We start from the raw sequence: 122,285 nt of genomic DNA, 5'->3' as shown, positions 1-122,285 counted from the left end.
CGTCAAAGAAGAAAATGCATCACAGAGAGCAGAGGGGGGTCTATAACAGCCAATCACAGTTATAGAGAGGCCCTTTGAAACCTCAATATTCAAAGCAAGAAATTCCAACCGTTTACAAATAGTTTCAGACTTTGCCACACTTACAGGGAATTTAGATTTGCCATATATAGCCACACCCCCACCTTTCATAATAACCTGATCAGTGTGAAAAACATTGTAACCACTTATACAAATATCCTTATCAAAAACAGACTTGCTGAGCCAGGTTTCAGAAAACAAAATTACATCAGCATCAGTTGATTTAGCCCCAATCCTAACCCCATCCATTTTTGACAACACACATTTAAATGAAAAATACCAAAACCAGATCTTGATTTAAAATCAGAGGGGGTTTGGAAACATTGCATATCAGGGCCAGGGTTAGGTTGCATGTTACCTGATATCAACAAAAGAAGAATAACTAGGCACCTCTGTTTAATAACCTTGCACTGCTTCTCTTTTTTTAAGAGACCTACTGCAAGCGAATTCTACAAGTGAGTTGCCAGACAATACAAAACAGTCATTTAAAACCATTAGACTTTGGTAGTGACACAAATTTGTATTGTTCACATCATGCCACAAATACATAGGCACTTGGACAAGTGGACCGAGTGAAAAAGAGCGAGTTCCTGCAGACAAAATATTGTGTTTTCATTACTTCTTGTCACTTTTTTGTCATGTCTGAACCCATTTGATTGACAATGAGGATATAAATTCATTAAGCTACAATATCTATTTCCTTTAATTTACGGTTTGGTGTTATAAAGGCCTGGATTTAGACTATACGATAAAATAATTGTAAAACTAATAATATTTTCAGATATTATGTCAAACATATGGTGTTTTATATCTTATTAGTTTATTTGTTCAGGCAGAATGTTATTTCTGTTATAGCACCACGTTCCCTCCTAGCCTTACTCATCAATTAGATAGGCCCTAGTGTATGCACGCGTGGAATTAATGACGCAGTGTAGTGTCATTGATGTAGAGAGGGGGTGACCTCGTGCTTTAAAATTGTTCCCGTGAAATATTATAAATCACAGATCGGCTAGAACATAAACCAAGAGCAACCAGAGAACGGTAATGATGAAGACCTCTCAGTGCCAAACCAGAGTCTCTCAGAGCGGCAGCGCGAGCTACGTGAGCGTTCTCAGCACCAGCGCAATGAACACGCTCAGCAGCACGAGCCTCACGCTTCTTGTTCTCCTCCTCTCAGCGATCCCAGTCTGCAAAAGTAAGTAAATATACATATTTTGACCATGCTTTGGGTATAGAATATGGACAGACGTATGCATTGCTATAGGTCCAAGTCAATATGTAAAAACGTAAAACTTTAGGCCATGGAACATGTTTGCGGATCTGATGTAGCCTAGTTGAATAGTTTAGGAAACATATAGTTGTTCAAAACCATTCAACATAAATTGGTAATCAACAAGCTAATTTAAATCATTCAGTTGAAATCTATTTGCGTTTACATTTTTTGCAAAAAAACAATATGTTGAAAAGATTGAAAGGAACTCGTTTACCTTACAAATAAAACGTTATAGGTTTAAAGTGCAATGAGTTTACTTCTCCTTAAATAAAACTGTAGACCAAAGGTACAGTATATTTGAATTGTTTACAATATGAATTTACCCATAAATGTTTAAACTCAAGATTCTTACACCACAATCATATTGTGCGTAATTACGCATTCTTGTGAACTTGCGCAACGGAGAGAAGGTTTGAGAAATATTTGACATACTTCAGCACTTTCAATTTGTAAGTTTATTTTGTTATGAAGAGGCCCTGGTGTCTTGTTGGTTTATAACCTATTATCCAAGACTGTATTTTTGTTATGGGATTTTCTCTGACTGGAATTTTATTTATTCATTCTAATCTGTGCAGCATAGATAACTGGTGTAGCCTAAGCATATAGAAGCTGCACCCACCAGTAGGCCTAATGCGACTTCAGCCTGTTGTTCTACTACGTAATTATACGCAGTACTTACTGCATACTCAAATGCCTCCACATAACCATATACATAACATAATCAGTTGGAGAGGAACTCCTAATGTTTTGGTAATATTCTGTAAAATGTGGATTTGAGTGTTCTAAAGCAAAACATTTCACTCAAACAGAAGGGGAACTAACAGAGTCACTGACCAACAACCAAAATGAAACGTGGGATTTTAGGAGGGATTCTGAAAGACACTCATGGGGTTGTCCACTGAAAGTTGACAAGCAACAACAACTGAAACCTTAAAGACATCCACCATCAGCGCCCACTAAATTAGCAAACAAAAGAAAAACCCACACCAAACTTAATAAAGACAGGAAGCAAACAAAATCAAACAAAGGATTGTTTGTATAGAACACAAAAAAGGGTGTGCCAACTAAAGGTGTTAACCCTCCGCATCCATCAAAACAACTGGAGCACTGGGCCAGCCACTCTTAAATAGTACCTGGGCTAGCACAGGTGAAACACCTTCCCACTAACAAGATGGTAACCAGTACAGGTGTAACACATACTGACTAATGAGGTGACACCAATCGGTGAGCCCTACGTGCTAATGTCCAACCTCAAAACATAAATGGAAAAACCTAAACCTGTAACAGTACTTACTGCATTGGTAATTTCACTCTCTCTCTATTCTCTCTCATGCATGGCTCTCTTCTCCCTCTCTAACTCCTTTCTTTGTTCTATGACTGACAGCTTGATGAGGCATGTCAGCCTAATCTTATTCAGGCAAACCGTGGCCTTGACAAACAGGCAAAATCTTAATGACTCCTAACAGTGGCTTGGATTTGGCTCCAAACAGCAATAATATCACAAATAATTGAAACATAAATAGATTTACAATGGCAACTGTGTCAATCCCTCTTCAGTGACGTGAGAAATTATATTTGTTAAGGGCTATTTTCTGTGACATTGAGCAATTTGATGCGGCTTTGACTGATCAATCAATCAAATGTATTTATTTATAAAGCCCCTTTTACATCTACCGATGTTACAAAGTGCTATACAGAAACCCAGTCTAAAACCCCAAACAGCAAGCAATGCAGATGTAGAAGCACAGCCTCAATTTGTTGGTCACTATGAATTTTTGAATATGAACAGATATGATTACAGCATAACATACTCTTAAAAAGTTATCTAAAACCTAAAAGGGTTCTTTGGCTGTCCCCGTAGGGGAACCCTTTGAAGTAACCTTTTTACAGAGGGTTCTACCTGAAACCAAAAAGGGTTCTATCTGGAACCAAAAAGGGTTCTATGGGGATGACCAAATAATATTTTTTTTCTAAGAGTGTAGGAAAGCTTCAATGCATTCTCCAAGTCCCCATCCTTATGTTATGTTGTTAAAATACATTAATTGATATCCGTGATGCACTGGAAGTGGATTGTTATGGCTGTGTAATCACAATCTGCACACTCCTACCACCTTACTGCTACAGCATCAATATGATGATAGAGATGTAATGATTATTGTGTCTGTCTGTTTCAATGGAAGGTGTTCCAATACAAGAGCAGAGAGCAAATATATACCAGGACCAGCTTCTCAACCAGGTAGGCCACAGAACCACAGCACATCTCTTTCTCTCTCTCTCACACTCTCTGTGTCAATACATTTTCCCAAACTAAGACTGTGAGTTGTTGCTTTCCTTTGAAACAAAGAGATGTGTATTTTTCACTCCCCCTCTCATAACAGCACTCACCTGTCTTGTCTCCCATAGCTTGAAGATGTGTGCTCATCCTACTTTTCTGCAGACCTGCCATTTCGGGTGAGTAAGACTAGAATTATGAAATTATCAAAGGAAGTTAAATAAAGGTACAAAAAAAGCACTGAAGGGAAAGATGCATGTTCAATGTTTTCTCACTTTCGTATATTTTCAAGTTCAGGATCAATTCCAATTATGATCAAATTGAACTACGGTAGTCACTTACAGGCTTGAAATGAAAAAGTCTGTACAACTGTATCAGATTCTTTCTCTCACCTCCTCCCCCTTGCTCTCTGGTTGCTACTCTAGACACCTGATGTTTTGGGAGAACTCTGTGTGTTAATCCTTGTACAGAAGTCTAAGGTATTCCACCCTTCATGTTCCAGCATAGTAGCTCAAACAATAATCATATCACATGTACACACATAGTGGTTTATTCTGTTCTGTGAGCACAGCACAGTTGTACATACACTGAGTGTACAACACATTAAGAACACCTCCTACTATTGAGATTCCCTCAAAACAGCCTCAATTTGTCGGAGCATGGACTCTACAAGTTGTCGAAAGCGTTCCACAGGGATGCAGGCCCATGTTGCTCCAATGCTTCCCACTGTTGTGTCAAGTTGGCTGTATGTTCACCCTCTGAATGGCACATACACAATCCATGTCTCAATTCTCTCAAGGCTAAATCATAATTTTTTAACCTGTCTCCTCCCCTTCATCTACTCTGATTGAAGTGGATATAACAAGGGACATCACTAAGGGATCGTAGCTTTCACCTGGTCAGTCTGTCATGGAAAGAGTTTTGTACACTCAGTGTATATGCAGTGTTTAAAGGAGTAGTTCATGAATCCATGGTTCAGTTTTCTTCAAACAGCCATTACAAACTTCAGCTACCCTTTGTCCACCTCTAGTGAAAAATCTATGGAAGTGATGGCGGTACGTGAGTTCTCTTTTTAAATGGCCAAATCACCTTTAAGTAACATCAAACCAAATATAGTTGATTTCAGGTGATTTGGACATATATTTTTTTAAACATGCACATGTGCCACTATCATTTCCATAGATTTTTAAATAGCAGTGTTTTTGTAATGGCTGTTGAAAGAAACTGGACCATGGATTACAGTTTCTCCTGGCTCAGAGACTACTTTCAGGGTGAGGAACCATCTAACATCAAGTTGTAAAATAGTGAATTACTCCTTTAATCATTTTCAATCGTAAATGTAGTTTTGTTTTCTTGTCATTGCAGGACATGAAAGTGCGGGACAATCCTAGTAAAAGGGTAAGTGTGACATTGTCGGTTTTATCATGTCTGCTTCATCAAGTCTTTCATCTGTCTATTGAAATATGTTCCCTTTAGTGAAGGGATGCAATCAATGCAATCAACAATTTTATTTGTGTGTGTGTGTGTGTTTGCTTGTGTATAGTTTTTATTTCATTATGCTAAGCAACAAGGTGCTGGCCTAACAGAGGGGGCGGTAAGTTGGGTTAAAGTTCACTTTGCACTGCTTGCCAAGGCACACTGAATTTTTTTATTCTTTGTTACTTGTACTGTGCTTTTAGTATTGTATGACTTATTTACTCTAGAACATGAATTTTTATCCTGAAAATGTGTTACGTTTTAGCTTAGTTTTTATTTCCAGAGTAACCAAAATATTATGAGGCATGAATTGCACACTCTTCTGCATATTACATTACCCAGCTCTTACCTTCTCAAAATGCATGCACACAGACAAACACAGACCCTATTGCTGCCCAGTCCCTCAGATTGTTAACATAGTCAGTTCTCAATAGCTGTCCTCAAAGGAGATAGTCCCCTACATTTCTGGTTCTTGGTATAGAGAATACCATAGTTTTCTGTGGTATAAAGAAAGTTGGAAAAACACTGCTCCCCCTGTCACAGGGCTTCCCTTCTCCTTGTCTCTTGCTCTACATGCAAGATGCACACTTTATTGGAAACAATTTTAGGTGCGGCATGTGTCCACATCCATATATCTTGTCTTGTTTGCACAAGTTACTTTGAATTCCTCATGCCTCCCTCCCTTCCGCTGCATCATCAGTTTGACTGACGTGGGGAACGCCATCAGTGTAAATTAGATAAACAGAAATGACAAGGAACGGATACATTTTCTGCCCCATCTGAATAATTCATGGCAGACTGTATTTTTAAGTGCCAACCATTTTCTTCTCAAGTCTCCAAGTTATTGTAATGGAACCAAAATGCCATCCTCCATTTCTAGTGAAGGCTTCATTTAGGATATAGCTTTGTTTACAGTCACTGGGCAGAGATTGGCTTTGCAAAGGTTTGTTATAGATTATCCTCAGAGGATGTTAGCACAGTAAAATCAAGCTGAGTTGACAAAATGTAAAATATGTCAACCAGATAACAATGAAAATATGACGTATTTCCTAGACATTGTGCATGGCCTGCATGGGGAGAGCGTGTTGTCACTATGTGCTTTGTTGATCTAAACATGAATGCAGAGTCTGCAAATGAACACAGGGTTGTACTGAGGCGTGTGTGTGGGGTGTGGATGGGGTGTCTAGTGGTAATGTGTGTGTATATGGAGTCCTCTCTACAGCTCCCACCCTTTTGTCTCTGTCTCAGAGCAGTTGTTCATGGTTCTCATGTTTCTTCATGTCTGTCCGTATGTTTGGTGGATGTGTCAGTCCCCTGTGATGCATCCTCTCCTGCAGCTAGTTCCTCAACTCAATACCAGACGAGAGAGAGGAGAGGAGTTTGTGGTCCGCGTATGTACCATCTGCATGTTCCTTTTTACATATCTGCGTCATAACTTGAATAACTCTACCTACATGTACATATTACCTCGACTAACCGGTGCCCCTGCACATTGACTGTACCGGTACCCCCCGTATATAGCCTCGCTATTGTTATTTTACTGCTGCTCTTTAATTATTTATTTTTATTTTTATTTTATGCATTGTTGGTTAAGGGCCTGTAAGTAAACATTTCACTATAAGGTCTACAGCTGTTGTATTCGGCGCATGTGACAAATAAAACAAATAGATTCTTTGGAGAGGAAATACCACACTAATCCAGGGGTCTCCAACCTTTTCTAGAATGAGAGCTACTTTAAAAAAATGAAACATGTCACAAGCTACTAATGGTTCTGTACTGTTGCTGCTCATTTCATTGCAAAGTTTGAAAATAACAATAGATACAAATTATATACTGTACCTACTCATGATATATTTCTGCCAGGTAAGCCTACTTTGCAGTTAACATTTAATTGAGAAGGTTTTGGGAAAACTATCACACTGTGAAGGGCATTCCGAGTCTTTTCTTTGAGCCGGATCATTTGGTTCAGTTCACCTAAAAGAGACCTTTGGCTCCCAAGTGGCTCTTTGTTAGGTAATGCTTAGAAATTGACCTAAAACCATTTTAAAGCCTAAAACATTACCTAACATTATGTCAGATCGTGAAATGTGAGTTCAAATAAAACATTTCCTGACCAAATTATTAGATTGCCTACAAAATAAATGAAGACAGTTACACACTGAAAAGATTTGCTTGGACTAGGATGAGGCTCTCTCCTCACTATATTGTTCCTGCACTAAGGAATTACCATCTTCAGATAATGTTTTTATAATTTATCTGCAGATAATCGACGCCTGGAGGTCAAAAAGCAGTGGTAAAAGTATGCAAATATGGGAGCCAATGTTCACCAAAAAGAGGCGTTCAAAAAGAGCCAATGGTTTGCGAATGACCCATCACTACTGGCTACACACGGAGTGATAGACAAAGGTCCGCACCGCACAGATATAAAGGGGCAATATTGCTGGAACTAATTGCCAGATAGTGTTAGGTTTGGCTTTTTAAGCCAATAGTGGCTAACCAGGTGTGGGATAATGTTAATGTTGAGTTGGTTAGACAGTAGCTGTGAGCTTGGCTGTCTGGTATATGTGAGATTTATTTATGACAGCTTGCTCTGGAACACGTGAACATTGCATGTACTTTCATAATTGTTTGGCTAGCTACTCATAGGTGGTCCGCGAGCTACTGGTAGCTCACGATTGACCTGTTGGAGACCCCTACGGTAATATTTTATTAGCTGGTGGCAGGTAGCCTAGCGTTTAGAGCATTGGGCCGGTCGCTAGTTTGAATCCCCGAGCCGACAACGTCAAAAATCTGTCAATGTGCCCTTGAGCAAGGAACTTACTCCTAATTGCTCCAGGGTTGCCGTTGATAATAGCAGACCATGGCCCCATTCTCCAAGAGTGTCTCAGGGAGATTTCGGATATGCAAAAAAAACTATTCTAATTCACACATGAAATAGAATATAGGCACCCACCAAATTATTATTATTTATTTAGCAAAAAAAGAAACGTCCTCTCAGTGTCAACTGCATTCATTTTCAGCAAACTTAACATGTGTAAATATTTGTACATATCAAGATTCAACAACTGAGACATAAACTGAACAAGTTCCACAGACATGTGACTAACAGAAATGGAATCATGTGTCCCTGAACAAAGGGGGGGGTCAAAATCAAAAGTAACAGTCAGTATCTGGTGTGGCCACCAGCTGCATTAAGTACTGCAGTGCATCTCCTCCTCATGGACTGCACCAGATTTGCCAGGTCTTGCTGTGAGATGTTACCCCATTCTTCCACCAAGGCAACTGCAAGTTCCCAGACATTTCTGGGGGGAATGACCCTAGCCCTCACCCTCCGATCCAACAGGTCCCAGACGTGCTCAATGGGATTGAGATCCGGGCTCTTCACTGGCCATGGCAGAACACTGACATTCCTGTCTTGCAGCAAATCACGCACAGAACGAGCAGTGTTGTTGGTGGCATTGTCATGCTGGAGGGTCATGTCAGTATGAGCCTGCAGGAAGGGTACCACATGAGGGAGGAGGATGTCTTGCACAGCATTGAGATTGTCTGCAATGACAACAAGCTCATGCTGTGACACACCGCCCCAGACCACGACAAACCCTCCACCTCCAAATCGATCCCGCTCCAGAGTACAGGTCTCGGGGGACGCGCATTCCTTCGACGATAAACATGAATCTGACCATCTCCCCTGGTGAGACAAAACCGTGACTCATCAGTGAAGAGCACTTTTTGCCAGTCCTGTCTGGTCCAGTGACGGTGGGTTTGTGCCCATAGGCAAAGTTGTTGCCGGTGATGTCTGGTGAGGACCTGCCTTACAACAGGCCTACAAGCCCTCAGTCCAGCCTCTCTCAGCCTATTGAGGACAGTCTGAGCACTGATGGAGGGATTGTGTGTTCCTGGTGTAACTCGGGCAGTTGTTGTTGCCATCCTGTACCTGTCCCGCAGGTGTGATGTTCGGATGTACCGATCCTGTGCAGGTGTTGTTACATGTGGTCTGCCACTGCGAGGATGATCAGCTGTCCGTCCTGTCTCCCTGTAGTGCTGTCTTAGGTGTCTCACAGTACGGACATTGCAATTTATTGCCCTGGCCACATCTGCACGCTTCCTTGTAGCATGCCTAAGGCACGTTCACGCAGGTGAGCAGGGACCCTGGGCATCTTTCTTTTGGTGTTTTTCCATAGTCAGTAGAAAGGCCTCTTTAGGTTCGGTCGCCCAAACCTAAGTTTTCATAACTGTGACCTTAATTGCCTACCGTCTGTAAGCTGTTAGTGTCTTAACGACTGTTCCACAGGTACATGTTCATTAATTGTTTATGGTTCATTGAACAAGCATGGGAAACAGTTTTTAAACACTTTCCAATGAAGATCTGTGAAGTTATTTGGATTTTTACTAATTATCTTTGAAAGACAGGGTCCTGAAAAAGGCTGTTTCTGTTATTGCTGAGTTTACAACAAAGCCACCACAATTTACAATACTTTGTTATAGTAATGATCAAATGAAAGATCTTGTAAGATCTTGCAATGACGGCCGATCCCGGCTAAACCCTCCCCTAACCTGGACGACGCTGGGCCAATTGTGCGCCGCCCTATGGGACTCCCGAAAACGGCTGGCTGTAATACAGCCCGGGATCGAACCAGGGTCTGTAGCACTGAGATGCAGTGCCGCTGCACCCCTCAGGAGTCAATATAGGGCATCTGGAGGATATGCTCTTTTCACTTTGACAATGTGTACAGGATTTGTCATTTTTTCAGTGTGTTACCCTATAATGAGACTGTTGTGTATGTGATGTCTGTGTGTACAGTATATGCATGTTATTCATTGTGCGTATCGAGGCTACCTTTTTTTTTACACACATACTGTCACTCTGTACTCGCTCTGTCTACATTAGCTGTTCTTTTCCATGATGCAGGTAATTACGGTCTAAAATTAGTGCATCTGACAGGTGAACTTCCACATTGCTGTGCTTAAACTCAACATAATTAATCCGTCATCCTACATGGGATTGGCGTTGACATAGTAGCTACAGCAGAACTGTGAGAGGAAAAGTGCTCAGCTTAGTGTGTGTCTGTTTACAGTGGAAAGTCAATGGGAGTGATCTCTACTCTAATGGTTTTGCCTATGAAAGAATGAAATAAGTGGAAATAAGCTTCAACATCTAGCACACTGCTTTCTGTTCCAACTGAAATTGTAAGACTTTATTTTCGTCTGGAAGCAGTTGTCGGCTGAATAAATACTGCCATACTCAAATGAGACCATACCTGAATGTAGAGCACCTGTTCATTGATATATTCTGTCCTGCTGTGCCTTCTGTTTAGGATGATCTCCAAGGACCTGAGGGAATTCAGAGCAGAGGATACTTCTTATATCGGGTATGAATACACACATTCAGAGCACAGGAATAAACTCTGTTAAAATGTTTGTTTGATTTCATTCATCAGTAACATTTCCTTATCTTACTTACAGCCAAGAAATGGAAGAAGATCCCTAGAATTTGATTAAATATAAGGTATGGGGTATTGAACTGAACAGCCACAACCTTCATAGAGTGGTCCAGACCTCTGCCACAACCCCTTAATGATCATTGTACAGTGATGTTGAATGTACACAATGAAATTAAAGAATCCAAATAAAATTGTCTTTGTTGGTCCAAAAGTCTTATTTGTGTTACGAGGTGTCTTGAATTAAAAGCATTGTTATGGTTATTTTTGTGGTGGCATGATTTTGCAGAAAGACAGATACTGCAAAATAAACTTGCACAAAGAGGTCCTGGCTCAACTGTAAAATTGTCAGTGAACACAAAAGCGGAGTGTGTATGTGTGTTAGCTGAAATATTCATTACCATAGCCTACTTAGTGTGCTCAAAAAACTACACACACAAATGTTGTCTTTCTCTGAAACATCTCCTATAATAACACAAGATTGAGATCTCACCCAACACTATTGTGCTGCACCACATTCTGTTATGATTCAAATCCACCTTTCTAAACAGACTAGACCAGAAAGGCTGCTTATTGTCTCAATGCACTGTACAAAAACTGGTTAAATCAACGTTGTTTCCACGTCATTTAAACCCCCCAAAATACATTTTATGACATTGAATCAACATTTCATTTTTTTTAAATCCAAGTTTGAACCTAAATCATATGACAAGCTGACATTCTTTTGTTGATTTCACATTAGTTGACAACTCAAGCAAATGTAAATCAACTAGACTTTGAACTGACGTCTGTGCCCGGTGGGAATATACCAATGACTTTAAGACTGGCTGCATAACAAGTGTTCCCGTTTGGAGTTTTGTACTAAGAATTTAGAAAATTCCCCACATACTTGTGAAACTAGCACAAGAACAATTGAAAAAAAACTGTTGACTAGGCACTATCATTTTGGTTCAGTAGTTTTCGGTTTTGAGAGGATTAATTAAGTGATAGTTAAGTTTGGGCGACCGAACCAAATTCACATAGTTTAAGAAGTGTTAGATCTGTTCTATGTGCGCTATTTTTATGCTTCCCGTTCTTACATTTATTTTTGCATCTTTTACTTTCGGTTTTGAAAATACAATATTTTTAGGTAAATATATATTTTATGGTGGTTTAGATGGTACAATGATTCTCTCTACACTATACTTGCTTGTTTTGTCACAAATTGAAATTAGGCGAACTATTCGAATTTTAGCAACTATGAAATGGCGGAGCGATATCTGCATAGTGCATCTTTAATTGTATTGTTAACAAATTTCAAGAAAAAATTTCAAAAGTAAAGTCAATATTGCATTTTAAAAAGCAGATTGAATATCTATTCAAATTGAGAGTGTGATTTGGTGCAGTGAACAAGTGACTGAGAATTTGGTTGTAGAGTTTTGAAACATGAGCCATTTTGATTATCTGTTTGGTTTTTGTGCCACATACATTACTTCTGAAAATTGCACTGAAGTGATTGAAAAAAACTGTAATGGATCCTGCATCATGATACAGATGTGTGTACGTCTTCTGTTTTATCTGGTGCAATATTATGTCCAGCTGGCAGGTATTGTGTAGGCCGTCATCGTAAATAGGAATTTGTTCTTAACGGACTTGCCTAGTTAAATAAAGGTTAAATAAGTTGTATTTTACCAGCCCTTCTCATCCTTTGACAGAGCATTCTGGCTGGTGACAGATCACATGCTTTGCACTTGGCTGAGTTCTCACACTCAGAGAGTTGTCTTGGGGGTGGCTTGTCGTTTCACACTCCCAACTCCTTCAGCCTCCCACCCATAGTCTTGTATGGTTCTGTATGGCTCAGTTGGTAGAGCATTGGAATTTGCAATGCCAGGATTATGGGTTTGATTCCCCTGGCCACCCATATGTAAAATGTATGCACGCATGACTAAGTTGCTCTGGATAAAAGCTTCTGCTAAATGGCATGTATTAGTTATATTAGTTATATATTATCAAATTGTTTCAGCTACCAACTATTACATTCAGGTGAAGAACTAAACTCATTCTGATGACTTACTAATTGTGTTTACCTTACAGCATTGAAGCATAATTCATATTTTTGTCTGGTCTAGAATATACAAAACCAAGACTAAGGAGATGATTGTGGACTACAGGAAAAGGAGCACCGAGCACGTCCCCATTCTCATCGACGGGGCTGTAGTGGAGCAGGTTGAGAGCTTCAAATTCCTTGGTGTCCACATCAACAACAAACTAGAATGGTCCAAACACACCAAGACAGTCGTGAAGAGGGCACAACAAAGCCTATTCCCCCTCATGAAACTAAAAAGATTTGGCATGGGTCCTACGATACAGATGTGTGTCAGTCTTCTGTTTTATCTGGTGCAATATTATGTCTAGTTGGCAGGTATTGTATTTTACCAGCCCTTCTCTCACCCTTTGACAGAGCATTCTGGCTGGTGACAGAACATAGGCTTTCCACTTGGCTGAGATCTCACACTCAGAGAGTTGTCTTGGGGATGCTTGTCGTTTCACACCCCCACCCACCTCAACCCCCCACCCAGCTCTGGCTTGCCAGGGCACCGCAGCCTGCTCATGGACTAATGTGTCACTGTCAGTCCGCTGTCTTCAGATACTTCTTTCAAATAAATACTCCCACAGTGAGATACAAAAAAGGAAAAAGAGTGACACTGATATGAATAGTTTTTAGGTAACAGAAAACAAAGTATACATTTTTATTCTATATCAAATCAAAGTTTACAGTGAAATGCTTACTTACAGGCTCTAACCAATAGTGCGGAGAAAAAATAATATGTGTGTGTGTAGGTAAGTAAAGAAATAAAACAGTAAAAAGACATTTGAAAAAAAGAGTAGCAAGGCTTTATACAGACACTGGTTAGTCAGGCTTGAGGTAGTATGTACATGTGGGTATGGTTAAAGTGACTATACATATATATGATGAACAGAGAGTAGCAGTAGCATAAAAAGAGGGTTTGGTGGGTGATGGGACACAATGCAGATAGCCCGGTTAGCCAATGTGCGGGAGCACTGGTTGGTCGGGCCAATTGAGGTAGTATGTACATGAATGTATAGTTAAAGTGACTATACATATAAGATAAACAGAGAGTAGCAGCAGCGTAAAAGATGGGTTGGGGGGGGGGGGGGGGGGTGGCACACAATGCAAATAGTCTGGGTAACCATCTGGTTACCGGTTTAGGAGTCTTATGGCTTGGGGGTAAAAACTGTTGAGGTGCCTTTTTGTCCTAGACTTGGCACTCCGGTACCCCTTGCCATGCGGTAGTAGAGAGAACAGTCTATGACTGGGGTGGCAGGTACCGAGTCAATGTGCGGGGGTAAAGGTTAGTCGAGGTAATTTGTACATGTAGGTAGGAGTAAAGTGACTATGCGTAGATAGTAAACTGCGAGTAGCAGCAGTGTAAAAACAAAGGGGGGGGGGGGGGGGGGGTCAAATAAATCAAGTCCTGGTGGCCATTTGATTAATTGTTCAGCAATTTTATGGCTTGGGGGTAGAAGCTGTTAAGGAGCCTTTTGACCAAGACAAGCTCCGTTACCGCTTTGCTGTGCGGTAGCAGAGGGAACGGTCTATGACTTGAGTGACTGGAGTCTTTGACAATATTTTGGGCCTTCCTCTGACACCACCTAGTGTAAAGGTCATGGATGGCAGGAAGCTTGGCCCCAGTGATGTACTGGGCTGTAAGCACTACCCTCTGTAACGCCTTACGGTCAAATGCCGAGCAGTTTCCATACCAGGCGGTGATGCAACCGCTCAGGATGCTCTCGATGGAGCAGCTGTAGAACTTATTGAGGATCTGGGGCACCCATGCCAAGTCTCCTGACTTGGACCATGATAGTTTGTTGGTGATCGATGTGAATGGGGGCATGTTCGGACCTCCCTTTCCCTGTAGTCCATGATCATCTCCTTAGTCTTGCTCATGTTGAGGGAGAGGTTGTTGTCCTGGCACCACACTGCCAGGTCTCTGACCTCCTACCTATAGGCTGTGTCATCGTTGTCGGTGATCAGGCGTACTACTGAGGTGTCGTCAGCAAACGTAATGATGGTGTTGGAATCATGCTTGGCCACTTCTTGGCTACCGACGTGAGTGCTACGGGGCGGTAGTCATTTAGGCAGGTTACCTTCGCTTTCTTAGGCACAGGGACTATGGTGGTCTGCTTGAAACATGTAGGTATTACAGACTGTCAGGGAGAGGTTGAAAATGTCAGTGAAGACACTTTCCAGTTGGTCTGCTCATGCTCTGAGTACACGTCCTGGTAATCTGTCTGGCCCCTCGGCTTTGTGAATGTTGACCTGTTTAAAGGTCTTGCTCACATCGGCTATGGAGCGTGTGATCACACAATCGTCCAGAATAGCTGGTGCTCTCATGCATGCTTCAGTGTTGCTTGCCTCGAAGCGAGCACAAAAGACATTTAGCCCATCTGGTAGGCTTGCATCACTGGGCAGCTTGCGGCTGCTTTTCCTTTTGTAGTCCGTAATAGTTTGCAAGCCCTGCCACATCCGATGAGTGTCAGAGCTAGTGTAGTAGGATTCAGTCTTAATTCTGTATGGACGCTTTGCCTGTTTGACGGTTCGTCGGAGGGCATAGCAGGATTTCTTATAAGCGTCTGGTTTAGTGTCACTTCTTGAAAGCGGCAGATCTAGGCTTTTAACTCGGTGTGGATGTTGCCTGGAATCCATGGCTTCTGGTTGGGATATGTACGTACGGTCACTGGGGGATGACGTTGTCGATGCACATATTGATGAAGCCTGAGACTGAGGTGATATACTCCTCAATGCCATTGGATGAATCCCGAAACATTCCAGTCTGTGCTAGCAAAACAGTCCTGTAGCATTGTCTGACCATTTCCGTATTGAGCGAGTCACTGGTACTTCCTCCTTTAGTGATCATCAATTAAAGATTTTGTAATAATAAAATGTTTGTTTTTTTAATTGAGAAGATAATCATATAAAAACTAATGTGTATATTGTATTGTGAAAGGCAATTACTTTATATGAACATATGTTGCAATGTGAAACATGTATTTCTAGATGAAACACTGATTAGTGATTGTATGATTTTTTGTGTTGTACTTTTAGTCAATTGAAAATGAGCTTACAGTTTTGAAAACAACTGCCTTTTTGATTATCTGTTTGGAAATTTGTACTAAGAGTTGTAAAAATGTACCACATACTTGTGAAAATTGCACCAATGTGATTTAATAAAAACTAACGAATATAGTTTGATAACAGCTGATTGCTGAACACTGTAAATGCATATGTTCACCTCATAAATGTATAAATTTGACAAACATTTTAAAAAACAAATCACATATGGATGTGGCTATAAATATTAAATCATTCTCCATCAGTCAGGTGGCTTCAATAGGACAAAGTGAAATTAGTCACAATGTGCTAACATTTGGAATTATATTGTTCTGTTCAATGCACTGCAGAAATACCTAGGTTGTATATACAGTAACAATATATTCCGCTCATCTGAATTTCATTGATACACTCTAAACTGATGAATTTCAAGCAGAGAGACAGGCGATACTGTATCAGATTATAAGTCACGGAAAAAAGGTGATCTTGTATAATGTTGCATGGGGCAGAAATGGCATACAACACTGTGCTACGTAGCCAACTGCTTTACAATACCTTTATTTCTGATGATTTGTCTAACGTACAGTTGAAGTCGGAATTTTACATACATTCAGGTTGAAAACTCATTTTTCAACCACTCCACAAATTTCTTGTTAACAAACTAGTTTTGGCCAGTCGGTTAGGAAATCTACATTGTGCATGACACACGCCATTTTTCCAACAATTTTTTACAGACAATTCCAGTGGGTCAGAAATGTACATACACTAAGTTGACTGTGCCTTTAAACAGCTTGGAAAATTCAAGAAAATAATGCCATGGCTTTAGAAGCTTCTGATTAACATTGACATCATTTAATTGACATCATTTGAGTCAATTGAAAGTGGACCTTTGGATGTATTTCAAGGCCTACCTTCAATCTCACTGTCTCTTTGCGTGACATCATGGGAAAATTCAAATAAATCAGCCAAGACCTCAGAAAAAAAAATGTAGACCTCCACAAGTCTGGTTCATCCTTGGGAGCAATTTACAAATGCCTGAAGGTACCACATTCATCTGAGCAAACAATAGTACGCAAGTATAAACATCATGGGACCACGCAGCCGTCATATTGGTCAGGATGGAGACGTCTCTTAGAGATGAACGTATTTTGGTGCGAAAAGTGCAAATCAATCCCAGAACAACAGCAAAGGACCTTGTGAAGATGCTAGAGGAAAGAGGTACAAAAGTATCTATATCCACAGTAAAACGAGTCATATATCGACATAACCTGAAATGCCACTCAGCAAGGAAGAAGCCACTGCTCAAAAAACACCATAAAAAAGCCAGACTACGGTTTGTAACTGCACATGGGGACAAAGCTCATACTTTTTTGGGAAATGTCCTCTGGTCTGATGAAACAAAAATAGAACTGTTTGGTCATAATGACCATCGTTTGGAGGAAAAAGGGGGAGGCTTGCAAGCCGAAGAACACCATCCCAACCATGAAGCACAGGGGTGGCAGCATCATGTTGTGGGGGTACTTTGCTGCAGGAGGGACTGGTGCACTTCACAAAATAGATGGCATCGTGAGGGAGGAAAATTATGTGGATATATTGAAGCAACATCTCAAGACATTAGTCAGGAAGTTAAAGCTTGGGCACAAATGGGTCTTTCAAATGGACAATGACCCCAAGCATACTTCCAAAGTTGGCTTAAGGACAACAAAGTCAAGGTATTGGAGTGGCCATCACAAAGCACTGACCTCAATCCTATAGAAAATTTGAACTGAAAAAGCGTGTACGAGCAAGGTGGCCTACAAAGCTGACTCAGTTACTCCAGCACTGTCAGGAGGAATGGGCCAAAATTCACCCAATTTATTGTGGGAATCTTGTGGAAGGCTACCCTAAATGTTTGACCCAAGTTAAACAATTTAAAGACAATGCTACCAAATACTAATTGAGTGTATGTAAACTTCTGACCCACTGGGAATGTGATGAAATAAATAAAAGCTGAAATAAATAATTATCTACTATTATTCTGACATTTCACATTCTTAAAAGGTAGTGACCCTAACTGACCTAAGACAGGATTAAATGTCAGGAATTGTGAAAAACTGAGTTTAAATGTATTTGGCTAAGGTGTATGTAAACTTCCGACTTCAACTGTATGTACTATATAAAGATACAACATGCTCACAACCTGCCATTGGATACAAATTATAAAGAAATTGTGCATGTCAAGTTATAGTAAATACTGTATAGAAAATTAGTTTTACCATCTATTTCTATTCATCACTTTAAAAATAACAGTTTTGAAATGTCTACCTTGTATTTTTAGCTATTAGATTGAGCCTATCATTCCTTATCTGATGAATTGGTGACAAATATTTCTCAGCAAAACTGATTTTGCATGAAAATACTTGGGTGAAAGATGTTTGAAACCCCAATAAATGCTCAAAGGTTCTGAACATAAGAGAAGAGGCATTACAAGTGTTATACGTTTATAGAGTTTTGTACTTAGAGCTTTGGAAATATACCACTTACATCTGAAAAATTTACCAAAATGATTGAAAAAAACAAATGTTTATGTTAAAAAAATATTTGATAATGGCGCTTTCTGGTGGTTGTCAAAACAACATCTCAGAAAACATAGTCCTCTCTTCAGCACCAAGCCCATTCCAAGGAAATGGTACAGTTCCCTCATTTAGAAGTTGTGTACATTTGTTTAAGATTATTATCATAGTGTTGAAAACCATACAAAATAAAGTGTTTGTTTGTTCTCAGTTATTGGGTCAGATTCTGAGTGCTTGTTTGTTTCTCTCTCAATTCCTTCAGGGAAACAGCACATTTGAGCAGGGGCCACAGAATATCCTAAAGCAGACAGAACTTTGTGTCATGATGGTAGTTAGTAATAATAGCGTAGGACTACTGGACCTATGTTCATTTTTATTATTTATTTATTTAACCAGGCAAGTCAGTTAAGAGCACATTGTTATTTGCAATGACTATGTAGGCCTATGCAGTAAATCTCCCACATCCAGCATGCTGCAAAATCTTTAGTAAAACAGTAGCCTAAATACAGTTTATTTGTCAGCTTGCAAACCTGCAAACTGACTTTGCACTGAACTATGCCCCAGAGAGCTATCATTAATGGAATGTGAGGTCAATAGTGCTAACACAAAAGACTATAGTTCAAGTACTGTGCCAGATTTCATGTTCTTGCTGTACTTTATACTATTATCAAAGGGATACATTTCAGAGTAGGCTATGATATGGTGATAACAATTGCTAAAACAAAAAGTCCATAATTTCCAAACAACCAGGTCAGGTCATGTCTGAAGACCCCAAATAAATATGAAGTTCTGTAGTAGGCTAATATTGTCTTACTGGCTTTGTTATTTCTGTGGATTGTGTGGGTTTACAGCTGAGCTGAACAATAGTCCTGGTCCATTTCGATTATACAGTATGTCTCTCCTTGTTCCACCCTTAATTGTTCAGAATCTAACAAACGGATAGTCCAAAAATATTGAAAGCTCGTGCCCAACTTTTAAAGAGACGTTCTGTTTGACGTAAATCCTGTTGAGAAAACGCACAATCCAGTGATACGACACATCAGCTGCCAAGCATCTATTTTCCCGCGCACAGTAAAGGTTGGTTGACTCGTGAGTTTGACCTAATTGGCACTCTGCCAACTCAGTGAGCGCTCATGGAGGCCAAAGATTTGGAACGTTTGTATAACAGGAATTCAGAGAGCGCGTGCGTAGCCACAAACCATTCTTAAAAGGATTCACATGAAACAAACATAGCAGCCAACATGTTGTTTACACCATCTAATAGCAAAATAAGGATTGTGTTTGCTGTCATTCTGTTTTATGATAAGAATATATACAACTAAAAGCACATTTAACAAAAATATAAATGCAAAATGCAACAATTTCAAAGATTTTACTCAGATGATCCAGCAGGTGAAGAAGCTGGATGTGGAGTTCCTGGGCCTGGCGTGGGTACATGTGGTCTGGGGTTGTGAGGCTGGTTGGATATACAGCCAAATTATCGAAAATTACGTTGGAGGCGGTTTATAGTAGATAAATTGACATTCAATTCTCTGGCAACAGCTATATTGGACATTCCTGCAGTCATCATGCCAATTGTATGCTCCATCAAAACGTGAGACTGTGGCATTGTGTTGTGTGACAAAACAGCACGTTTTAGAGTTGCCTTTTATTGTCCCCAGCACAAGGTGCACCGGTGTAATGATCATGCTGCTTAATCAGCTTCTTGATATACCACACCTGTCAGGTGGATGGATTATATTGGAAAATGAGAAATGCTCACTAACAGGCATGTAAACAAACAAACAAACATTTTAGAGAAATACACTTTTTGTGTGTGTGGAAAATTTCTGTAATCTTTTATTTCAGCTCATGAAACATGGGTCCAACACTTTACATGTTGTGTTTATATTTTTGTTCAGTATACATAGGCCTACATGAAGAAAATGTTTGTAGGGTAGGCTATTATGAGAAAAGGTGTTCAGTAGCAACAAATGATAGGCTATGCGCTGCGTTCATATGCTTGTCGTAGCTTCCTATTTCCTACCTGTGATGTCGGAAATACGACTTCGTTTCATTCATGTACTTTTTGGTCGGAACAATTCTTCAACCTATAATAAGACGTTAGCTATATTGATAAGGTTGATAGGCTAGCTAACGTTGCTTATAATTAACTTATCTAGCTTTCTTAACGATGACAATATCTGTAGTTGTTTAAAACGGATTTGTTATAATCTTTTATTCCCCACTTGTAAACTTATTCAGACTTGAATGGTCTTTCAAGTGAACTTACGAATAGGAACTAGGAACTTCCAATATCTCGGATAATACATAAACACAGCAATAGACCCGTTCTAGATACACAACAACTATAATAAAATTAAAGGAAATATGAGGAAGATTCAAAAAATAATAGTACTTTACATTATTGCATGGAAGAAACAAAATGTGTTTGGCTGTGTGATGGTAACCCTTTTAGTTTACAGATAATGAACCACTAATATAAACTATGAAACATAATAAATCATTGAATATATATGATTTATATAAAACATCTGTTTTTGTATTTAATATTCCTATAAAATACCAAATGAGCCATTTATCCATGTTGACTTTAAAGTTTATAATTCCGTATATATGCCTATACGCAGAACACTTTTTTAAGTGCCTCGAAAATGTATAGGCTACTTCTTTCCAAAAATATAATAATTCAACAACAAACTATTATGGTTATGGTTGTTGTGCTAGGATAGATGCTTTGTGTTATTATCTAAGCGAAACATAATTCACTCAAACGTCTTACAATATTTGCAAGATATGGATGAGTTTATTGTGCCAAATTGAATGCTCAGTAAAAAATGCGCATGCGCGTCAGGAGACCGCGGTAGGCCCTGCTGTTTATCCAACTCCAGTTCAACCCAGCGCAAAAAAACAAGGAGCAGGAAAATCCCGATGAACAGAGAAGGTAAGAATTACATTTTTTACCGACAAAATCTACAATAATATGGAAACGCGCCTGTTATAGTGCGGACGCAGTCACATTGAAGAGGAGTCAACGGAGATGTTTTCTTGTTGTTGCTATGTTTGCTTGATTCAGAAGGCCTGGTGACCCACATTCATAATCTAGGCTACAAATACCGGAGAGTGAGCAGCAGAACGCCGCAGATGTTTTTGAGGTTTAAATATTCCCCGGGTTTCGTATGTTTACAATCTTCTGTAATATTGTTGCTATATCTATCGCATAATGTGTTAACTTTGTTTCTATATTTAACCTGGTTGCTCGCAGTGACCCTTGTTTTGGAGTGATGAAACGCGCAGTTGGTTTTGGGTGCGCGTTTGGAATGACAGCACAGTTGCGTCTGTTTCACAGTAATTTCTAGCTATGTTCATTTTGGGGTTGAACGCTGCGGTTGTGCAGCGAAGGTGCCATTAGCTGTGGATGCGATTGTTACGTTTTTACTGTGCAATCGGATGCTTTCTCATGGATTTGGGCTCTCCCGTGTGAAACAAGTCCAAGTTATCCAGAACATTTTCACCTAGGTTCCGCGGACGCAACCTGTAAACGCAGCGAGCGGGTTGATCCAGTGAGAAATTCAAATCAATATTATGCAGAGGAAATCCGTTGGCTATAACGGGGATGAACATTTAGCATGAGCTTGAACGGGTTTGTCAGTGATCAGATATACTGCCAATGGACATAATGGACACTGTAATCAAGAATGAGCTACAGTTACAATTCGAACCACGGATTTTGGCTCATAGAATGAGGGAGAGCATTGTGCGCCAGTAAACTAAATAGCTGCAGTTTGCAACATTTTGAGAAAAATACACAATGTAGGCTATGGGTAAAAAAATGCAGACCACTGTACGCAGATACAGTGGCTCTTGTAAGCACAATTTTGAGCATATATACTGAACATAAATATAACATGCAACAATTTCAAATATTTTACTGAGTTACACATCATATAATGAAATCAGTCAATTCAAATAAATTAACCAGGCCCTAATCTATGGATTTCACATGACTGGGCAGGGGTGCAGCCCACCCACTGGGGAGCCAGGCCCAGCAAATCAGAATGAGTTTCCCCCACAAAATGGCTTTATTACAGACAGAAATACTCCTCAGCGTATGGTAGAGAAATTAACTCTCAATTCTCTGGCAACAGCTCTGGTTGACATTCCTGCAGTTAAGCATGCCAATTGCACACTGACCTCAACTTGAGATATCTGTGGCATTGTGTTGTGACAAAACTGCACATTTTAGAGTTGCCTTTTATGGTCCCCAGCACAAGGTGCACTTTGTGTAATGATCATGCTGGTTAATCAGCTTCTTGATATGCCACACCTGTCAGGTGGATGGATTATCTTGGCAAAGTAGCAATGCTCAAATTGGTGGAGATTTTGAGAGAATTTTGGAACATTTCTGGTATTAAAAAAAAAAAAAATTCAGCTCATGAAACCAACACTATGTGTTGAGTTTATATTTTTGTTCAGTGTATATGGCTTTTGACTCGGCTACAATGTATTCCACTGGTAAAAGTCTAAATGGCTTTAGTTCTAGTAACCAAATCAGTTGAGTAACCTATCTGACCATCTTCATTCTGTTATTGTACTGCCTTGATGTAGGCTAAAAATGTTGTTTATTTATGCACGGAATGCCTGACAAATGCAATTTGGGTTCACTGGCTCCTGTGATGCTCAGTAGTGTTGGACAGCCTTGAAAAAATACCGATATGTTTCTTAATCAGCTGTAAAACAAGCAATTCCATGGTAGGTAACAGTAATACAAGATTTTTCACTTTAAAATGTATGTTAAACAAAAACCAATGATTGCAAAGTTAAACAAACCATACAACTCTATACACAATTTTAGTAACAGAGTGATGCACTGTTTGTGCAGTCATTGTTACTAAACTTTGCATCTGCACTCTGTTATCGTGGAATTGCCCAGTATCACCTAACAATGGCCAATGTTTGCCTAGTCCAGGATGCATACGTCATCTGTTATTGATAAGTTGCCCTCTGACTTATGCCGATCCAATATCTGCACTGACGGATGCAGCGTGTAACCAATGCTGAAACATCCATTTAACCATGCAAATGGAATAACAAGTTGTTCAGTGGCTCTATGGTTGAACAAGTTGAGGGCAGGCCATGGTTAGTAATTCCTATTCTGTAATGGAATAAAGATTCTACACACTCAGGATCAATGCACAAATTTCATTTAAGTATGCTAAGCTTTCAGTCGCAAGACCTTCATCAGAGCATACACATTCTTATCATTCTTAATAGTTATCCACTCTGAGCTGTATCTGTTTTGTTGACAGTACTAGAGATACCTTGTTTGCCCTGCATCTAGTGATATCTTTAGTGCTGCGTCTGTGTGACTTGTCTGAGTGACCTTAGTGTTGTTGTTTGTGTTTAGGAGTTTGTGGCGAAGTTGTCTTTGAGTACTGCACAGAGCATGGCCTTTATGGCCCTTGGCAGCTGTCTTCCCTCAAACCATCATTGGGTGCCACGTCACAGCTCTCACACAATATTGGGCAGGAAGCCATAACCTGCTGCACAGTAGCCTGTTGTCTGAATTCTAGAAACTGCACAGTGACTTTTGGTTTGACTGTGGCCAAGTTAGGTGTGTCGGTTTATTTCTTAGCCTAAACCTTGTATTCATAGAAACTGCACAGTAAGGAAATATGTTTGAGGCGATGTGCATTTGACACCTAGACTCCGGCATACAATATTAGCTGCCCTCAGATGGAGTGACGTATGGTGTTGTTCATTTGATGCTAAGATAAAATCAAATCAAAGTTTATTTGTCACGTGTGCCGAATATAGCAGGTGTAGACCTTACAGTGAAATGCTTGCTTACAGGCTCTAACCAACAGTGCAATAAAAACATTTAAAAAAGGTGTTAGGTGAACAATAGGTAAGTAAAAAATAAAAACAGTAAAAAGACAGTGAAAAATAACAGTAGCGAGGCTATATACAGTAGTGAGGCTACATACAGGCACTGGTTAGTCGGGCTGATTGAGGTAGTATGTACATGTAGATATGGTTAAAGTGACTGCATATATGATAAACAGATAGTAGCAGTAGCGTGAAAGAGGGGGTGGTGGGTGGCAGGACACAATGCAGAGAGCCCGGTTAGCTAATGTGCGGGGGCACTTGTTGGTCGGGGCTAATTGAGGTAGTATGTACATGAATGTATTGTTAAAGTGACTAGGCATATATGATAAACAGAGTAGCAGCAGCGTAAAATAGGGGTTTGGGGGGGGGGCACACAATGCAAATAGTCCGGGTAGCCATTTGATTACCTGTTCAGGAGTCTTATGGTTTGGGGGTAAAAGCTGTTGAGAAGCCTTTTGGTCCTAGACTTGGCACTCCGGTACCGCTTGACATGCGGTAGTAGAGAGAACAGTCTATGGGGTCTTTGATAATTGTTAGGGCCTTCCTCTGACACCGCCTGGTGTAGATGTCCTGGATGGCAGGCAGCTTAGCCCCAGTGATGTACTGGGCCGTACGCACTACCCTCTGTAGTGCCTTGCGGTCGGAGGCCGAGCAGTTGCCGTACTAGGCAGTGATGCAACCAGTCAGGATGCTCTCTGTTGCAAGTCCCATTGATTTAAAGGTGGGGTGAATTAGCTGGCTAGTTGATTGCCAGTCGTTTGCTTTTACAGAAGCACAACACAACAGCCTAGGGATCTCTAAGCTGAACCTGACAGCAATGCAGCAGGGAATGGCAGCTCAGATCGTATGCCCACCGACTACAGTTACATTACAGCCTGATAGTATTATGTCCTTAGGGCTTTTGATCTTGGAGCGTGTTATTAGTTCTTCACTGCAAAATACCTTTGACAGTCTTGAAATCAATTGCAGTGTTAAAGAATCGATCCAAACCTTTGTGAAATGTGTACAAAATAAGCTGTGGAGTTCAGGAATCGATCCATGATGTGGGGGTGTGATGAATTCTCTGTTGGAAATAATTAATGAGGAAACACACAAACAGAATGTCCTTTTTTAAGGTGGCAGAGTGAGGAGAGATCGAAACAGGCATGTGGTAGTATGGCTGTAAGACCACATTCCTTGTGTAGCTACTCTGAACTTGCCCTCATTTTCATTATGATCTTCCGGTAGAATGGAGGCTAATATGCAAATCCAGCTCGTTCCAAAAGGCCTACTTGACACTTCTGTTCCCTTTTTAGGTATAGAGGGGGTCTTTTCCGGTAATGTACAGTAATGTATCTAGGTCTAACCCAGTGTAGGACACCACCTCTCTTCTTGGGATGTATGTCAACCGTTTGATGCGAACTGACCACTCTGTGTCATGATGTTCAGGAAGAAATGGACGCAGATGGCTTTTTCTTCTAGCATAAGCTTGTCTCTGGCATTTGTACGCTATTGTGGTGCTGCCTGAAATTACAGTCTTTGTTATAGCAGAGCACCAAAGCTTTCATCACCGACAACAATATGTCACGTCTTTGACCATCGTCTGAAATAGCAAACCTTTAGCCACATTTTTTATTTAATGAGCATCTTATTGGAAAGGATACATTGCCTTTTTGTTTTAACGCACAACACATCCATTTAATCCTTTGGTGTCGAAGTTCATTGCTCTTATATAGCATTGACTTCACCTTCAAATTGTCGGGTTTAATGTATTTTTCTCTTATGTATTCCTTGTATATTGCCAGAAGTTTCAGGGTAGGTAAACTTTAGTCTAGCACTACCTAGGTCAGACATAAATGTCAGTGGTGACTGACATTCCACCAGACGGTGGATACTCTGTGTAGAATGTGATCTCCACTCAAGTGGTGCCCTCCTCTACAGTGGTAATGGCGGTCAGACTGGCTCTTGTGCAAAGAGGATGGAAACAGGGATTGTTTTGCTTTCATCAGAATGTAGCCTAATTTCCTTGCTTTATTATAGCACTGGAATTGATTGTGTTTCTGACTGGTGTGTGACTACTGTGGGAGCTTCAGGATGACCCAGATGTTTTAGTTGTGATTCATCTCTAATCAAAACCTCTGGGAGTAGCAGAGCAGGCAGGACGGCTCTCTGGGCTGACAGTTCTAGAACAGAACCATCAGCACTGCACTTCTCTCACATGGCACCACCTTGTCCTCTGAAAATATACACAGTCCACCACAGCCAACCCCAATGAAACCCAAATCTACACCATAACACCATCCTCGGTCCAACAGCTTATTGGATTAATATAAGCCAAAACTGCGGACTTAAGAGCAAGAAAGAATGTGATGGGTGTTTTGAAGCTGTTTTCCCAAATAGTGGATTGTATTAGGCTAGTATCCAATTCCCTCTGGGTCTCTGCCTGCTAAAGACTGCATTCTGGCACGATACATTGTTTGTTTCTTTGGCTGGTCACAAGGACATTTGAGAAGCTTCAGGAGGGTCACGTCACAAGAATGTCAGGTAACAACTGTTTCATATTCCTACCATGTAGACTATCCCAAACCACGGGGCAATCTTGATATAATTTGAGCATGATTATCATTGGCCTTTGTTTTTCTATTTTCCATGTGGACATTTTAAACAAGGCGGATGTGCAGAGACCACAGCCTGCAGAGGGTTTGTTGCCTTACAAGACATCTCTTAAAGTGAAGGAAGTAAGGAGATGAGGAAAAAGACTGCGTCGATTTTGAGGAATGTACAGTCTGTATGCAAGGATTCCATTTAGACTGGCACCATTGGTGTGACGGTCTGAATAATTTCTGCATAAACGCTGTGACCAATTTAGGTTATGTGTATATGTAATTTAGATTGGATGATCTAGCTATGTGGCAGCCTATTGGGGGATGGGTTTCTCAATGCTGGTCTTTGGGTTTGCCGAAGTAAAGTCGTTGGTAAAATGTGTCCAGGTAATAAGTAAAAATGGTGTTACGTAAGTGTTTTGGGATCATGGCCTGATTTTTAAAGCAACACAAATATATACAAAAATAAAATAATGATCGCCTGACTATCATGGAATAAATAAGTAAAAGATCTATTGAATACGGTTTCTGATGTTGATGTGATTGTCTACTGTTGTACTTGTACTTGTTTTTGTTTGTGTTGTTGGTGTATTGCTATGATGTAGGCTAGTCTTAGAAAGCTTGGACATACTGAGGGCTCCTTGATGACTTTGCCAGAGCAGTCTGTCTGTATCTTGCATTTCCAGAGAGCACACTCTTCCTCATTCAGCAGTCTGTAACTGTGGGAATTTCCCCTATAGCCAATGATCTCACTGTCTGGGCTACAGCAGACAGACAACCACTGAACTGATGTCTCCTTCCACCCTCCCTCCATTCAGCCCCATGACTGAGTTTGATGATATGAACATTAGGCCTAATGGAGTTGATTTCAGCAGGAATACATTGTTGCTGGGCTGTAGGGTAAATTCCAACCTTTTGGGATGTATGTGGCAAACGGATTTGGGAAGAAAACTCTGCAACAAGTATTCGGATTAAAGGCTCCAAACTGAAGAAAATTGTGCCTTTTTGATAAATTGACATCCCTGATAATCATCACCATTGGCTATGATGCTAGCCTATATGCTGCTGTGCACTCCAGTGTTTTTATGATGATTAAATTAGAAGTTTAATTGTCATATGCAGGCAGTGTTTGACAGAGCGTACCTCCCTCTGTAGCGCTTTGTGGTCCCTGGCTGTGGAGTTGCCGTACCAGGCTGTGATGCAGCCCGACAGGATGCTCTCGATGGTGCCCCTGTAGAACACGGAGTGCCCTCGGAGACAGTCTACATTTCTTCAGCATCCTGCGGTTGAAGACTGTCGTGACTAGTTCACCATGGTGTTGGTGTGGTTTGACCATTTCAGCTCCTCGGAGATGTGTACGCTGAAGTGTGTACGGCTTTAGCCTAAGCCCAGCTACAGTATGGGTCAATGACCATCAGAAGAATCAAGCCTGCTGCTGTTTGTCAGTAACTTCACTTACCAAGAAATCCACTGTATTCTCTGTATTCTTGGAAATGTCAGCCTACTAATTAGAAACCATTAACCACAGTGTGCACTGTAGCAGGCACACCCTCTCTTATTGTCTGAACGTGATTTAACAGGGGGAGGTGCAGCCTCTGATCTGATAGCGGGAGAGAAAGAAGGTGTATATACAAAGTGTGTGTAACTGTGTATTTGGTTGCAGTTCCCAGGAGTGAATGTGTTGATGCTCGTTGGTGGTTTCTGACTGCATTAGATCAATGAGGGATTCTCTGCCACAATGGCTGTGTTTACACAGGCAGCCCAATTCTGATCTTTTTTTCCACTAATTGGTCTTTTGACCAATCACATCAGATCATTTCACATCATATCAGAGCTGATCTGATTGGTCAAAAGACCAATTAGTGAAATAAAAATATCAGAATTGGGCTGCCTGTGTCAACGCAGCCATAGAGCAGAACCTCTAATCCAGTTTATTCTCTGAAGGTTTTAAATGTTGGCAATGCGAGCCGATGGACCTGTTTCAATGGCTATGGCGGACTCATTTTTCCCATCCCTACTGTAAGCAACCTGCTGCTACTTTTCAAACGTCGACAATCGGGCTATCCTACCCACTCACTAATAAATGGACCACAAATCCTCATTGGTTTCAGGTGTCAGGAATGGTACATACAGGCTTAGGCTCAGTTTAGAGAGGACCCATTCTGTATGCCAAGGTCCATATGATCCAGATCAGATTTTTTGTTTAATCTAGGTATACATTTTTTTCTTTTCTGTTTTCCTTACCTTAATTTTCTGTATTCCTTCTTTGTTCTGCTCTGTTTACCCAGCTATATTCATTTTAACCCTGTTTTATTTTTAAAATGCTTCTAGACCAGAATGGGGGAAGCAATTTCCTTGATGGAAAGAGTTTCTGCTGTATAATGGCAGGGGGGTGGGCATGCTTGGTGATTGAGTCTCTCTCTCTCTCTCTCATATATTAAAAACAGGGGGTTTCTACTGTATAACATAGAAAGCACACGTATGAGGACAGTCTCTTCTCAATAGCATTACAGAACACTCAAACGGTAGTGGATGGTTTAGACTGCTTGCGAGCAGCATCCAGTGATGGAGGTAGGTCCTCTCTGTGGTAGTTAGACCATCATAGGGCAGCCTTAGCCAGATATAAAGGGATTCTCTCTCTGCTCTATTATAGAATAGGGGAGGCTCACTCTGTGATGGAGTCTTAACTGTAGAGGAATTCAGCTATGCTATTTTTACCCTGCATGGCGCGGGTGGTTGCTATGGCGTTGCCGATGGGCACCGTCGCTATGAGTGCGTGATGACAAGCGGCACCGAGGATCCACTTCACACACAGCACATCAGCACAATTTGTGTGTGTAGAAATGGTGAGAAAGTGTTGGTGAGTGAGATTTTGAGTGCGAGAAGCGATGTATTTGAGGCTACTGAGAAATGATGAAGGGGCTTCTGTGTGGGAGGTGTATTTGTCTGTTCGGGTGTATATGAGGGAGAAAGATCATTTGCGGCATCAGTGATTTGAGTGGCTGCTTTAAACATTTCTCTTTCCCTTCCACCACTTCATTTTCCATTTCCCTCCCTCTCTTCTCTTCGTAGTTCCTTTGTCTCACTACTGCCCCGGGGAAGCCAGGATGCATTTGGTTACTGTGTGATTAGCTTCCAAATGTTGTAAAATGCCAGTTAGGGACTTGATTGGCTCTTCAGGGCTCATGGTGACGTACTCTGCTCACTGGTTGGCTGCTCAGGGTTTTACGGTGACTGAAAGTGCTCTGTTATTGGCTGCAAGTGGAGCTGTGATGAAGTTTAAAGGGGAAGGAGGAAGAAAGTAGGTCATTGTGTCAGCAGGTCAGTGAAGCACTGAGTGCAGTTATACAAGCACAGCTTTTTGCTGCAGCTACCGCTTGTGTTCCTGCTGCTACACTTAACCCTACTTCCTATCATTCTTTTGCTCTCACATCATGCTTTGTCTGCATGTCTTTTCCCACTGTCAAAACACTGACTCTTTTCAGTGTTGACAAAGTTTGTGATTGGCAGCTTTTAAAACAGTGTATGAATGAAACCGTGCTCTATGCTTTGGTATGATTACCCCTCCAAAAGCTGTAGGTGAGATGAGACACCACTCACTTGCTGTGACCCATATTCACCTTATGTAGCCCTGCCCACTTGACCTGAGCTATTTTGAACGTGTTTGTCTTTCAACTTCCTGCACATTGACACAAGTAAAACCATTGTAAAATATGAATTACATTTGTCAAAACTATTAAATAATGTGCACAGAATTTGAAATATGTTATCTGTTGATGAAAATGTATGAATACATTTTAATGTTAGCCACATTTTTTTCAATCAATGCTTGAATGGACAATGTCGTTAACGCAGAATATCAATGACAAAAGACAAATTGTGCCCGAAATGTTTTATGTAAATAACATTAGGATATTTGATCTGTTGTGCCTCAAAGCTAACTAGCTAACCTGCCATGTTAACTCTATGGGAATGCTAATTATGCTAATGTCGGCTTCCGAGTGCTTATACTACGAAAACACATTTTCAATGTTTTCCCCCACCATGAAATGAAAATATCTTACAATTCTGTGCACTTTATTTATAGCCTGATGACTCACACTAATTTCATCCGCTGCTCTGTTTGCCACATGCTTGAGTGTGAGACGGACATCATTGAAGTTGTTTGTGGTGACGAGAGGTGTCAACAGCTATTTTTGAGCATCTCTAACCAATGAGTATCAAAGCCAATGACCAATTCCCTCGCTGCTTGTCCACGTGTTCTGGCTCTGGCCCAACCCATCGGTTTCTGGACCAATCAGATGGCGCCCTTGTTGCCAGGTTACATAAGGTGGATAGAAACTCTGCTGCTACTGTTACATACATGGTCATGTTGAGAATTTATTAAACCTGTAACCTTATGTTTTCGACAGAGACCCTCACATTTTCTGTGTGATGTGTTTGTGGTGTGAGACCCTGTGTGTCGTGCTGCTTGTGCAGGTCAAATGTATCTGTTTTTTAATTTTTAATTTCACCTTTATTTAACCAGGTAGGCTAGTTGAGAACAAGTTCTCATTTGCAACTGCGACCTGGCCAAGATAAAGCATAGTAATTCGACACATACAACAACACAGAGTTACACATGGAATAAACAAAACATACAGTCATAATACAGTAGAAAAAATAAAACAAAAGTCTATATACATTGAGTGCAAATGAGGTAAGATAAGGGAGTTAAGGCAATAAATAGGCATGGTGGCGAAGTAATTACAATATAGCAATTAAACACTGGAGTGATAGATGTGCAGAAGATGAATGTGCAAGTAAAGATACTGGGGTGCAAAGGAGCAAGATAAATACAGTATGGGGATGAGGTAGATAGATGGGCTATATGCAGTGATCTGTGAGCTGCTCTGACAGCTGGTGCTTAAAGCTAGTGAGGGAGATATGAGTCTCCAGCTTCAGTGATTTTTGCAGTTCTTTCCAGTCATTGGTAGCAGAGAACTGGAAGGAAAGGCGACCCAAAGGAGGAATTGGCTTTGGGGGTGACCAGTAGATGTCGACCGATTACAATTGTTTTTTTCAACGGCGATACTGATTATTGGAGGACCAAAAAAGCCAATACCGATTAATCAGCCTATTTTTTTAAAACGTATTTTTGTTTTATTATTATTATTTTTATTATTATTTAAACATTTGTAATAATGACAATTACAACAATACTGAATGAACACTTATTTTAACTTAATATAATACATCAATAAAATTAATTTGGCCTCAAATAAATCCTGAAACATGTTCAATTTGGTTTAAATAATGCAAAATCATAGTGTTGGAGAAGAAAGTAAGATGTGCCAATATGCAATATGTGCCATGTATGTGCCATATAAAAATGTGTGACATGTAAAAAAAGCTAACATTTAAGTTCCTTGCTCAGAACATAAGAATGTATGAAAGTTGGTGGTTCCTTTTAACATGAGACTATGTTAAAATGAGAATATTCCAAGGTAAGAGGTTTTAGGTTCTAGTTAATATAGTATTTATAGGACTATTTCTCTCTATATTTCATATACCTTTGACTATTGAATGTCTTTATAGGCACTATAGTAATGCCAGTGTAACAGTATAGCTTCCGTCCCTCTCCTCGCCCCTACCTGGGCTCGAACCAGGAACACATCGACAACAGCCACACTCGAAGCAGCGTTACCCAATGCTCCACAAAAGCCGCGGCCCTTGCAGCGCAAGGGGAATAACTACTCCAAATCTAAAAGCGAGTGACGTTTGAAACGGTATTAGCGCACACCCAGCTAACTAGCTAGCTATTTCACATTGATTACACCAGCCATTAGGCTGATAGGCTTGAAGTCATAAACAGTGCTGTGCTTGCGAAGAGCTGCTGGCAAACGCACGAAAGTGCTGTTTGAATGAATGATTACGGGCCTGCTGCTGCTCAGTCAGACTGCTCTATCAAATCAGACTTAATTATAACATAACACACAGAAATACGAGCCTTTGGTCATTCATATGATAGAATCTGGAAACTATCATTTCGAAAACAAAACGTTTATTATTTCAGTGAAATACGGAACCGTTCTGTATTTTTTTCTAACGGGTGGCATCCCTAAGTCTAAATATTCTTGTTACATTGCACAACCTTCAATGTTATGTCATAATTACATAAAATTCTGGCAAATTAGTTCGCAATGAGCCAGGCAGCCCAAACTGTTGCATATACCCTGACTCTGCGTGCAATGAACGCAAGAGAAATGACACAATTTCACCTGGTTAATATTGCCTACTAAACTGGATTAGTAGTTATAACTAGTGATTAGGATTGATTGGTTTTTATAAGATAAGTTTAATGCTAGCTAGCAATTTACCTTGGCTTCTACTGCATTTGTGTAACAGGCAGGCTCCTCGTGGAGTGCAATGGTTAGAGCGTTGGACTAGTTAACTGTACGGTTGCAAGTTTGAATCCCCTGAGCTGACAAGGTGAAAATCTGTCGTTCTGCCCCTGAAAAGGGCAGTTAACCCACCCTTCCTAGGTCGTCATTGAAAATAAGAATGTGTTCTTAACTGACTTGCCTGGTTAAATAAAGGTCAAATAAAATGTAAAAAAACCTAGCAGTGGGTTTGGCGACGAGTATGAAGCGAGGGCCAGCCAACGAGAGCATACAGGTCGCAGTGGTGGGTAGTGTATGGGGCTTTGGTGATAAAACGGATGGCACTGTGATAGACTGCATCCAATTTGTTAAGTAGAGTGTTTGAGGATATTTTATAGATGACATCGCCGAAGTCAAGGATCGGTAGGATGGTCAGTTTTACGAGGGTATGTTTGGCAGCATGAGTGAAGGATGCTTTGTTGCGATATATGAAGCCGATTCTAGATTTAATTTTGGATTGGAGATGCTTAATGTGAGTCTGGAAGGAGAGTTTACAGTCTAGCCAGACACCTAGGTATTTGTAGTTGTCCACGTATTCTAAGTCAGAGCCGTCCAGAGTGGTGATGCTGGACGGGCGGGCAGTGATCGATTGAATAGCATGCATTTTTAGTTTTACTTGCATTTAAGTCACGTCCAGAGAGCAGAGAAATGGGCATAGCTGAAAGTCAATGGGCTGTGACAATGCCCCTCCCCCTTCCTTTCAGGCACTTGGGGTCACACTTTATTTGGGTAGTCCATCTGTAGATGCTCTATAGATTTCCCAGCACTCCCCTCATTCACCTAGACACTCCGCCACAGCCACCACACCCCTATGTCTGTCTCTGTGTCTGTCACTCTCTTCCTCTCCCAAAAATATGTTCATAGTTTAACATGTTGGAAAACATTCACTTTAATGTTCTGTTCTATCCAGGCATTAGTCCAGTTTGTGTGAAAGCATTGCAGTCTGTTGGGTCAGAATGGGATTAATCATGATGCTGGTCATTTTAGGAAAGCTCACTATTAGAGACATATTGGTCAGTCGAGCTCCACTGTTGACGTCCTCGCATTGCCACAATTAGGCATTATTAGGATCCCTAACTAGTTTAGAGACTAGGGCATGTGTCTAAACCAGGATTTTATCATGTCAGTTTGTGTTTTTGGTTGCGTATTTCAGGCTGTGGCTGTCATGACCTTTCTGGCTCTTTATTTTTTATTTCACCTTTATTTAACTAGGTAAGCTAGTTGAGAACAAGTTCTCATTTACAACTGCGACCTGGCCAAGATAAAGCAAAGCAGTGCGACACAAACAACAACAGAGTTACACATTGAATAAACAAGCATACAGTCAATAACACAATATAAAAAAATAGTCTATATACAGTGTGTGCAAATGACGTGAGGAGGTAAGGCAATAAATAGGCCATAGTAGCGAAGTAATTACAGTTTAGCAAATTAACACTGGAGTGATAGATGCACATCATCTGCTCAAGTAGATATACTGGTGTGCAAAAGAGCAGAAAATTAAATAAAAACAATATGGGGATGAGGTAGGTAGATTGGGTGGGCTATTTACAGATGGGCTATGTACAGCTGCAGCGATCGGTTGAATCAGCTTTTCCATCATGTCATCTAAGGATATAAGGTTCTGTGTACGTCTATACGTAAGGTTATTTGTGTGTCTGTTGCAGGGTTTAAGGATGTATGTGTTTTCAGGGTTTATGTTGTGTGTTTTTTTTCTTATTTTAGATCCCCGAAGGAAAACATCTCTTTTCTAGTCCAGTACCATAGCGGCTCCAGACGAACCATGTGATTGGTAAGTGCTCACCTCTGCTCTGTACTAAACATATAGCTATGCTTAGCCCACTGATATGCTAAGTGGAATTTCTGCCATATAACATTTATCGAATAAATTCATTCCAGATAGACAAGAACCTACGGTACAGAGGCTATGGTTGAATTGGGATTGAGTAAATAGACCACTTTACAGGTTAATTCATGTAATGTCTTCTGTTTTGTAACCAGTTAGAGCATCCGATGTAGCTGTCATGTGGTACATCCACAGCCCAGCACGGCGGAATGCTCAGCTCAGCAAGGAGCCGTTGACAACCGCTGGCCTTTGACAAAGGATCCTCCCAGTGACTCTTGTAACTACCCCCCTCCCCTAGGGGGGACACAGACCTCTGCCATCCCCACAGTGCCTCCACATTGGGTGGACCTTCATCCTACACCACACTCCTCATCCTCCCACAGAGTCTGCTAGACAGGAGGTAAGGTTGGGCCGGGTGCTGCTGCCCTTCAGGAATAGAGGCTGTGGGTTATTCTGTGTGAGATAGATAGATATACGTATATCTCTCACACACACACAGTTGAAGTCGGAAGTTTACATACACCTCAGCCAAATACATTTAAACTCAGTTTTTCAAATTTCCTGACATTTAATCCTAGTAAAAATTCCCATGTCTTAGGTCAGTTAGGATCACCACTTTATTTTAAGAATGTGAAATATCAGAATTATAGTAGAGAGCGATTTATTTCAGCTTTTATTTCTTTCATCACATTCCCAGTGGATCAGAGGTTTACATACACTCAATTAGTATTTGGTAGCATTGCCTTTAAATTGTTTAACTTGGGTCAAACGTTTCAGGTAGCCTTCCACAAGCTTCCCACAATAAGTTGGGTGAATTTTGGCCCATTCCTCCTGACAGAGCTGGTGTAACTGAGTCAGGTTTGTAGGCCTCATTGCTCGTACACGCTTTTTCAGTTCTGCCCGCAAATTTTCTATAGGATTGAGGTCAGGGATTTGTGATGGCCACTCCAATACCTTGACTTTGTTGTCCTTAAGCCATTTTGCCACAACTTTGGAAGTATGTTTGGGGTCAACGTCCTTTTGGAAGACCCATTTGCGACCAAGCTTTAACTTCCTGACTGATGTCTTGAGATGTTGCTTCAATATATCCACACAATTTTCCTCCCTCATGATGCAATCTATTTTTGCGAAGTGCACCACTCCTTCCTGCAGCAAAGAACCCCCACAACATGCTGCTGCCACCCCCGTGCTTCATGGTTGGGATGGTGTTCTTCGGCTTGCAAGTCTCCCCCTTTTCCTCCAAACATAACGATGGTCATTATGGCCAAACAGTTCTATTTTTGTTTCATCAGACCAGAGGGCATTTCTCCAAAAAGTATGATCTTTGTCCCCATGTGCAGTTTTAAACCATAGTCTGTCTTTTTTTATGGTGGTTTTGGAGCAGTAGCTTCTTCCTTGCTGAGTGGCCTTTCAGGTTATGTCGATGTAGAACTTGTTTTACTGTGGATATAGATCATTTTGTACCTGTTTCGTCCAGCATCTTCACAAGGTCCTCTGCTGTTGTTCTGGGATTGATTTTCACTTTTCGCACCAAAGTACGTTCATCTCTAGGAGACAGAATGCATCTCCTTCCAGAGCGCTATGACGGCTGCGTGGTCATACTTGGTACTATTGTTTGTACAGATGAAAGTGGTACCTTCAGGTGTTTGGAAATTGCTCCCAAGGATGGACCAGACTTGTGGAGGTGTACAATGTTTTTTCTGAGGTCTTGGTTGATTTCTTTAGATTTTCCCATGATGTCACGCAAAGAAGAACTGAGTTTGAAGGTAGGCCTTGAAATACATCCACAGGTACACAGATGACGTCAATTAGAATATCAGAAGCTTCTAAAGCCGTGATGTCATTTTCTGGAATTTTCCAAGCTGTTTAAAGGCACAGTCAACTTAGTGTATGTAATCTTCTGACCAACTGGAATTGTGATGCAGTGAATTATAAGTGAAATAATATGTCTGTAAACAATTGTTGGAAAAATTACTTGTCATGCACGCAGTAGATGTCTTAACCAACTTGCCAAAATTATAGTTTCTTAACAAGAAATTTGTGGAGTCTGTATGTATGCATGTATGCATGTATGTATGCATGCATGCATGCATGCGCGCACACACACACACAGTGGGGAGAAGTATTTGATACACTGCCGATTTTGCAGGTTTTCCTACTTACAAAGCATGTAGAGGTCTGTAATTTTTTATCATAGGTACACTTCAACTGTGAGAGACGCAATCTAAAACAAAAATCCAGAAAATCACATTGTATGATTTTTAAGTAATTAATTTGCATTTTATTGCATGACATAAGTATTTGATCACCTACCAACCAGTAAGAATTCAAGCCCTCCTGTTCTCCACTCATTACCTGTATTAACTGCACCTATTTGAACTCGTTACCCGTTACCTGTATAAAAGACACCTGTCCACACACTCAATCAAACAGACTCCAACCTCTCCACAATGGCCAAGACCAGAGAGCTGTGTAAGGACATCAGGGATAAAATTGTAGACCTGGACAAGGCTGGGATGGGCTACAGGATAATAGGCAAACAGCTTGGTGAGAAGGCAACAACTGCTGGCGCAATTATTAGAAAATTTAAGAAGTTCAAGATGACGGTCTATCACCCTCGGTCTGGGGCTCCATGCAAGATCTCACCTCGTGGGGCATCAATGATCATGAGGAATGTGAGGGATCAAATCAAATGTATTTATATACCCCTTCGTACATCAGCTGATATCTCAAAGTGCTGTACAGAAACCCAGCCTAAAACCCCAAACAGCAAGCAATGCAGGTGTAGAAGCACGGTGGCTAGGAAAAACTCCCTAGAAAGCCCAAACCTAGGAAGAAACCTAGAGAGGAACCAGGCTATGTGGGGTGGCCAGTCCTCTTCTGGCTGTGCCGGGTGGAGATTATAACAGAACATGGCCAAGATGTTCAAATGTTCATAAATGACCAGCATGGTCAAATAATAATAATAAGGCAGAACAGTTGAAACTGGAGCAGCAGCACGGCCAGGTGGATTGGGACAGCAAGGATCAGCCCAGAACTACACGGCAGGACCTGTTCAATGACCTGAAGAGAGCTGGGGCCACAATCTCAAAGAAAAGCATTAGTAACACACTACGCCATCATGGATTAAAATCCTGCAGCGCACGCAAGGTCCCCCTGCTCAAGCCAGCGTATGTCCAGGCCCGTCTGAAGTTTGCCAATGACCATCTGGATGATCCAGAGGAGGAATGGGAGAAGGTCATGTGGTCTGATGAGACAAAAATAGAGCTTTTTGGTCTAAACTCCACTCGCTGTGTTTGGAGGAAGAAGAAGGATGACTACAACCCCAAAAACACCATCCCAACCATGAAGCATGGAGGTGGAAACATCATTCTTTGGGGATGCTTTTCTGCAAAGGGGACAGGACGACTGCACCGTATTGAGGGGAGGATGTATGGGGCCATGTATCACGAGATCTTGGCCAACAACCTCCTTCCCTCAGTAAGAGCATTGAAGATGGGTCGTGGCTGGGTCTTCCAGCATGACAACGACCCGAAACACACAGCCAGGGCAACTAAGGAGTGGCTCCGTAAGAAGCATCTCAAGGTCCTGGAGTGGCCTAGCCAGTCTCCAGACCTGAACCCAATAGAAAATCTTTGGAGGGAGCTGAAAGTCCGTATTGCCCAGCAACAGCCCCGAAACCTGAAGGATCTGGAGAATGTCTGTATGGAGGAGTGGGCCACAATCCCTGCTGCAGTGTGTGCAAGCCTACAGGAAACGTAAATATTAAGTTCTGCTTTTCTGATGTATCAAATACTTATGTCATGCAATAAAATGCAAATGAATTACTTAAAAATCATACAATATGATTTTCTGGCTTGGCAAGTAGGAAAACCTGCAAACTCGGCAGTGTATCAAATACTTGTTCTCCCCACTGTATAAAACACACACACACACACACACACACACACACACACACACACACACACACACACACACACACACACACACACACACACACACACACACACACACACACACACACACACAGTCAAAGGTTTGGACATACCTACTCATTCCATGGTTATTCTTTATTTTTACTATTTTCTACATTGTAGAATAATAATGAAGACATCAAAACTATGAAGTAACAAATATGGAATCATTTAGAAACCAAAAGTGTTAAACAAACCAAAATATGTTTTATATTTGAGATTCTTCAAAGTAGCCACCCTCAGCCTTGACAGCTTCGCACCCGCTTGAAATTCTCTCAACCAGATTCATGAGGTAGTCACCTAGAATGCATTTCAATTAACAGGTGTGCCTTGTTAAAAGTTTATGTGTTGAATTTCTATCCTTAATGCGTTTGAGCCAATCAGTTGTGATGTGACATGGTAGGGGTGGTATACAGAGTGAGCTGTATTTGGTAAAAGACCATATAATGGCAAGAACAGCTCAAATAAGCAAAGAGAAATGACAGTCCATCATTACTTTAAGACACGAAGACACGTCAATATGAAACATTTCAACAACTTTGAAAGTTTCTTCAAGTGCATTCGCAATAACCATCAAGTGCTATGATGAATCTGGCTCTCATGTGGACCGCCACAGGAAAGGAAGACCCAGGTCTGATGAGTCCAACATTTTGTTTCATGTTTCAATGCTTTTCCAACAGTCTTGAAGGAGTCACAACACAACTGATTGGCTCAAACGCATTAAGAAGGAAAGAAATTCCACAAATTAACTTTTAATTGGTTTCTTCATGATCCCATATGTTATTTCATAGTTTTGATGTCTTTATTATTCTATAATGTAGAAAATAGTAAAAATAAAGGAAAACCCTTGAATGAGTAGGTGTGTCCAAACTTTTGACTGGTACTGTACATTATTTTTAGTTTCAGGCCATGTACTGTAATTTCACTGTTAATCTCGCTTTTTCTGACAGGTTCATTCACAAATGTCTACCTCACGATTAAAAGGCCCCTCTCCATAACTGCGACCCTGAACAGGCTACAAAATGACTTCCAGTATAGGCGGGTGAGTTAGTCTACCAATCTCCTCCTAAACTTGAGAGAAATGGATATCCTACCCTACCTACTCATCTAACTGGTAGATGTCTGTCAAATCATCTGTGACTAACAATCTATAAAATAAAACTTTTTTTAAATGTTCTCAATCTGTGCTTTACTTTCCCTGGATTTAGTCGTTATGGTGATTTCAAGCAACATTTGGTGGATCTTTAGGTGTGTGTGTGTGACTGACCTGTGTGTGTGGGTGGCTCTGGACCTGAAAATAATAAGTTGTTCTTAATGGACTTGCCTGGTTAACTCTTTACACTCATACCCGTATACGGGTTAAAATTAGAGGTCGACCGATTAATCGGAATGGGCGATTTTAATTAGGGCCGATTTCAAGTTTTCATAACAATCGGCATTTTTGGACACCGATCATGGCCGATTATATTGCACTCCACGAGGAGACTGCGTGGCAGGCTGACTGCCTGTTATGTGAGTGCAGCAAGGAGGTAAGGTGCTAGCTAGCATTAAACACAACTTATAAAAAACAATCAATCTTAACATAATCACTAGTTAACTACACATGGTTGATGATATTACTAGTTTATCTAGCTTGTCCTGTGTTGCATATAATCGATGCGGTGCCTGTTAATTTATCATTGAATCATAACCTACTTCGCCAAGCGCATTTGTGAAAAAAGCACTGTTGTTGCACCAATGTGTACCTAACCATAAATATCAACGCCTTTCTTAAAATCAATACACAAGTATATATTTTTAAACCTGCATATTTAGTTAATATTGCCTGCTAACATGAATTTATTTTAACTAGGGAAATTGTGTCACTTCTCTTGCGTTCTGTGCAACAGAGTCCGGCTATATGCAGCAGTTTGGGCCGTCTGGCTCGTTGCGAACTGTGTGAAGACCAACTTCGCCAAACGGGGGATGATTTAACAAAAGCGCATTTGCGAAAAAAGCACAATCGTTGCACGAATGTTCCTAACCATAAACATCAATGCCTTTCTTAAAATCAATACACAGAGGTATATTTTTTAAAACCTGCATATTTAGTAAATCCAGGTTAGCAGGCAATATTAAACTAGGGAAATTGTGTCATTTCTATTGCCTTAATTGCACGCAGAGTCAGGGTATATGCAACAGTTTGGGCTGCCTGGCTCGTTGCGAACTAATTTGCCAGAATTTTACGTAATTATGACATAACATTGAAGGTTGTGCAATGTACCAGGAATATTTGGACTTATGGAAGCCACCCGTTAGATAAAATATGGAACAGTTGCGTATTTCACTGAAATAATAAACTTTTTGTTTTCGAAATGATAGTTTCCGGATTTGACCATATTAAAGACATAAGGCTCATATTTCTGTGTGCTATTATGTTTATAATTAAGTCTGATTTGATATTTGATAGAGCAGTCTGACTGAGCGGTGGTAGGCAGCAGCAGGCTCGTAAGCATTCATTCAAACAGCACTTTCGTGCGTTTGCCAGTAACTTTTCCCTGTGCTTCAAGCATTGAGTTTTTTATGATTTCAAGTCTATCAACTCCGAGATTAGGCTGGTGTAACAGATGTGAAATGGCTAGCTAGTTAGCGGGGTGCTCGCTAATAGTGTTTCAATCGGTGACATAACTCGCTCTGAGACCTTGAAGTAGTTGTTCCCCTTGCTCTGCAAGAGCGATGGGTAACGATGCTTCGAGGGTGGCTGTTGTCGATGTGTTCCTGGTTGTCGATGTGTTCCCAGGTAGGGGCGAGGAGAGGGACGGAAGCTATACTGTTACACTGGCATTACTAAAGTGCCTATAAGAACATCCAATAGTCAAAGGTATATGAAATACAAATGGTATAGAGAGAAATAGTTCTATAATAACTACAACCTAAAACTTCTTACCTGGGAATATTGAAGACTCTTGTTAAAAGAAACCACCAGCTTTCATATGTTCTCATGTTCTGAGCAAGGAACTTAAACGTTAGCTTTTTTACATGGCACATATTGCACTTTTACTTTCTTCTCCAACATTATTTGCATTATTTTAACCAAATTGAACATGTTTCATGATTTATTTGAGGCTGAATTGATTTTATTGACGTAATATATTAAGTTAAAATAAAAGTGTTCATTCAGTATTGTTGTAATTGTCATTATTACAAACAAAAATAAAAAATCGGTTGATTTTAATCGGTATCGTCTTTTTTCTCTCGGTCCTCCAATAATCGGTATCGGCGTTGAAAAATCATAATCGGTCGACCTCTAGTTAAAATAGCAGATTTGGATGCTGATAAATGCTTAAATTGAAATGCAGTGGGTGTACAAAAACATGATGTCAGCTCAAGGTCTCCGCTTTACAGCTCAGTATTGGTTTTGACTGACAGCCGTTCTGAACGTGAACACTGCGTGTGACAAGAAGTTGCCCCACCTCCCGCAGTTTTTTTTTGTCTGAGTAAGGGAAATGCTCTAAATAGAGGTCTCCTAAATATATTGAGTCGTTAAGGATTATAATAAATACCACTTTGATGTCATACAAGCGAGCCAAACACCCGTTATACAAGCGAGCCAAACACACCTAAATCTGCACTTCACATTTCCATATCATAAAACAAATGTCATAGTGTCAACGTTTATGATCACTCTGCTTGATGTACAGTTACAAGTTGACATGGTGTCATACCCTGGGTTGTCCTGAACAGAATGAGCCTATGTTTGTCATATTGTGAAGATGTTTGGCGGGGAACACACATTTGAATGCACTCGTCACTCTTTTCTACAGTGCCTTCAGAAAATATTCAGACCCCTTGACTTTTTCCACATTTTGTTACGTTACAGCCTTATTCAAAAATGTATTGAATACATTTTTTCCTCCTCTACCTACACACAATACCCCATAATGACAAAGTGAAAAGGTTTTTCTTTGTGCAAATGTATTAAAAATAAAAAAACAATCTTATTCACAAGTATTCAGACCGTTTTCGATGAGACTCAACATTTTGCTCAAGTTCATCCTGTTTCCATTGATCATCCTTGATGTTTCTACAACTTGATTGGAATCCACCTGGGGTACATTTTTAATTGTTTGGACATGATTTGGAAAAGCACACACCTGTCTATACAAGGTCCCACAGTTGACAGTGCATGTCAGCGCAAAAACCAAGCCATGAGTTGGAAGGAATTGTCCGTAGAGCTCCGAGACAGGATTGTGTCAAGGCACAGATCTGGGGAAGGGTACCAAAACATTTCTGCAGCATTGAAGGTCCCCAAGAACACAGTAGCCTCCATTCTTAAATGGAAGAAGTTTGGAACCACCAAGACTCTTCCTAAAACTAGCCACAGGGCCAAACTGAGCAATCGGGGGAGAAGTGACTTGGTCAGGGAGGTGACCAAGAACCTGATGGTCACTCTGACAGAGCTACAGAGATCCTCTGTGGAGATGGTTGTCCTTCAGGAAGGTTCTCCCATCTCTGCAACACTCCACCAATCAGGCCTTTATGGTAGTGGCCAGACGGAAGCCGCTCCTCAGTAAAAGGCACCTAAATGACTCTCAGACCATGAGAAACAAGATTATCTGGTCTGATGAAACCAAGATTGGTTTCCTTGATTGGTTTCCTCAAGTCCGGGCTCTGGAAATAGCTGTCCAGCGATGCTCCCCACCCAACATGACAGAGCTTAAGAGGATCTGCAGAGAAGAATGGGAGCATCTCCCCAAATACAGGTGTGCCAAACTTGTAGCATCATACCCAAGAAGACTCGATGCTGTAATCACTGCCAAAGGTGCTTCAACAAATGACTGAGTAAAGGGTCTGAATACTTAAGTAAATGTATATTTCAGTTTTTTTTATGTTTAATGAACTTGCAAATAATTTCTACACCTGTTTTTTGCTTTGTCATTATGGGTTATTGTGTGGAGTTTGAGGAGGAAATTTAAAAAGAATAAGAATAAGGCTGTAACGTAACAAAGTGGAAAAAGTCAAGGAGTCTGAATATTTTCCGAATGCACTGTATGTGCACTTGCCATGTGAAAGCCTAACACTGTAAGATCATATTTTACAACTTTTCCATGTTGGCCGTAGAACATGCTTTCAAATAATGCCCACCAGACCGGATTGTGAATTATAATGGAACATTTTTGGAATGCATAAACAACAACAGTAATTGTGTGATAGTGGGGATGCTGGGCTGTGTTCCAAAAGAAAAAGTCTGGTTGCTCTAGTTCCTCGACAGCACAGCTGAGAGCTAAAAATAGCACCTTTATAGTTGAAGACTCTTCTTTGAGTCATAAAAGTGCATTGGAATTATGTAGGAACCGTGCACACTTTGGAGAGGTACAGTGCCTTCAGAAAGTATTCACACCCCTCAACTTTTCCCACATGTTAAAGTGGGATTAAAATGCATTTAATTGTGATTTTTGCTAACGGTCTACACAAAACTCTGTCAAAGTGGAAGAATAATTCAAACAAAAAATTTGACAAATAAAACACTATCTTGAGACAATACATGTTAGAAATACCTTTTGGCAGTGACTACAGCTGTGAATTTTTTAGGATAAGTCTCTAAGAGCTTTGCACACCTGGATTGTACAATATACAATTCTTCAAGCTCTGTCAAGTTGGTTATTGCTATTTCCAAGTCTTGCCATAGATTTTCAGTCAAAACTAACTAGCCCACTCAGGAACATTCAATGTCATCTTGGTGAGCAACTCCAGTGTAGATTTGGCCATGTGTTTTAGGTTATTGTCCTGCTGAAAGGTGAATTTGTCTCCCAGTGTCTGTTGGAAAGAAGACTGGACCAGGTTTTCCTCTAGGATTTTGACTGTGCATAGCTGTATTGTTACTTTCTATCCTAAAAAAAACTCCCTTTCCAATGACGAGCATACCAATAACATGATGCAGCCACCACCAATGCTTGAAAATATGAATAGTGGTACTCAGTTATGTGTTGTTGGATTTGCCCCAAACATAACGCTTTGTATTCAGGACAAAAAGTTACTGTCATTTAGGTTAGTATTGTGGAGTGTAACTACAATGTTGTTGATCCATCCTCTTTTTTTTTCATATCACAATCATTAAACTCCGTTTTAAAATCGCCATTGGCCTCATGGTGAAATCCCTGAGCAGTTTCCTTCCTCTCTGGCAACTGAGGTAGGAAGGACGTCTGCATCTTTGTAGTGACTGTGTGTATTTATACATCATCCAAAGCCTAATTAATAACTTTACCATGCTCAAAGGGATTTTCAGTGTCTGCTTTTTATCTACCAATCGGTGCCCTTCTTTGTTAGGCATTGAAAAGCCTCCCTGGTCTTTGGTTGAATCTGTGCTTGAAATTCACTACTCGATTTGAGGGACCTTACAATTATTTTTATGCGTGGGGTACAGAGATGGGCTAGTCATTCAAAAATCATGTTAACCACTATTATTGAACACAGAATGAGTCCATGCATCGGAATTTAAGCACATTTTTACATTTTTAAGGTTCTATGAAGACAATTCCACTTGACATTATGGGCTTATTGTGTGTATATCAGAGATACAAAATCAAAATGTAATACATTTGAAATTCAGGCTGTAACACAACAACATTTTGAAAAAAAGTATAGAGTTATGAATCATTTCTGGAGATGCTGTATGTGGCCACTTGGAGACACCAGTTAGACCTCTCCCTCAAAACCTTGTCATATTTTCGTCCTATTTTGCACCTACCCCAAATTTGCCATGAATATTATGTTACTGAATGTATCCAGAGTATTGTCAGATTTCGTTATCAACAAATGCAATGAAAGTACAGCAAATGTAAAATGCATATACAGTGCCTTGCGAAAGTATTCGGCCCCCTTGAACTTTGCGACATTTTGCCACATTTCAGGCTTCAAACATAAAGATATAAAACTGTATTTTTTTGTGAAGAATCAACAACAAGTGGGACACAATCATGAAGTGGAACGACATTTATTGGATATTTCAAACTTTTTTAACATATCAAAAACTGAAAAATTGGGCGTGCAAAATTATTCAGCCCCTTTACTTTCAGTGCAGCAAACTCTCTCCAGAAGTTCAGTGAGGATCTCTGAATGATCCAATGTTGACCTAAATGACTAATGATGATAAATACAATCCACCTGTGGGTAATCAAGTCTCCGTATAAATGCACCTGCACTGTGATAGTCTCAGAGGTACGTTAAAAGCGCAGAGAGCATCATGAAGAACAAGGAACACACCAGGCAGGTCCGAGATACTGTTGTGAAGAAGTTTAAAGCCGGATTTGGATACAAAAAGATTTCCCAAGCTTTAAACATCCCAAGGAGCACTGTGCAAGCGATAATATTGAAATGGAAGGAGTATCAGACCACTGCAAATCTACCAAGACCTGGCCGTCCCTCTAAACTTTCAGCTCATACAAGGAGAAGACTGATCAGAGATGCAGCCAAGAGGCCCATGATCACTCTGGATGAACTGCAGAGATCTACAGCTGAGGTGGGAGACTCTGTCCATAGGACAACAATCAGTCGTATATTGCACAAATCTGGCCTTTATGGAAGAGTGGCAAGAAGAAAGCCATTTCTTAAAGATATCCATAAAAAGTGTCGTTTAAAGTTTGCCACAAGCCACCTGGGAGACACACCAAACATGTGGAAGAAGGTGCTCTGGTCAGATGAAACCAAAATTGAACTTTTTGGCAACAATGCAAAACGTTATGTTTGGCGTAAAAGCAACACAGCTGAACACACCATCCCCACTGTCAAACATGGTGGTGGCAGCATCATGGTTTGGGCCTGCTTTTCTTCAGCAGGGACAGGGAAGATGGTTAAAATTGATGGGAAGATGGATGGAGCCAAATACAGGACCATTCTGGAAGAAAACCTGATGGAGTCTGCAAAAGACCTGAGACTGGGACGGAGATTTGTCTTCCAACAAGACAATGATACAAAACATAAAGCAAAATATACAATGGAATGGTTCAAAAATAAACATATCCAGGTGTTAGAATGGCCAAGTCAAAGTCCAGACCTGAATCCAATCGAGAATCTGTGGAAAGAACTGAAAACTGCTGTTTCCAAATGCTCTCCATCCAACCTCACTGAGCTCGAGCTGTTTTGCAAGGAGGAATGGGAAAAAATTTCAGTCTCTCGATGTGCAAAACTGATAGAGACATACCCCAAGCGACTTACAGCTGTAATCGCAGCAAAAGGTGGCGCTACAAAGTATTAACTTAAGGGGGCTGAATAATTTTGCACGCCCAATTTTTCAGTTTTTGAGTTGTTAAAGTTTGAAATATCCAATAAATGTCATTCCACTTCATGATTGTGTCCCACTTGTTGTTGATTCTTCACAATAAAATACAGTTTTATATCTTTATGTTTGAAGCCTGAAATGTGGCAAAAGGTCACAAAGTTCAAGGGGGCCAAATACTTTCGCAAGGCACTGTATCTTTGGCTTGGTGTGGGATGTACAAGAGAGCTGGGATGATAAACCCAAAATTACCCACACTGACATTGCCCTCCATTGCAGTTTGCTTAGGTCGGTAATTAAAAAAAATTCTACACAACGTTCCTGCACATATTTTTTTTGTTCTAAGACGATTATTTGGCCAACATTGATCGCTCCCTCTCCCCACTGCGCACAGAGGAGGGAGGGATGCTTTCTGATAAGCACAAGCATATGACCATTGCTCCAAATGCAATTGCGGGACAGACTGTTTTCAAAGTTACTACTGTTTTTTCTCACCTCTTAATATTGAGTTCATGGCACCACTTTACAACCGGAGTATGGTTTTGATGTGCCACAGAGCGGAGTGCACCATTTGCGCTGAATTGTCTTACATCAAGTAGCCTAGGCCTAGTACTGAAAAGTTTTGTTGGACATTACATTTACTGATAGCTAGATTGCTAACTCTACATGGCTAAGTGTTTTGAGTTCTCACTTCCACACGTGGTGAACAATATAACCTAGAACATGGGTGTCAAACTCGTTCCATGGAGGGCCTAGTGTCTGCAGGGTTTGGGTTTTTCCCTTTCAATTAAGCTCTAGACAACCAGGTGGTGGGAGTTCCTTACTAATTAGTGACCATAATTCATCAATCAAGTACAAAGGAGGAGTGTGAACCTGCAAACATCTCAGCCCTCCATGGAATAAATTTGACACCTGTGGCCAAGGCCAATAGGCGTGGGCAAATTCATCTCTGAAGACCTCAAAACAAATCTGATCATTCTGGATCCTATTTTGACAGGTTTGCACATCAAAATATCAACCATGCATTCCCTGGAAATAATTAACATTTTCTATCATAGGCTATACCATCTCAGTTGTCTTGGCACAACAACAAAAAAACTGCCACTAATGGAAAGTAGGCATAATTGTCCATTTAAAAAAAAGATCTATAAATAAATACGTTAGAGATATATATCTCAATCATTGTATATATCACTATCAAGCAAAATGGTTACATTTTATATTACTTTTGGTTCATATCGCCCAGCACATTGTTGTAAAATGCTTGTTTACTCGTCATTACTGTATTTGTTGTTTGCTATTAATCTATTGTGTTTCTACATTGTTGACTTTAATGGGCTTGTCTAAAAATAGCATTGGTGAGTGTAATTGGAGCTTATTTGTTTGAAGTAGCCCTGGGGTAAAAAAACACAGGCACCACATTATTCTCATGCTCACACAGCATGCACAGAAATGCATGAAGGCAAATTAGGCACACATGCACACATACAGAAAAGCATGCCAGTATATGTCATCCCCCCCCCCCCCCCCCCCCCCCCCATTGGTCCATTAATTATTGTTCAATGAGAAGTGTGCAGTGAAAATAGACCTTGGAGGGAGAAACCTTGAGGGAATCTTATTTGAGTCAGAAATGTATGTTCATATGACAGGGAAGATATAGGAAGCCTTGCAGAGAGCATATCCAACTGATAATCTCTTAGGAAAAAAGACAAAGTAACTGATGTTGGCACAAGATGGAGGGAAAGTTGGAGCATTACTAACAAAATGACAGTTTATGAAAATATAGGCTTAATCCAGTATAAACTAATGTATGGAATTTATTATACATGAGAGAATTCACAAATTCTACAGCACAACTGCAGAGTCATGTCTTTAAGTGTAAAACTAATAATGACTCCATAATCCATGCTTTCTGGGAATGCTATAAAGTGTGGAAGTTGTGGGCAGCGCTAGAAAGTTGGCTGTCAGAAGTATTACAATGTAAATGTACTTTTAATCTGTCTGCCTGCCTATTTTAAGACGTGCCTATGGGTGTGTATTCAGTGCTTGACTTGCACTGAAGCTGTCCGGAACACCATACTGGCACTTTCAATTTTTGGGGAATTGCATACCGGTAACAAAAATAAAGTAGCCTTTTGCTGGCCCAGATTCACACACTCTGGCAAAAAAGGTTCATCAAAGTGGAATGAAGGCGGGATCTTCATTGAATAGCAATGGAGAGTGGGCATTCATTTCCTGATTTCCTGAGTGACAGTAGGCTGTTCGAGATTGCACTGATTAAAAATGTGCCAGATGAGGGTCAAATGAGGGTTTGTGTAGTCAGGAAAAGTCATGGAAATTAGTTTCATAATTGTTGTTAATATAATTCATGAAAGCACATATCAGCCATTATCGGAATGGCCCTTGGTGCTGCGTGTGTGCCAGTGTGAGTGGGCCGTTGCCCGAGGGGAGAGAGTGCGTCATTTCAGTAGCAGGTATAAAATAATTGGAGACTAACTATACTGAACAAAAATATCAACACAACATGCAGCAATTTTAACAATTTTACTGAGTTAGAGTTCATATAAGGAAATTACTTGAACTCTGTGAAGCATTTGTTTGGGCTGCAATTTCTGAGGCTGGTAACTCTAATGAAGTTATCCTCTGCAGCAGAGGTAACTCTGGGTCTTCCTTTCCTGTGGCGGTCCTCATGAGAGCCAGTTTGATCATAGAGCTTGATGGTTTTTAAAACTGCACTTGAAGAAACTTGACTGCCCTGCATGTCTTAAAGTAATGATGGACTGTCGTTTCTCTTTGCTTATTTGAGCTGTTCTTGCCATAATATGGACGTAGCCCTATTTGGTAAAGACCATCTTCTGTACACCTCCCCTACCTTGTCACAACACAACTGATTGGCTCAAACGCATTAAGAAGGAAATACATTTTTGCACATTAACTTTTAACAAAGTACACCTGTTAATTGAAATGCATTCCAGATGACTACCTCATGAAGCTGGTTAAGAGAATGCCAAGAGTGTGCAAAGCGGTCTTCAAGGCTAAGGGTGGCTACTTTGAAGAATCTCAAATACACTTTTTTTTGTGGTTACTACATGATTCCATGTGTTATTTCATAGTTTTGTTGTCTTTACTATTATTCTACAAATGTAAAAAAAACTTGAATGAGTAGGTGTCCAAACCTTTGCTTTTGATCTGTCCGTTGCGTCTGTCCGTCGTCTACTTAGACATCTTGCTTTGAAGTAGCCTACCTTATCCATTTGATCCCTGATTTATTGAATGAAGAAATAATTTTATAAAGACAAAAGTATTTGGTTGTGATGTTGAAAAAGTCAAGCCTGCACACCCTGGAGCTCTCCTGATGGAGGGTTGACCACATGTTGATAGAACTGAACTGTTAGTCACATGTTATGTGGGGGCTAAGTGCCTTGATCAACGGCAGGAGTTGGTATATCTACATGGGATTAGACAAAAGTTTTCCAGTGTCAATAATGTTTACTTTTTCATGTAGGCTATAATAAGTCATGAAAATATGGTTCAATGTATAGAGGTCTATATAGCCTAATGCAATTTGTGAATTTCGGTGAACATAGTATAATGTACCGACTTGGAAAAAGACAGCTCCTGCAATTCTTCCATCCCAAGTCAAGCACTGGGTGTAGTGAGATGCACAATGGGCTGGACAATTCTCTTCTCATCTTGAAAAAACTTGGAAGTCAATCAATCTGCCATAATTGACACAATGGAAAAATCGAATCATTTATTATTGGGATAGCATGGGTGGTTTGAATCTGGAGTGTATGAAAAAATTGACAAATACACACACACACACACACGAAAGTATGTGGGCACCCCTTCAAATTAGTGGATTCAGCTATTTCAGTCACACCCATTGCTGACGGTGTATAAAATGAAGCACACAGCCATGCAATCTCCATAGACAAACATAGGAAATAAAATGTCCTTACTGAAGCGCCCCAGTGACTTTCAATGTGGCACCTTCAAAGGATGCCACCTTTCCAACAAGTCAGTTCGTCAAATGTCTGCCCTGCTAGAGCTAGGAGCAACAACGGCTCAGCCGCAAAGTGGTAAGCTCACAGAACGAGACAAACAAGTGCTGAAACATATAGCGTGTAAAAATCATCTGTCCTCTGTTGCTTCACTCACTACCGGGTTCCGAACTGCTTCTGGAAGCAATGTCCACACAAGAACTGTTAGTCGGGAGCTTCATGAAATGGATTTCCATGGCCGAGCAGCCGCACACAAGCCTATGATCACCATGCGCAATGCCAAGCGTCACCTGGTGTGGTGTAAAGCTTGCCGCCATTGGACTCTGGAGCAGTGGAATCGCGTTACTATGGAAAGATGAATCACACTTCACCATCTGGCAGTCCAACAGAAGAATCTGGGTTTGGCAGATGCCAGGAGAACGCTACCTGCCCCAAAGCATAGGGCCAACTGTAAAGTTTGGAGGAGGAATAGTTCCAATGAAGGGAAATCCTAACCCTACAGCATACAATGACATTCTAGACAATTATGACCTTTCAACTTTGTGGCAACAGTTTGGGGAAGACCCTTTCCTGTTTCAGCATGACAATGCCCCCATGCACAAACAGAGGTCCATACAGAAATGGTTTGTCGAGATTGGTTTGTAAGAACTTGACTGGCCTGCAAAGAGCCTTGACCTCAACCCCATCGAACACCTTTGGGATGAATTTCGAACGCCAACTGCGAGCCAGGCCTAATCATCCAACGTCAGTGCCCGACCTCACTAATGCTACTGTCGCTGAATGGAAGCAAATCCCTGCCGCAATGTTCCAACATCTACTGGAAAGCCTTCCCATAAGAGTGGAGGCTGTTATAGCAGCAAAGGGGGGACCAACTTTATATTAATGCCCGTGATTTTGGAATGAGATGGTCGACAAGCAGGTGTCCATATGCTTTTGGTCATGTAGTGTATATAACAACTATGTAGAACTGGTTGGAAGGACTGAGGAGCACAGTGAACGCTCACCTGGACCTGAGGAAAGTGCACCTGAATATCCACGCATGCAAACAGACAGACGAGCACTTTAATTCTGTTCTTGAAGGTGTGTATTGACATTTACTGGGTGTACACACTTATATACACACAGCTACATGCATACTGGCACATACACAACACCATAGGCTACAATAGGTCACATCCATGCTGACACTACTTCAGGATTATTATCCTAACTGCAGGCAGAACATTAGCTATGCCACTTGTCAAGGTTCTAATAATGACCATCTGACCTACATGTTAGTGACGTCAGTCCTAGTCTGCTGAGTAAGCAAAAGGTTCTGCCTTCCAAGGCAAATGAGTTGCATTCCTGGTCATTCTGCCTCAATACCAGCTGAGTCATTGAGCATGGGCTCTGTCTAAATTTAGACTATGCTTCGCACTGCCCTCTACGGACCGGGCTGGGGTAGCAGTCTGACCAATGCTATCTGCACCAGCGTTTTGGCCCGAAATAAAAATGGTTGGTTGTTTGTTTTGCAGGGATGACGCCAGCAGTATCTTTGATGGGTTAATGGAAGAAGATGAAAAGGACAAAGCAAAACGGTGAGGTCTTTATGAGCTCAAGCGCTACATTAAAGACAACTCTGTACGTAGGCTTAGTTTGATCAAATCAAATCACATTTTATTTGTCACATGCGCCGAATACAACAGGTGCAGACCTTACAGTGAAATGCTTACTTACAAGCCCTTAACCATCAATGCAGTTTTAAGAAAATACCTAAAGAATGAAGTAATAGATAAGAAAAACAAATAATGAAAGAGCAGCGGGAAATAACAATAGCGGGGCTTTATACAGGGGGTACCGGTACAATGTCAATCTGCGGTGGCACTGCTGTTGAGGTAATATGTACATGTAGGTAGAGTTATTAAAGTGACGATGCATAGATAATAACAGAGTAGCAGCAGCTTTATGGGTAGCCATTAGATTAGTTGTTCAGAAGTCTTACGGCTTGGGGGTAGATGCTATCTTGGACCTAGATGTGTGGTAGCAGAGAGAACAGTCTATGACACGGGTGGTTGGAGTCTTTGACAATTTTTAGGGCCTTCTTCTGACACCGCCTGGTATAGAGGTCCAGGATAGCAGGAAGCTTGGCCTCTGTGACGTACTGGGCCGTACACACAACCTCCTGTAGTGCCTTGCGGCCGGAGGCCGAGCAGTTGCCATACCAGGCAGTGATGAAACCCATCAGGATGCTCTCGATGGTGCAGCTATAAAACCTTTTGAGGATCTGAGGATCATGCCAACTTTTTTCAGTCTCCTGAGGGGGAATAGGCTTTGTCGTGCCCTCTTCATGACTATTTTAGTGTGTTTGGACCATGATAGTTTGTTGGTGATGTGGACACCAAGGAACACACTCAACCTGCTCCACTGCAGCCCCGTCAATGAGAATGGGGGTGTGCTCGATCCTTCTTTTCCTGTTAGTCCACAATTATCTCCTTTGTCTTGATCACGTTGAGGGAGAGGTTGTGGTCCTTGCACCACACGGTCAGGTCTCTGACCACCTCCTTATAGGCTGTCTGATTGTTGTCGGTGATCAGGCCTACCACTGTTGTTTCATCAGCAAACTTAATGATGGTGTTGGAGTCTTGCCTGACCATGCAGTCATGAGTGAACAGGGAGTACAGGAGGGGGCTTAGCACACCCCCTGAGGGTCCCAAGTGTTGATGATCAGCGTGGCGGCTGTGTTGTTACCTACCCTTACCACGTGGGGGTGGCCCGTCAAGAAGTCCAGGATCCAGTTGCAGATTAGTGATGAGCTTTGAGGGGACTATGGTGTTGGAACGCTGAGCTGTAGTCAATGAATAGCATTCTCACATAGGTGTTCCTTTTGTCCAGGTGTGAAAGGGCAGTGTGGAGTGCAATAGAGATGGCATCATCTGTGGATCTGTTGGTGCGGTATGCAAATTGGAGTGGGTCTAGGGTTTCTGGGATAATGGTGTTGTGAGCCATGACCAGCCTTTCAAAGCATTTCATGGCTACAGACATGAGCACTACGGGTCGGTAGTCATTTAGGCAGGTTACCTTAGTGTTCTTGGGCAAAGGGACTATGGTGGTCTGCTTGAAACGTGTTGGTATTATAGACTCAGACAGGGAGAGGTTGAAAATATCAGTAAAGACACTTGCCAGTTGGCCTGCGCATCCTCGGAGTACACGTCCTGGTAATACGCCTGGCCCTGCGGCCTTGTGAATGTTGACCTTTTTTAAGGTCTTACTCACATCGGCTGCAGGGAGCATGATCACACAGTCGTCCGGAACAGCTGATGCTCTCATGCATGTTTCAGTGTTACTTGCCTCGACGCGAGCAAATAAGTTATTTAGCTCGTCTGGTAGGCTTGTGTCACTGGGCAGCTCTCGACTGTGCTTCCCTTTGTAGTCTGTAATAGTTTGCAAGCCCTGCCACATAAGACGAGCGTCTGAGCCAGTGTAGTACGATTCAATCTTAGTCCTGTATTGATGCTTTGCCTGTTTGATGGTTCGTCGAAGGGCATAGCGGGATTTCTTATAAGCTTCCTGGTTAGTGTCCCGCTCCTTGAAAGTGGCAGCTCTACCCTTTAGCTCAGTGCGAATGTTGCATGTAATCATTGTGTTGTTTTTGTTAGAATCTTAGTATGTGTATTCTTGTTTCTCATGTCCAACCCTCCAGAGTGTCCCGTAACAAGTCTGAGAAGAAGCGCAGAGACCAGTTCAATGTCCTCATCAAGGAGCTGGGTACCATGCTGCCAGGCAACACCCGAAAGATGGACAAGTCCACCATCTTACAGAAGAGCATCGACTTCCTACGCAAGCATAAAGGTAAAGACCTCTCCTCCTAGCCCTCGGAAATCAACATGTCTGGAAGAATAGGAACATTTCTGTGTTTTTACCAAGTTGTCTGAGTATTTAACATCAGTAACTCCCCCATCTGTGTTTCTGTCAGAAATAGCTGCGCAGTCAGAGTCGAGTGAGATCCGACAGGACTGGAAACCTCCTTTTCTTAGTAATGAAGAGTTCACACAGCTGATGCTGGAGGTCAGTGGCACTTGACACACTAAAGTACAGTAGTTTGCACATCCTTTCACTAAGAAGTATCCTGAAAGAAAGGATGTCAGTCCAAGGATATCAGTAGCAACATTCTGTACTGTTTTTGTAGTTAACTGAAGAAGGTTGACAACGAAACGTCTGTGAATTTTTTTCCCTGCCTGCTGTGTAAGCAAGAAAACCCCCCCACCCTTTTTGGTTTAACGCACCAAGGACTATTCAAGTTCAAGGTTGAGCGCAATGGTACCTGTTTTCTACATAGTTCACTTTCTCACATTCTATTTTGCAAGTAGATGGTGTTTTAACACACTGTTTTGTATCTGCTAGGCATTAGACGGCTTCTTCCTAGCAATTATGACAGATGGGAACATAATCTATGTCTCAGAGAGTGTTACATCTCTACTGGAACATCTTCCTGTAAGTATTCACTCCATGCATATACATGAGTTAATGCCTACCGTATGTGAGGTTGACATCCATGACCAAGGATGACATACATGTGTGTGTTGGTTTCAGTCTGACCTGGTGGATCAGAACCTGTTGAACTTCCTGCCCCTGGGGGAACATTCAGACGTGTATAAAGCCCTGTCGTCTCACATACTGGAGGGAGAGACGCTAACGCCAGAGTATCTCAAGAGTAAGTACTGGAGTTGTTTCAGTATTGTCTAGTAGTTTCTATCATGTTCATGGTCTAAATGGCCTATGTCAAGTTTTGGCCACAGCATGCCATGAGTAGATGATTTGTTTCAGAACTAGATGAGTTTATTTAAACCAAGTCTATCAAATTGTACTCTGCTTTATTGTATGATTTAATTTGTTTTCAGCGAAAAACCAGTTAGAATTCTGTTGCCACATGCTCCGAGGGACGATCGACCCCAAAGAGCCTCCTGTGTATGAGTATGTTAAGTTCATCGGAAACTTCAAGTCCCTGAATAATGGTAAGTTTTCATTATATTGATTTAGGAAAAATTTGACTTTGAATGTAGTACACAAGTAGCTGGCCTGTATTTGGTTTGTGACCATAAATGCACTTAGACCGACCAAAAGGCAACAATTACTAATTTTCCCTTTCTCCTATAGTGCCTAACTCAACTCGAAATGGCTTGGAAGGGGTGATCCAGCGGTCACTCCGGCCCGCTTTTGAGGACCGAGTCTGTTTCATAGCAACTGTGAGATTAGCCAAACCACAGTTTATCAAGGTAAAACAATTGGAATTCTAGAGACTTATATATCACAGACTGCATATTTCGTTAGCTAGGTAACCAAATATGTCTAATGTTGTACTGTAAAGTGTTCTTAGTAGGAGCACTGTAAATTATTTTCTTTGTATGAGATGTAAACATCTAGTTTTTCTTAATTCACCCCACAGGAGATGTGCACTGTTGAAGAACCCAATGAAGAATTCACCTCTAGACACAGCTTAGAATGGAAGTTCCTCTTCTTGGACCACAGGTAATGTGTGCTGTCTATATCCATGTCTGTGTGTGTGCTTACTTGCCTATGTCATGCAAGAGAGAGTTAGCCTCTAGCTGTGTGAGACTCAGCACATCAGTCAGAACACAGACCCAGTGAGAGTGTGTTTGGGTTAACTCTGTTAGCTGGCTGCTATGTTCTATATCTGGGCCAGTCAGTCGGCTTGCTCTCTAGAGGAAACAGCTCTGAGTCTCAACCGTTTAGGAGCAACAGCACTAGATGGAGTACTTAGTGTTTCACTGCTACTGAAAACCTTGATTATATGGACCTTTGTAGACACTATGTCCAGAGGTTAATACAATGCTTTGTATGGGGTTTTAATGTGTCATTACTGCTTAAAAGGCTGAGAAACTGTATATCATTGTATTTAAATGGGTTATGCTGTCAAATTAATAACATTGCTTGTTTATCTCCCCAGGGCTCCGCCCATAATAGGTTACCTGCCGTTTGAGGTTCTGGGTACATCTGGATATGACTACTACCACGTAGATGACCTGGAGACACTGGCCAAATGCCACGAACACTGTGAGTCATATTTTTTTTGTCGTATTTGTGTATTTTGTAAGTGCACATTTTATGAGTGTGTTTGTGTTTTACTGTCCCATGTACAGATCTGTGACATCATCTCTCTCCTCTCTCTCTCTCTTGCTGCATTCTGCAGTAATGCAGTATGGGAAGGGGAAATCGTGCTACTACAGGTTTCTCACCAAAGGTCAACAGTGGATCTGGCTCCAAACCCATTACTACATCACCTACCACCAGTGGAACTCCAGGCCCGAGTTCATCGTCTGCACGCACACTGTCGTCAGGTGAAGATCGACTAAGCACTAAAAAGGATATTCATATGCATATCTCGCAACAAGTATCAATGTGTCAGTCATACTACATATAACCAGCAGTATTGCATTGACATCCTAAACACTATCACATACACCACCATCGGGCATGGTGTTCAACACTGTCTCTCTCTTGTGGAGCAGCTATGCTGAGGTGAGGGCTGAACAGCGCAGAGAGCTGGGGATTGTTGAGGAGTCACCGCCAGAGATCTCTGCAGTAGATAAGGTGAGACACTTATAAGACCAATGTGAGAACTTGCTGACCACTGACCATAAGAAATCACTGAGCAGGAATAAAGAGATGGCTGAGTTTGGTTAATGAGGTCTTGTTCAGTTTAAGGGATACGATGTCTCACTGTCTGTGACTCTCACTGGAGTAAGACATGGTTAAGTGCTCAGACAACAAGGAGGATGTGAAAACATCTTTGGTGAGCAAACAGTGGGGTTATGGGTTTTGAATGCGTCCTTCAATCCCAGTAGTACGATCCTTCTTTTCACCAATCCAACTGTGTTAGATCAGTGATTACCTCATGCAAGGGAGGAAGGAAGGATGTATTTCCCAAGTGTTCTAACAAGGCTTGGGAGTTCTAGTAGTGAGTCTCTACTGACTGTTCTCTCTGCTCTCTCATCTCACAGCAGTCTCAGGACTCTGGTTCTGAGTCTCAACACCAGCTCAACACCTCCAGTCTGAAGGAGGCCCTAGATGGCTTTGACCGCAGCCGGACGCCCTCGGCCTCCTCACACAGCTCCCGCAAGTCCTCGTCCCACACTGCCATCTCCAACCCAGCCTGTAAGCGCTGACCACATGACGTTACTACATCCATCTTGTCTAATATGATGTCATCTGTCCTGAGAGCTTCTTTGATCCTAAGAGTAAGGTGTTTGTTTTTTCCTTCTCAGCACCTAAGCTTAAGACAGACAGGGGTACACCGGGATGCCAGTCCGTCTCTGCTATTGAGATGACATCACAGCGAAGATCATCCATCAGCAGTCAGGTCAGAGTGGGTTTCTTTCAGCTTGCGGTCAAGCCTCTCTCTATATTTGATAGTGATTTGGTTCCTAATGTAGTTCCTGTGCTTGTATCCAACAGCAATCGATGAGCTCCCAGCACACCCAGAACACAGGGCAGAACATGACCCCGTCCATGGTTCCACAACAACAACCGCAGCAACAACAACAACTGCAACAGCAGCAACCACCACCTCAACAGCAGCAGCTTCAGATCCAGCCCAGTGTCCAGGTGAGAAATCTTCCTCATGATTGTAATTTGGCAGTTTCTTTTGCTAGAGTCAGTGACACAGAAACTCAACAACAGCAAAAATTGTCCTCTCACTATCAACTGCGTTTATTTTCAGCAAACTTAACATGTGTAAATGTTTGTATGAACATAACAATATTCAACAACTGAGACATACACTGTCACTAACAGAAATTTAATAATGTGTCCCTGAACAAAGGGGGGGTCAAAAGTAACAGTCAGTATCTGGTGTGGCCACCAGCTGCATTAAGTACTGCAGTGCATCTCCTCCTCATGGACAGCACCAGATTTGCCAGGTCTTGCTGTGAGATGTTACCCCACTCTTCCACCAAGACAACTGCAAGTTCCCAGACATTTCTGGGGGGAATGGCCCTAGCCCTCGCCCTCCGATCCAACAGGTCCCAGACGTGCTCAATGGGATTGAGATCCGGGCTCTTTGCTGGCCATGGCAGAACACTGACATTCCTGTCTTGCAGGAAATCATGCACAGAATGAGCCGTGTGGTTGGTGGCATTGTCATGCTGGAGGGTCATATCAGTATGAGCCTGCAGGAAGGGTACCACATGAGGGAGGAGGATGTCTTCCCTGTAACGCACAGCGTTGAGAATGTCTGCTCTGCAATGACAACAAGCTCAGTCCGAGGATGCTGTGACACACCGCCCCAGACCACGACGGACCCTCCACCTCCAAATCGATCCCGCTCCAGAGTACAGGCCTCGGTGTAACGCGCATTCCTTCGAAGATAAACACGAATCCGACCATCACCCTGGTGAGACAAAACCGCGACTCGTCAGTGAAGAGCACTTTTTGCCAGTCCTATCTGGGCCAGTGACGGTGGGTTTGTGCCCACAGGCGACATTGTTGCCGGTGATTTCTGATGAGGACCTGCCTTACAACAGGCCTACAAGCCCTCAGTCCAGCCTCTCTCAGCCTATTGCGAACAGTCTGAGCACTGATGGAGGGATTGTGCGTTCCTGGTGTAACTCGGGCAGTTGTTGTTGCCATCCTGTACCTGTCCCGCAGGTGTGATGTTCGAATGTATCGCTCCTGTGCAGGAGTTGTTACACGTGGTTCTGCCACTGCGAGGATGATCAGCTGTCCGTCCTGTCTCCCTGTAGCGCTGTCTTAGGCGTCTCACAGTACGGACATTGCAATTTATTGCTCTGGCTACATCTGCAGTCCTCATGCCTCCTTGCAGCATGCCTAAGGCATGATGAGCAGGGACCCTGGGCATCTTTCTTTTGGTGTTTTTCAGAGTCAGTAGAAAGGCCTCTTTAGTGTCCTAGGTTTTCATAACTGTGACCTTAATTGCCTACCGTCTGTAAGCTGTTAGTGTCTTAACAACCGTTCCACAGGTGCATGTTCGTTAATTGTTTATGGTTCATTGAACAAGCATGGGAAACAGTGTTTAAACCCTTTACAATGAAGATCTATGAAGTTATTTGGATTTTTACGAATTATCTTTGAAAGACAGTTAACTTTGTTAGCCCATGGTACAGTTTTCCACCCAGCTGGACGCAATGCAGCACCTGAAGGATCAGCTGGAGCAGAGGACCAGGATGATCGAGGCCAACATCCAGAGGCAGCAGCAGGAGCTCAGGCAGATCCAGGAAGAGCTCAACAAGGTGCAGGGCCATGGCCTACAGGTGAGCACTGCCCCCTAATGTCTGTCTGGGGAATAGCGCTATTGGGCCTCATATACTAACCACCTGCCCTCTTATGTAGAACTGTGTGAGTACTTGAACCAAAATGTCTGCACATTTGCGTGGATGCATGCATCTGTCATTATGCCTGTGTTTGTCTATGAAAGGAGATTCGTCTTACTCTGTGGTATTTGCTCTGGTGCAGATGTTTCTCCAGCCGGGTACAAGTGGGCTGAGCCTGGGCTCTGTGCAGCTGGCACACGGGACCACCATGCAGCCAGGGGGTGCTCTCACCATGCATGGCCAAGTGGTGTCTGCAGGCAGTCTGCAGGGCAGCACTCCACAGCAGCATACGGTCCAACAACAACCCCAGCAGCAGTCCCAGCCCCAACAACAGAACCTGTTACGAGACACCAGCTCTGTCCTCTCACAGTCTTCAGTGCGGTCGACCCACTCTCTGCCGCCCCAGCAGAGTGCCCTGCCGGCTTCCCTCTACAACACCATGATGATCTCTCAGCCCAACCAGGCCAATGTGGTCCAGATCGCTACCAACTTGGCCCAGAACAGCAGCAACAACACAGCTGCCATGGCAAACTTTGCCCAGGACCGCTCGGGACAGATCAGGTACACGATGCCACCAACAGGGTATGTTCTCCTCTCACTCGGTATGCGCCACACTCAGTGGCTGATGTTACTGAGAAATATGCTGATTATCCACAGGATTTGCATACATTTTCATGTGTCTGTTTTAAAAAATCTGTTGCTCATTCATTACCACCCTCACTCCCTCATCTCTCTCAGGTTCCCTGCTGGCTCTCAGTTGCTGACTAAGCTGGTGACTGGGCCGATGGCGTGTGGAGCGGTCATGGTCCCTACAACCATGTTCATGGGCCAGGTGGTGACAGCATTCGCTCCTCAGCAGGGCCAGACTCAGACCATCAGCATTGCCCAGCAGCAGCCTCAGCAGCAGGAGCAGCAGGCTCAGTCTCAGGCCGAAGCCACACAGCAAGGGCTGGCCCAGCAACAAACACAGTTCCTCCAGGTGAGGTGACCACCAGAGAGTAACGTTTCTAAAGGTAGATCCGGTACTTGTCCCTATTCTGACCAGCCACTCACCTCTCTGTTCTTCCTATCTAGGGCCCTCGGCTGCTCCATGGAAACCAGTCCACCCAGTTGATCCTGCAAACGGCATTCCCACTGCAGCAGCAAGGAGCCTTCGCCAGCACACAACACCAGCAGCAGCAGCAGCTACAACAGCAACATCAGCAGCAGCAGCAACAACTCCAGCAGCAGCAACAACAACAGCAACAACAGCTCCAACAACAGCAGCAACAGGAGCAGCAGCTGGCCTCTCACAGGGCAGATAGCATGTCAGGCCGCTCCAGCACACAGCCCCAGTAACCTGGCAACGTCCGATCAGACATGTGGACTGAACCAAGTCTGTGTGATGGGGTGAAGAGATCGGTTGAGAAAGCAGTATTGAAACTATGCCTCTAAGACTACCCTGCTTCAACTTGGTCTGTAGAGTTTGTGATGGATCAATAGATGGATCTCTGGCTGCCTGCACTGAACTCATGAGCCACTGGTGCGTCAGATAGAAAACAATGCTGTGCTCACAGTGAGCACGGAGTCGCTCCGCTTCATGGCCATGCTTAGAACTCTTTCCCACAGAGACCTCCACTCTGTCGAGGTCCCCTCACCACTGTGACAGGGGCCAGTGCTTGTCCCCTACCCAGCCCTCTTGTTGTGTGTTCAGTGTGTGCTCCCGTCACCCTCACAGATTTTATTTATGCAGGACGATCCAGTCTGGAGCTTCAATCAAGGCTTCAAAGAAGTCCTACAGAGAGTAGACAGACGCCTCGTTTGTTTTCTGGTTTTCTCATATTGTTTTTCATGTCAAAGTAATTATGGGTCAGAAAATATTTTTAAGAATGTCATGTGGATTGAACTTTTATTGTACAGAACAAAAAATAATATGTAAATATATGGAAAAAAAGAAAAATAACTAATATTTTATATGATGCATGAAATTAAAAGCATAGTCTGTTATTTGTAGCTTTGAATATACCTTTTTTTCTAGTACTCTATGAAAAAAAGAACCTAAACACGCTTAATGGCTGATCTTTTCACAGATTTTCTTCTTCCCAGGGGCCGTGTGTCTTTTTGGGACCGTGGGTGTCTGTGTAGCTGATGCTGCTGGTCATGTCACAGTTTGTTTCATCCTCTTCCTCACTTTCGTAGTTTTAATAAAACTCCTCTATTGAGATTAAAAACAGAAATGTTTTAAAGTTACAATATTTTTTTAGAATATATATTGTGGTCCAACGCGACATGTTGAGGACTAAATAGATACATGATTTTACTCAGAACAATATTTTAAATTGTAAATAAAGCAAAGACCCAAAGTTTACCAAAAATACTTTCAACGTATCCTATGGAAAGCTTATGAGCTCATTATTTTCTCTGCCATCATGCCTCATAACAGTTGCCATTGCTATTCATAAACATGTTTTTACTTTTAAAAAGTCCTTAGTGTTTATCTTTAGTTGATTTAAATATGAGTGAGGCATTATGACTGTTTTAGTGTGGTCTCGTAACGCTCATAGCGATGCATGCAAAGTACCTCTAGGTACAGACTATACTAGTGCTTTACAATACTGTACTTTTTTAGCCCTAAAGGCTTGTGTAGAAAAACGAGTATTCTCATATAAATATATATTCAATTACGTTTTAAATGGTCACAAAAATTACCTTAAACTCAGAAATGCAATTCACGCAGTGATATTTCTGCACATTATCCTATTTCTGCCGTTAGAAATCTAGTGTCTGTTCTATGAATGAAATGCATCCCCTTATGTTCCTACTCTCTCCTGTCACTTGCAACTACAGCATGTTTATCTCCTATTAAGCGTTTTATGGGTTGGCAATGTCAGAACAAACAAACGAGGGATCTCTCTCCTCTTTAGAACATTAAATGATGGTGGATCTCATCAAATAAGTGTTTGGACAGAATGCCGCTAGCAATTGTTGTGATCTGAGTTCATCTTCATGTGTTAATAAAGTGAGCTTGTCTGTTTTATCTAAAGCCAGTCAGACAGTGCTGGAGGCATTATAGTGTGTGGTGGGATGGGATGGGGGGGGGTTACTGTTTTAACCAAGAAATGCAAATCTGAGCTGCTGGGGTCATTAAAGTAAACATATAGCACTTATTTATACCTCTCTAACACTAAGTACCCCTTACAGACAGTATTCTCCACTTCTCAGTTGTTTGAATGGGAGAAGAGAAACTACAAAAATGTTTCCTAATGTGTACTATGGCTAAGCCCAGTCCAGACAAGTATAGAGCGAATGCTAAGGCTATTTGATCCATGGCCTAGAACACAAATGACCTCTGAAATAAGTGAAACTGGTGTTAGTTAGACCTGCCAAGAGAATGAATTGAAACAATTCATCATACGGATAACAGATGTGGTATGTTTGAAGTTTTTCTGCTCCTGCTCCTCTGCCGCTTCTGTCAGACAGTACTTATCCCCATGTAACTGTGTTATAAGGTGATTGTTTGATTGTCGTGCTGATGGGGTGTCGCTTGCCATGGCAAATTTAAAACGATGTTTGTTGAGTGGGGTCCTATGAACTGGTTGTAATGTACGTTGCCATATTAACTTCTATAGGGGATTTCCAGGTTTCTATTGTAAATGTTGTGGAGTGGGGCTCTTGGGGGTCGAGCCTCTGGTTTTCCAAGCTGCTCATTTCCTGTCAGGGGCCTCTGTAGAATGGCACTTTAGTAGTAGTCGTATTGAATGTTAACTAATCCTGTCCCTTACCGTGACAAGTTATGTTCATCTCAAGAAAAAAACTATTGCCAAACTATTTAGTTATGCTTGCTTGGGCATTTCCCTCATTCCTCGATTTTCAGTGTGACAATCCTGAATCATGTGGTCAGAAAGAAGTTATTGTTTAATTGGTAGCATTTATCTTTGTGGTCTGTTCGATTTCAATGGACTTTTCTTAATAGATGGCAATTTTTTTTAATTGAGGACTGTGTGAAACCTACATTATTTCACTTTTTATTGGTGGAAGAAAATCACATATCAAACCTCTCTGGTATCATAGCACAACACTATGTAGAATGTCTGGGCCCTCTAGGGGTCATTTCCTGCTCCGGTCTCTAACATGGCTGGCTGCTCCAATCTACAGTGCATTGGGAAAGTATTCAGACCCCTAGACTTTTTTTCTAATTCTGATACGTTACAGCCGTATTCTAAAATTGATTAAATAGTTTTTTTCTTCCTCAATCTACACACAATACCCCATAATGACAAAGCAAAAACGTTTTTATTTTATTTTAGCAAATGTATAAAATAAAAAATAGTACATTTACATAAGTATTCAAACCCTTTACTCAGTACTTTGTGTGTACCTTTGGCAGTGATTACAGCCTCGAGTCTTCTTGGGTATGATGCTACAAGCTTGGCACACCTGTATTTGGGGAGTTTCTCCCATTCTTCTCTGCAGATCCTCTTAAGCTCTGTCAGGTTGGATGGAAAGTGTTGCTGCAAAGCTATTTTCAGGTCTCTCCAGAGAGTTCTATTGGGTCCGGGCTCTGGCTGGGCCACTCAGAGACTTATCCCGAAGCCACTCCTGCATTGTCTTGGCTGTCTGCATAAGGTCGTTGTCCTGTTGGAAGGTGAACCTTCACCCCAGTCTGAGGTCCTGAGCGCCCTGGAGCAGGTTTTCATCAAGGTTCTCTGTACTTTTCTCCGTTCATCTTTCCCTCGATCCTGACTAGTCTCCCAGTCCCTGCCGCTGAAAAAACTCCCCACATCATGATGCTGCCACCACCATGCTTCACTGAAGGGATGGTGCCAGGTTTCCTCCAGATGTGACGCTTGGCATTCAGGCCAAAGACTTCAATCTTGGTTTCATCAGAACAGAGAAGCTTGTTTCTCATGGTCTGGGAGTCTATAGGTGCCTTTTGGCAAAATCCAAGCAGGCTGTCATGTGTCTTTTACTGAGGAGTGACTTCTGTCTGGCCACTCTACCATAAAAGCCTGATTGGTGGAGTGCTGCAGAGATGGTTGTTCTTCTGGAAGGTTCACCCATCTCCACAAAGGAATTCTGGAGCTCTGTCAGTGATATCGGGTTTTTGGTCACCTCCCTGACCAAAGCCCTTCTCCCACGATTGCTCAGTTTGGCCGGGCGGCCAGCTCTAAGAAGAGTCTTGGTGGTTCCAAACTTCTTCCATTTAAGAATTATGGAGGCCACTGTGTTCTTGGGGACCTTCAATGATGCAGAAATGTTTTGGTACCCTTCCCCAGATCTGTACCTCGACACAATCCTGTCTCGGAGCTCTATGGACAATTCCTTTGACCTCATGGCTTGGTTTTTGCTCTGACATGCACTGTCAACTGTGGGACCTTATAAAGACAGGTATTTGCCTTTCTAAATCATGTCCAGTCAATTGAATTTACTACAGGTGAGCTTCAATCAAGTTGTAGAAACAGCAAGGGTGATCAATGGAAACAGGATGCACCTGATCTCAATTTCGAGTCTCATAGCAAAGGGTCTGAATAATTGTATTTTTAATACATTTGTATGTGCTTTGTTATTTTGGGGTGTTGTGTGTAGATTGATCAGGAAAAAAATATGTAATACATTTTAGAAAAAGCCTGTAATGTAATAAAATGTGGATTAAGTCAAGGGGTCTGAATACTTTCCAAATGCACAGTATGTTCATGTACCTCATGGCAAAACAGTCCCAGGCCCTTGTGTTTACAGTGCAGTAAGTCAGTCTGCTCGTCTCTGCTTTTTGAAATTCACGCTTAGTGCAAATGGTGGTCCCTGCTGCTAGGTTATTGGTGGTGCATTGCCATGTACAGCAGAACTTAGCTGGTACTTCTTATAACCACAAAGTTATTGTCTTGCCAGTAATGCATATCGACACAGATTTATTCAACACGTTGTACCGAAACTGTCCGTGACTCTTACGTAAAGTTGTTTGGTCACTGTGATTTTATAATATTTTTTGGGACACAAAGTAAACCTGTGCCACCAATGGCGTGATAAACCTTACAGCTACCAGTACCGGGTCAGGCAGTGCAATACTTGAATGAATGTAATTCAATATCAAACGCTAACATAGCTGTCTGAAGATGGTCATGCATAAATAAATGAATAGACGAGGAGGGCTTAGTTAAAAATATTTTAACAGAAAACAAACCTCAGATTTTAAGATTATTTTTCTATGGCCAAGCTAGACCTCAAACGATGAATTGAGCGAGTAGATAGATATATAACGTCATACACTGTAATATACTGCGTTCTCTGTGTAGAAAAGAAAGGAAAACAAAATCCTACCCAATGCGTTACCTCAAAGGAGAAAGGAATTAAACAAACTGTGACATGCGTGAGGACTGTTGATCTAATGTACCCAAAACAGAACTCATCATGAGCTCATCACAAGCTCATGGTTATGCAAAGGTGTACAGAAATATTTAAAGAAATACCTATTTAACATCATATATCCCCCCATGTAATTGGTTTCTTTTTCCCAATAAATGTTGTAAATTCTCTGAAAATGTGATGAGGAATACTAGATACATTTTTTTGTTTTTATTAAGTTTTAACAATTAGGAATGCTAGATTTAAATATTTTGGATCATCTCTAGGATGACCACATTCATGGTACCTTTTAACAAATGACCCTTAAGACTTATCCACATGTTTATTGGACGTATCAAAGTAGGGATCCCCTATGTTGTTTCTCAAAAGGCTACAATAAGGTAATTCAACCCAGACTTTGTGAGGTGGGGAAAATGGAGGGAGTGGTATTGATGTTTTGTATCCAAAGTGAAAGATGGGAATAAATGGTTATACCTGGTTTTAATACCCAGATGGGAAGCCCAATGTAAAAGGTGGTGAATCATGTTCTAATGTACAGTACCAGTCAGTTTGGACACACCTACTCACTCAAGGGTGATTCTTTATTTTTACTATTTTCTACATTGTAGAATAAATGAAGACATCAAAACTATGAAATAACACATCAAATCATGTAGTAACCAAAAAAATGTGTTAAACAAATCAAAATATATTTTCAAAGGAGCCACACTTTGCTTTGATGACAGCTTTGCACATTCTTGGCATTCTCTCAAACTGATTCACCTGGAATGCTTTTCCAACAGTCTTGAAAGAGTTGCCACATATTCTGAGCACTTGTTAGCGGCTTTTCCTTCACTCTGCAATCCAACTCATCCCAAACCATCTCAATTCGGTTGGGGTCGGGTGATTGTGGAGGTGGGTCGTCTGATGTCTTACACAGCATGGAGGTGTGTTGTGTCATAGTCCTGAAAAACAGATCGTCCCACTAAGCGCAAACCAGATGGGATGGCGTGTCGCTGCAGAATATTGTGGTAGCCATGCTGGTTAAGTGTGCCTTGAATTCTAAATAAATGACTGACAATGTCACCTCTGCAGTAGAGGTAACTCTGGGTCTTCCTTTCCTGTGGCGGTCCTCATGAGAGGCAGTTTCATCATAGCGCTTCATGGTTTTTGCGACTGCACTTGAAGTTCTTGCACTTTTCCAGATTGACTGACCTGCATGTCTTAAAGTAATGATGGACTGTTGTTTCTCTTTGCTTATTTGAGCTGTTCTTGCCATAATATGGACTTGGTTTGTACCAAATAAGGCTATCTTCTGTATACCACCCTACCTTGTCACAACACAACTGATTGGCTCAAACACATTAAAAATAAATAAAACAAATTAACTTTTAACAAGGCACACCTGTTAATTGAAATGCATTCTAGGTGACTACCTCATGAAGCTGGTTGAGAGAATGCCAAGAGTGTGCAAAGCTGTCAAGGCTGAGGGTGGCTACTTTGAAGAATCTTTAAACAAATGAAAATATTTTATATTAACACTTTTGGTTACTACAGGATTCCATTATTTTGATGTCTTCATTTATTCTACAATGTAGAAAATAGTAAAAATGAAGAAACCCTGGAAAGAGTAGGTGTACAAACTTTTGACTGGTACTGTACACACTAGATGTTCTGAATGTCTATCAGTGAGTGTTCTTCTTTCTATCATTTAATCTTTGTGTGTGTGGTGTTCTTTGCAGAACACTTGTTTGGCTCATGAAATTAATCTGTGCAGTACACTTTGCAGAAAGCACCTGGAACTGGAAAATGCTGTTTTAATACTCAATATCTCTTAGCCATTGGCTATGACTCAATTGTGCCATGTGTCACTTTTTACACCAGCTGTTCTTGACTTGGGCTAACCCATAATACTTTTAATTATAGAGTTAGAACAAGTAGAATGGACAGTTTGTAGTTCAATGCATTTCTCAGCATTTTAGTCAAGTAAAAAATTCCACAACTTCTGGGTAGTTCTGTGACACCATATTAGTTGAACCACAAAATTCAAACACATTAATCCTTGAGGGTGCCCAGAAATCAGTAGAACGGACCAACATACAGTTGAAGTCGGAAATTTACATACACTTAGGTTGGAGTCATTAAAACTCGTTTTTCAACCACTCCACACATTTCTTGTTAACAAACTATAGTTTTGGCAAGTCGGTTAGGACATCTACTTTGTAAGACAAGTCATTTTTCCAACAATTGTTTACAGAGATTATTTCACTTATAAGTCATTGTTTCACAATTCCAGTGGGTCAGACGTTTACATACACTAAGTTGACTATGCCTTTAAACAGCTTGGAAAATTCCAGAAAATGACATCATGGCTTTAGAAGCTTCTGATAGGCTAGTTAACATATTTTGAGTCAATTGGAGGTGTACCTGTGGATCTATTTCAAGGTCTACCTTCAAACTCAGTGCCTCTTTACTTGACATCATGGGAAAATCTAACGAAATCCTCAGAAACAAAATTGTAGACCACAAGTCTGGTCCATCATTGAGAGCAATTTCAAAACGCCTGAAGGTACCACATTCGTCTGTACAAACAATAGTTTGCAAGTATAAATACCATGGGACCACACAGCCATCATACCCCTCAGGAAAGAGACGCGTTCTGTCTCCTAGAGATGAACGAACATTGGTGCGAAAAGTGCAAATCAATCCCAGAACAACAAAGGACCTTGTGAAGATGCTGGAGGAAACAGGTACAAAAGTATCTATATCCACAGTAAAAATGAGTCCTATATCGACAAACCTGAAAGGCCGCTCAGCAAGGAAGAAGCCACTGCTCCAAAACCACCATAAAAAAGCCAGACTACGGTTTGCAACTGCACATGGGGACAAAGATTTTACTTTTTGGAGAAATGTCCTCTGGTCTGATGAAACAAAAATAGAACTGTTTGGCCATAATGACCATTATCTTTGGAGGAAAAAGGGGGAGGCTTGCAAGCTGAAGAACACCATCCCAACCGTGAAGCACGGGGGTGGCAGCATCATGTTGTGGGGGTGCTTTGCTGCAGGAGGGCCTGGTGCACTTTACAAAATAGATGGCATCATGAGGGAGGAAAATGATGTGGTTATATTGAAGCAACAACTCAAGACATTAGTCAGGAAGTTAAAGCTTGGTCGCAAATGGGTCTTCCAAATCGACAATGACCCCAAGCATACTTCCAAAGTTGTAGCAAAATGGCTTAAGGACAACAAAGTGTGGCCATCACAAACCCTGACCTCAATCCTATAGAACATTTGTGGGCAGAATTGAAAAAGCATGTGAGAGCAAGGAGGCCTACAAACATGACTCAGTTACACCAGCTGTCAGGAGGAATGGGCCAAAATTAACCCAACTTATTGTGGGAAGCTTGTGGAAGGCTACCTGAAACATTTGACCCAAGTTAAACAATTTAAAGGCAATGCTACCAAATACTAATTGAGTGTATGTAAACCTCTGACCCACATTCCTTGAACCCTGTGTGGACTTAAACTTAGAAATAAAATGGGTAGAACAGACTGCACTCTATGGTGCTAACCCTGCACTGCAGCATAGCTAAATTAAGTTGTGTGAAAACCTTAAGACACATATTCTGAAGGCATTTTAATATCCCTGCAAGGAGTGTACTGCTATAAATGAGTTTCTAGAGCCAGACTAATCATACGTACACTAAATATAATGGAACATTTTAAAGCAAACAGTGCTGTTTTCTCCCCTTACTCAATAAAAACAACTTGATGTTTTCAGTTGAAGAATCATTTGATGGACAAACCAAACCAGAAATCGAGTGTCAATGGTCAGGTAAGAAACCTGCTTGCAATTCGCTGCAATCCCTCATATCCGGCAAGTAACTGAAAGGTTGCTAGTTCAAATCCATGAACTGACTAGGTGAAAAATCAATCTGTGCCCTTGAGCAAGGCACTTAACCCTAATTGCACCTGTAAGTCTCTCTGGATAAGACTAAGCGTCTGCTAAATAACAAATGTAAATATCCAGAATAACTTGGTACATAAAATGTAGGGGCTGAAAAAGTAGTTACGGTAAGAGAGTCTAAGCAAGACAGGTTTTATTGAGCATTTAAGCATTGATCAGGATTTACAACAATCAAAAGTTCATCTGTCTCAAACCACGTACATGTACACGCCTGTTTGGTCGTCACAGGGTACAACTGGTCAAATATTGACAATGGAGTCACATTACCCTGTGCACTTAAAAAAAAAAAAAAAAGATTATTCTCTACAGTACCTTCAAAAAAAATACAAACCTTAACAAGAACAAAATCCTCATCTGTGCCTCAAAGTTGTAAATAACTACCATAACCAACCACTCAGGACAGGTGCAGTAGACTTAGTGGCTTAGGTCCTTTTTATCGGCAGTGAAATTTAGGAGGAAGCAAAGAAATATTTTGTTCCATGATTTCGTCGCCAGTAGGCATCAGACACAACCTCTTAATAAACCCTAGTAGCAATATGAGTGGCAGACAGACCAGAGGCTGATGGGGGAGCTATAGGAGGAAGCGCTCATTGTAATGGCTGGAATAGAATTAATGGAACGGAGTCAAACAGGGTTTGATACGGTTCTATTCCAGACATTGAGCCCATCCTCCTATAGCTCCCCCCACAGCCTCCATTGGGACACACTGGCCGTGGAGTGTTTTCCCCCCTTTGCTGCCTTGAAGCTGGAATGTAGAATACTGACACTGAATGGGTTACTGCTGCTTCAAGATCCCCATGATGCTTAGAACTGGCATGTCCTGTCTAGCAGATGGAAAACAGTAATACTCACAACCGTGAAAAGATTCACATCCCTGATACAGCTGGAGAAATGGTAGATCAACTAATTATGGGGTTTATGAAGCAAAGGCAGCCCAATGTTACTGTTCTCAGATGATATTCTGAGGGGAACAAAACTTATGGGAGTTGGCCTGAGGCCTGGCCATAGATCAAAGGGACTGAATCGCTTCACAGTGGCCATAACACTGGACTCCATGGGACAGACCTGGAGTCAGTGTTCAGCCGGCATATTTTTTGTTGTTGTACTTTTCCTATTGAAAAGCAATATCCCAAGTATAAATACATTAAAGTACACAAGGGTAAAAAAAAGAAGATGTTTTTTTGCCACAGGTGTTTTTTTTGCAAACTTCAAGGAGTAGGGCTTTTGATGAGTTTGTCTGATGGTGCCCTATGATGTCATTGACTTCCCGGCTTGCTTGAGGAACAATACTGGTGCAATAGAGAACAAAAGAGGAAAGCGCCCCCCGTTACATAAATCAGGTGTTAAATGAGGTGAAAATTAGATTGGAGTAGGACTTTAAAGCATAATATAATAATAAGGATGGGGAATTAATGAATAAACAGACCCAAGCTCAGTACTGACGGGCCTGAGTGTGAGGGAGAGGTAAGTCTTGTTCTTAGTGTAGGCCACAGGACTCAGACTGGTGAGGGATCACAGACTTAGTAAGACAAGAGAACAGAAATCACACACACTCGCTCAGTCCCATTAGAGAATATTCTCCATATTTCTCCCTCTCAACCACACACACACTAAATAAACATAGTTGAGCTTTACAGATATGTACAAAATTTGCCTGAAAGTCTTCCCTCCAATTAGAATCCAGCATCCGGTTTGATGAAGAGGGCAGAGAAGGCAAAGGCCAGGAACATGATCCCACCAATGATTGTAACTGAGGAGGAGAGAAAAACAGTCCATAACACAATTCTGAAGACTACTACATGTATTACAGTATAGGCTATGATGACCACTTGACCAGGAACACTGAAAGGAAGAAAATAAAACATTACCAGTTCTGACAGAAATCTTCTGTGCAATCATCCTTCCTCCAACCACAGCCAGTCCTGTGCACAGACAGTGCCCCAGAGTACCACCCACCGCCACTCCAAAAGGATCCTGAGACAGAGCATTGGTTTATGACATTTTTAACATTCTCACAGAACCAAAAAGCATGACAGTACAGTAGAAAAAACACAACAATAATTCCCTAACAATATAATTCATTTTGAGCATACACAGCAACAGTAACTCTTCATCCTGACCATAATCATTAACTGACTTTCTATCCACTGCCACACCTAAGCATTATAGCCTTGGTTTGAAGTCAGTGTAACATTTGCCAGTATGTCCCATTTTGACTAGGCAAGCAGACAGACTCGACAGTGGCTCTGTCAGGACTCACCTCCTGGGCACCCAGGATGATGGTGGTGAGCTGAGAGCGGTCTCCCCACTCTGCCAGGAAGGTGAGGGTAAAGGCCTGGATGAACACAGGCGAGATGAAGCTGTGCCACTTCCTCTGAGGATGGCTTGATCCTGAGCCCGACTCCACATCTGCAGCCCCATTTAGCAGCTTAGACATCTGCAGCTATAGGAAATAGGAATACAACCAAACATTGAATCCCTAGAACAAGATACAGCAGGGTAATATGAAAATGCATAACAATATGCAAATGTAGGTATGGGCAGTGTGTGTGTGTGTGTGTACAGACCTCCTCATCCTTCTTTTTAATATCAGCCTGCACCTCCTCCAGCTCCTCCTGACCCTCGTCTGGACTCATCTTCAGCCCCTCTCTCAGCATGCGCACACCAAAGATGGCGAACAGAGCCGTAGACACGTAGTATGTGTAGATCCTGGGGATGATGGTGGTGGCATAGCCAAACATCACTGATACAAACAGAAAGACAAAGAACAGGCAAGGTGACGGCCCTGTAGTCTGTACAGATCCAAATATTCTGACAAACATTCGGACAAACCCAGGATTCATCAGTGGTACCTCCACTAATTGGGATACATTAATGAACTTAGAAGCCATGTCATATCCAGTCACAGGGGGCTTTCTGCATAGAAAAGTGTTTTTTTCAGGCCACCTATGTCCAAACATTAAAACAAATATTTCCGTGTAAACTTAAACAATTCAAACTTTGCTTAAGTTTACGAAATAAAGTATGTAGAAAAGATAATAGACCTAGATATTTTTAAATAAGATAATATTTGATAACTAACAATCACCAAAATAAAAGCTAGGCATTCAAGAGTATTTTGGTCATGGCAAATTGTGTAGAATTTCAGGAAATTTGTATTAAAACTGAATTTCTTTCTCTCAGCCTCAAAGCAAAATGTGTAGAATTGCATAAAATTAGCTTTAAAAAAAGCTAAATTGGATCACTGCAGGAAACAGGAAGGCTTCTAAAATGTTTGGTCACCTACTACACCATCGACCATGGCCATGCCCACCACTTACAGTTGAAGTCAGAAGTTTACATACAGCCTAACACATTTATACTTAGTTTTTCACAATTCCTGACATTTAATCCTAGTAAAAATTCCCTGTCTTAGGTCAGTTTGGATCACCACTTTATTTTAAGAATGTGAAATGTCAGAATCATAGGAGAGAGAGTGATTTATTTCAGCCTTTATTTCTTTCATCACATTTCCAGTGGGTCAGAAGTTTACATACACTCAAATAGTATTGGGTAGCATTGCCTTTAAATTGTTTAACTTGGGTCAAACGTTTCAGGTAGCCTTCCACAAGCTTCCCACAATAAGTTGGGTGAATGTTGCCCCATTCCTCCTGACAGAGCTGGTGTAACAGTCAGGTTTGTAGGTCTCCTTGCTCTTACACACTTTTTCAGTTCTGCCCACACATTTTCTATATGATTGCAGTCAGGGTTTGTGATGGCCACTCCAATACCTTGACTTTGTTGTCCTTAAGCCATTTTGCCACAACTTTTGAAGAATGCTTGGGGTCATTGTCCATTTGGAAAACCCATTTGCGACCAAGCTTTAACTTCCTGACTGATGTCTTGAGATATTGAAGCAACATGTCCACATAATTTTCCTCCCTCATGATGCCATCTATTTTGTGCACCAGTCCCTCCTGCAGCAAAGCACCCCCACAACATGATGCTGCCACCCCCGTGCTTCACGGTTGGGATGGTGTTCTTCGGCAAACATAACGATGGTCATTATGGCCAAACAGTTCTATTTTTGTTTCATCAGACCAGAGGACTTTTCTCCAAACGGTACGATCTTTGTCCCCATGTGCAGTTGCAAACTGTAGTCTGGCTTTTTTAAAGGCGGGTTTTGGGGCAGTGGCTTCTTCCTTGCTGAGCGGCCTTTCAGGTGGTCGATGTAGCACTCGTTTTACTGTGGATGTAGATACTTTTGTACCCATTTCCTCCAGCAACTTCACACAGTCCTTTGCTGTTGTTCTGGGATTGATTTGCACTTTTCGCACCAAGTCCGTTCATCTCTGGGAAACAGAACGTGTCTCCTTACTGAGCGGTATGACGGCTGCGTGGTCCCATGGTGTTTACACTTGCGTACTATTGTTTGTACAGATGAACGTGGTACCTTCAGGCATTTGGAAATTGCTCCCAAGGATGAACCAGACTTGTCGAGGTCTACAATTTTTTTCTGAGGTCTTGGCTGATTTATTTAGATTTTCCCATGTCAAGCAAAGAAACACAGAGTTTGAAGGTAAGGCCTTGAAATACATCCACAGGTACACCCCCAATTGACTAAAATTATGTCAATTAGCCTATCAGAAGCTTCTAAAGCCATGATGTCATTTTCTGGAATTTTCCAAGCTGTTTAAAGGCACAGTCAACTTAGTGTATGTAAACTTCTGACCCACTGGAATTTTCGATAGTGAATGATAAGTGAAATAATCTGTATGTAAACAATTGTTTGTGTCATGCACAAAGTTGATGTCCTAACCGACTTGCCAAAACTATAGTTTGTTAACAAGAAATTTGTGGAGTGGTTGGAAAATGAGTTTTAATGACTCCAACCTAAGTGTACGTAAACTCCCAACTTCAACTGTATACCCCATTTTGAACCAGAACCCCCCAACCCCCCCAGGAAAACCCCCAGGATCATCAGCCCCCCCCATCTCATCCACTAACCCGAGATGCAGGTCATAAAGCCAAGAGCTAGCATTGCCCCCAACAGCACAGTCAGGCGGTTGTAGCGCATTGCCATGATGGCCGCGATGAAGAACGTCTTATCTCCCAGCTCAGAGACAATGATGACAGAGATGGCAGCTACAAAGGCATGGATGAAGCCCAGGTTCTCAGATTTGCTGGAGTCATTTCCACTGACCTCGGGACCAATGGCATGAGCAGTAGGTGCTTTCTGTTGAAGGGGGAAACACATGTCACTTGAGGTCCAGAACAGGTTGGCCATGAAAACCATGTTATGATTTGTATGTCCACATACTGTATCTTGGAATGTGTAAAGGCTGTCTAATTGAAGCAGGTAGTCAAGTCACGTAGAGGGAGGGGCACAATAATACTTGTTAGCTATGAGAATCAATTACTTCACTCATTGCCAGTTCAACTTCCTGACTTGGGCTCGTGACATGGACATAACAACGCGGAACTGAACACCACACGAGCTGGAAAGGAACAGCCAGCTAACGTTAGCTATGTCGACCCTAAAACGTGAACCTCGAAAGGAGGTCAGTGACTAGGGGAATATATACTGGTGGCGGTGACGTTGCTTTGGCTAGCTAGTTAGCATTAGCTATCTATGTGGAATGCTTTCGAGTTGCTAACCATAGTTAGCTAGTATGCTACCGTTAGCATGCATGCGAAACATCGGTGTATTGCATTTGATTAATGATTGCTAGCTAACTACCTCTTGTGGCGTTTGTTCTTGGACATGTTTATTTTCCTCCTGGATCCCAGCAACTCCGACCGACAGCAACACCGCGACAGCCATGGGCAGCAGGACGCATATCACACTTCTGTTAGCCCTTCCATCCCTTACGCCGGCCAGGAGAAGCATTTCAGCGAAGCGTGCAGATTGTGTTAAAATGCTGATAATACGGGCAATTTGTAGTAGCGTAGCTATGTGTTAAATTATAAAAATGACTGCCCCCTGACTGCATGAATTACTCGGTATAATTAGCTGTAAATGGCCTAACTACATAGCTAGCTAGTACAGGCAATCTGTCCCTCACTGACTGATCGAACTCATACGGTATGTGAAGTTGTTACCTGAAAGACAAGTACACAAACCACTTATGTGATTGGACCGCTGAAAGGAGGGCGTGTATGTAATGTCCCTACGTGTACCTACTCTGCAGTACTGTCATTGGCTATTTCAACTTTCAATTTTTAGATGTCATGGAAAATGTCACTAGAGATGCTTGCAAACCCATGTTAGTCAGACAACATTCGAATTTCTCCTAAAATTAAGAAAACATATATTTAATCATTGGGATCTGTTTATGCTTGGGATAGTGCTTCTGTCCAAGGCAGAGGGACTGTCACGCGTTGTGTACTTCTCATTATCTGTATTTGTAAATCCCTCTACCTGTATAGAGATCAAGAACTTTCTTAACTTAATCTGAAAAATAAATCTTACTAACGGAAAAAAGTCAGTCCTCTCAAATATATCAGCTGAAGGAGGTCTGGAAGTGTTTATCCGCTAAATTGTCTCGGTTTCACCAACAAGCTTTAATGTCCTGGAAAATATGTTTCCTGCACATTTTTTCAGACATAACTTTAATGAATAAGTCATTGTTCTACCCTAGCTGGCATGAGAGGAATATTTACATTGTTTTTGATGTTTTCGACAGCAAATCAAATCAAATCAAATTTTATTTGTCACATACACATGGTTAGCAGATGTTAATGCGAGTGTAGCGAAATGCTTGTGCTTCTAGTTCCGACAATGCAGTAATAACAAGTAATCTAACTAACAATTCCAAAACTACTGTCTTGTACACAGTGTAAGGGGATAAAGAATATGTACATAAGGATATATGAATGAGTGATGGTACAGAGCAGCATAGGCAAGATACAGTAGATGGTATCGGGTACAGTATGTACAAATGAGATGAGTATGTAAACAAAGTGGCATAGTATAGTATAAAGTGGCTTGTGATACATGTATTACATAAGGATACCGTCGATGATATAGAGTACAGTATATACGTATGCATATGAGATGAATAATGTAGGGTAAGTAACATTTATATAAGGTAGCATTGTTTAAAGTGGCTAGTGATATATTTACATCATTTCCCATCAATTCCCATTATTAAAGTGGCTGGAGTTGAGTCAGTGTCAGTGTGTTGGCAGCAGCCACTCAGTGTTAGTGGTGGCTGTTTAACAGTCTGATGGCCTTGAGATAGAAGCTGTTTTTCAGTCTCTCGGTCCCAGCTTTGATGCACCTGTACTGACCTCGCCTTCTGGATGATAGCGGGGTGAACAGGCAGTGGCTCGGGTGGTTGATGTCCTTGATGATCTTTATGGCCTTCCTGTGACATCGGGTGGTGTAGGTGTCCTGGAGGGCAGGTAGTTTGCCCCCGGTGATGCGTTGTGCAGACCTCACTACCCTCTGGAGAGCCTTACGGTTGAGGGCGGTGCAGTTGCCATACCAGGCGGTGATACAGCCCGCCAGGATGCTCTCGATTGTGCATCTGTAGAAGTTTGTGAGTGCTTTTGGTGACAAGCCGAATTTCTTCAGCCTCCTGAGGTTGAAGAGGCGCTGCTGCGCCTTCTTCACGATGCTGTCTGTGTGAGTGGACCAATTCAGTTTGTCTGTGATGTGTATGCCGAGGAACTTAAAACTTGCTACCCTCTCCACTACTGTTCCATCGATGTGGATAGGGGGGTGTTCCCTCTGCTGTTTCCTGAAGTCCACAATCATCTCCTTAGTTTTGTTGACGTTGAGTGTGAGGTTATTTTCCTGACACCACACTCCGAGGGCCCTCACCTCCTCCCTGTAGGCCGTCTCATCGTTGTTGGTAATCAAGCCTACCACTGTTGTGTCGTCCGCAAACTTGATGATTGAGTTGGAGGCGTGCGTGGCCACGCAGTCGTGGGTGAACAGGGAGTACAGGAGAGGGCTCAGAACGCACCCTTGTGGGGCCCCAGTGTTGAGGATCAGCGGGGAGGAGATGTTGTTGCCTACCCTCACCACCTGGGGGCGGCCCGTCAGGAAGTCCAGTACCCAGTTGCACAGGGCGGGGTCGAGACCCAGGGTCTCGAGCTTGATGACGAGCTTGGAGGGTACTATGGTGTTGAATGCCGAGCTGTAGTCGATGAACAGCATTCTCACATAGGTATTCCTCTTGTCCAGATGGGTTAGGGCAGTGTGCAGTGTGGTTGAGATTGCATCGTCTGTGGACCTATTTGGGCGGTAAGCAAATTGGAGTGGGTCTAGGGTGTCAGGTAGGGTGGAGGTGATATGGTCCTTGACTAGTCTCTCAAAGCACTTCATGATGACGGATGTGAGTGCTACGGGGCGGTAGTCATTTAGCTCAGTTACCTTAGCTTTCTTGGGAACAGGAACAATGGTGGCCCTCTTGAAGCATGTGGGAACAGCAGACTGGTATAGGGATTGATTGAATATGTCCGTAAACACACCGGCCAGCTGGTCTGCGCATGCTCTGAGGGCGCGGCTGGGGATGCCATCTGGGCCTGCAGCCTTGCGAGGGTTAACACGTTTAAATGTCTTTCTCACCTCGGCTGCAGTGAAGGAGAGACCGCATGTTTTCGTTGCAGGCCGTGTCAGTGGCACTGTATTGTCCTCAAAGCGGGCAAAAAAGTAATTTAGTCTGCCTGGGAGCAAGACATCCTGGTCCGTGACTGGGCTGGATTTCTTCCTGTAGTCCGTGATTGACTGTAGACCCTGCCACATGCCTCTTGTGTCTGAGCCGTTGAATTGAGATTCTACTTTGTCTCTGTACTGGCGCTTAGCTTGTTTGATAGCCTTGCGGAGGGAATAGCTGCACTGTTTGTATTCGGTCATGTTACCAGACACCTTGCCCTGATTAAAAGCAGTGGTTCGCGCTTTCAGTTTCACACGAATGCTGCCATCAATCCACGGTTTCTGGTTAGGGAATGTTTTAATCGTTGCTATGGGAACGACATCTTCAACGCACGTTCTAATGAACTCGCACACCGAATCAGCGTATTCGTCAATGTTGTTATCTGACGCAATACGAAACATCTCCCAGTCCACGTGATGGAAGCAGGGTTAATATTCTTGCATATGAACAATTTATAACATTGAATGAGTTTGCAATACCTTTTAGAGAGTTTATTTCTGTGATCGAAGCCATTTCCAGTGGTCTAACTACACTAATAAACTCATCTTAGCTTTGGTGATGATCACAAAGCGTATCCAGAACTCAGTTTGGAAGGCATGGGCTTACTTGAGAAATCTTGTTGTAATAAATACATAAGACACATTTTCCATTCACGGAACCAACTAACGCCTAGAGGAACATTTTTCTGGAACATGCTTATTCCTGACATTGTCTGGAAAAAAGCTTGGTTGATGCCTTACAAATATTGTATACCAAACAAATTTAAGGAAGTGCACTTTAAGATTCTACATAAGATATATCCATGTAATTCTATGTTGTACAAATTTGTAGCTATTGATGATATCTGCGTTTTCTGCTAAAAAATGTGAAAATCTGACTCACTCGTTCTATGAATGTAAATCTGTGATAGAATTTTGGGAAAACCTTGCAGAATGCATATTTACCCTTTTGAACACTACCCCCATGTTTTTTATACACAAACAAAAGTTCCAGAATTCTATACCAAAATTACAAATATTTTTGATTGAATTTAATCATCTCGTTAAGACAATATCCCTATTTCTGAGTGTATACAATTGCATTAGAATTGTCGTTCTTTAAAAAAAAAAGTTTTATATATTGATATATTTTTTAGCATTTTCTTGTTTATACCTGTGTTTTGTTTTATTATACATGTTTGATGTAGCGATGTAAGTTGTTGATCATTTTGTATTATGAATTTTAAAAATAAAGGAAAAAAAATATATATATATATATATACATGCTGCAGGCATAGTCGTGGGAAGTAGTGATGCCGAGCAAGCGTTCAAAATCTGTGCATTGTGCCCTTGGGCTGAATATAATAAATATAATTCCCTTCTCCAGACTGCCAATCATCTGTGCTCTAAAGCACCTCTCACTTACATGGCTCTTTCAGATATCTAAATTCTTATTAGCCAATGCCCTTCACCTGATCAGATCCTTCTCACAGGTATTGCAGCTCCAAAGTAGTCTACAAGTGAAGACAGACGCATCAGGGATGCAACGGCGCGCCTCCTTCTTATCAAATTCCGAGGCACATATTGACAAGAAGTTAGAAGAACGGTCTACATTTACTTTGTCAGCCAACAAGATGAGTAAGGAACAGCAAAAGCACTAGTCTATGTCAATCTACTATATCCCATAGTACAAAAGTTTACCTATTCTATTGGTCAGCTTGTCCTTCTGTGTGAGAAGGACAAGCTGGGACTGTTGTGGGACGCGATAGATCCAAATTAATACAACTGTCATGTATTGTCATGTTGTGTCTCTGTCCTTTCCTTTCACCCTGTCTCCCTCTGCTGGTCGTATTAGGTTACCTTTTCTCCCCCGCTTTCCCCCAGCTGTTCCTTGTCTCCTCCTGACTACCTCGTCACCCCGTTTCCCACCTGTTCCCTTTTTCCCTCTGATTAGTCCCCTATATCTCTCTCTGTTTTTGTTCCTGTCCTTGTCGGATTCTTGTTTGTTGTGTTTCATGCCTGAGCCAGACTATCGTCATGTTTGCTGTAACCTTGTCCTGTCCTGTCGGAATCTGCCGGTCTATCTGAGCCTACCTATGTTTGGTTATTAAAGAAGCTCTGTTTAAGTTAGTTCGCTTTTGGGTCCTCATTCACTCACCGTAACAGAAGAATCCGACCAAGAATGGACCCAGCGACTTCGGATCCTCTCCACTCAGCCGTCGAGATCCAGGGAGCGATGCTAGGCAGACACGAGCAGGAATTGTCTGCTGCTCGACATGCCGTTGAGACCCTGGCCACCCAAGTCTCCAACCTCACAGAACAGGTTCACCATCTCCGCCTCGATCCACCGGCCACTTCCAGGGCTTTCGAATCTTCGGAGCCCAGAATCAATAACCCGCCGTGTTACTCTGGGGAGCCCACTGAATGCCGCTCGTTCCTCACCCAGTGTGATATTGTGTTTTCTCTCCAGCCCAACACTTACGCCAGGAGCACTGCTCGTGTCGCCTACGTCATATCTCTCCTTACTGGACGGGCTCGTGAGTGGGGCACGGCAATCTGGGAGGCAAGGGCTGAGTGTACTAACCAGTATCAGGACTTTAAGGAGGAGATGATACGGGTTTTTGATCGATCTGTTTTTGGGGAGGAGGCTTCCAGGGCCCTGTCTTCCCTATGTCAAGGCAATCGATCCATAACAGACTACTCTATTGAGTTTCGCACTCTTGCTGCCTCCAGTGGCTGGAACGAGCCGGCTTTGCTCGCTCGTCTTCTGGAGGGTCTCCGCGCAGAGGTAAAGGATGAGATTCTCTCCCGGGAGGTCCCTTCCAGCGTGGATTCCTTGATTGAACTCGCTATTCGCATTGAGCGACGGGTTGATCTTCGTCACCGAGCTCGTGGAAAGGAGCTCGCGTTCTCCGTTGCCCCCCTCTCCGCATCACTACCATCTTCCTCTGCCGGCTCGGGAGCTGAGCCTATGCAGCTGGGAGGTATCCGCATCTCGACTAAGGAGAGGGAACGGAGAATCACCAACCGCCTCTGTCTCTATTGCGGTTCTGCTGGTCATTTTGTCACTTCATGTCCAGTAAAAGCCAGAGCTCATCAGTAAGCGGAGGGCTACTGGTGAGCGCTACTACTCCTGTCTCTCCTTCAAGATCCTGCACTACCTTGTCGGTCCATCTACGCTGGACCGGTTCGTCAGCTTCCTGCAGTGCCTTAATAGACTCTGGGGCGGAGGGCTGTTTTATGGACGAGACCTGGGCTCGGGAACATGACATTCCTCTCAGACAGTTAAGGGAGTCCACGGCCTTGTTCGCCCTGGATGGTAGTCCTCTCCCCAGGATTCAGCGTGAGACGCTACCTTTAACCCTCACTGTTTCTGGTAATCATAGCGAAACCATTTCTTTTTTGATTTTTCGTTCACCTTTTACACCTGTTGTTTTGGGCCATCCCTGGCTAGTTTGTCATAATCCTTCCATTAATTGGTCTAGTAATTCTATCCTCTCCTGGAACGTCTCTTGTCATGTGAAATGTTTAATGTCTGCTATCCCTCCTGTTTCCTCTGTCTCTTCTTCACAGGAGGAGCCTGGTGATTTGACAGGGGTGCCGGAGGAATATCACGATCTGCGCACGGTGTTCAGTCGGTCCAGGGCCACCTCTCTTCCTCCACACCGGTCGTATGATTGTAGTATTGATCTCCTTCCGGGAACCACTCCCCCCTGGGGTAGACTATACTCTCTGTCGGCTCCCGAACGTAAGGCTCTCGAGGATTATTTGTCTGTAGCTCTTGACGCCGGTACCATAGTCCCCTCCTCCTCTCCCGCCGGAGCGGGGTTTTTTTTTGTCAAGAAGAAGGACGGGTCTCTGCGCCCCTGCATAGATTATCGAGGGCTGAATGACATAACAGTTAAGAATCGTTATCCGCTTCCTCTTATGTCTTCAGCCTTCGAGATCCTGCAGGGAGCCAGGTTTTTCACTAAGTTGGACCTTCGTAACGCTTACCATCTCGTGCGCATCAGGGAGGGGGACGAGTGGAAGACGGCGTTTAACACTCCGTTAGGGCACTTTGAATACCGGGTCCTTCCTTTCGGCCTCGCTAACGCTCCAGCTGTCTTTCAGGCATTAGTCAATGATGTCCTGAGAGACATGCTGAACATCTTTGTTTTCGTTTACCTTGACGATATCCTGATTTTTTTCACCGTCACTCCAGATTCATCTTCAGCACGTTCGACGTGTCCTCCAGCGCCTTTTAGAGAATTGTCTTTTTGTGAAGGCTGAGAAGTGCACTTTTCATGCCTCCTCCGTCACATTTCTCGGTTCTGTTATTTCCGCTGAAGGCATTAAGATGGATCCCGCTAAGGTCCAAGCTGTCATTGATTGGCCCGCCCCTAAGTCACGCGTCGAGCTGCAGCGCTTTCTCGGCTTCGCGAACTTCTATCGTCGTTTCATCCGTAATTTCGGTCAGGTGGCAGCTCCTCTCACAGCCCTTACTTCTGTCAAGACGTGCTTTAAGTGGTCCGTTTCCGCCCAGGGAGCTTTTGATCTCCTCAAGAATCGTTTTACATCCGCTCCTATCCTTGTTACACCTGACGTCTCTAGACAGTTCGTTGTCGAGGTTGACGCGTCAGAGGTGGGCGTGGGAGCCATTCTTTCTCAGCGCTCCCTCTCTGACGACAAGGTCCACCCATGCGCGTATTTTTCTCATCGCCTGTCCCCGTCGGAACGTAACTATGATGTGGGAAACCGCGAACTGCTCGCCATCCGGTTAGCCCTAGGCGAATGGCGACAGTGGTTGGAGGGGGCGACCGTTCCTTTTGTCGTTTGGACTGACCATAGGAACCTTGAGTACATCCGTTCTGCCAAACGACTTAATGCGCGTCAGGCGCGTTGGGCGCTGTTTTTCGCTCGTTTCGAGTTCGTGATTTCTTATCGTCCGGGCTCTAAGAACACCAAGCCTGATGCTTTATCTCGTCTCTTCAGTTCTTCAGTAGCCTCCACTGACCCCGAGGGGATTCTCCCTGAGGGGCGTGTTGTCGGGTTGACTGTCTGGGGAATTGAGAGGCAGGTAAAGCAAGCGCTCACTCACACTCCGTCGCCGCGCGCTTGTCCTAGGAACCTTCTTTTCGTTCCCGTTCCTACTCGTCTGGCCGTTCTTCAGTGGGCTCACTCTGCCAAGTTAGCCGGCCACCCTGGCGTTCGGGGTACGCTTGCTTCCATTCGCCAGCGTTTTTGGTGGCCCACCCGGGAGCATGACACGCGTCGTTTCGTGGCTGCTTGTTCGGTCTGCGCGCAGACTAAGTCCGGTAACTCCCCTCCTGCCGGCCGTCTCAGGCCGCTGCCCATTCCCTCTCGACCGTGGTCTCACATCGCCTTAGATTTTGTCACCGGACTGCCTTCGTCAGCGGGGAAGACTGTTATTCTTACGGTTGTCGATAGGTTCTCTAAGGCGGCTCATTTCATTCCCCTTGCTAAGCTTCCTTCTGCTAAAGAGACGGCACAAATCATCATCGAGAATGTTTTCAGAATTCATGGCCTTCCGTCAGACGTCGTTTCGGACAGAGGTCCGCAATTCACGTCTCAATTTTGGAGGGAGTTTTGCCGTTTGATTGGGGCTTCCGTCAGTCTCTCTTCCGGCTTTCACCCCCAGTCTAACGGTCAAGCAGAACGGGCCAATCAGACTATTGGTCGCATCTTACGCAGTCTTTCTTTTCGCAACCCTGCGTCTTGGTCAGAACAGCTCCCCTGGGCAGAATACGCCCACAACTCGCTTCCTTCGTCTGCGACCGGGCTATCTCCTTTTCAGAGTAGCCTCGGGTACCAGCCTCCGCTGTTCTCATCTCAGTTCGCCGAGTCCAGCGTCCCCTCCGCTCAGGCTTTTGTCCAACGTTGCGAGCGCACCTGGAAGAGGGTCAGGTCTGCACTTTGCCGTTATAGGACGCAGACTGTGAGGGCTGCTAATAAGCGTAGAACTAAGAGTCCTAGATATTGTCGCGGTCAGAGAGTTTGGCTCTCCACTCAGAACCTTCCCCTTAAGACGGCTTCTCGCAAGTTGACCCCGCGGTTCATTGGTCCGTTCCGTATTTCTCGGGTCATTAATCCTGTCGCAGTTCGACTTCTTCTTCCGCGATACCTTCGTCGCGTCCACCCGGTCTTCCATGTCTCCTGTATTAAGCCCGTTCTTCGCGCCCCCGCTCGTCTTCCCCCCCCCCCCCCATCCTTGTCGAGGGCGCACCCATCTACAGGGTCCGCAGGATTTTGGACATGCGTCCTCGGGGCCGTGGTCACCAGTACCTCGTTGATTGGGAGGGGTACGGTCCTGAGGAGAGGGGTTGGGTTCCCTCTCGGGACGTGCTGGACCGTGCGCTGATCGAGGATTTCCTCCGTTGCCGCCAGGTTTCCTCCTCGAGTGCGCCAGGAGGCGCTCGGTGAGTGGGGGGGTACTGTCATGTATTGTCATGTTGTGTCTCTGTCCTTTCCTTTCACCCTGTCTCCCTCTGCTGGTCGTATTAGGTTACCTTTTCTCCCCCGCTTTCCCCCAGCTGTTCCTTGTCTCCTCCTGACTACCTCGTCACCCCGTTTCCCACCTGTTCCCTTTTTCCCTCTGATTAGTCCCCTATATCTCTCTCTGTTTTTGTTCCTGTCCTTGTCGGATTCTTGTTTGTTGTGTTTCATGCCTGAGCCAGACTATCGTCATGTTTGCTGTAACCTTGTCCTGTCCTGTCGGAATCTGCCGGTCTATCTGAGCCTACCTATGTTTGGTTATTAAAGAAGCTCTGTTTAAGTTAGTTCGCTTTTGGGTCCTCATTCACTCACCGTAACAACAACCACACTTTTAAAAGCTATGAGGCTGTTGCAACAGATCAGAACGTTTAGCTTAAAATGTTGATAAACTGTTAGGCTATTTCTTCACATTATAATCACAGCAATGCGCACACGGCAGTAAGAGCAAATGTTCCAAAATGCAATTAGTGGGAAAACACAGTTCTCAAAAGTGCACTGCAAATGCTAGCGGTTTCATATGACCTAGATGAAAATATCCTTCAGAAATGTAGGAAGATGTGAAGACACAACCACAAGCATGGGTTCAAAGCAAATTTTATTGGTCACATACACATGGTTAGCAGATGTTAATGCGAGTGTAGCGAAATGCTCGTGCTTCTAGTTCTGACAGTGCAGTAATATCTAACAAGTAATCTTACAAATTCACAACGACTACCTTATACACACAAATGTAAAGGGATGAATAATAATATGTACATGTAAATATATGGATGAGCGATTGCCGTGCGACATAGGCAAAATGCAGTAGATGGTATAGAATACAGTATATACATATGAGATGAGTAATGTAGGATATGTAGACTTTATAAAAGTGGCGTGGGGGGTCATGGTCCTTGATCTTTTGTCCTTGACCCTCTGGAGAGCCTTGCGGTTATGGGTGGCGCAGTTGCCGTACCAGGTGGTGATACAGCCCCACAGGATGCTCTTGATTGTGCATCTGTAAAAGTTTGAGTGTTTTAGGTGACAAGACAAATTTCTTCCATCTCCTGAGGTTGAAGAGGCACTGTTGCGCCTTATTCACCACACTGCCTGTGTGGGTGGACCATTTCAGTTTGTCCGTGATGTGTACGCCGAGGAACTTAAAACTTTCCACCTTCCCCTTTTCCACCTGTCCCGCCGATGTGGATGGGGGGATGCTCCCTCTGCTGTTTCCTGAAGTCCACGATTGTTTTGTTGACGTTGAGTGAGAGGTTATTTTCCTGACACCACACTCCGAGGGCCCTCACCTCCCTGTAGGCCATCTCGTTGTTGTTGGTAATCAAGCCTACCACTGTGGTGTTGTCTGCAAACTGGATGATTGAGTTGGAGGCGTGCATGGCCACACAGTCGTGGGTGAACAGGGAGTACAGGAGAGGGTAAGAAGGCGCGCTTTTAGTTTTGCACAAATGCTGCCACCAATCCACGGTTTCTGGTTAGGGAAGGTTTTAATAGTCACAGTGGGTACAACATCACCGATGCATTTGCTAGTAAACTTGCTCACTGAGTCAGCGTATACATCAATGTTGTTGTCTGAGGCTACCCGGAACATATCCCAGTCCACGTGATCAAAGCAATCTTGAAGTGTGGAATCCGATTGGTCAGACCAGCATGGGATAGACCTGAGCACAAGCGTTTCCTGTTTTAGTTTCTGTATATAGGCTGGGAGCAACAAAATGGAGTCATGGTCAGATTTGCCCGAAGGGAGGGCGGGGGAGGGCTTTGTATACATCGCGGAAGTTAGAGTAGAAATGGTTGAGAATGCTACCTGCCTGTGTCATGCATTCGATATGCTGATAGAATTTAGGAATACTTGTTCTCAGATTCGCTTTTTAAAATCCCCAGCTACAATAAATGTACCCTGAGGATGTATGGTTTCCAGTTTACATAGAGTCCAGTGAAGTTCTTTCAGGGCCTTCGAGGTATCTGCTTGGGGGGGATATACACAGCTGTGACTATAATCGAAGAGAATTCTCTTGGTAGATAATGCGGTCAGCATTTGATTGTAAGGAATTCTAGGTCAGGTGAACAACATGACTTAATTTTCTGTATGTTGTTATGATCACACCATGAGTTTTTAACCATAAGGCATACATCCCCGCCCTTCTTCTTACCAGAGAGTTGTTTCTGTCGACGCGATGTGTGAAGAAACCGGGTGGCTGTACCGACTCTGACAACATATCCAGAGTGAGCCATGTTTCCGTGAAACAAAAATCTTACAATCTCTCATGTCTCTCTGGAATGCAACTCAAGCCCTAATTTCGTCTACCTTGTTGTCTAGAGATTGGACATTGGCAAGTAATATGCTCGGAAGCTGTGTAAGGTCTGCTTGCCTTCTCAGTCTGACCAGTAGGCCGCTCCGTCTGCCTCTCCTGCGGCGACCGAGTTGTTTTGGGTCGGCCTCTGGGATAAGATCCAATGTCCAGGGTGGAAGTCGGTTAAAAGGATCCGCTTCGGGAAAGTCGTATTCCTGGTTGTAATGTTGGTAAGTTGCCATCACTTTTATATCCAATAGTTCTTCCCTGCTGTATGTAATAGCACTTGAGATTTTCTGGGCTAACAATGTAAGACATAATACATAAAAAAAAAAATTACTGGATAGTTTCCTAAGGACCTGAAGCGAGACGACCATTTCTGTCGGTGCCATCAAGATTGTGTCTTTGGATGCTGGACAATGAAAGAAAGTTGAGACCATGAGAGAAATATTGGTTTCAATGGCATAGGAAGTGTTCATAATAGAATCCCCTTAACATTCCTATGTTTGGAACACAGTAAGACATGCCTCATAAAATGAAGAAAAAATGTCCAGGTTTTAAACAATGACCTTTTATGGTTAAAGAGTTTCAAAATGTTGACTGCCTCCGCTCAGATTGCAAGGTGGGTGATTTTGCAGTGCGCAACAGGCACTGGCCTTTCTCTCCTATCTGAATGAACAGTGCCTCAAGTACACTACCGTTCAAAAGTTTGATGTCGCTTAGAAATGTCCTTATTTTTTGTCCATTTAAAATAACATAAAAATTGATCAGAACTACAGTGTAGACATTGTTAATGTTGTAAATGATTATTATAGCTGGAAACAGCTGACTTTTTATGGAATATCTACATAGGCGTACAGAGGCCCATTATCAGCAACCATCACTCCTGTGTTCCAATGGCACGTTGTGTTAGCTAATCCAAGTTTGTTATTTTAAAAGGCTAATTGATCATTAGAAAACCCTTTTGCAATTATGTTAGCACAGCCTAAAACTGTTGTTTTGATTAAAGAAGCAATAAAACTGGCCTTCTTTAGACTAGTTGAGTATCTGGAGCATCAGCATTTGTGGGTTCGATTACAGGCTCAAAATGGCCAGAAACAAATACCTTTCTTCTGAAACTCATCAGTCTCTTCTTGTTCTGAGAAATAAAGGCTATTCCATGTGAGAAATTGCCAATGAAGAACTGAAGATCCCGTACAATGATGTGTACTACTCCCTTCACAGAACAGCGCAAACTGGTTCTAACCAGAATAGAAAGAGGAGTGGGAGGCCCCGGTTCACAATTGAGCAAGAGGACAAGTACATTAGAGTGTCTAGTTTGAGAAACAAGTCCTCAACTGGCAGCTTCATTAAATAGTACCCGCAAAACACCAGTCTCAACATCAACAGTGAAGAGGTGACTCTGGGATAATGGCCTTCTAGGCAGAGTTCCTCTGTCCAGTGTCTGTGGTCTTTTGCCCATCTTAAACTTTTATTTTTATTGGCCAGTCTGAGATATGGCTTTTTCTTTGCAACTCTGCCTAGAAGGCCAGCATTCCGGAGTTGCCTCTTCACTGTTGATGTTGAGACTGGTGTTTTGCGGGTACTGTGTAAATCAATGTTGAGTCAATGGGTCAATGTAACTCAAACTCACAAATGCTGATTCTCCAGATACTCAACTAGTCTAAAGGAGGACAGTTTTATTGCTTCTTTAATCAGGACAACAGCTTTTAGCTGTGCTAAAATAATTGCAAAATGGTTTTCTAATGATCAATCAGCCTTTTAAAATTATAAACTTGGTTTAGCGAACACAACGTGCTATTGGAACATAGGAGTTGTCACGTCCTGACCTTAGTTCCTTTTTTATGTCTCTGTTTTAGTTTGGTCAGGGTGCGAGTTGGGGTGGGCATTCTATGTTCTGTAGTCTAGGTTTTGTATTTCTCTGTGTTTGGCCTGGTATGGTTCCCAATCAGAGGCAGCTGTCAATCGTTGTCTCTGATTGAGAACCATACTTAGGCAGCCTGTTTTCCCACTATGGGTGTGGGTAGTTGTTTTCTGTCTTTGTACCAGACAGACCTGTTTCGTTTGTGCTGCGGTGTTGGTTTTTGTTCTAGTGTTCAGTTTCTTTATTAAATCTACCATGAACACCTACCACGCTGCACCTTGGTCCGCTTTTCCTTCTTCCACCTACGACAACCATTACAGGAGTGATGGTTGCTGATAATGGGCCTCTGTATGCCTACGTAGATATTCCATAAACAATATGCCGTTTCCAGCTACAATAGTCATTTATAACATTAACAATGTCTACACTGTATTTCTGATGAATTTGATGTTATTTTAATGGACAAAAAATTTGCTTTTCTTTCAAAAACAAGGAAATGTCTAAGACACTACTGTTCAAAAGTTTGGGGTATGTAAATGTAATTCTGTTTTGAATTTTTATACATTTGCCAAAATGTCTAAACTGTTTTTGCTTTGTCATAATGGGGTATTTTGTGTAGATTGTGGGGAAAAAACAATTGAATACATTTGAAAAAAAGCTGTAATAAAATGTAGAAAAGGCTAAGGATTCTGAATACTTTCCGAATGCACTGTATGCTTGCAGGAGTTTGTATTGCATTCTGTGTATACTAGCTATTTGTGTAAATGTAACCTGTCCTTATTTCTGCAGGTACAATAGTGGCCAGCCTATCACCAAGGATGACTGTCGATTTTAAACCTGCCAGGGACTCTCACAATCCTTGACTGAAAACAATGCTGGAAATTACACCGCGGTCTTGACCAATAAAATAAGATAAGAAGAGAAGAGACGCTCTGTCTTGGTCAATGGTATATACCTCCTCCCCTATCCTCTCTACCATTCCTCTCTCACTACTTCTCTTCCTCTCCCCGCTCTCTTCACCCTCCCCTTTGTCCTTTCTCCTTTATACTGTACCTCTGTCTTAGACTTGAACTGTGTGTGGTGGATGAATCAGAATTAGTTGAGTAACATAAGTAATTAAGATGTCATATCTGCATGATATTATGTGATATGTTTTATTAGAATGTATTTCCAATACTCTAGTGTTGGCAGTTGTATTTCTTCCCTCAGCTTGGGCTCAGTCACTTGGGGCCCAGAGCGGGGAGATGTCAGGCTTGTCTTTTACATGTCTCTGGTGCTATGTAGAATATCAGAAAGGGAAGAGGTCAGGATGGAACATTATCTTCATGTGTGAATGTATCTGTTAAACCATGAAAAGGGATGGCGTGATTAAGGGGGAACCAATTACTTGTCTCCACAATGTCTGTGCACAAGTCACTGCCCTCGGTGAGCTTGTCCAGGAGTGGGGTCAAAAGGGGGTTCACTTGAGATGGGAGTATCTAGAGTTGACAATTGAGTTATGCCATTGGATGAGGTAATGGTTCTGTGCTATGAAGTACGAGGAACGAGATTAGAACCTCGTTTTAGGGACTAAACTGAACAATAATTTATAGCGAATGCTATCTGGCTATAGGATCTCTCTCTCTCTCTCTCTCTCTCTCTCTCTCTCTCTCTCTCTCTCTCTCTCTCTCTCTCTCTCTCTCTCTCTCTCTCTCTCTCTCTCTCTCTCTCTCTCTCTCTCTCTCTCTCTCTCTCTCTCTCTCTCTCTCTCTCTCTCTCTCTCTCTCTCTCTCTCTCTCTCTCTCTCTCTCTCTCTCTCTCTCTCTCTCTCTCTCTCTCTCTCTCTCTCTCTCTCTCTCTCTCTCTCTCTCTCTCTCTCTCTCTCTCTCTCTCTCTCTCTCTCTCTCTCTCTCTCTCTCTCTCTCTCTCTCTCTCTCTCTCTCTCTCTCTCTCTCTCTCTCTCTCTCTCTCTCTCTCTCTCTCTCTCTGTCTCTCTGTGTGTATGTTTTCCTTTGTGAACTGTTTCTAAGATCTGCGGTTCGTCATGTAAGTTGAGAGGGTTGTATCTTGGCTATAAAAGATCTTTGTACTTTTCTGATGTCACTTCCAATGGTTCATTAGAAATGGTGCATCGTTGAAAGTCAAATTGCTATTGCAAAGCTCTTATTATTAAAGATGTAGTTTAAGTATAACTCTGACTGTTGTGTGAAGTTTGTAACTCTCCTCATTTGGTAAAGCAGACATAAGCCACCACAGATGTCACCAGTGCTTCGTTCACACTGCACTCCCAGGGCCATGTGGAATTTGCACCTGTAAAGTCTTTGTTCATGCCTGCTCAGTATGTCCCCATATCATTGAGAAGGGGATTGTCATGGACACTGATGTCTACATGTATGGCAGCCCCACCCTCAGCAGCCCCACCCTCAGGTGCACAGCCCGTGGAATCCCCACCCCCGCACACATCCAATGGCAGTGGATGTCCAGAGAGGACTGCCCAATCATCTTCCAGTAAGTCTCACATTCTCTGTGTGTGCGTAACCTCACTCTGCTCCTCAGATGGTCATTGTCAACAGGTTTTTGATTCTGTGGAGGAAAAACAGCATTCTAGATGTTGATCAAAACATTAACTTGTTTTGGCTGGGGGCAGTATGGAGTAGCTTGGATGAATAAGGTGCCCAGAGTAAACTGCCTACTACTCAGGCCCAGTTGCTAATATATGCATAGTATTAGATATAATACTATTGGATAGAAAACACTCTGAAGTTTCTAAAACTGTTTGAATTATGTCTGTGAGTATAACATAACTCGTATGGCAGGCAAAACCCTGAGAAAAAATCCAACCAGGAAGTGGGAAATCTGAGGTTTGTAGTTTTTCAATTCTTTGACTATCGAATACACTGTGGTTATGGGGTCAAATTGCACTTCCCAAGGCTTCCACTAGATGTCAACAGTCTTTAGAACCTTGTTTGATGCTTCTACTGTGAAGGAGGAGGGAATGAGTCAGAGGTCTGGCAGTGGCATGAGCTGACCACCCGATTTCATGTGAGAGTTAGCTTGAGTGCCATTGCATTTCTGAAGACAAAGGAATTCTCCGGTTGGAACATTATTGAAGATTTATGATAACATCCTAAAGATTGCTTCTATACATCGTTTGACATGTTTTACGAACTGTAATATAACTTTTGGGATTTTTTGTCTGAACTAAGCGATCGCGCATTGAGCATTTGGATTACTGAGCTAAACGCGCAAACAAAAAGGAGGTATTTGGACATAAATGATTGACTTTATCGAACAAATCAAACATTTATTGTGGAACTGGGATTCCTGGGAGTGCATTCTGATGAAGATCATCAAAGGTAAGTGAATATAATGCTATTTCTGACTTCGGTTGATTCCACAACAATGGCTTGATTTGTTGTCTGAGCTCTGTACTCAGATTATTGCATGGTGTGCTTTTCGGGAAAGCTAATTTTAAATCTGACACAGCGGTTGCATTAAAGAGGTTAAGGATAAGTGTATCTATAATTCCATGCATAATAGTTGTATCTTTTATCAATGTTATGAGTATTTCGGTAAATTGATGTGGCTCTCTGCAAAATCACCGGATGATTTGGAACTACTGAACGTAACGCGCCAATGTATTCTCTGATTTTTGTATATAAATATGAACTTTATCGAACAAAACATACATGTATTGTGTAACATGAAGTCCTATGAGTGTCATCTGATGAAGATCATCTAAGGTTAGTGATTAATTTGATCTCTTTCTGCTTTTTGTGACCCCTCTCTTTGGCTGGAAAAATGGCTGTTTTTCTGTGACTAGGTGCAGACCTAACATAATCGTTTGGTGTGCTTTTGTCGTAAAGCCTTTTTGAAATCGCACACTGTGGTGGGATTAACAACAAGTTTATCTTTAAAATGATGTAAAATACTTCTGTTTGAGGAATTGTAATTATGAGATTTCTGTTTGAATTTGGCGCCCTGCACTTTCACTGGCTGTCATATCGATCCTGTTAGCGGGATTCAAGCCATAAGAAGTTTTAACAGAGACCATGCATGTGCCCTCTGACCTGCACCAGATAAGTGGATATGATTCATACTTCTCACAATAAGTTGCATGCATAGTTTAACACCAGGGTGAGTTAGACTGAGAAATACATGAAGACCAAGCTTATCTTTGTGTTTTTATTTGACTTACCTTTATTTTACCAGGAAAGTCAGTTAAGAACAAATTCTTATTTACAATGACTGCCTACCCCAGCCAAACCCTAACCCAGACGACGCTGAGCCAATTGTGCACCGCCCATGGGACTCCCAATCATGGCTGGTTGTGATACAGCCTGGAATCGAACCAGGATCTGTAGTGATGCCTCTAGCACTGAGATTCAGTGCTTTAGACCGCTGCGCCACTCAGGAGTGTTTGTATGATGTATATTTTCCATACGATCCCAGTACTCTCCATGGCTTATGCGTAGCCTTGTATTCAAGAGAACTTTGGTGATTGAGTATCTTGGGAAGATTGTGATTGGAGCTTAAGAATGGGTTGTGATTAGTGAATGGGCCCCTCAGGTATGCAGTAACGTGAGGATTGTTGAGAGAGTGGTTGCAGTGTATGGTCCAGTCCACAACACATACCATCAGTAAGGCCTTATCTTCAGCCTGCACATCCAAGCACTTCGTCAGTCCTGATCAGAGTTTCCTGTTCCCAGTACACTACTCTGTCTAAAGGCTTCTTCCTCCATCCTCCCTACCACCATCACAACAATCATCTCTGGCTCCCCGTTTTACAGATCATTTACATGTTCAGCTCTCTTTCTCTCTCTCCATCAATTTCTATGCTACTCTTTTCTCCTGCTCATTTGCTTGCGTTCTGGTCTCTACGTTAGTGGTAGGTGTTTGTTGACGTTCCTACCCACTCCAGTCTGTAAATAAATTACAAAACTCTGATGAAATAATCATCTGAGGAAAAGGGACCAATAAACCAATAGACCAGCGACCTACATATTGTACACTGCTCAAAAAAATAAAGGGAACACTAAAATAACACATCCTAGATTTAAATGAATGAAATATTCTTATTAAATACTATTTTATTTACATAGTTGAATGTGCTGACAACAATCACACAAATTATCAATGGAAATCAAATTTATCAACCCATGGAGTTCTGGATTTGGAGTCACACTCAAAATTAAAGTGGAAAATCACACTACCGGCTGATCCAACTTTGATGTAATGTCCTTAAAACAAGTCAAAATGAGGCTCAGTAGTGTGTGTGTGTGGCCTCCACGTGCCTGTATGACCTCCCTACAACGCCTGGGCATGCTCTTGATGAGGTGGCGGATGGTCTCCTGAGGGATCTCCTCCCAGACCTGGACTAAAGCATCCGCCAACTCCTGGACAGTCTGTGGTGCAACGTGGCATTGGTGGATGGAGCGAGACATGATGTCCCAGATGTTCTCAATTGGATTCAGGTCTGGGGAACGGGCGGGCCAGTCCATAGCATCAATGCCTTCCTCTTGCAGGAACTGCTGACACACTCCAGCCACATGAGGTCTAGCATTGTCTTGCCTTAGGAGGAACCCAAGGCCAACCGCACCAGCATATGGTCTCACAAGGGGTCTGAGGATCTCATCTCAGTACCTAATGGCAGTCAGGCTACCTCTGGCAAGCACATGGAGGTGTGCGGCCCCCTCAAAGAAATGCCACCCCACACCATGACTGACCCACCGCCAAACCGGTCATGCTGGAGAATGTTGCAGGCAGCAGAACGTTCTCCACAGCGTCTCCAGACTCTGTCACATGTGCTCAGTGTGAACCTACTTTCATCTGTGAAGAGCACAGGGCGCCAGTGGCGAATTTGCCAATCTTGGTGTTCTCTGGCAAATGCCAAACGTCCTGTTGGGCTGTAAGCACAACCCCCACCTGTGGACGTCGGGCCCTCACACCACCCTCATGGAGTCTGTTTCTGACCGTTTGAGCAGACACATGCACATTTGTGGCCTGCTGGAGGTCATTTTGCAGGGCTCTGGCAGTGCTCCTCCTGCTCCTCCTTGCACAAAGGCGGAGGTAGCGGTCCTGCTGCTGGGTTGTTGCCCTCCTACGGCCTCCTCCACGTCTCCTGATGTACTGGCCTGTCTCCTGGTAGCACCTCCATTCTCTGGACATTACGCTGACAGACACAGCAAACCTTCTTGCCACAGCTCGCATTGATGTGCCATCCTGGATGAGCTGCACTACCTGAGCCACTTGTGTAGGTTGTAGACTCCGCCTCATGCTACCACTAGAGTGAAAGCACCGCCAGCATTCAAAAGTGACCAAAACATCAGCCAGGAAGCATAGGAACTGATGTCACCTGCAGAACCAAATCAAATCAAATCAAATCAAATTTTGTCACATACACATGGTTAGCAGATGTTAATGCGAGTGTAGCGAAATGCTTGTGCTTCTAGTTCCGACAATGCAGTAATAACAAGTAATCTAAATAACAATTCCAAAACTACTGTCTTGTACACAGTGTAAGGGGATAAAGAATATGTACATAAGGATATATGAATGAGTGATGGTACAGAGCAGCATAGGCAAGATACAGTAGATGGTATCGAGTACAGTATGTACAAATGAGATGAGTATGTAAACAAAGTGGCATAGTTTAAAGTGGCTAGTGATACATGTATTACATAAGCATACAGTCGATGATATAGAGTACAGTATATACGTATGCATATGAGATTAATAATGTAGGGTAAGTAACATTATATAAGGTAGCATTGTTTAAAGTGGCTAGTGATATATTTACATCATTTCCCATCAATTCCCATTATTAAAGTGGCTGGAGTTGAGTCAGTGTCAGTGTGTTGGCAGCAGCCACTCAGTGTTAGTGGTGGCTGTTTAACAGTCTGATGGCCTTGAGATAGAAGCTGTTATTCAGTCTCTCGGTCCCAGCTTTGATGCACCTGTACTGACCTCGCCTTCTGGATGATAGCGGGGTGAACAGGCAGTGGCTCGGGTGGTTGATGTCCTTGATGATCTTTATGGCCTTCCTGTGACATCGGGTGGTGTAGGTGTCCTGGAGGGCAGGTAGTTTTTCCCCGGTGATGCGTTGTGCAGACCTCACTACCCTCTGGAGAGCCTTACGGTTGTGGGCGGTGCAGTTGCCATACCAGGCGGTGATACAGCCCACCAGGATGCTCTCGATTGTGCATCTGTAGAAGTTTGTGAGTGCTTTTGGTGACAAGCCAAATTTCTTCAGCCTCCTGAGGTTGAAGAGGCGCTGCTGCGCCTTCTTCACGATGCTGTCTGTGTGAGTGGACCAATTCAGTTTGTCTGTGATGTGTATGCCGAGGAACTTAACTTGCTACCCTCTCCACTACTGTTCCATCGATGTGGATAGGGGGGTGTTCCCTCTGCTGTTTCCTGAAGTCCACAATCATCTCCTTAGTTTTGTTGATGTTGAGTGTGAGGTTATTTTCCTGACACCACACTCCGAGGGCCCTCACCTCCTCCCTGTAGGCCGTCTCGTCGTTGTTGGTAATCAAGCCTACCACTGTGTCGTCCGCAAACTTGATGATTGAGTTGGAGGCGTGCGTGGCCACGCAGTCGTGGGTGAACAGGGAGTACAGGAGAGGGCTCAGAACGCACCCTTGTGGGGCCCCAGTGTTGAGGATCAGCGGGGAGGAGATGTTGTTGCCTACCCTCACCACCTGGGGGCGGCCCGTCAGGAAGTCCAGTACCCAGTTGCACAGGGCGGGGTCGAGACCCAGGGTCTCGAGCTTGATGACGAGCTTGGAGGGTACTATGGTGTTGAATGCCGAGCTGTAGTCGATGAACAGCATTCTCACATAGGTATTCCTCTTGTCCAGATGGGTTAGGGCAGTGTGCAGTGTGGTTGAGATTGCATCGTCTGTGGACCTATTTGGGCGGTAAGCAAATTGGAGTGGGTCTAGGGTGTCAGGTAGGGTGGAGGTGATATGGTCCTTGACTAGTCTCTCAAAGCACTTCATGATGACGGATGTGAGTGCTACGGGGCGGTAGTCATTTAGCTCAGTTACCTTAGCTTTCTTGGGAACAGGAACAATGGTGGCCCTCTTGAAGCATGTGGGAACAGCAGACTGGTATAGGGATTGATTGAATATGTCCGTAAACACACCGGCCAGCTGGTCTGCGCATGCTCTGAGGGCGCGGCTGGGGATGCCATCTGGGCCTGCAGCCTTGCGAGGGTTAACACGTTTAAATGTCTTTCTCACCTCGGCTGCAGTGAAGGAGAGACCGCATGTTTTCGTTGCAGGCCGTGTCAGTGGCACTGTATTGTCCTCAAAGCGGGCAAAAAAGTAATTTAGTCTGCCTGGGAGCAAGACATCCTGGTCCGTGACTGGGCTGGATTTCTTCCTGTAGTCCGTGATTGACTGTAGACCCTGCCACATGCCTCTTGTGTCTGAGCCGTTGAATTGAGATTCTACTTTGTCTCTGTACTGGCGCTTAGCTTGTTTGATAGCCTTGCGGAGGGAATAGCTGCACTGTTTGTATTCGGTCATGTTACCAGACACCTTGCCCTGATTAAAAGCAGTGGTTCGCGCTTTCAGTTTCACACGAATGCTGCCATCAATCCACGGTTTCTGGTTAGGGAATGTTTTAATCGTTGCTATGGGAACGACATCTTCAACGCACGTTCTAATGAACTCGCACACCGAATCAGCGTATTCGTCAATGTTGTTATCTGACGCAATACGAAACATCTCCCAGTCCACGTGATGGAAGCAGTCTTGGAGTGTGGAGTCAGCTTGGTCGGACCAGCGTTGGACAGACCTCAGCGTGGGAGCCTCTTGTTTTAGTTTCTGTCTGTAGGCAGGGATCAACAAAATGGAGTCGTGGTCAGCTTTTCCGAAAGGGGGGCGGGGCAGGGCCTTATATGCGTCACGGAAGTTAGAGTAACAATGATCCAAGGTCTTTCCACCCCTGGTTGCGCAATCGATATGCTGATTAAAATTTAGGGAGTCTTGTTTTCAGATTAGCCTTGTTAAAATCCCCAGCTACAATGAATGCAGCCTCCGGATAAATTGTTTCCAGTTTGCAGAGAGTTAAATAAAGTTTGTTCAGAGCCATCGATGTGTCTGCTTGGGGGGGGATATATACAGCTGTGATTATAATCAAAGAGAATTCTCTTGGTAGATAATGCGGTCTACATTTGATTGTGAGGAATTCTAAATCAGGTGAACAGAAGGATTTGAGTTCCTGTATGTTTCTTTCATCACACCATGTCACGTTGGCCATGAGGCATACGCCCCCGCCCCTCTTCTTGCCAGAAAGATGTTTGTTTCTGTCAGCGCGATGCGTGGAGAAACCCGTTGGCTGCACCGCTTCGGATAGAGTCTCTCCAGTGAGCCATGTTTCAGTGAAGCAAAGGACGTTAGTCTCTGATGTCCCTCTGGAATGCTACCCTTGCTCGGATTTCATCAACCTTGTTGTCAAGAGACTGGACATTGGCAAGAAGAATGCTAGGGAGTGGTGCACGGTGTGCCCGTCTCCGGAGTCTGACCAGAAGACCGCCTCGTTTCCCTCTCTTTCGGAGTCGTTTTTTTGGGTCGCTGCATAGGATCCACTCCGTTGTCCTGTTTGTAAGGCAGAACACAGGGTCCGCGTCGCGAAAAACATATTCTTGGTCGTACGGATGGTGAGTTGACGCTGATCTTATATTCAGTAGTTCTTCTCGACTGTATGTAATGAAACCTAAGATGACCTGGGGTACCAATGTAAGAAATAACACGTAAAAAAACAAACTGCATAGTTTCCTAGGAACGCGAAGTGAGGCGGCCATCTCTGTCGGCGCCGGAAGAGGTGACCACTCCTTTATTGGGGGTGTCTTGCTAATTGCCTATAATTTCCACCTGTTGTCTATTCCATTTGCACAACAGCATGTGAAATTTATTGTCAATCAGTGTTGCTTCCGAAGTGGACAGTTTGATTTCACAGAAGTGTGATTGACTTGGAGTTACATTGTGTTGTTTAAGTGTTCCCTTTATTTTTTTGAGCAGTGTATTTATAAAGATCCTGGTCATCTTTTTACATTTGTGTGTGAATGTTTGTATGTGCTTATATGGATCTTCTGTGTCTGATTATAGCAGTGTCAGTTGAGTGATCTTGGTTTTGTCCTGCAGGTCAGGAGTGGTGAACTCTGGGGTCAAGCTGGAGGGCTGTATCAAATGGAGGGACATCAGCAATAACACAGGGCAGAAGAATCCTATCGATGGAATTACCGTGAACACAGATCACTTTCACAAGGTCAACACCATTCCTTCCTCTCTAAGTGATCTCAGTCATTTGTGATATCAATGAATCATTAAAATAACATTATAGCTCATGTTTATCTGCAGACTGTGTTCTCTAAAGATCCAGAAAGCCAAGATCCACGCCCTCTACAGATGCCTGCCTAACAAAGCGGGACAAGATTCACAAATCATCCTTTTCCATTTGACACGTAAGCTTCCTTTTGTGTCTTCTGTTCTTTTGGAGGGGCAGGTGCTCGACGTGAACACCCCCAGCAATAATCAAATTGTCCTGTACCCACATTTATGCATATACAGTGCCTTGCGAAAGTATTCGGCCCCCTTGAACGTTGCGACCTTTTGCCACATTTCAGGCTTCAAACATAAAGATATAAAACTGTATTTTTTTTGCGAAGAATCAACAACAAGTGGGACACAATCATGAAGTGGAACGACATTTATTGGATATTTCAAACTTTTTTAACAAATCAAAAACTGAAAAATTGGGCGTGCAAAATTATTCAGCCCCCTTAAGTTAATACTTTGTAGCGCCACCTTTTGCTGCGATTACAGCTGTAAGTCGCTTGGGGTATGTCTCTATCAGTTTTGCACATCGAGAGACTGAAATCTTTTCCCATTCCTCCTTGCAAAACAGCTCGAGCTCAGTGAGGTTGGATGGAGAGCATTTGTGAACAGCAGTTTTCAGTTCTTTCCACAGATTCTCGATTGGATTCAGGTCTGGACTTTGACTTGGCCATTCTAACACCTGGATATGTTTATTTTTGAACCATTCCATTGTAGATTTTGCTTTATGTTTTGGATCATTGTCTTGTTGGAAGACAAATCTCCGTCCCAGTCTCAGGTCTTTTGCAGACTCCATCAGGTTTTCTTCCAGAATGGTCCTGTATTTGGCTCCATCCATCTTCCCATCAATTTTAACCATCTTCCCTGTCCCTGCTGAAGAAAAGCAGGCCCAAACCATGATGCTGCCACCACCATGTTTGACAGTGGGGATGGTGTGTTCAGCTGTGTTGCTTTTACGCCAAACATAACGTTTTGCATTGTTGCCAAAAAGTTCAATTTTGGTTTCATCTGACCAGAGCACCTTCTTCCACATGTTTGGTGTGTCTCCCAGGTGGCTTGTGGCAAACTTTAAACAACACTTTTTATGAATATCTTTAAGAAATGTCTTTCTTCTTGCCACTCTTCCATAAAGGCCCGATTTGTGCAATATACGACTGATTGTTGTCCTATGGACAGAGTCTCCCACCTCAGCTGTAGATCTCTGCAGTTCATCCAGAGTGATCATGGGCCTCTTGGCTGCATCTCTGATCAGTCTTCTCCTTGTATGAGCTGAAAGTTTAGAGGGACGGCCAGGTCTTGGTAGATTTGCAGTGGTCTGATACTCCTTCCATTTCAATATTATCGCTTGCACAGTGCTCCTTGGGATGTTTAAAGCTTGGGAAATCTTTTTGTATCCAAATCCGGCTTTAAACGTCTTCACAACAGTATCTCGGACCTGCCTGGTGTGTTCCTTGTTCTTCATGATGCTCTCTGCGCTTTTAATGGACCTCTGAGACTATCACAGTGCAGGTGCATTTATACGGAGACTTGATTACACACAGGTGGATTGTATTTATCATCATTAGTCATTTAGGTCAACATTGGATCATTCAGAGATCCTCACTGAACTTCTGGAGAGAGTTTGCTGCACTGAAAGTAAAGGGGCTGAATAATTTTGCAAGCCCAATTTTTCAGTTTTTGATTTGTTAAAAAAGTTTGAAATATCCAATAAATGTCGTTCCACTTCATGATTGTGTCCCACTTGTTGTTGATTCTTCACAAAAAAATACAGTTTTATATCTTTATGTTTGAAGCCTGAAATGTGGCAAAAGGTCGCAAAGTTCAAGGGGGCCGAATACTTTCGCAAGGCACTGTATATTTTAGCATAGGCCTTTATTTTCTGCAAAATCACACTCATCAAGATAGCTAGCTATGCTTTTGGAACAATCTAAATGGGCTAGTTTGATGGGCAATTCATTTAAATAACCAGGGAGAACATACTAAAAGTGAATTAAAAATGTAATAATAAAAAAATGCCTCCAATCTGAAGGTGCACTTTTCTCAGAGGGCAAAAGGGCAGATGCTCAGAACCCTTAGACCTCTATCTGTGCATGTGCCTGATCGTGCATTAGAACACCTCATGATTGTGTGTGCGCTTGAGCATGTGATTATTGACTCTACAGTTGGTGTTTAGCTGAGTGTGTCTCCGTCCCAGTAGCCCATTGAGCAGGACCAGGTTATTCTGAGGTGTAAGGCAGACCGGCTGATCTATGGAAAGCTAGCCTGGTTCCGTGTGGGGAATGTGTCTGACCGAGAGCAGGTCCCAGCCATGCAGCGCTGTCAGGCACTGTTCCTGTCCCAGAGGCCCCTATCCCAGGCTGTCCTGTCTGGCCTGCAGGGCACCAACGTCACACTTGAGCTGCCCCCAACTGTGGCTCGGGGGGATCAGGGGGTATATGCCTGCCAGGTGGAGAACATCAAGACTTGGGAGAGGACCTGCCTCCACCGACACCTCACCCTCAGAGGTACTGATCTGTACCTGGACCATATTTATGGTCCACAATTACTTGGACCACTCTAACAGGTCCTTAACCAAAGTTCTTTCATGGGCACCACATATTTCCAGATCTAGTCTAGTGTTTGGGAGAATCTTTAGTATTTTCTACTTGTTTTTGTAGCTCTCAAGGCAGTGAGGATCCTGAAAAATTTGACAGACCAGAGTGAATGTCAGCGCCATGACCATGCTAATATGTGAGGTGACCGGGACACCCACCCCGACAGTGACGTGGACCAAACACAACCAAAAATTGGTGGAGGGCTCAGGTAAGGGGATAGCCCAATGCTTAATAATACCACTTCTGTCAGGAGGAAGGGCCCAAAATTCACCCAACTTATTGTGGGAAGCTTGTGGAAGGCTACCAGAAACGTTTGACCCGAGTTAAACAATTTAAAGGCAATGCTACCAAATACTAATTGTTTATGTAAACTTCTGACCCACTGGGAATGTGATGAAAGAAATAAAGGCTGAAATAAATAATTCTCTCTACTATTATTCTGACATTTCACATTCTTAAAATAAAGTGGTGATCCTAAAACTGTGAATTTTTACTGGGATTAAATGTCAGAAATTGTGAAACTGAGTTTAAATGTATTTGGCTAAGGTGTATGTAAGCTTCCGATTTCAACTGTATATCCACCACAGCGCTTCAAAATGTATGACGTGTGATGTAAACTAACCACTGTATTTGTTATGATATGTATGATTTGACTAAATTCTCAATTTAACCCCATGCACAGAGTTGAGTGGGAGGAGCACCTGACCGTGGAGGAACTGCTCAGCTACAGTTTCCAGGTGGCCAAGGGCATGGAATTCCTCTCCTCTCGCAAGTGCAACCATCGGGACCTGGCAGCTAGGAACATCCTGCTCTCAGAGAACAATATTGTAAAGATCTGTGACTTTGGTCTGGCCAGAGACGTCTACAAAGATCCCGACTACGTCCGTATGAGCAAGAGGAGATGAATAGTCTGGACCAACAGCCTAGCCAGTCTACATCATGTGGTTTCATCCATTTTTGTAGATTGTTCTTGCCTCTCAATTGTACAGTTTTATTACAATCATTTTTGCATTTGTAATAGTTATTAGCTTATTTTATTGAAACCAATATCTACTTTACTAAACTTGTAAATGTAACTTTTTATAAAACAAATATACAGTATGTGCGTTCGTGTACTGTCTGTCAAATTTATCCTGAGGTGACAATACGTTCCCAGCCTTGGCTATTCTGCATGTGTATTCTGCTGGCACAGCTCAGAATGGTGAGGGCAATGTTCTTTACATCTTAATTCATGCAGATACAATACCTGTACAACTACTTTGGAGCCTTGATACTAAATGTGCCCATGTTTGTAACTGTTTTGTGTTCAGTTATTTGTTGGGAGTGGGCATCTTTACTAGTATCTGAGGTTTATTTGACCTCTGACCCACAATGTGCCAAGAAGTAAAGCTGAAAATGTTCTGACTATTTATTACAACCCACCATTTAAGATGAGTTCAAAGAACAGAATCGCTACATAACCTTGAGGACATCTCGGAGCATGTAATTGCGCACACACACTCCTGTAACAGTGCATTCTCACTACCACAGCAGTCAGAGCTGCTGGTGACTGTGGATCTGTTAAAGAGGATAGAGGTGCTTCCCTAGGAGTGTGTGTGTGTAAGTGTTCTTGAATGAATATTTGTCCTCAATCAACAACCGCACTCTGTTTCTTTAATTATAGCATACCGGAGGAAATGTTTTGCAGCTTAAGAGCTCGTTTTCCACTTCCACACAAACTACTGTGGAGTAAATATACAGCATCAAAACTCTCATCCGTCTGTTAGTCGGAACTCTGAGCCGTAATTCTGCAGGATCTAGTAGTTCCGTTTTATGGGTTTCAGGCAACTGTATGCAGTTCCACTCATTGACTATAGATGCCTCTGTACCTCTGCTGTTTTAATGGAGAACACACATCTACTGTACATGCCTTACTCTGGTCCTGTGAGGAACTGGTGTGCAGTTTATAATGTACACGCATGCGTGCGTGTCTGTGAACCCGTGTGTGTCTGTCGTTCTGTGATTATGTCAGAATTCCGGTAATGTCTATAGTTTGGTAAAATACTAAAAGAAAAGCTGCAAATGTGTCGATGCAAATGTGTTTGTTGGTCAGTGGTTTAAAAAGTACCCAATAGTCATACTTGAGTAAAAGTAAAGATACCTTAATAGAAAATGAAGTGAAAGTCATCCAGTAAAATACTACTTGAGAAAAAGTATAAGTATTTGGTCTTAAATATACTTAAGTATAAAAAGTAAATGTATGAATAATAAAGATTCCTTATATTAAGCAAACCAGACTAATCCTTTAATTTTTTAAATATATTTTTTTACAGGTAGCCAGGGGCAGATTCCGACATAATTTACAAACAAAGCATTTGTGTTTAGTGAGTCTGCCAGATCAGAGTCATTAGGAATGACCAGGGATGTTCTCTTGATAAGTGTGTGAATTGGACCATTTCCTGTCCTGCTAAGCAAGCCTGTGAAGCAACACAAACGTAGGCACAGACACATGCATGCACACACGTACAATAACATACGTACTATACACACACGTACACACAGATTTGCTATTTTAGATATGTGGTGGAGTAGGGGCCCGAGAGCACACAGTATGTTGTGAAATCTGTGCATGTATTGTAATGTTAAGATTGCATAAACTGCCTTAATTCTGGTGGACCACAAGAAGAGTAGCTGCTGCCTTGGCAGCATCTAATGGGGATCCCTAATAAATGCAAATACAATGCCCCTTTCAAAAGATGTAGAACTAAGAACAGATATAGCCCTTGCTTCACTCCAGACTTGACTGCCCTTGACCAGCACAAAAACATCCTGTGGTGTACTGCAGTAGCATCGAATAGTCCCCACGATATGCAACTTTTCAGGGAAGTCAGGAACCAATATACACAGTCAGTTAGGAAAGCAAAGGCTAGCTTTATCAAACATAAATTTGTATCCTGCAGCACTAATTCCAAAAAGTTTTGGGACACAAGTTCATGGAGAATAACAGCACCTCCTCCCAGCAGCCCACTGCACTGTGGCTAGGAAACATTGTCACCACCGATAAATCCACGATAATCGAGAATTTCAAGAAGCATTTCTCCACGGCTGGCCATGCTTTCCATCTGGCTACTGTCATGACGTTGGCCTGAGTGTGGGAAGTTTATGACCCCCATAAATACCTTTCTCCCTTTCCTCTCTCTTGACTCTACAGAAGGACTCTTGAAAAGCCTTTGTTAAACATAGAGAGTCTGGGAACAAAAGGTGGGGGGAAAGGAGCTACTTTTCGGTAATCCAACCAGCTGAAAATATCGTTGGTACTAAATGAATATGATGCCAGATTAGTTGGTGTCTGAGACAGTATTACGGATGATAGGATGACATAAACTGTATCTTGGAAAGTCTACACATTGTAGTTATCAGATTCACATGGAATTGTTGTGCAATTTAAATGTTTAAATATGAAACTATTTGTGAAAAGATTAAATGTAATTTAGCTTCTTAATGAGAGAACGGTTTGTCATAGAGTAAACAATGCTCAACTCAGTGGCTCTGCCCATGTGAACAGACATTGGTTATAAGCTATGAAACACGCCCTTCTCTCCCCTCCTATATAAAGTCCTTGACGAAAATGTAACTTTCTGTTCCGAGAACATTAGGGAGACAGTCAGTCCTATGTTAAAAGGGTTCAGATAGTAAGCTGTTCCAAGGATGTGTGGACTTGAGGTACCCACGTTGAAAGGACAAAGACCAACTACAGAACTAAGCCAACCTCAGCAAGAATCTAACGACATTCACATTGATTTTCAATGTGAAGGTGACGACCTACACCCCGGAAGGATGAATTTCAACTAAACCAGCCAGAATATAGCATGAGCTTAAAGGTATGGCAACTTGGTATGAACTTTGCACTCTTATTCATTCCAGAAGTGATACCTTCTAGCTGTTAAGTTAGCAGCAGCCGCTATAAACGTGGGCGAGGAAAGGACGGAAGATGTATCCAGTCTGTCACACAACAACGATACTACAACTCATCCAGTATACCACCAGAGACACTCTTCAAAGGACAAGGAAGATCTCTGTTGGGCAACACGGCCTTCCATCTACAACCAACCTATTGAAGCGCAGCTCAGACTAAATATTTATTGCATTTTCCTTTTCCAAATGGCCGGTAATTTAGAGTGCATAAGATTCTGTATTTACGGTAGCATAGCTTCTTCCTTTGTTATTCAGTCTTCCTGCTCTTTCATTCAAGCCCAACCCCCTCTCTTTGTGTAACCAGCCATCGTAGCTGTTCCGTCCACCAGGGCCGTTTTCTTTATGACATAATTTGTAATCCATGTATGATTAATTCCTTGTATATGTAATTCTGTGTGATTAGTTAGGTATTTAGTAAATAAATAATTAAACCAAATGTTGTATTGCTGATTCAACTTGTTAACCAGGGTTTGTGAAGAATTTACAACTTTCAGATGAGATTAAATCAGGTGAGGATTAAATAATGATTGCTACTGACAGGTCTTTAAGAGTTTATTCAGAAGATAACAGCTCTATAAACATTATTTTGTGGTGCCCCGACTTTCTAGTTAATTACATTAACCTGGTTAGTTTAATCAGGTAATATTAATTACAGAAATTATTTTATAGGAATGCATGTAATTTCACTTAATCCGGCATAGCCAAAGACACAACACGACACTACCCCAACTCTGGCCGACAACTCTGCACCCCCTGCAGCAACTGGTCCAAGCACCCCCAGCTTCTCTTTTACCCAAATCCAGACAGCTGATGTTCTGAAAAAGCTGCAAAATCTGAATCCCTACAAATCAGCTTGGCTAGACAATCTGGACCCTCTCTTCCTAAAATTATCCGCCACCATTGTTGCAACCCCTATTACTAGTCTGTTCAACGTCTCTTTCGTGTCGTTTGAGATTCCTAAAGATTGGAAAGCTGGCGCGGTCATCCCCCTCTTCAAAGGGGGAGACACTCTAGCCACAAACTGTTACAGACCAATATCCATCCTGCCCTACCTTTCTAATGTCTTCGAAAGCCAAGTTAAGAAACAGATGACCCACCATTTCGATTCCCGCCGTACCTTTTCCGCTATGCAATCCAGTTTCTGAGCTGGTCATAGGTGCACCTCAGCCACGCTCAAGGTCCTAAACGATATCATAACCGCCATCGAGAAAAGACAGTACTGTGCAGCCGTCTTCATCGGCCTGGCCAAGGCTTTCAACTCTGTCAATCACCACATTCTTATAGGCGGACTCAACGGCCTTGGTTTCTCTAGTGACTGCCTCGTCTGGTTCACCAACTACTTCTCAGACAGAGTTCAGTGTGTCAAATCGGAGGGCCTGTTGTCCGGACCTCTGGCAGTCTCTATGGGGGTGCCACAGAGTTCAATTCTCGGGCTGACTCTTTTCTCTGTGTATATCAATGATGTCACTCTTTACTGCGGGGGATTCTTTGATCCACCACTACACAGGTGACACAATTCTGTATACTTCTGGCCCTTCTTTGGACATTGTGTTAACTTCATTGAGATAGGGGGCAGTATTTTGACGACCTGATAAAAAGCATGCCCAAAGTAAACTGCCTGTTACTCAGGCCCAGAAGCTAGGATATGCATATAATTGGTGGATAGAAGACACTCTAATGTTTCTAAAACTGTTAAAATAATGTCTGTGAGTATAACAAAACTGATATGGCAGACAAACCACCCCCCCTACAAAAAAAGGTTCAGCTTACCTCTATTTTGAATGGCTACCACTTTTATTATAAGGCAAAGTCCTCCCATATTGCAGTTCCTAGGGCTTGCACTAGATGTCAACAGTCTTTGGAAAGAGTTTCAGGTTGGTTTTTGGAAAAAAGAGCCAGAAATTGTAGTTTTTCTAGGTGGTTCCCATTTTGGCTGTAGTGTTTCCAAGCGCGTGGAAGAGAGCACATTCTTTGGTATTTTTCTCCGGTAAAGACAATATTGATTCTCCGTCTTAAATTTGATCGTTTATTTACGTATTAGGATACCTAAGGTTTAATTATAAACGTTGATTGACTTGTTTGGAAAAGTTTATTAGTGTTTGGGATTAATTTTGTATGCACTTTGATGGAGGGAAACTGGTGGATTATTGACTGAAGCCTGCCAGCTAAACTGAGTTTTTATGATATAAAGAAGGACTTTGTCAAACAAAAGGACCATTTGTGATGTAACTGGGAACTTATGGAGTGCCAACAGAAGAAGATCATCAAAGGTAGGGCTTTTATTATATCGCTATTTCTGACTTTTGTGTCACACCTGCCTGGTTGAAATATGTTTTCAATGGTTTTGTATGTGGGGCGCTGTCCTCAGATAACCTCATGGTTTGCTTTCGCTGTAAAGCCTTTTTGAAATCTGACACAGCGGCTGGATTAATAAGAAGTTAAGCTTTATTTTGATGTATTACACTTGTTAAATATTTATAATACTGTAATTTGAATTTCGAGCTCTGCAATTTCACCGGATGTCCCACTAGCGGCACACCTTTCCCAAAGAGGTTTTATCAAACCTCCAAACGAGCTTCAATGCCATACAACACTCATTCCTTGGCCTCCAACGGCTCTTAAATGCAAGTAAAACCAAATGCATGCTCTTCAACCGATCACTGCCCACACCCACCCGCCCGACTAGCATCACTATTCTGGACGGTTCTGACTTAGAATACGAGGACAACTATAAAAACCTAGGTGTCTGGCTAGACTGTAAACTCTCCTTTCAGACTCATATTAAGCATCTCTAATCCAAAATTAAATCTAGAATTGGCTTCCTCTTTTGCAACAAAGCCCCCTTCACTCACGCTGCCAAACATACCCTCGTAAAACTGACCATCCTACCGATCCTTGACTTAGGTGATGTCATTTACAAAATAGCCTCCAACGCTCTACTCAGCTAATTGGATGCAGTCTATCACAGTGCCATCCGTTTCGTCACTAAAGCCCCATATCACTCCACACCACTGCAACCTCTATGCTCTCTTTGGCTGGTCCTCGCTACATATTCGTCACCAAACCCACTGGCTCCAGGTCATCTATAAGACTTTTCTAGGCAAAGCTCTGCCCTATCTCAGCTCAGGTCACCATAGCAACACCCACCCGTAGCATGCGCTCCAGCAGGAATATTTCACTGGTCATCCCAACCTACCGCCTTTCCTTCCAGTTCTCTGCTGCCAATGACTGGAACGAATTGCAAAAATCACTGATGCTGGAGACTTATATCTCCCTCACTAACTTTAAGCATCACCTGTCAGAGCAGCTTACCGATTGCTGCAGCTGTACACAGCCCGTCTGTAAATAGTCCATCCAACTACCTACCTCATTCCCATATTTGTTTTTGTTTTTGTGCTCTTTTGCACACCAGTATTTCTACATGCACATCCTCATCTGTACATCTATCACTTCCAGTGTTATATGCTAAATTGTAATTACTTCGCCGCTATTGGTCTATTTATTGCCTTACCTCCTTACTTCATTTGCACACACTGTACACAGATTTTTCTATTGTGTTATTGACTGTACGTTTGTTTATCCCATGTGTAACTCTGTTGTTGTTTTTGTCACACTGCTTTACAACTGGCCAGGTCGCAGTTGTAAATGAGAACTTGTTCTCAACTTGCCTACCTGGTTAAATAAAGGTGAAATAAAACATTTTTAAAATAAAATAAATACAATTTAAAATGTAACAAGTACTTTTGGGTGTCAGGGAAAGTATATGGAGTAAAACGTATATTATTTTCTTTAGGAATGTAAAAGTAAAAGCTGTAAAAAATATAAATAGTCAAGTAAAGTACAGATACCCCCAAAAACTCCTTAATTAAGTAGTATTTTCAAGTATTTTTTACTTAAGTACTTTACACCACTGTTGTTGGTGAAGAGAGTAAAGAGACACAGACACACTCAAACAAAAACAGAATATTATAAGATTTAACAGCCCATCTTTCTCTGCTTCAGGATCTCTGTTTAATTTCCTCTGGAATGACAAACAGGCCCTGGGCATAGTTCTGCACCACCAGGAAATACCTTGGCATATATACACAGACACAGGCCTGGACCCTGACACCACCCACACCCACACCCACACACACACACACACACACACACACACACACACACACACACACACACACACACACACACACACACACACACACACACACACACACACACTTGACTAGAAGATGACTCACTGGAAGACAATTGGTCAGCCCCCTCTGGAAATGTAGCTCTATTCAGATGCAGTGGGTGACTATTGTACATGTTCATGTTATTGCACTTCTTCCAACCTGTCTGTCTGTCTATCCTCCAACAGGACATCTCACTGGAGCCATAGAGAACCATAAGCCAAACATATAGTGGCTTGCGAAAGTATTCACCCCCCTTGGCATTTTTCCTATTTTGTTGCCTTACAACCTGGAATTAAAATAGATTTTTGGGGGGTTTGTATCATTTGATTTACACAACATGCGTACCACTTTGAAGATGCAAAATATGTTTTATTGTGGAACAAACAAGAAATAAGACAAAAAAACGGAAAACTTGAGCGTTCATAACTATTCACCCCCCAAAGTCAATATTTGTAGAGCCACCTCTTGCAAGTCTCTTGGGGTATGTCTCTATAAGCTTGGCACATTTAGCCAATGGTTTCACGATCGTTTAAAGATGGATTTTTATTTTATTTAAATGACACTGAAAAAAAAAAAAAAATACAAAAACGAACATGCTACATGCAGTGCAGAAAGCAACTACACACAAACAAGATCCCACAATCTAAGGTGGGAATAAGGGCTGCCTAAGTATGATCCCCAATCAGAGACAACGATAAACAGCTGCCTCTGATTGGGAACCATACTAGACCAACAAAGAAATAGAAACAGATTTGCCCACCCAAGTCACACCCCGACCTAACCAAATAGAAAAAAAAAGCCTCTCTAAGGTCAGTATAATTAGGGTCATTGTCCCGCTGGAAGGTGAATCTCCGTCCCAGTCTCAAATCTCTGGAAGACTGAAACAGGTTTCCCTCAAGAATTTCCCTGTATTTAGCACCATCCATCATTCCTTCAATTCTGACCAATTTCCCAGTCCCTGCCGATGAAAAACATCCCCATAATATGATGCTGCCACCACCATGCTTCACTGTGGGGATGTTATTCTCGGGGTGATGAGAGGTGTTAGGTTTGCGACAGACATAGCGTTTTCCTTGATGGTCAAAAAGCAACATTTTAGTCTCATCTGACCAGAGTACCTTCTTCCATATGTTTGGGGAATCTCCCACATGCCTTTTGGCGAACACCAAATGTGATTGCTTATTTTTTTCTTTAAGCAACGGCTTCTTTTCTGGCCACTCTTCCATAAAGCCCAGCTCTGTGGAGTGTACAGCTTAAAGCCGACCTATGGACAGATACTCCAATCTCTGCTGTGGAGCTTTGCATGCTTTGCATGTCTAAAAATCTGTTTTTGCTTGGTCATTATGAGGCACTGTGTTTAGATTGATGAGGAAAAAACAATTTCATTTGAGAATAAGACTGTAACATAACAAAATGTGAAACAGTCAAGGGGTCTGTGTCACGCCATGATCTTTTTCTACTGTCTTTGTGATTGTCTCCACCCCACTCCAGATGTCGCCCCATTATTCCTTGTGTATTTGTACCAGTGTTCTCTGTTTGTCTGTTGCCAGTTTGCTTTGTTTGTCAAGTCAACCAGCATTTTTGTTCTCAGCTCCTGCTTTTCCCAGTCTCTCTTTTTCTCGCCCTCCGGGTTTTGACCCTTGCCAGTCTTGACTCTGAGCCAGCCTGCCTGACCACTCAGCCTGCCCCCGAGCCTTCCTGCCGACCTGTGCCTTTGCCCCACCTCTAGATTGTTGACCTTTGCCTACCCTGAGCCTGCCTGCTGTCCGGTACCGTTGCCCCACGCCCCACCTTTAGTTTACTGACCCCTGCCTGCTTTGACCTGTCTATTGCCTGCCCCTGTTGGAAAATTAAACCATTGTCAATTTGACGTGTCTGCATCTGGGTCTTACCTTGATTCTTGATAGTACGAACTGGCCATGACCCAGGGAGCCACCATCAGTAGGCACGAGGAATTGCTTCGTCACCTTGTGGAGGGGTTCCAAATGTTGGCTGAACGCCATGACTGGGTGTTGGACAGTGTGCTGGTGCAATTCCACGGGTTGTCTGGGAGGCTGCCTACCACGGTGATAACCCCACAGCTCCTCTGTGACTCAGCTGCTGGCAGTGCCATCTCATCAGTCACTCCATCTTCTCGGGAGCACCACTTTCCTCCTCGGCTCTCTTCAATGCAGAGCAGAGCACCAGTCGGGTGTTCCTAGCTCAGTGTGCCCTCGTCTTCGAACTTAAGCCCTCCTTCTTCCCCTTAAATTGCTCAAAGATAGGCTACCTCAACACGCTGATGTTTGGGAGGGCTCTGACTTGGGCTATTACCGTGTGGAAACAACAGCAGGCGATATGTGCTAGTCTGGAGGGGTTTGTGGGAGAAGTGAGGAAGATTTTTGATGCCCTGTTCTCCGGGCGAGAGGCCCCCCGGAAGCTAATCAAGCTTTGGCAGGGACTCCCGCAGTGTAGCTGATTATGCTGTGAAAGAATACCATGCTATTGTTTGAGAGGGCACAATTTTGAACATTAGTTATTATCCTCTTAGGGCCATGAACCTCTAGCGGGACACCAACGACAACATCCGGTGAAATTGCAGAGCGCAAAATTCGGTATGACATTACAAGGTTGGCACACCTGTATTTAGGGAGCTTCTCCCATTCTTCTCTGTAGATCCTCTCAAGCTCTGACAGGTTGGATAGTGAGAGTCACTGTGCCTTTTATTTAACTAGGCAAGTCAGTTAAGAACAAATTCTTATTTTCAATGACGGCCTTGGAACATTAGGTTAACTGCCTTGCTCAGGGGCAGAACAACAGATTTTTACCTTGTCAGCTCGGGGATTCAATCTTGCAACCTTTCAGTTACTAGTCCAATGCTCTAACCACTAAGCTACCTGCTGTTCAAGTCCGGGCTCTGGCTGGGCCACTAAAGGACATTCAGAAACCTTCCTGCATTGTCTTGGCTGTGTTCTTAGGGTCGTTGTTGGAAAGGTTGGAAAGGTAACCTTTGAACCCAGTACTTTGCTCCATTCATCCTTGCCTCGATCTAGACTAGTCTCCAAGTCCCTGCTGCGGAAAAATATCACCACAGCATGATGCTCCCACCACCATGCTTCACTGTAGGGATGGTGCCAGGTTTCCTCCAGACGTGATGCTTGGCATTCAGGACAAAGAGTTCAATCTTGGTTTCATCAGACCAGAAAATCTTTTTCTCAGGGTCTGAAAGTCCTTTAGGTGCCTTTTGGCAAACTACAAGCGGGCTGTCATGTGCCTTTTACTGAGGAGTGGATTCCGTATAGCCACTCTACCATAAAGGCCTGATTGGTGGAGTGCTGCAGAGATGGTTGTCCTTCTGGAAGGTTCTCCCATCTCCACAGAGGAACTCTGGAGCTCTGGCAGAGTGACCATTGGGTTCTTGGTCACCTCCCTGACTAAGGTCCTTCTACCCCGTTTGCTCAGTTTGGATGTGTGGCTGCTCTAGGGAGAGTCATCGCGGTTCCAAACTTCTTCCATTTAAGAATTATGGAGGCCACTGTGTCATTGGGGATCTTAAATGCTGCAGAAATGTTTTGGTACCATTCCCCAGATCTGTGCCTCAACACAATCCTGCTCTATGGACAATTCCAGCGACGTCATGGCTTTGATTTTGCTCTGACATACACTGTCAACTGTGGGACCTTATATAGACAGATGTGTGCCTTTACAAATCATGTCCAATCAATTGAATTTACCACAGGTGGACTCCAATGAAGTTGTAGAAACATTTCAAGGATTATCAATGGAAACAGGATGCACCTCAGCTCCATTTCGAGTCTCATAGCAAAGGGTCTGAATACTTATTTAAATAAGGTATTTCTATAGTTTTTTTAATACATTTCTGAAAAAAAAATCCTTGTTAGTATGGGGTATACATTTTAGAATGAGGCTGTAACGTAACAAAATGTGGAAAAAGTCAAGGGTCTGAATACTGTCCGAATGCACTGTATTTACAAAGTGCTTATATAAATCATATCAAATGTTATTGGTCACATACAGATGGTTAGCAGATGTTAATGTGAGTGTAGCGAAATGCTTGTGCTTCTAGTTCTGACAGTGCAGTAATATCTAACAATTCCCAACAACTACCTAATACACACAAATCTTAAGGGGTGAATGAGAATATGTACATATAAGTATATGGATGAGCGATGCCTGAGCGGCATAGGCAAGGTGCAGTAGATGGTATAAAATACCCTATATACATTTGATATGAGTAATGTAAGATATGTAACATTATTAAAGTGGCATTATTTAAAGTGGCATTGTTTAAAGTGGCATTGTTTAAAGTGGCTAGTGATCCATTTATTAAAGTGTGCAGTGATTGGGTCTCAATGTATGCAGCAGCCTCTCTGAGTTAGTAATTGCTGTTTAGCAGTCTGATGGCCTTGAGATAGAAGCTGTTTCTCAATCTTTCGGTCCCAGCTTTGATGCACCTGTACTGACCTCGCCTTCTGAATGATAGCAGTGTGAACAGGCAGTGGCTCAGGTGGTTGTTGTCCTTGATGATCTTTTTGGCCTTCCTGACATCGGGTGCTGTAGGTGTCATGGAGGGCAGGTAATTTGCCCCTGTTGATGCGTTGGAGAGCCTTGCGGTTGAGGGCGGTGCAGTTGCTGTACCAGGCTGTGATACAGCCCAACAGGTTGCTCTCGATTGTGCATCTGTAAAAGTTTGTCAGGGTTTTGGGTGACAAGCCAAATTTCTACAGCCTTCTGAGGTTGAAGAGGCGCTTTTGTGTGGGTGGACCATTTCAGTTTGTCTGTGAAGTGTACGCCCAGGAACTTAAAACTTCCCACCTTCTCCACTGCTGTCCCTTCGATGTGGATAGGGGGGTGCTCCCTCTGCTGTTTCCTGAACTCCACGATCATCTCTTTTGTTTTGTTGACATTAAGTAAGAGGTTGCTTTCCTGACACCACACTCCGTGTGCCCTCACCTCATCTCTGTAGGCTGTCTCGCCGTTATTGGTGATCAAGCCCACTACTGTTGTGTCGTCTGCAAACTTGATGATTGAGTTGGAGGCGTGAATGGCCACACAGTCGTGGGTGAACAGGGAGTACAGGAGAGGGCTGAGCACACACCCTTGTGGGGCCCCAGTGTTGAGGGTCAGTGAAGTGGAGATGTTGTTTCCTACCTTCACCACCTAGGGGCGGCCCGTCAGAAAGTCCAGTAGCCAGTTGCAGAGGGCGGGTTGAGACCCAGGCCTCCAGCTTGATGATGAGCTTGGAGGGCACTATGGTGTTAAATGCTGAGCTGTAGTCAATGAACACCCTTTTTACATAGGTATTATTTTTGTCCAGATGGGATAGGGCAGTGTGCAGTGTGATGGCGATTGCATGATCTGTGGACCTGTTGGGGTGGTATGCAAACTGAAGTGGGTCTAGGGTGGCGGTGATATGATCCTTGACTAGACTCTCAAAGCACTTCATGATGACAGAAGTGAGTGCTACGGGGCGGTAGTCATTTAGTTCAGTTATCTTTGCCTTCTTGGCTACAGGAACAATGGTAGCCATCTTGAAGCATATGGGGACAACGGACTGGGATAGGGAGCAATTAAATTTGTCCGTAAACACACCAGCCAGCTGGTCTGCGCATACTCTGAGGACGTGGCTAGGGATGCCCTCTAGGCCAGCAGCCTTGAGGGTTAACAAGTTTAAATGTTTTACGTACGTCAGCCACTGAGAAGGAGAGGGGGGATGACGCAGTCTTCGTCAGAGAGCCGCGACGGTGGCATTGTATTATCCTCAAAGTGGGCAAAGAAGGTGTTTAGTTTGTCTGGAAGCATGACATTGGTGTCAGTGACTTCCAAGTTTTTGTTTTTGTAGTCCATGATTTCCTGTAGACCCTGCCACATACGTCTCGTGTCTGAGCCATTGAATTGCGACTCCACCTTGTCCAGGTACAGTCATTTTGCTTCTTTGATTGCCATGCGGAGGGAATAACTGCACTGTTTATATTCAGCCATATTTCCAGACCTCTTTCCACAGTTAAATGTGGTGGATCACACTATCAGTTTTGCGCGAATGCTGTCATCCATCCACGGTTTCTGGTTAGGTTAGGATTTAATACTCACAGTGGGTACAATGTATCCAATGCACTTATTTGTAAACTCACTCACCGAGTCAGCGTATAGGTTATTTTTGTGACCTGTACGCATGATCAAAACTATCTTGAAGTGTGGCTTCCGATTGGTCAGACCAGCGTTGAATGGTTCACGTCACTGGTACATCCTGTTTGAATTTCTGCCTATAAGCCGGGACGAGCAAGATGGTGTCGTGGTCGGATTTGCCGAAGGGAGTCCGGGGGAGGGCTTTGTATGTATCGTGGAAGTTAAAGTAGCAGTGGTCGAGAGTATTAGCCCTAAGTGTCGTGCAATCAATATGCTGATAGAATGCAGGTGGCATTCGTTCTCAAATTTGCTTTGGGGGATTGGAAATAAAATTACATTTATAGACGCCACAATCTATCTGCTATATTTAAGCTGATCTACCCCAAATGTATTATCATTTTTTCCCCAAACATTTTATTAAACAAACATTTTATAAAAACATTCTGAACTAACTGGTGTCATGATATTTCAGAAGAATTTGGTTTGGTTTGAGTTTGGGTTTTGGTTTGATCCTGGTGGCTGTCAGTTCGATGAGACCTTGCTGTAGATAATTACTGTTCATTAATTGCACTCTAATCTTTGCTTGTCAGGTTAAGAGGCACTGTATAAATATCTTTCTCAACCAGACATTCTACAATAGCAGAGTATGCGACGTACTGAAATATACCCTTAGGGGGCATCATAGACCTTGGGTCATGTCCACTGCTTCTTTGTAGACCTGTATTGCTCCTTCCTCACCCTCTCACTCTGATACAGACTAGGCTATTCTAACAAAGTAATAGAACTTCCTTCAATGTGCTCTAACAGGAAGTAAAATAACTATCCAGGCGTTGTAATATCTGGCAGGTGTCAGCAACGCTTTGGCAGAAGAACTCGCCCTCAGTGTCAGTCAACTTCCAGTCAATCAGATGTGTGATGGAGACTTTACACATCCTGCATTAATCTCAATCGTCTGCATCAAGTTTGCGGACGACACTACAGTGGTAGTCTTAATTACCAACAATGACGAGACGACCTACAGGGAGGAGGTGAGGGCCCTCGGAGTGTGGTGTCAGGAAAATAACCTCACACTCAACATCAACAAAATAAAGGAGATAATCGTGGACTTCAGGAAACAGCAGAGGGAGCACCCCCCTATCCACATCGATGGGACAGTAGTGGAGAGGATAGAAAGTTTTAAGTTCCTCGGCGTACACATCACGGACAAACTGAAATGGTCCAACCACACAGACAGCGTGGTGAAGAAGGCGCAGCAGCGCCTCTTCAACCTCAGGAGGCTGAATAAATTTGGCTTGTCACCAAAAACACTCACAAACTTTTACAGATGCACAATCGAGAGCATTCTGTCGGGTTGTATCACCGCCTGGTACGGCAACTGCTCCGCCCACAACCGAAAGGCTCTCCAGAGGGTAGTGAGGTCTGCACAACGCATCACTGGGGGCAAACTACCTGCCCTCCATGACACCTACAGCACCAACTCCAGGCACTTTAATAATGGAAAAATGAATGTAATAAATGTATCACTAGCCACTTTAAACAATGCCACTTCATATAATGTTTACCTACCCTACATTACTCATCTCATATGTATACACGGTACTCTATACCATCTACTGCATCTTGCCATCTTGATGTAATGTATCATTAGCCACTTTAAACTATGCCATTTTTATATGTTTACATATCCTACATTACTCATCTCACATGTATATACTGTACTCTATACCAGCCACTACATCTTGCCTATGCCATACTATACCTGTCACACCCTGACCATAGTTTGCTTTGTATGTTTCTATGTTTTGTTTGTTCAGGGTGTGATCTGAGTGGGCATTCTATGTTGGATGTCTTGTTTGTCTGTTTCTGTGTTTGGGCCTGATATGGTTCTCAATCAGAGGCAGGTGTTAGTTATTGTCTCTGATTGGGAACCATATTTAGGTAGCCTGTTTTGTGTTGGGTTTTGTGGGTGGTTGTCTCCTGTGTCAGTGTTTGTACCACACGGGACTGTTTCGGGTTTTCACGTGTCTTGTTTTGTAGTTTATTCATGTTTAGTTTCATCATTAAAGAACCATGAATTATAACCACACTGCATTTTGGTCCGCCTCTCCTTCCCAGGAAGAATCCCGTTACAATACCATAACTCATTCATATATGTTTATTATGTACATATTCTTATTCATTTCTATACACTTGTGTGTATAAGGTAATTGTTGTGAAATTGTTAGGTTAGATTACTCGTTGGCTATAGAAGCACAAGCATTTCGCTACACTCGCATTAACATCTGCTAACCATGTGTATGTGACAAATAAAATTGGATTTGATTTGATTTCGTAAAGTGTCCCCTGCTGACTGATCCCTATCGGGCCCTGCTCCACCAGGGGCCCTCTCAGATCAAACTTTAGCCCCTTCAGATCAAACTTTAGCCCCCTCAGTTTTCATTTTTGAACCCTAAATAAAAATAGCAATACAAAATGTATGACAAGTTAGCAGAAGCTCTTTCCAGAGCAATTAGGGTTTAGTTCCTTGCTCAAGGGCATATCAGCAGATTTCTCACCTAGTCGGCTAGGTAATTCAAACCAATGACCTTTTGATTACTGGTCCAACCGTTAGGCTACCTGCCGCTACCCCTGTATGTCCGCAGCACTCTGTCACCACAATGGATAGGGCTCGTCACCACAATGGATAGGGCTGTGTGTAGAGGGGCTACCGAAAGCCACTGGGCGGTTAGGTATGATGAATCCTTTGGGTTTCCATAAAAAGCAGGAAAAAACGCTTCTCATCTCTCATCTCTGTGGTAGGCTAAGTGAATAACATGATGTGCCTCCGCCTGTAATATTTATTTTGATTTATAAGGGCGAGGTCAAGTTTTCCGTTGAAGCTGCTTCACTCTTGCCCATCTGTAAAAGGCATTAGTGTTATTAGCCTTAGAATATTTAGCCAGCTCGAAAGTACTCAAACAAAGGAAAAGGAGAATGAGAGAGATGAGCAGCATCATCAAACTGGCAAGGCCACTGCCAAGCCCAGGATATGATGCTGCCGAGTTCCAGTTAGCTCTGTGTGCAGAGCCTACACACCCTTCCACAAGTGTCGCCCGGATAATGACTCCACAGCCGTCTCCACCTCTGACTGTTCCTTATGATAGTGGAGTAGATGAGCCAGCCATGTTAGCCTGATGAGTCTACGATACATAAAACATTAAACAAGAATGGTGTTCATGGGGGGACACCACAGAAGAAGTCTGAAGTTTTCAAACGTGCACCTGGATGTTCTACAGCGCTAATGGCAAAATATTCTGTGGACAGATGAAACTTCAGTTGAGTTGTTTAGAAGGAACACACAGAAAGTGTACAGCACACCAACATCAAAACCTCATCCCAACTGTAAAGTATGGTGGAGGGAACATCATGGTTTGGGGCTGCTTTGCTGCCTCAGGGCCTGGACAGCTTGTTATCATCGATGGAAAAATGAATTCACAAGTTTATCAAGACATTTTGCAGGAAAATGTTAGGCTGTCCACCAATTGAAGCTCAACAGAAGTTGGGTGATGAAATAGGACAATGGTGGAATAAGTGGAATAAGTTTCAACGGCATGCATGGGCTTCTTTACCCTGCCCCACCTACTTTAAGAGCCAATCACCAGCCAATCATAGATCCATACAGATAATCAGTTTGGTAATTTGTTTAATTGGGATAGGCATGCCGCTAGTGCCCGGCCTTGACAACATCCAGTGAAATTGCAGAGAGCGAAATTCAAATGACAATATTAAACATTCATGAAAATACAAGTGTCATACATCATTTAAAAGCTTAACTTCTTGTCAATCCAGCCGCTTTGTCAGATTTCAAAAAGGCTTTACGGCAAAAGCATACCATGCGATTATTTGATGATAGCGCCCCGCACACAAAAGCATTACATACATTTTCCAACCAAGCAGAGCCATAACGAAAGTCAGAAATAGCGATAAAATAAATCACATACCTTTGAAGATCTTCATCTGGTTGCAATCACAAGGCTCCCAGCATCATAACAAATGGTCCTTTTGTTCAATAAAGTCCTTTTTATATCCCAAAAATGTCAGCTTAGTTGGCGCACTTGACTCAGTAATCCACCGGTTTCCCTCGTTCAAAATGTATGCAAATGAATCCCGTAAGTTACCAATAAACTTCTTCCAAACAAGTCAAACAATGTTTCTAATCAATCCTCAGGTACCATATCATGTAAATAAATGATCAAGTTTAAGACGGAGAATACCGGAAATCATTACTGGAGATAAATAACGAAGTGCGCGCCTTCACCGGAACGAGCTAAAAACACTACAGCCAACATGGGAGCCACTTACAAAAACAAAAAATCCTAGCTCATTTTTCAAAATAACAAGCCTGAAACTCTTTCTAAAGACTGTTGACATCTAGTGGAAGCCCTTGGAACTGCATTCTGGGAGGTATTCCTTTCATATTCCCATTGCCAGCCATTGTAATCAGTGGTGAGCTGAAAAAAACATTTCTGGATGGGTTGTCCTCGGGGTTTCGCCTGCCATATCAGTTCTGTTATACTCACAGACGTTTTTCTCACAGTTTTGGAAACTTTAGAGAGTTATCTATCCAATACTACAAATTATATGCACATCCTTGCTTCCGGGCCTGAGTAACAGGCAGTTTACTTTGGACACCTCTTTCATCCAAACTTCCGAATACTGCCCCCTATCCTGAAGAAGGTCACATAACAATGGAGTATGTATTACAATAGGAAATCATATCAAGTTGTCCTATATTCCCATACAAGGAATAGAGAATGCTGGTGCCACTATTCTGCCTTTTTTATGCAAAGGAGAGAGTTTGGTTTAGAAAATGGATGCAGATATTGACCCAGATTTTGGCCCCAGCTGGTATTAGTTGGTCATTGAGATGGATCACTAGTTCACAGACATTACTATACTGGAATATACAGTTGATGTCAGAAATTTACTTACACCTTAGCCAAATACATTTAAACTCAGTTTTTCACAATTCCTGACATTTAATCAGAGTAAAAATTCCCTGTCTTATGTCAGTC

The 122,285-nt window shown here is 42.7% G+C and overlaps 3 protein-coding genes and 1 long non-coding RNA gene across 17 annotated transcripts; 3 read left to right on the top strand and 1 right to left on the bottom strand.

Annotated features, from left to right (window-relative positions):
- The first annotated feature begins 995 nt into the window (after positions 1–995).
- Positions 996–10,788, top strand: LOC110522887 (neuromedin-U). Of its 6 annotated transcripts, none has more exons than XM_021601336.2 (9): positions 1,006–1,273; positions 3,532–3,587; positions 3,755–3,802; positions 4,049–4,102; positions 4,989–5,021; positions 5,167–5,217; positions 6,410–6,490; positions 10,415–10,468; positions 10,563–10,782. In XM_021601336.2, exons 1-9 carry the CDS (start codon positions 1,123–1,125, stop codon positions 10,596–10,598), a joined length of 564 nt encoding a protein of 187 aa, XP_021457011.2. In that variant the 5' UTR covers positions 1,006–1,122; the 3' UTR covers positions 10,599–10,782. The 6 variants fall into 6 exon arrangements, 5 of the variants coding, with proteins under 5 accessions (XP_036834295.1, XP_036834294.1, XP_021457012.2 ...); XR_005051860.1 differs by lacking the exon at positions 1,006–1,273 and adding an exon at positions 2,567–2,652 and having other exon boundaries at positions 10,563–10,785; XM_036978399.1 differs by lacking the exon at positions 4,049–4,102 and having other exon boundaries at positions 1,000–1,273; positions 10,563–10,786.
- A 10,245-nt stretch (positions 10,789–21,033) lies between these two features.
- LOC100135915 (circadian locomoter output cycles protein kaput) lies at positions 21,034–63,515 on the top strand. 8 transcript variants are annotated; one of them, XM_021604340.2, is made up of 23 exons: positions 21,034–21,146; positions 34,821–34,887; positions 35,137–35,341; positions 39,866–39,957; positions 52,688–52,750; positions 54,853–55,001; positions 55,126–55,217; positions 55,440–55,469; positions 55,554–55,643; positions 55,743–55,863; positions 56,051–56,164; positions 56,307–56,425; positions 56,596–56,678; positions 57,118–57,224; positions 57,361–57,508; positions 57,680–57,761; positions 58,172–58,325; positions 58,436–58,530; positions 58,626–58,775; positions 60,281–60,439; positions 60,642–61,081; positions 61,238–61,478; positions 61,574–63,515. In XM_021604340.2, the coding sequence occupies exons 4-23, from the start codon at positions 39,938–39,940 to the stop codon at positions 61,835–61,837; spliced, it is 2,721 nt and encodes a 906-aa protein (XP_021460015.2). In that variant the 5' UTR covers positions 21,034–21,146; positions 34,821–34,887; positions 35,137–35,341; positions 39,866–39,937; the 3' UTR covers positions 61,838–63,515. The 8 variants fall into 8 exon arrangements, with proteins under 8 accessions (XP_021460015.2, XP_021460016.2, XP_021460017.2 ...); XM_021604341.2 differs by having other exon boundaries at positions 35,097–35,341; positions 60,293–60,439; XM_021604342.2 differs by having other exon boundaries at positions 35,097–35,341; positions 60,642–61,060.
- Positions 63,516–70,892: 7,377 nt separating this feature from the next.
- Positions 70,893–76,897, bottom strand: LOC110524561 (transmembrane protein 165). Its single transcript, XM_021604337.2, has 6 exons — positions 76,504–76,897; positions 75,771–75,999; positions 73,352–73,527; positions 73,045–73,227; positions 72,653–72,758; positions 70,893–72,534 (listed from the first exon to the last, which is right to left on the bottom strand). Exons 1-6 carry the CDS (start codon positions 76,651–76,653, stop codon positions 72,458–72,460), a joined length of 921 nt encoding a protein of 306 aa, XP_021460012.1. The 5' UTR covers positions 76,654–76,897; the 3' UTR covers positions 70,893–72,457.
- Positions 76,898–92,037: 15,140 nt separating this feature from the next.
- On the top strand, positions 92,038–105,139 carry LOC118964644. 2 transcript variants are annotated; one of them, XR_005051859.1, is made up of 6 exons: positions 92,038–92,544; positions 100,191–100,314; positions 100,407–100,510; positions 102,580–102,886; positions 103,040–103,184; positions 103,659–105,139. It is a non-coding gene; the product is annotated as an uncharacterized LOC118964644 (long non-coding RNA). The 2 variants fall into 2 exon arrangements; XR_005051858.1 differs by having other exon boundaries at positions 102,577–102,886.
- The last annotated feature ends 17,146 nt before the right edge of the window (positions 105,140–122,285 follow it).

This window comes from Oncorhynchus mykiss, chromosome 5 (assembly GCF_013265735.2).
Source record: "Oncorhynchus mykiss isolate Arlee chromosome 5, USDA_OmykA_1.1, whole genome shotgun sequence".
NCBI classification, from domain to species: Eukaryota; Metazoa; Chordata; class Actinopteri; order Salmoniformes; family Salmonidae; genus Oncorhynchus; species Oncorhynchus mykiss.
Note: the sequence above shows the minus strand (reverse complement) of the source record. Positions and strands in the feature narration are given on the sequence as shown.

What these genes read in the sequence shown, in the direction of transcription:
- LOC110522887 (XM_021601336.2), top strand. Translation starts at nt 1,123, where the DNA reads ATGATGAAGACCTCTCAGTGCCAAACCAGAGTCTCTCAGAGCGGCAGC. An exon ending in AGGACCAGCTTCTCAACCAG is followed by an intron (nt 3,588 to 3,754) that starts GTAGGCCACAGA and finishes TGTCTCCCATAG; the next exon opens with CTTGAAGATGTGTGCTCATC. An exon ending in GGGACAATCCTAGTAAAAGG is followed by an intron (nt 5,022 to 5,166) that starts GTAAGTGTGACA and finishes GCTTGTGTATAG; the next exon opens with TTTTTATTTCATTATGCTAA.
- LOC100135915 (XM_021604340.2), top strand. Translation starts at nt 39,938, where the DNA reads ATGACTTCCAGTATAGGCGG. An exon ending in GAAAAGGACAAAGCAAAACG is followed by an intron (nt 52,751 to 54,852) that starts GTGAGGTCTTTA and finishes CCAACCCTCCAG; the next exon opens with AGTGTCCCGTAACAAGTCTG. An exon ending in GATCATCCATCAGCAGTCAG is followed by an intron (nt 58,531 to 58,625) that starts GTCAGAGTGGGT and finishes TGTATCCAACAG; the next exon opens with CAATCGATGAGCTCCCAGCA.
- LOC110524561 (XM_021604337.2), bottom strand. Translation starts at nt 76,653, where the DNA reads ATGCTTCTCCTGGCCGGCGTAAGGGATGGAAGGGCTAACAGAAGTGTG. An exon ending in CTTTATGACCTGCATCTCGG is followed by an intron (nt 73,528 to 75,770) that starts GTTAGTGGATGA and finishes TGTTTGTATCAG; the next exon opens with TGATGTTTGGCTATGCCACC. An exon ending in GAAGATTTCTGTCAGAACTG is followed by an intron (nt 72,535 to 72,652) that starts GTAATGTTTTAT and finishes TCTCCTCCTCAG; the next exon opens with TTACAATCATTGGTGGGATC.